This window comes from Nelumbo nucifera, chromosome 3 (genome assembly GCF_055504915.1).
Source record: "Nelumbo nucifera cultivar China Antique chromosome 3, China Antique-T2T, whole genome shotgun sequence".
NCBI lineage: Eukaryota > Viridiplantae > Streptophyta > Magnoliopsida > Proteales > Nelumbonaceae > Nelumbo > Nelumbo nucifera.
Genome location: NC_142651.1, coordinates 53507336 through 53651514, shown reverse-complemented (window position 1 = coordinate 53651514; position 144179 = coordinate 53507336). Strand labels below are relative to the sequence as shown.

The following is a 144179-nucleotide window of genomic DNA, read 5'->3' as shown; positions in this document are numbered from 1 at the left end:
GGAAGACTCCCTGCTAATCTATACCACTTACAGATACGATAGATAAGACTCCCTACTTAAGATAGATAAGACTCCCTAAGATAGATCAGACTTCCTACTAATCCTTACTGAAAACAGATAAGATAAGATGGACTGTAACTAGCTAGAATCCGATGAGAACACCAAATCACTGCTGCTGCCGGCGGCGATATTTCTTCCCAATAAACGCGTCCATATCAGATATGGAAACTCCATAAGTGCTGAGCTATATGCTTTGATCCAAGGGTTGGAATTGATGAGTAAGAAAGAAATGAAAAATATGGAGGTTGAAGGTGATTGTTAGTCTAACTATCTCCTGGATGAGAAAATAGGACAGGGTACCCATGGAAGTTTAGGCCATAGATGAGACAGGCACAATCGGGTTCCTCATTGACTGGCACATTCAACTGGGTTAATTGTGTGCCTAGGACTGCTAGTGGACTAGCTGACTCCCTAGCTAGGACAGGGGTGGTCAAAAACCAGCTTGAATGGGGTTGTCCAGGGCCTAGTTGTAATTTGTAACTTCATTGTATTACTGTTTTTGACTCTCCTCATGATAGAGCTGCTTTTTGTTATTCTTGAAAGCCTGGTTGTACTATCTCAAGACTGATGCTACCTTTTGAGCAGTGGATCAACTCATTTCTACAAAACAAGGTCTTCCAACTAGGACTGCAAAGGGTTTCCAATTGTATAAATTTGAATTTGATCCCATCAAGGGTGATCTGAATTTGATCTGTTTATAAGTGGATCAAATATGAATCCAATCCCACTCCTATCCAATCCAATAAAATCTGATTCGATTGGATTTAAATGTATGTACTCATATATGCTTAAAATGTATATTATATCTATTAGCAATAGCTTGAATGTTGGGTTTTTACTAAATTGTCTTCAGGTTTCATACAAGTAATTTTCAATCCATTTTTTCATGAACTACAATATCAAAGTCATTTTAGTTCATTTTATTAATAATGTATAATATTTTGATCATTTTTAGTTTAATTTACTTACACTATTCAATATCCAATTACAATCTGAATTTGATTCAAATCTGATATAAGTCCAATAGATAAGATCTGATTTGAATTTGAATATAAATAAATCAAATTTGGATCTACCTATATCCAATTCGATCAGTTTGCAGCCCTATCTAATTCGTTTCTAGGTGTTATATAAGTTTAACCCAAATCAGCAGATATTTATATTGACAATGTATAGTTGAATACAGAAAAAGCCTGTTAATGGGTATTCTACATTTCAATTATCTTATGCTTTTTCAGAGGTAATCAACTGCAGAATGTTGTTTCTGGGCTGAACAGAGGTCTTGCTGCAAGTGAAGAAGATCTTAGAAAAGCAGATGCCGCTGCCAAGGAGCTTGAATCTGTAGGGGGGCTTGTTGATCTATCAACTGATCTTGATAAACTCCAAGGAAGATGGAAGTTAATCTATAGTAGTGCCTTTTCATCGCGTACTCTAGGTGGGAGCCGTCCCGGGCCCCCTGTAGGGAGGCTTCCTGTCACTCTTGGCCAGGTACATTTGATTTAACCTCCGGTTAGTCCCTTGACTATCTTTATCGCCAAATAATTTCTGTTGAGCTTTGCACTCATACATTGTACTCTGGTGACTGCATACCAAATGGATAAAAGAAATTAGCATGGAACTGTACAGAATTTCCTTTGTCAGCTAAGGTTGACTTACTATTGTTCTACCAGGTTTTTCAGCGGATAGATATCTTAAGCAAAGATTTTGACAATATAGTGGAGCTTCAGTTAGGTGCTCCATGGCCTCTTCCGCCAGTGGAAGTGACAGCTACATTGGCACACAAATTCGAACTCATAGGTTGGTACCTCTGCACTTATTCCACTGGATCATTTGTTTGGTTCAATAGTTACCTGAAACTCTCAGTGTCTATGGTAGTCCAGAACTCTAGATTGATATATCAACTGATGTAACATATCTGTAAGAGTCACAAAGAAAAAAATGGAAGCTCCAAATCATTCTAGAAACAACTACTTTAAGAAACAGTCTAGGAAAAAATGTTTTATTTGCTTCCATTTCTTAATTCTAAAGGAACTGAAAAGTCATATCTACTATGTATAGGATCTGCAAAGGTGAAAATTATATTTGAGAAAACAACTGTCAAGACAACTGGTAACTTATCACAGCTGCCGCCATTTGAGGTGCCTCGGATTCCAGATTCTTTAAGGCCTTCATCCAATACAGGCATAACAAGAGGAGATAGAGATGAACTAAGGGTTTTTGTGATCTCCTAGCAAAATGCAAATACTGTTCTATAGCTCTTTCTTTGGCATCCCAAACTTGTTTTTAAATTTATGTAAATGCAGTACTAGAGTTTGCACAGCTTTTGTGACTTTTGTCATTGAATAATGTTTTGGGGGGCTCACTTGTAAATGCAATAGCAAGTACATTCTTTTTTTTCCATCCTCATATGGAGTGACTGAAGGTTAGCTTTTCAAGAGAAGCTCATGTCTGAATTGTCCAGTTTCACCTCAAGTGGGTTTCCAGCTTCAAATATCTCCTCTACGTGGAAGCACCTTTTTCCATTTCCCGGTAGCTGGTTCAAGCTGACAATCCTCTCTATTACTTTGTCTAGTTGACATCCCAATACCCCCAAGGAACTCTGAAACTTGGCCCGTCCCCCAAACCCATAACTATAAACCCCTCAACCCTGGTGGCTGCGGGGTTTGATCCCACCTCTCCACCACGCACGGCCTGAGAACCTACCAACTGAGCCAACATCAGTTGGTTATCCGAATTCTTGTTAATTACCTGACTTGTCCAGTCCCATTAAGTGGTGTATCCCTATATAAGTTTTAGGATGATTGGCCCGTCCGGTCCGGCTCCAGTCAGGGGTAAACTCGGTCCTGAGCCAATAAGAAAATGTGAAGACCCAGTCTAAACCCAGACCCTTGTTTTTTTGGGTATTACATACTACACGGTATAAGGTATCAGGGATAGGACTAGGGATGGCAATTAAAAAATTTTGGGGATTGGGGTCTCCACGGGGAACCCGTCTCTGTCGGGGATTGGACTAAGGATGGCAATTAAAAAATTTTATCCCCAGCAGAGATCAGGGTTGGAGATGGGGATTTATTTCAAAATCGGGGTCAGGGATGGGAAATATGACCCCTCCCGTCCCATTGCTATTCCTAGATAGGGCAGAGTAGGATGCACATGAGGCCCACGGGCTATCGCCAATACCATGCAGTTCTATGGATTTTAATACCTAGCCTCGCATTTAGATGGGTGCCAACTAGAGGTGATTATTTTCAGCCTGGCCCGGCCTAGAAATTCTGGGCTTGGGCCTAGGTTTTGTGTTCTGACCCAGTCCAGCATGCATGTATTTATATTTACATTATTTATACATTAAGCATATTTATATATTATTTTATGTTATATTTTATATATAAATTTTATAAAATGGCACCTATAATACATATTATATATGACATTTTATATTACAAAGTGTATAAAATAATTTTTGTAGGCATATTATATGACATATAAAATGTTATATGCATTCAATACACATATATGTAAAAATAATTTTTATACACATTTTATGTTATATGTCTAAAATAATAATAATTTTTATACATAAGATTCATAGGCCCAGCGGGGCTGGGCCAGGGCTATATCCCTTGTCACAGGTACCAAGCCCGGCCCGAGCTGGCCCATGATCACTCTTGACTACTGGGTCATCGGCAGACCCAGACCCTATATGTATCAATCGGATTTATCGAGTGTGACCCGACAGAATCTGAGTAAAATTGATACAACTTCAGCCTGTTAATACGACAACAAATTTGCTAATTCTCTTGCCTTTCTTCTCAAAGTATCTATGTGATCCAGACCATGCGGTTTGACCGGTTCTGGTCTGTCAGTCCACCAGCTTGACTGATATACTTGGGCCCAATTAATAGAATTTGTGTCCATTTGGCCCTTTTCACTATTGGGTTGGGTTTTGGCCTTTTGGGTCATGAAACTAGACCCGTAAAAATTGTTGAGACCCAAAATTGTTTTCTCTCTCTTGGACGGCAGTGATTGTGTCACACGTACACGTGTACGATAGAAAATAATTGAAGGGGCAAATCTATAATACCGGAAAGACATGGTACCGGCCCCGTGAATTGAAGAGGCGTCGTTTGAGCTCTCAGGTCCGCCTCGCCGTGGTCGCCTGGTCGGTGGTCCGTGAGACGTGAAGCCATCTCTTTACTCGTTGCCAAAATATAGACGTTAGAATCATAACGGCTACATTTCATTTTAAAATTCAAACCGATATTTTCTTCACTATTCTTCCGAATTCTTCCAACCCTCCTGTCGTTTCAGCTTTCTTCGCTTAGAGCCTCCAAATCAGCTCCTTTTCTAACGTTGTCCAGCAACCCAGGATCAGATTCGGGGACATCCTTCGGAATCCTAAGTCATCTTACAATCTTTTCTTTTCTTCTGTAAATTAGAAGAAGATTTCCGAAAATCTCTTCTGGGTTTTCTTCAATGGCTCCTACTCCTTCATCAAAATCTTCTCAAAGCCAAACAACCCCATTAAAAACACCGCAGTCGAAACATCGTCCCCATTTCAATCTTGTAAGAAATGCTCACCCGTCTCCGAATCCAACCACTGCGGCTAAGGAAAACCCACCAGCAGAGCATCCTGTCGAGGTTATTGGCCGTATACGTGATTACCCAGATCGAAAAGACAAACCTGTTTCAGTGTTACATATCTCTTCCGACCGCCGGAGTGTTCGAGTACGCACGGATATTGGCTACAGGGACTTCAGTCTTGATGGAGTTTCAGTCTCAGAAGAAGAGGATCTTGACGGGTTCTACAAGAAATTTGTGGAGTCAAGGATCAATGGCGTCAAATTGGGGAATAAGTGCACCATTATGATGTATGGTCCCACTGGGTCGGGTAAGAGCCATACGATGTTTGGGAGTTCCAAGCAGCCGGGTATAGTGTACAGAGCCCTGAGAGATATTCTAGGAGAAGGGGAAGAAGAAAACATCTCGGAGAATCGTTTGGGTATCGGATCCTTCGTGCAAGTCACAGTCTTGGAAATATACAACGAGGAAATTTATGATCTGCTGTCAAACAATAATGGCGGGGGACTAAGCTTTGGACTGCCCAAAGGGATTGCTTCAAAGGTAACTTGTTAACTTTACAGATACTTGTGTTGTTATTTTCTTGTTGAATGACTTCGAATTTGGTTCTTCTTCTTACTTCTTACTCTATATATCATTTACTTGAACTAATGAGTCGGTATCTGTCTTAGGAATCATTTTACGTTTATTGCATTTTCTAAGTTCTGCAATTTGCATCCTAATTGGGTTAACTTCAAAGGGAAAATGTAAGCTCAGTTAAAGCTGTTCTCAGATTCTTCTGAACAAAACTCCAACGAAAATCTCTCTCTCTCTCTCTCATGAATTGACACGTTGAATATTCAGATTTTAACAACTATTCAGAATATATGTTAAAAGCAATGATACTATACTAAACCTTGTTTAATTTGGCTATAAAGGAAACCTGATTTTTTTTCCTTGTAATGAAAGAGTAAATAGTCGAACTTTAAGATATTGCTCAATTTGAATATATGTTATATGTTAAAAGCAATGCCTAGTTTAGTTTGGCTGTAAAGGAAACCCATTTTTTTATCTTGTGTTGATCTATCAAGTCGGCAACATTTTTTGAAACATCAGAGGAAACTTGAAAACGACTTCATATTTGACTATTAATGATTTTTCTGTTCATTCACTGTCTTGTACTTTGAGTGTACAGGTGAGGCTTGAAGTGATGGGGAAGAAGGCAAAGAATGCAACTTTTATCTCTGGAAATGAAGCTGGGAAAATTACTAAAGAAGTTGCCAAAGTGGAGAAACGAAGGATTGTTAAAAGCACGAATTGCAATGATAGAAGTTCAAGAAGCCACTGCATGGTTTGTTATTTGTACTTTGTTTCCTGTTACTGTCTTTTTTACAACTTTTCTGTTTTATGAACTTCATCTCTTCTAGGATTTTTTTTTTTTTTTATGAGAATCTTTTCTTGGATTTTGAGTAGATAATTCTGGATGTCCCTTCAGTGGGAGGGAGATTGATGCTTGTTGACATGGCTGGTTCTGAAAACATTGACCAAGCTGGCCAAGTTGGATTTGAGGCAAAAATGCAGGTAGAATTGTTATTCTCTCTTAAAAGTGTACTTATGGTCTGTTATATGTACAATGTATTGCACATAGGCCTAACTTTCCAGTTCTTGGTTGGGTTGATGTCTTTTTACTGTAATTGGGCACATAGGCCTAACTTTCCAGTTCTTTGTTGGGTTGATGTCATTTTACTGTAATTGAATCTGAATACCTACTCTATTCTACTACTGGATTGCAGACAGCAAAAATCAACCAAGGAAATATTGCACTGAAGAGGGTTGTGGAGTCCATTGCAAATGGGGATTCTCATGTCCCTTTCAGAGACAGTAAACTGACCATGCTTCTTCAGGTGGTTCTCACTCTTCTTTACAACATCCAATATATGGTTCCTGATTATTTAAATAATTTGTCTTCCTTTTGTCTAGGATTCTTTTGAGGATGACAAGTCAAAAATCTTGATGATACTGTGTGCTAGTCCCGACCCCAAGGAGATTCACAAAACAATCTCAACACTTGAGTATGGGGCAAAGGCTAAGTGCATTGTCCGTGGTTCTAGCACACCAACAAAGGATAAAGTTGGTGAGGATTCCTCATCTGCAGTAGTGTTGGGATCACGAATAGCAGCAATGGATCAGTTCATATTGAAGCTACAGATGGAAAACAAGCAAAGAGAGAAAGAGAGAAATGAAGCTCACAAAGAGCTCCTGAGAAAAGAAGAAGAAATTGCAGCTCTGAAGGCTAAGCTCAAGGTGATGGAAGGCAGGGAATTGGGGGCTAGTGAAGAAGAAATCAACTTGAAGGTCAATGAGAGGACCCGGCATTTGAAACTTGAATTGGAAAGAAAGTTGCAGGAATGCCAAAAGATGGCCAATGAGATTGTTGAGTTGGGGAAGAGGCGAATGGAAGAGAAGATATTGCAACAGCAGGAGGAGGTTGAGATGCTGAGGCAGCGGTTGGAGGAAATTGAAAGTGAACTGTGCCAGCCAAGGGACATTGATGAAGACAGAATACAAGACATGGATGGAAGTAATTTTGCCAAAAGGATACTGGAAATGTGTGCTGATGGGGACCGAGGAATGGAGAAATCAATGGACTTGGATATGGGTGACAAGCAACCAGTTATTGTTCATGAGGTGAAAGAGATGGATTTTGGTCTTCATCCAACTGAAAATTTTGGACATCACAATCTCTTGAATCCCCATTCTTTTATTAGAACGGCGGAAGAGGATGATGGTGATGATGTTGTGTTTGCTGCACCAAAATTCCCTGAGAAAGTATATCTGAGTACAGTTTTTGAGGAGGATGAGGAGGAAGGAGACGACAGAGAGAATGATGTGGATGATGAAGAGGTGGAAAAGGAAGTAGTGGAAGAAACAGCAGTACATACTAGCCAGTATGATGCTGCCATTTCTCAGAATATTGTACCTGCATCTAGTTTCTATAGCAGAGATTTGGAAAAGATGACAAGTGAACTTGAAAATGCAAAAGATGCAGCTTCTACTAGAAGAACAAGAATCCAAAACATTTTCTTGCTTTGTGGGAACCACAGGGAGCTTTCTCAGCATGTCAGAACCCCAACACCTGCCAAGAAAACATCTGAACATGGTGATATTCAATCATCTCCAGTGATGACAGCTGATAAGTCTGTTGCTAAGTCACTTTCAAAGGAAATTTCACAGCTTGAAACTGTTCATGTACCAGAGTATGGAATAGGTAATGAAGTTCTGTCTGTTGTGCTGTCAAAAGATGTCACAGAGTTCCCAAATTCAGCTCTTACAATGGAGTCATTTGCATCACTTAAAGTTGCTAATGATCCTGTACAGTCCCTACTAAGTAGAAACCTCTCTGAGGAAAAGAATGGACCAGTAGATGAGAGCATTAATGATCTGATTGAAGTATATGTGAAATGGGAAGCCTCAAAAGAGAATGCTGGAAGGTTTATTACAAAGTTGAAGGTGGTAAAGGATTCAAGCCTTGCTGATCTGCGGAAGCGGATTGAGACCCATCTTGGGAATGACAATGACAAACAAGGATTCACCTTTCTCATGCTTGGGGTAATCTCTTCTAAATATTTATTTGTTACTGATTCTTTTGCAGTGACTATTGTTTTGATAGCTGTTTTCATATTAGATGTCTAATATTGCTTTTATTAAAGAGAACTACACTACACCATTGGAAGAATTCTAATGAAACAACAATATATGGAGTTCAAAATGTATTAATTTGACATTTTACTTGTACATGGCACACACTAATGAAACAAAAGTATATGGAGATTCAGAATGTATTAATTTGACATCATTACTTTGTGATTCTTTTGATAAATGCTTGATTTTTTTTTCTCTACAGGATCCTACTGGAGCTCCAGTTGTGAAGGAGAAGGAAGCAACAATTCAATCAAGCAAACTTCCCATTTGCAACAACCCATTAAGTGGCCATCTCGCTTGTTTGCGTCCTGTCAAGGCAATCCAACAGCTCAATCATATCCCATTTAGCTCACTGGAGAATAAACTTCCAATCGCTTCAAACCCTCCATCAGCTTTCAAACACCAAGTTGAAGGATTCTCACCCAGACTAGGTGAAAACTTCAGCCCTGCTCCATATGTCACCACGGCGCTTCATTAGTACCTTCTTGTAAAAGTGCTGCAGCACATCAAAAGCCAACTCAACTGTTGAGTTCAAGTCATGGCAAGTACAGAGTTTTTATTAGGCAAGAGTACAAAAGTTTTTTGTGCTCATTCTTTTGTGGTTAGATATGAAACGTACACACTAAAGTGTTGGATTTGTGCCATATGAAATCTTTACTGTCTTGTTGGTCCTTTTGTACACCAGTAACAATGAAGTTTTCACTTTTCAGTACTCTAGTTAGATATGCAATCAGTACAATTTTGTAGGTGTTTTGTAACTCTCATGTCATAGAGCCAGAGAGAGAGAGAGAGAGACCATATTTCCATATTTGGTTTGCTGGTTGGGTTGCTTGGTGAAGAAAGTCCAAAATGCCAATGTGGGGTGAGGTACAGGAATGACATGGACTGAGAACTGAAGAAATGGAGAGCCTATTAATTATCTATCTAAAAAGCTCCTCGAAAGAATCTCTCTCTTTATGTTTTCTGTTTCACTGCATGGTTCCTTTTAAAGATTTTATTTCAAATGGAATGTAGTTCTTCATGATGCAAAATGGTTAAAGTGCCTTAAAAACAACAAAGTCTATTGGAATTAGTTCAGGCTCAATTCCTATCACTACAACAAACCTTCAATGAATCTATTGGAATTAGTTCTGTAACAACAAAGTCTCGCCATCTATGAGTTAGGCACTGTAACATAGCAACAGTACTCCATAAAAACATTTTGTAGTGGTGATACAAAGGGTTCCAACAGGTCGGATACACAACTCTATACACAATAGACTGTGGGTCATTTTAGGTCCATATCATGGGTAATCTTTGGTTCTATTTCAGCCGTAATAATTACAACAAGATTTCCTCTTAAGCATACAGTAGTCAGTAGATACCAGTATGGTTATAAAATTATTTAAGACTTATAGTGTGATTCTTAGGCTCCGTTCGTTTTTCGGTAAGTTACTTACCCAGGTAAGTGCATTTACCCATGTTCTTTTATTTTTCATGTAAATAAGGCAATGACCATTTTAGCCATAAAAATCCATTATTAAAAAGGGCATTTTTGTCCCATTCAAGTGTTGGCAACTTTCCCCCTAGGTGGGACAGGTATCACCCCCCTAGGTGGGACAGCCCAGATTGTGTTGGGATTGAGTTGCTAAACTTGGGATTGAACCTGGGTTGGGCCAGGCCCATGCCCGAGGTAAAAGCATTTCAGCCAAATCTTCAGCCCTTCCAAACAGGCCCTAAATAGTTCTTTTAACATCAGTATCATCACACGGGTCCCTTCACCATTCCTTTATTGGTCCAAGGTGAGCAAATAACTATGTGTAAGAAATGAGAAACCTTGGTTCTGGTTTCATAGCTAGGATGGTTTAATTGAGATTTCTTCTAAACTTGGTATTTTGCTCAAGATCTTTGACCTGTTGACATTAAGGGGGTGTTCTTTTTTGCTCAAGAATCCCATGTTCTTTTTTCAGATTTATGTGGGGACTTTTCTTTCAGATTTATTTTAAGTATGATAAACAAAAAATTGATAGAAATACTTCTTGTTTATCATACTTATTTTTTAATATGATAACACATAATATTAGAATTGTCCAAAATTTTCCACAATTTTTTGTATCTTTTATATTTTATTTACTTTTAAAATATTTATTATTTAACTGTGAGACGACTGATTGTCTCATTTGATTAAGATGGTTGAACTACTTCACCCACCACTCAAATGAAAGGAAGGTTCCGTTTTCATGTTAGTTTTAAACACAGATTTGTATTATGAAAATCATTTAATATAGATTTGATTAGTAGAATTTATTGATGAAAAAGAAAAATACCTCAAAAAATGATCTAATGAGAGAGAATGGGAGTTAACAATCAAATATAGGACTTAATGATATAGAACCCAATGAATTTAATAAAAGTAGCAATTCAAATTATGTTTCAAGTAAGGGTGTTTTAGTAAAAAAAAGTCCACAAAGCTCATTTATTTATTTGAACTAAAATATAGGATTTAATGAGAAGGATTAGGAGTAAATACATTGAATATAGTATTTTTAAATTACACTTTTTTACCCTCATAATAAAGAGAAATCAAATTAAAAATACAGATATTTTAGTCAAGAAAAATTCTGGAATCTAGACATCATTCCCACTTTTAATAGTAGTATAAATATAAATCTTACATAGCCATCTTTTATTGGGCTTTATAGCCTAACTTAGGAGTAGAATTGTAACCAGTCAAGTGGATTTTCATCAATATTCACAAGGGGGGTTTGGTTGGTCAAAGCCTTTTCCATATAATGTCTTTTCAGCATTGGTGGCTAAGATGGTTATTTTGTGTTCCTCTAAATATGGAGGCATGGATCAAACCTGTAAAATTGCAAGCTCTCTATGATAAAGTCAGTGGTGCTCATGTGCACCCTCTAACCCCACCCCGAAAGGGTGATTATTCTTTGCCCGGCCCGGAAACCCGACCTAGCCTAGCTTGTAAGTTTTCCGACCCGGGCCCAGGTTTTTGTGTGCAGGCCCAGACAGGGACCTAGGTCCACTTCAAGTCTGGAAAATTCCAAGCCAGGATTGAGCTCAATACTTCAAGCTCTGCTTGGCCCGCAATATAATATAATATATAATATATAATATAAATATTTTTATATATTACAATATATGCATTATATTTTATATATTATATATACACATATTTTATTTTATACTATGATACACATGCTTTATTTATAAGCAAAATTGAGGACTGAGCTCTATAACATTTCCAATTAAACGATGTCCATCTATCCAATTCAAGTATTATTTTTTGAGTTATGTCTAGTTCATGTGATCATAATCTTTTTTTTTTTTTTGGTATTTGGTGCTATGCACCATTAATAACTCCCCCTGCTCCCTTTTTTCCCCAAAGTGTTGGTTGCGGGATTTGATTCCGCGTCAACATTGGAACAAACCAGCTAATACATCAAAGAGCCAGCCCTCGGTTAGTTCATTTGATCATAATCTAAGTTGCGCTTTAGTGAGTGACCAATTTCCTATACTTTAGATAAATTTATAGTATTTTTATATCTTAATTCTGTTTTTATTGGTTTGTTATTATTTTCAAATTATTTTTAAGTAAATTTATAAAATACCTCCTTTTATAACAATTCTATAAACCACCTTTGTACTTTGACCCTAACAAAAGCCTCCTCTATGTTTTGAAAAAAAAAGTGTAAATACCTCATTTCCCTTGGATTTTCATTTATAAAGACATTGAAATTATCAGAATACCTTTATCATTGTTAAGGCATTATCATACACAATTTAAAGTTTCGACTTTACCCTCCACTAATTTACTTTGCCATACAACTTTCAAAGAGTAATTCTCCCTATTCTTTTCTTGGACAAAGTAAGGTAAAAAGATTGAAGTGAAGTAAAAGGAAGCAAATATTTTTAGTAAATTGGTTAAGGGTAAATTTGATATTTTAAAAATTAATGCATTACATCAACATCTTTTATTTGGACCTTTTTTAAGAACAAAAAAGGAGCTTTTTGTTAAGGTCAAAACACAGGGGAATTTTATAGGATTGTTAGAAAACCCAAGGAAGTTATTGTAATTTCCTTATTTCTAAATGGAATTTAAATTAATTAAACTATATCAATAATTAATAAATTTTTAAGAATTTTTTATTAATCCTTATTAAATTTAATTAACTATATTAAGTTTTTATTTTTCAGTAAAACTTAAGTTGGTTTTAAATTAATAAAAAGTAATTATAAAACTAATAATTGTTAGATAGTTTTGTATTAATTTTAATTGATATTAGTTTTTAATTTATCTTATTCCTTTTTATTAATTAAATTACTTTTATTATATGAGTAAAAATATTTTTATCAATAATAATTAATATTTTTTATTTTATTTAAGTAGCTTGCTAAATTATTTTTACTATGGTTGGTTAATTTTGTTATTTTCAAATGAAACATAAATGGATTATAATTTTTTATGATGTTTTATTTAATGTTTTCAAACTGTGGTTGGCTTGGATAGTTGAACCATTCAAACCATCACTTGACCCTATTTCTAATTCCAGGTTTCCTAAAACCCACCTTGTTCAACCTAGGCGGTTGAACCATTTACCCTTTTGACCCAATCATTGGGTCACAAGTTACAGTATACAATGTATTGAAAATTTATAGGTGATTAAATTTTGTGCTTGGTTGTTTGATTGGGGATGACCTCTTTTTTTTTATTTTATTTTGGATAACTTTCCACAATCTTTGCAGCCCCACTATACCAAAAATAAATAAATTGTTGGCCTCAAATTTCAGTTTTTTGCTCTTATATTTATAAAAAAAAATAAAAATAAATAGACCTTATATTCTACATGTATCGATGGATGATGTGTCATTGTTTCAATTCATCCAACCCAGATAGTTAAACTGTTGACTTGTGACCTATAGGCAAAAACTATCCTCTAAGTTAGTTTTCAAAACATCGATTTTATTTTTTGGGTGAAGTAAATAATATTTATTTTTAAATACATATTACTTGACTAATTAACTTAAAAATTAACTATATTTTAAACGAGCATAAATTGTTTAACCGAATAATATATCATTGAATATCTCCCTTTCAATATAAATAATCTTTATTAATAATTACAATTTAATGTAAACATATCTAATGTATATAAAATTATAGATAAAGTTAATGACTTTTAAGCAATGTAATGGAATAATGGAGAGGAGAGAGAATTAGTGGCATGAATTAAGGAGAGATAATTAAAAGAGTTAATGGGAAAGAGGAGAGAGAGAGAGAGAATGGTGAGTTAATGAGGAGAGCTAAAAGTCTTAAAGGTGATTGCCCACTTAGGTTATTTTGTTCAATTTTAAATTAAAAAAACCATAAAAAAATAAGTATCTTTAAGAAGAAACCAGAAAGTAGGGAAAGTGTCAGCTTGACACATTCCATTTTAATATATAGACATAGATATTTATTATTTTATATAAAGTTTTAAGTTTTATTTTAACATATAAATATATATGTATGAATTTACACGTGTTGACATGTGTCAACACTTAAATCAATGTAAATATAAGATTTGTTCTCTTAAGCAAGGCCTTGTATAGAAGAAGAAGGCAAGGCTTTTATTCTTGTTCCCTAAGCAATGTGGGACCTAGGGAAAACACTCAGTGGTTGCACTAACTAAAAGAAAGGAAATAAAGGCATTGCCTTCATCTAAAAATGATAGGTAAGCCAAGCAATTAAATAAGGCCCATGCCTTATTTTTCGTGCAATAGGCCTAAAGCCTGCTTGTGTATTTTTTTCTTATTTTTTGTATGTGTTACATATTATTTAATTAAAAAATTAAACAATTAAATTTTTATTATACAATGTCATGGGCCTAAAGTCATTACTCATTAGGCCCAGAAAAGCCCATAAGCCTAACATAGGCTGTGTTGGGTCAGGCTTGGCCTTGCAATCTAGGCCCAATGTGTGGGCCGAGCCAGGCTTGGACCTAGCTTAAAGCCTTTATCGTTGATGCTAAACCCGACATGGGCCTAGCTGAGTCCGACCCATGATCACCCCATAATCCCCCTATAAAGTGTAATATACCATAGCAAAATACATTATACGTGTATATTTCTTTGGGAGGCTAGGCCTAAGTTTCTTTTGGCTCTTGGGGGTTGTGTTGGTTTGGGTCCACCCAAATTATAACCTTATTGGTAACACAATGTATGATTCTGCGTTGGGTCTAACAATCACTCTATCATAACCAAACCAACACCCCTACAAGACCCGAACCAAAATAAGACCAGAATAAAAAATATAATAGGGTTTGGCTCTGGGTATATGTAACTTTGGGTAGACAAGATAGGACTCCAACTTGAACAGCCCAACCCAAACCCTACTTGACCCAACCTATGTTTTTGCATGAAGGGGCCTAGGTTTTCGAGGTGTATTCTGAACATGGGCCAGAAAACTCAGGCCTGACTTAAATTTGAGTAGGGCTTGGGTTGAGGCCTTGAGTACATTGATCCTGGGCTCAGGCCCGAGGTCATCCCAACCTGAGCCCACGTAAACAAACCCAATTAACCAGCCCAAGCCAAACTTAATCCAACCTGAACACAAGTCCAATCCAAGCTGTATCGGGTTTAGTTCAAGTTGGGTCTCGGTTGATAAAACTTGGACCTCACATGGGGTTGGGTAAAGCCCAAATGCAAGGTTTGCACCTTTAGGTTGGGCCTGGGTTGACCTTCAACCGACCCAACTTGCCCAAGATGCAGCGCTACAAGATTTTGCACTTCTTTTCTTTGCACCAGTTCAAATGATAATGCACCACAAAGAAACGAAATCAGATGGCTAGAAGTCTTCCAATCAAATCAATTTTTGGTTTAGCTGGTTAATCCTCTTTAGGATGGGACCCATTCAAGCAAAGAGTGAAGGGGCTGATGGCTAGTAGTCTTCTATGTTTGTTTGTAACGTTGAGCTTCGGATCTGCTGCAAAATATTTCAGACAAAAATCAAATAAAAAAGGGAAAATTCCCGATTGGCATCCTGTATTTTGGGTTTATTGTCACTTTGGTCCCCGAACTTTAAAATGCGATAATTTAGTATCCAAACTTTCAAAATATGACAATCCAGTACCTGCTGTTAATCAGCCATTAAGTGGCATTTGAAAAAGACACAAATGTTCTTCGAGTGTCATCTAATTTTCTTTATTAACCATTCAAACATTAACAAAAAATTAACAGTCTTAAATCCTTACCTCTTCTGTTCAAGAAAGTTGGGGTCATCAGAATGCCCACTCAAACATAACCCTAACTTTTTTGAATGAAAAATGCAAAGTTTTGGGACTGTTAATTTTTTATCAATGTTTAGATGGTTGATAAAGAAAATTAAATAACACTTGAAGGGCATTTGTGTCTTTTTCAAATGCCACTTAATGGCTGGTTAAGAGCTAGTTAATGGCAGGTATTGGATTGTCATGTTAAAGTTTGGATACTAAATTGTCGCATTTTAAAGTTCCGAGAGCAAAATGAAACTAGACCCAAAGTACAAGGAACTAATTGAGAATTTTCCCAATAAAAAACAACTGCACCCCCACAGATACATGAATCCTGTTTGTCATTCCATTTGATTATGTGTGCAAGAAGGTATTTATTGAAAGTGTAGAATGGGCTTTTTTACATGCATGCAGGGGCAGAGTTAAAATTTTTTTATGAAGAGGGCCAAAATCTAAATTGAATTGGGAGGTAGGGGGTATAAATATGAATGGGCTCATAGGGGCCCAACCATTGAGGTGGGGAGTGAGGAGAGGGGGGAAACTCAAAATTATCCTTTGCCCCTAATATAGATGGTGAGTAGGTTACGTTTTAAGCCTTATTCCCGAATGGTAGATTCGCCTGTAATTATGTACAAAGACCTGGCGTCAAAAAAAAGAAAAAAAATGTAAGGACCAGTTTGGTATCATTCCATAGGAATGTTTCTTGTGTTCTCGACATTCGTGCATAACAGAGTGATGCTTGGACATGTTTTATAAGGAGAGCTTAATTTTTGGGGACATCCTACCTCAGAGTTGTATAGCCCCTTTGTTATTATCTCGTTTTATCAAAATAATAATAATAATAACAACAACAAGAATAAGCTGTCAAGAGCTTTTTATGAGAGTGACAAAATCGTAACTCCAAAATCACACGCCCCATGGAACGAGCCCATATTTCCTAAGAGATGTGTGATTCTAATTCAGAGCGGATAGAGAGTGGATAGGAAAAAATAAGAGATGTGTGACTCTAATTCAGAGTGGGTAGAGAGTGGATAGAAAAAAATGAGTAAGAAATCCCGACTGCCATGGAACTACGTATTCCACAATGTTAGATTAAGCGCTTGTTCTATTCTGTGGTTGAAAAAAATGTAGTTCATCTTAGAACACATTACACTAGCACTGCATGGTGTGTTCCACAACCATAGTTTTAGAACACACCCTGCATTACGTAGGCTGTAGTGTGGCGTGTTTTAGGATGAAGCACAAGAAATGATATGTTGTTCATTATGGTGTGTTATGCTAATGTGTGATAATATAAATTGATATCAATACCATTGATCATGTATCAATACATATTTTCAATGTGTATGTTATATGAGTCACATTTTACAATTAATAAAAGAATTTTCAAAGTTAGTTTATACAACTAAAGTATCATAAAATCAATGTTTTAAAAACTGGCTAAAAGGCCAAATCATTTTTCCGGGTCACTAGTTCAATAATCCGAGTCGAATGGGTCAGATTGTGCCATGTCATCATTATATATATAATCATGTAATATATGTATTATTTTATATTTATTTATATTTTAATTCATTTTTAAATTTTTATTTGTAAAAATATTAGAATTTTAATTTAAGATCAAAAAAGGTTTTTTTCACAAAAATAATGGGGCAAGGTGCACTGGGATGCATAGGTCTCGAAAAGTTGCCCAAAATAAAAAAACCTAATCGAACATCAAAGCACAAAATTATAGCCTTTAAAAGTTTTTGCATACACATTTAGTGTGCAACTCGTGACCTGATCACCAGGTTGAACGGGTCAATGATCCAATAGCCTGGGTTGAACGATTTTTGACCAATTCCTGGGTTTTAGTAGAATTAGACCTAGAGTCATGGTGGGGTGATGGTTTGAACTAGGGCTATAAACGAATCAAATTCGGATCGAGTTCAACAAAATCCAAATATGATTCAATTATTGAAAACTTGCATCTGAATCCAATCCAAAACACAACCGGACTTGAAGACCTCAGATTCGAATTCAAACCCTAACGAACTTGGATAGATTTGAATTTAATCTGACTTCACTTTAATTTTTTTAAATACAAAAATAAGAAGTTAATTACTTTTCAACTTTTATATATAATAAATTAATGTATTATAATATACTGGATTTATTATATATACAGATTCATATAATAATATAATATATAAAAATATATTTTATGCTTTTAAATATAATTTTATAAGTTTTATATATTAAAATCAATAAATATTATAATATAATTGGATTCGGATTTTAATCGAATCAGATGGAGTCAAATCTAAATCCGATTTGATTATTAATCGGATGCAAATTGCAAAATTCAAGTCCGATTTGATTACATAAATACAACATTTGAACCCAAGCTAATCGGATCGGGCTATAGAGATTTTAGGTATCATTGACAAGCCTAATTCAAAATGGTTCAAATGGTTGGGCCAATGATAGGTTAAAAACATTGCATAATTAATTAAACATAATAAAAAATAATATAAGTATAATGCTATAAAAATAATTATTAAAAAATTATTAAGGAGAATAAAAATAATATATAATGAGTAAATCTAATATATAAAAATATTAATTAATTATTAATAGTTATAAAATTTTAATTTTAATACATTTAATAAAAAATGATCAAATAAAAAACTTTACAAAGGTAAACAAAAAGTAGAAAAAATAATAAGGGCGAGAATCAAAGAATCAAAAAAAAAAATAGAGGAGGGGTGTGACATTTTAGAATGATGTTTGTCCATGGGCCCGATCTGATATCCGATCCAATTATCTCGGATTTGGATAATGTATTTAATGTATTTATGTAATTAGATCGGATTCAGATTTGACTCCATCCGATTTGACTAAAATTTGAATCTGATAGTATTATAACATTTATTGATTTAATATAAAAATTTTATATAATTATATTTTTATATATTATATAAAAAATTAAAACAGAATCGAATTAAATTTGAATCCGTCCGAGTCCATTAGGATTCGAATTCAGATGAAAGCTTTCTTTAATCGGATCGGAATAGGATATCCGGTCACAGCTAGGGCTGCAAGTCGGGTCGGGTTGAGGCCAACCCTAGCCTAACCCTAAGGTCTAAACCCCAACCCTAACCCTAACCCAACCCAACCTTCAACCCGACTAACCCAACCCTAACCCTAAACTTAACTAAATTCCTTCAACCTACCAACCTTCTTCCCATCCCTTAAAACCTCATAGAATTTCTTGATTTTAGATCTTAACTCAGCTTTCACTACATATATTAATCCTATGTTTCATTAGTATTTGTTTGTTGACGTTTTTTTATTCTTTTTGTATAAAATTCAAAAAAAAAAAAGTGTTGGAAATGGTTATAGTTTATTATGATGGCTTACGATAGAACTTTCGTGGGTGGCAAACAACATAGAGGAGATGAAGGATAAATTTTTCAAAAAACATAACATTGTTATTAAGGTTTTAATCTTTCTCATTAGTATCAAGTGAAGTGATCATCTTAAAAGAAATACATGATACTATGTGGTAGGGGGTATACAAATATCATGCATCTAAACAAATCAATGTATGTTATATATTACATATAACGTATATTTATATATAACATGTACTATAAAGTCGGGTTTGGATTGAATTGGGTTGGCTAAGGGGTCAACCCTAATCCAACTTGAAGTAAAGTCGGGTTCATAAATTTCAACCCTAACTAAGGGGTCAACCCTAACCCAACCCGAAGCAAGTCGGCTTCATGAATTTCAACCCTAATCCTAACCCGAACATCAACCCGACCCAACACAACCCAACTTTTTTCGGGTTGGGTTCGGGCTAACCCGGCCCAAGTTGCAGCATTAATCACAGCCCTTCTTGAGTGCCGAACACCTCCTAAAAAATGAATACGTGTTTTTCTTTTACACGTGTGAAGAGAGGCATGATTGTCCTTTTCCCAGAGAAAAATAGATGTTGGGCACAAAAACCCTGGTCTTTCCGATCCTCCTCCTACCGCCGCATAGTCCACAGACGACTGACCAGGGAACGCCTCTACTCTACTCCGGCACTCCGTTTTCTTCCCCTTCCTCCTACCGACCCCCAAATTTAGCTTTGCGTCCTCCCATGATCACGAAGGTTCTCGGATTTTCGTCCATTTCCTTGCATTGAATTTGTTTTTGTGTTTTTTCCTTTTTCTTTTGAAGCATTTGTTTGTTTTTCATTTGACAAGGTTGCGATAAATTTTGTTATCTTTGATTTTCGAAAAAAAAGGTATTAATAAGAGATTAAAGAGGAACATCACTTCCAGAAATTGATGTGTATTGTGAGAAATGAAAGCATTCGTTTAGAGAAATTCAAAATAAAATCAAATGTAATAAAGACGATGTTAGGTTCATTCTTTTGTAGGGTTGGTTTAGGTATCTCTGACAGGTTTCATCGCAATGTTTTTCAATTAATTTGGTTGATTGCCTTCACAATCTCAACTGCCCAATGTGACATTTCAGCTAAAGTTTTGCATCTATCTCCTACGTTAGTGATCAACAGATTACATATATGAATTAATAGTTGTATTTTTGTTTATGCCCAGCATTTTTAATTCATTGATGTACAAGCACTCTTAACCTGGACTTGCGGATAGTTGCATAAATACTATACTTTGGATGGTTACAGCTCTCATTGAGGTTTATTGACACTGAACAGTTTCGGAGGTAAGCATGATTATTTTTTAATGATTTGTGATTTCTTTCCTTTTTGATTATTCTCCCAAATTTTTGGGTTATTTTATTAATTTTGTAAACCATGCAAAGACTTTGAAGGTATGTGGTCTTTTTTTTTGGGTTAAGCTTGAGGACTTGTAACAATCAATTTTTATGTGTATTGATCTAAAGGAAAAATCTTAAGAATTAGTAGGGCTATTCAAACATCGGTTCTATCTCTATAGAATAGAAATATGTTCCTCAGAAACAATTTGCCAAACAGGTCAGTTATTTTTCAGGAATAAGAAATAGGTTTCCTGTTCCAGAACAAGAATTTCCTTAGAAACAGAAATATGCAGGAACGATGCCAAAGGGGGCCTAAATATACTTTTAATTCTTTTATTGTATTTGTTATTAATGACTCTCAAGTGAACTCCACTCCTAGGTTTACTAAGCTTGGTAAAAAATCCGAGTTGGCAAGTATTGCTGCAATCCTGAAAGGACACTTTATGGTGTTTACCCAATTGACATCACTATCACTAAACTTGATGAAAAAACTAATTGCTTCAAGGTCTCTTAATTTGTGCTCATGTTCCTTTCTATTGGGAGACCAACAACCCATTGCCAACCTCTAAAAAATGTCATCCATGGAGAAATGGGCAAACATGTCCATGTTCTTCACCCAATGCACCATTTTGACTGCAATACTCTCGATAATATCTTCCTTACTACGATTTTTTTTTTTTTTTTTTTTTTTTCTGATTTCTACCTTACTACGTTTTTTCCCTTCAACTATTCTTGTATTTCTTTCTTCCCACACCATCCAAATAAATACTGCCCTTGTTCACTGCGGCATTATTTTTTTTTTTTGCTTCCATTTTACCCATGCTTTCATTCTGTTCTTGTTTTTCTTTCCCTTACTTTTTTTATACTGTATTCTATGGTGGGTTTCCTTCAGAGTCACCATCTAATCTGGAAGCTCTTCTGTCAGTCATGCTCCTGTGATCATCTTCTGCTTATGTTTTGATCAGTAATAGTAAGTTAGTAACTTTATTAAATAAAAAGTATTAAAGATGTACAAAGAAATGTTAGTAAGTCTTCCATAAATCCTCACGTCTTTGTATTTGCTTGCATACAAGGGCGGAGCTAGGGGGACCCAGGGGGGCTATGCCCCCCCCCCCTCCCCACCCTATAACCTGTATTACTAATTACTATTACCTATTATTTTGCAAAATAAAAGCATAACTAAACCAAGATTCAATCAAAGAACCCAGTACCCACTGCCTAGAACCACTTGAAATCAGTTTGAACACTGCCCAGAAGAAAAATCTGGAACTGTGGAACCAGAGACTTGCATAGGTTACAAGTTTGAACAACCAGATTTATTTATTTTTGTTCTTGTCCACTGTTCAAGTTTTTCTTGGAAGATTGAACACTGCCCAACAACCAATAGTGCCTAGAAGAATCAGATTCCAGAATGTCCAGCACTGACAAATTGTTGAATACTTGAATTTAATGAATTTGATTATTCGTTAATTTGCACAGTTGAAGTTGAGCTTATGATATTTTAAGGAGTTCGACTATGATGCCGGAAAGATATGATACTGAAAAAACTTATAACCAATCAACCGGGGTCATAAAAGTGGTAAGAAATCATGTGGGTTTTCCGCTATGGGGGCTTTGATTGGTTTCTATTATCATATATTTTCCCTTTTTAAATTCTTGAATTGGATACAAAGACTAGTAGTCTACACAAGTCAAGTGCATAGCAAGTAAATTGTAAAAGTTTTTTTTTTTTTTTTTACCTTGAATCTCTTCCATTTTTTAAGTTATTTTTACCATGTAACTGATTAATTAGAGGAGTCTAAGACTGATTTTGAATTTTTTTTTCTAATTTTTTATTGTTAGTTTGTCATTGTGTGCACATTGGAATTCCTCCATTCAACACGCTGGAAGATGGAATACCAAAAAAAATAAAAAGATTTTACATTACAGATTTGAGATACAACTTAATAAATTATTTGGATTTTTTATTTTATTTATTGGTGTATTTTTTTATTAGTTTTCCTCTATGAAGAACCTAAAGGTTAATGAATGAGAATGAAGAATCAATTTTGAAATACACAAGCATTAGCCCACTTGCCTGGGCTAATGGGACTTTTGCATAGGCACATGCCATGACCTGCCCAATGCATGCAAGCACTTGCATGACTGAACTTGCATCCCCTGCCCACTGCCTGGGCTTGCCTAGTGCCCAGCCCACCCACCTGCACTTGGCTACCTGCCTTGTGCCCTACCCAATCCACACCCACCCACCTGCCTAGCGCCCTAGCCCACCTGCCATGGCCTAGCCACCAGGCCCCCTTGTAATTAAAAATGCGAAAAACAAGGAAATCCAATTTAAAAAAAGAAAAATATATAAAAGATTAAAAACAATTGAAAAACAATAGAAAACCACTCAATAAATGTTTTTCTTCTTAATCAAGTAGTCAATGACAATAGGAAAACACTCAATCAAAACCGTAAAACCACTTAACAGTTTGATGAGTGAAACAATTTTATTATTTTCAATATATCATCTCGAAAACAACAGAACAGAAAATATCTAACGAAAATAAATGTGTAAACATAATTAAAAAAATAGAATTTAGTTACAAGATTCAAATTGGAACTATTGAACTAATAAGCAACAAAACCTCAACATCTTGAATTAGGAGCTAAGGAGATCTTGAAAGTACAAGAAAAAGATTTGCATATTAAATTTAAAAATTTGTAGAAAAGAATCTTGTATATTAACTTTAGAATTTTGGTATTTAGAATCATGTATTAGATTTTATTTTATTTGTTAGCATTTTTATTATGAAAATTAGGATCCATGTTTAAGTAAGCATTATTAGCTTTTGGCCCCCCTAAGAAAAAATCCTGGCTCCGACCCTGTTTGGATATGCATGTGTGCATGTATTGGGGGTCATAACATGATTAATTTAACTAGAAAGTAATAATTAAAGTTTGAAGGAGGTCTTACACTGTATGAGATGGTGATTCTCAGAGTACTGATGGAGAAAGCACTTGGTCTCTTTAAGCATTCACTCACTCTTATTAGAAGTTTCAGTACTTCTGTTCCTTCAACAACTGCTGCAGCAACAGGTGCATCAAAAAAATTGAAACGCAGGAAGAAGAAAAACCTCTTCGAAGTAGCTCAGTTTCTTCCTAATTGGGGAATTGGGTATCAGATGGCAAAGACTCATTGGACTGGAGTATCTTATCAGATCACCAAGATCAATCTTTATAAGGTTTATCTTTCTGGGCCTTTTCAGTTGAATTTATATTTCTTTTTGTAGATTGTTTATCTTATTAGGTTTGTTGATTTCCTTGTAGGATGGTAGACATGGTAAGGCATGGGGAATTGTCCACAAAAATGGTGAGCTCTTGCATCCCTCAGCATTTCCCCTTTTTCTTTGTAGCTATAAAATAGCTTTTCTAAGGCTTAAAAAGAGCTTGTTTTACCTCCAAAGGACCATTAGGCATGGATATCTTGTTATATAAAGTATTGTTTTTAGGATGAAACAGTGAGGATGACTTGACCACTTACAACTATGCAAAGGATATGGCTGCTGATAGTGTGGAATGGCAGGAAAAAAAAAGATTATTGTAACCAACCCAAATAGGTGGGCTATGTCTTTATTGAGTCTTTTGTGTGGGTTTGTGTGTGTGTGTGGGGGGGGGGGGGGGGGGCTAAATCAAATTCAAGTAATCCCATGGCTTTTCTGTGGTGGGTCATCTTCACCTTTCTGATGTTTTGTACAACCTCTTGGTTGAGGTCTGACATTCCCACAAAATTTGAATTTGGGCTGTTAGACCTTGGGTTAATAAAAGCAGAAAAGTAAATAAGATCTATAAAGCTCAGGTTGGGACACCATCATGAGGACTTCCTTGGAGGTTACTCATCGTTGTGCTCCATTAGCCCATTTATTTTGACTGTGGAGTCCTAAGGACATCTGTAGACATCCCAATGAACTTCAAGGTTTTCTCAAAGGCCATATTTAATGTTTTACATATGTTAGTTATTTTGGTGGTTTAGCAGTTGGGAGACCACAAAATCTTAGTAGCTTCCTTTGTGACTAAAAGTGTGGATTGTGACTACTAATCAAGGCAGAAGTATATTTTACAGCTTCCAGTTGGACCAACGGACCCAACAATGAGCCTGGATTGAGTGTACTCAAAGTGTCAAGTGTGGCAACTAAGTTCCTTAGCATCTGTCATCAAAATTGGTGACACCTAATCAAGTGGGAAACTGTAGGTAAAATGAATAAAGCTGGTGGATTAGGGTTAGGCACTGAATTTTCATTGTGTAGATAAAACTTGCCAAGCAATGAAAAGAGAAATCCCACCATGAATTGCTCATTCATGGTCCATTTTGATTAGGACATTGATCAGAGAGGCTAAGCAACTAATGACCAACGTGAACTGCTTATTCAAGTGGGTCCTTAGAGCTGCTAATAGTCTGGCAGATGCCCTAGCTTGAGCTGGGGCAGCTAGAGATGGTTTGGTGTGGTGCTACCTGGTCCAGGGAGAGAAATGTAACTCTGTTGGTGGAATCTTTATAGCTACTTTGGATGTACCTCCTGCCCTCAAGCTGTCCCGATTGAAAGGAAGAAGCATCAATTTCAATTGCAAGGACATGGGCTCATGATACTTTTGACAGTATTTGAGTTGAATTGGGCCTCATGAGCTCCTCAAAGAATCAAGCTGGATCTTGACGGGAGTTCTTATGGTAATCCAGGACCTTCTGGTATTGGAGGGATGGGGAGTAGGCGGAGAGCTTCTAGAGATGGTAATGGAAGTGTTGGCATTATACTCTAGGCAAATAGGGGAGTGTGACTCTTTGAGGGTAGAAATTTTAGCCATCCTTCTATGGTTGAGGCTAGCAAAGCAACTGGGCTTCTGGCAAATTGAGGTGGTAGGGGACTCCAGTCCAAACTGGTAGTAGAATGGATAACAAAGAAACAATTTGGGGCTTTGGACCCATAGACAAGCCATGAAGGAGGTGAGATGTTTATTAAGGGAGATTGGGGTGAACTTGAGATGGACTAGAAGATCTGGAAATGGTTTAACTGACACTTTAGCCAAACAAAGGATTAATAGGGTGCAATTATTTTGGGTGGCACTGTAATAGTATCTTCTTTTTATTGGGGTCATCACTCCCTTTGTCGTAGGATGCTTGGCATACTGTACTCACCTTTAATTATTGAATACAAATTACTGTTTCCAATAAAAAAATGTTATAGTTTAGTCTCCTGAAGAAGCAGATTTTCAGTTGCCACTTCTTTAGGTTCTTAAGCTTAATTTAACAGTAAAGAAGAAAAGGAGAGAAGATGTTGAGAAAATGTTTGAGAGAATTGAAATTAGTTTATAAGATGACTAATACCGAGTGTAGATAGACCCGACTACCTTCATACACATAACACATCTGTACAAAATAAAATTAACTGAAAAGACAAAAAAAACACCCCTCACTAAATGCCTGTAACTTCTAACAAGGTAGCCACTGCATTTCTTCTTCAGGCCTCAAGCCTCTAATATTCCAGGAGGTTATTTTTGAACTTATTATTTCTGATTGATTAATTAAATTCTATCTCTTTTTCTGTTCCCACCAATTAGACCTGAACCATTGGTTGGACCTTGAACTACCTGACTAGTTTACTCATCCTCATGTTTTACATGTTTATGTATTTATTTATAGGCCCACAGTGATGTTTAGATAAAACATAGCTTCAATCCTATTTATACATATTTTCCACATATAGCTCAGTTGTTCTCTCCAAGTGGTTCAATTTCTTTTGTCATGTTTTTTCCTTGGGTGTTAAACTAGAGTACCCTTGTTGCATAGGGATTGGCTTTCCTCATTCCAGTGTATGCTTATTTTAGTGATCTGACTGTCGTGATATGCCTAATTTAATGTTCCTCTCAAAGTAACACTTATCATTTGAGATTCTAATGCAGGCATCCCAGCTGCGGACGCTCCAAAGAAAATAAGTGGGGTTCACAAGCGCTGTTGGAGGTACATTCCAGAATCAAAGAAATCAATAGAAAGCCGTCCAGAACCAGAAGCTCAAGTAGCTTAACGTCCCATACTTGATGTTCTGATGGAATGGGTTGTCTTTATTGCGTGGGTTTAATTGTTAAATATGGTGGTGGATGGTGATCAGTTTGAATCAGTGTGGTCAACGGGGTTAAGACTAAAGACTTGCCCACATCTGATCGAATTTTGTAATGATTATTTCTAAGTTCAGAACTAAGCATGTAGGCTTGCAGATTGTGTTGTCTAAATAGGGTGATCAGAAGTGTGGAATTTATTCCTAACATTTCTCGTGCACATACCTTGCAAGAGCAGATTTTTTATTGGTAATAAATTAACAACTAACTTTCAGGTCGCAAGAGCAGATTTAATCCGATCTTTTTTCTTTGTGTCTTTCACCCCACCTGGAGGGAAAAAAGAAAAAAAAAACAAATAGAAAGGAAAAAGTTCACAGATCTTTGGGCATAACAGCATCCCTTGGGCCATGTTTAGTTTGGTAGAAAAATGGAAAATAAGAGAGAAACAGAGTTCAGAAGTTCTTAACAAAATTTATGGAATTCAAGAACTTTACTAAACTTTTTACAACTCTCTATTTCTATTTTTTTATCAAACCAAACATAACCTTGGTGATCTACTTTTGCCTCAAAATGTGAACCCTGAATGTTTTTTGCCAGGATAAGCTAGACCAGGGCATCAGTGCATCATATATCGAGCTTGCATTTTAGGCATTATATCAACTGAATTTTTATTAAGACTATTCGTGCTATTTCACTGGGGATCACATGCCAGACGGTTGCACAAAATCAAAATGTTCTCCGCCCATGTATCTACCAATTTCTAGGGCCCGTTAGTCTTGTGCACCATATCCCTGACAAATGACAATTTTTTCTTTCCAAATTGAATTGAGTGTTGGTTCGTTTGTTTTGTCTGGGACCTGGATTTCTATGACAGGTTATTCATGATTCAGTGGTTTGTCCCATGGTTTTCAAAACCGGACTGGACGGTCAGATCAAAAAAACCGGTAACTGTTCAGCCCCCTGGGTTCAGTTATACTGTAAACTGTTATTTATCAAAAAAATTAAAAAAAGTCAAAAAACCTCTAAGCCGGGCGGTCGAATTGTTAAACTGTTGAAAAAGTCAAAAAATCACTGACTCGGGCAGCAGTTTGCGGGTAGAAAAATTCATTTTCGCTCATTTAAAAAAATGCCATTCATGTCCCTAGTCCCCCCGATTCCAGCCTGGATTAGAACAAAAATGAACTCACCCTCGCTACTACTCGCTGAATCCCTGCATCATCCCTGTTCGGCATCACATAAAGTCCCCGTCTACGAACGTCATCTCTATTCCTATTTGCTTCGTGTCGGAGGAGAAACGACCGGCTGCTGCTTTGAAGATTCAGAGCTGTTTATGGGGATTCGTGGTTAGAAAGAGTGTGAAGAAAATTGTTAAGATTAAGAAAGAGGTAGATGAATTTGAACAGCGGATTTTTAGGAGGGAGATGGTGGATTTGGTTCGTACGGATGTGAAGGAGCGGTTGAGAGAGAATGAAACTCTAGTGGCTTTGCTTTTTCGTTGGATTCAGTTTGAGGCATTGATTCTGAGGTTAGGGAGTATTGGAAGAAGGTTATCAAGAAGGCTATCGCCTTGCAGGAGAAGGTGGATCAATATAAACAAGTCCCCCTTCCTCCCTCTGTTTGTCTCCTTCTCGCCGCTTTTCTTATCCATCCTGCCCTGCACCGCTTACAGGTGATCAGATTCTAGGAGGGGACGACGGCATCAATTGTTCTTCAGGTACATTCGAAACTTTTGCTGGCAATGGTGATCGATCCTTGGACCTTAGAGAATCAACCGATTCTTTTGACCGATGTGAAGCCCCTATTTCTCAATTATTTTTCATTTGTAGATTTTCATTTATAAATATATATATTATTTTTAATTTATTTATGATGTCATGGGTTGAACTATTCGACCCGGATGGTTTGAAGACTATATAAAGAGTAGCTAGGGCAAAGATAGGGGAGTTTTTGGTTGATTTTCTCTTAAGTATTCAGCGAAGAGTTGTTTTTCTTGTTTATTTCGACTTTGGCTTTTTTCATTGAAGTTTCTTTGAACGTAGTTTGTTTTTCTGAACTGCACCATTTGGTACCAGAGATTAAATTTGATCTTTCTTTGGATTATGGTTCATAAAAAGACACAAGTGGCTCACATCATGGAGCAGAAATTTAACAACAAAACACAAAAAGAGGTGATAGAGTTGAGAAGACAAGTCGATATGCACTTGTTCAAGAATTGAGATCGCTATATTCTCATTTCAAAACGGGGGACAACGGTTCCAATGCAAGTGCCTCCACTTGTTTCTTTTTACCATCATGGCAAGTAACTAGATTGGGTGTAGTTGCGGATGGTGACTAGAAATAGTGGGAAACGGGTTTCAATATTGAGATCGCAGAGTTTCATAGAGGTTTTTCTACTAGAAAAGCAACCAAACTGGTTGTAGTTGCGGGTGGTGAATAGAAGTGATGGGAAATAGATATCAAGTTTGAATTCCTGGAGTTCCATGGATGAATTATCAATTTCAGAGTCTAAAGGTAAAATCAAATCTTATGACTTATTTTTATTGCTTTAATATTGTCGAGGATTGTAACAAAAATCTTGCGTGGCCATTCTCCTCAACAATATCTATTGAAGAGGAACTTGTTGATTGTAACAAACCTCTAGTCTATGATGAAGAACCCATTGTTTAGGAGGAATATGTCATCATTCATAATATTTTTCAAGAGGATGGAGACAACATTTATCATATTAGAGGCTTTGATAGCATCATCTTCATACAAGTCTACGAGGATCCATATTGGCAAGCATTTTTGCAAAGTTCAGAATGGTTAGTGAATGGAGAATTAAATTATTTGAAGATCGAGAAATGTGTTTCAAAAGTTAAGAGATGTAATGAAGACATTCCAATTCGTATTGGAGCTTTACACCACTAGTTATTTATTAGAAAGTTGGAAACAGAGAAGCACAACACGATATGTTGGAGGACTTTCACATGGTAGCATGAATCTGAGGTCGGATTCTCTCCATCTCAGAGAGGATGATGTAGTACAGGATTTGGAAAAACTGAGTAAACATTTACTAAATTGGTTTTCGAAGCCCCATCTTAGTTTGTACTTACCAAAATAGTATTATCATGGAATTTCTATCTTAGTTTGTAATTACCAAGTTAACGTTACAGCGAGATTTCCAAATTTATATTCAATTAAGACTTTCTTGTTTTAAGAGATTTAGGCCACGTTTGGGAGTGCTTAAAAATAAGTGCTTATTGGACCAATACCACACCATTAAGTGCTTATTGGTTTTTGGGGCAGTGCTTATTTTAAAAATACGGGCTTATTTTTTAAGCCCAAATTTTTAGCTTTTTTTTAAGTGCTTATACAATAAGCACTTATTCAAAATTTTTCTTTCAACATTATCCCAAGTTGAATTTTAAAATACCACTTATAAAATTATCCCTAGTTGACTTTTATAAAAGTACTTTCATAAAGTGCATTTATAAAAGTACTCCCGTAAAAGTGCTTTTATTAAAATTCTTTCATAAAAGTGCTTTTGCAAGTACTTTTATAAAATTGCTTTTGTACTTTCATAAAAGTTCTATCGTTAAAGTGCTTTCATAAAAGTACTTTCATAAAAGTGCTTTTATAAAAGTGTTTTTGTAGAAGTTCTATTATTAAAGTGCTTTCATAAAAGTACTTTTCATAAAATTATTTTTATAAATTATATTTATAAAAGTGCTTTCATAAAAGTTCTTTCATAAAAGTGTTTTTATAAAAGTAATTTAATAAAAGTACTTTCATAAGGATATATTTTGAAAATTTGAAAGCAAATGAAGGACAAAATAGTCACAAATGCTTATTTAAGTGCTTATTGGAGAAAAAGACTACCAAATGCCCAATATGAGACAAATGCTTATTTTTTAAAATAAGCATTTGAAAAGTTGGGTGCCAAATACAAATTAGTGCTTATTGGAATAAACACTTACGCTCTGGCCTGAGCTCAAGCTTGGCTTGACCATCGGGCCTAGGTCTTGAGCTCGAGCCCGACACAAAATTTGAAAAAAAGATGTTTTCCTTTTTTATTCAATTAAAAACTATTTGATTTATATTAAAAGACCTTAAAACCTAAATAAATAATGAAAGATCTCAATATTACTTGAAAAAAGAGAAGAAAAATAAAGAAAAAAATATTATATATATTTTTTGAGAAAGCTCAAGCCTGGTATGAAAAATGGTTAGGCCTGATATTTTAGGCCTAAGCCCAAGCTCGTGGGCCTGAAATCCTATCCAAGCCCGACTTAAATCGAGCTGGGCCGAGCCGACCTACCGGGCTACCTGGTCCATAAATAGGTCTAATGGTGTAAAGAAGTATATATAAAGAGTAGATAGGGCAAGTAGAGAAAAGAAGGAAAATGTAGGAAAACTTTTACAGTTCTTGTATAGGTTTCCTTACATTTCTCTTCCTTTCCCTACATTTTCCTTCAAACCAAACATAATACAAACAAACTAAGCAACTACCAAACCAACACCAATTACGGAGGAGTGGAGCATCCATTATCAAAATCTCCGCCACTGTAAACAAGAAGACCTTCCAGCCAAATAGGTGGATGCCTCCAAAGATACTGGATCTAATCCCAAGGGTCCCAACAGTCAATGCAGCTATAAGGTTGTTGGGACCTGATCTAAACTCGTCTGCAAGTAAATACTTGTACATCATGAGATGCAAGTTAACGGGCAACCTTATTGCTCTCTCATCAACAAACTGAAAAATAGAATCATCCCCAACTAATTTGAAGATGCCATTCAAGATTGGCCATTGGCATCTATCACAGCTTCAAAAGATAACTTTGAAGATAGTTGTCTTGGAGTCGCTCTTAATGGCTAGATTTTCGAAACCACATTCTCTACCCTAAATACAACATTCTCTGATAGCATACAATAAAAGAAGCTTTACAGCTACCCATTCTACCAAGAAAAAAGAACCCATATATTATTTCTAAACAAAAAACCGAATCCACCAATGCCAGTCTTTAAGAAACTACCATTACCATTCACATTTGCTTTAACAACACCCAAACTAGGATTTTCCCACAAAACCTTTTATGATTTTTGACTGTTATTGCACCATGAATCTGCTGATTTTTGTTGGAAAGCTTTCTTCACTGTCAACATCATCCTATCAACCATGAAAATAGTTAAGCATGGGTTAGGCATTTTTTGATTAAACCCAAAATCATTTCTGATTTTCCAAATATACTAAGTCAAAACAACAATGTGACGTAACATGGGATCACACATGTCTTTAGCAGATTCAACTTGCTCTAAACATCAAGGTTCAAAATTTTGGCACGTATCAGCCGATACTTATCGTATCTCAGGGTTTCTGGTATGGGGAATGCACCCAAATCAATGGTACGGTTCCTTTTCGTTGTGCCAAATGTGTATTGACACCATATCGGTACTGTATCGGTGAGTTTTGGTCATGTATCAGCCGATATACAACGACTTTACTGTTGCGGAAATCGCAAATAGAAGTGGTTTCAAAAGAGGGCTTCTAAACCCATTTCAGAATCCCTCTTTCTTCCCTAAACCCTCAAGAAAGCTTCTTAACCTTCCTAACTCAAATCTTGCAAAAATCCGCTAAAACATCTATAAATTTGTAAGGTTCAACAAGTTTTTCAAAGTTGTGAAAAAGGAGCGAAAATAAATCTGTTTTTTCAATTTTTTTTTACATTTCAGCCAATGTTTTTGGTTTTTTTTAGTTTGGATGTTTAATAACATCTTTGTGTATATTAATCTGCTATTCTTGTGCAAAAATCTCACTTATTTTGCTGCTATATGTAGATCTTTGTGAATATATGAAAAAATTCCAGAATAGTAAAACATCTGAAAAAATGAAAATTTTAGGTTTTTCTTGTGATCTACCTCTAGAAATTGATTATGTTATAGATCTATGGATGATCTACCATGTCCATAGATGGTCAATTGAAAATTTTCAAAATAATTGATTTTTTTATTTTTTTAATTTTCAGAATAATATATATATGTGTATATATATGTATATATATTATATATACACACACATACACATACACACACACACACACACACATATATATATATATATATTCTTCAACTTTATATGATATAATTGATAGGTTGAGTATGTTGTAGAGCTAAGACAAATCTAACATAGTCCATAATTCCATACATCAATATATTAAAATATCATGTGGCTAAAATTTGAAATGGCCAACCGTCGGCGACAAAGATTTGCAGCGGTAGCCGGCGACCACAGTGGAGTAACTGGTTCTAGGTAAAAATCCACAACAGTACAGCGCAACATGTGTTTTGACCGAAGAAGAGAATGGCAACACATACGTTTCCGATCGAAGAAGATTTGAAGCGGTCAACAACCTTCGTGAGCTTGAAGACGACAACCAAGATTTGCAATGGCCAACAGCCGGCGACCAAGATTTGTAGCGGCAGCTAGTGACCACGGTGGAGTGATTGGTTTTGGGTAAAAATCCACAATAGTACAATATAATATCTCCTTTGACCGAATACAAATATGCACAGTATAAATACATACAAAATAATACAAAATACAAGATTTTGCACTGTGTGTACTCAGTTTGTACAGTGCAAATACATATAAGGCTTAATTTGGAAGGAGCACAAATACAAATATATATAATAGAAATATATACAAAATAATATAAAATATAAGGTTTTGCGCTCTACATATTTGTATTTGTACTCCTTCCAAATGGAGCCTAAATAACCATATGAATAATGGTTTTAACAAAAAAAAAAGTTTGGGGAGGCCCAAAACCCCACCAATATACTTGGCTCCTCCCCTGGTTATGGCAACATTTTCAGATGAAGTTTTTAGTTATCTTACAATGTTTTTTAAACAAAATAGATCCCCTTCCATCCTCTTCATCTAGAAATAGCTGATGGTGAGCAACAATATAAGCTGATCTAACAAAAAACTGGCCCTTGGGATCAAGGGTCCACATTAATCTATCAATTATATATTATATTCCAACCATTTGGGGAAGCTTGGTATATATTGCATACCTTATCAAACACTTGGTAAAAAAAAGAAAGCCTCAACTTTTTTCCTATCCTATTGATCCCTGAACTATCAATTAAATCTTTAACCCATATTAACTGATTTGGGTGAACCTAGGGACCACTAGCTTTAAAGTTAAGCAAGGAATCAATCCGTGGATCATCCCATATACTAATGGACTTTCCATTTGCAACTTTTCAACAGACGCCCTTTTTTAGAATGCCCCTACCACCCAGAAGGCTTTTAAAACCTAAAGAGCATCTCTTTGGAGTGTAAAGTCCATATGCTTCTACCCTTTAAATACTTCCCCTCCATCAGCCTAGCCCATAGACTCTCCTTATTAACACAAAACTTCCAAAGCTAGCTTCGCTAACAAGGCATGATTAAATGCTTGGGGGTCTCTAATCCCTAACTTCCATTAATTTTGTTCCTGAACACATTTTTCCAGTTAACCACTTTATCTTTCTCTTATTATCATCCTCAGCGCAAAGAAACTTTCTTTGAATTAATCACACAATCCCTTTGGGAAAAGGAAATAGGACATGACATAAGCAGGCATTTCCATTATAACTAATTTGATCATCATTTCTTTGCGAGCAGATGACAAAGATGCTTCCTTCCAACTTTTAGCCTTGTCCTCAACTCTTTCACTAATATATTTGTTTTTTTTTTTTTTTAATTTTTGAATTACCTAAAAAAGAGGGAATTCCAAGATAGGTAGAGGGCTTATTGACCTTTTTAATTTTTAATTTTTTTGGGAACTATCTTTTGTAATTTAGGATGGAGGTTTTGACTAAAATAGACTTCAGATTTTGAGAGATTCAGCTCTTGTCTAGAAGCCTTCCCATACTCCTCCAAGGCCTCCATAATCCTTTTTCCTTATGAGATGTTTGCTATAGAGTAGGGCCGGCAATCTTGACCCCAACCCATTTGACCCACCCAACCCACCCACCTTGTAACCCACCCATTCTATTGGTGGGTCAATATGTGTCAAGCAACCCATTAGAGTTAGTGAAAAAGGGTTAGGGTGGGTTGGGTCGAGGTTACCATTAGGGTCAGGATGGGTTGGGTCGACGATTTTGACAATTCTCAAAAATGCATTTAAGGAGACTTGAACTCAAGTACACCTAGCACATTAACATTCTCCTTCAATTTCAAACCAACAAACAAAATGCAATTTTTTGATTAAAAGTGATATACAAATGATTTTATTAGCCTTTGTATTTACATGCAATTTAAACAAAAAACAAATATTTATATTTAAAAACTCTAACTAAAATTTTAAAAATATTATTTTATAAACTAATAGAATAAATAATCTATCAAATCTACATTTATTTAAAAAGATAATTTATAATATCAAAAAATTTATACAAATAGATTATTAATAATAGAATAATTATTTTAATACTTAAAATTTATAAATTTGCACATGATATAAATCTTAATATATATATATATATATAAATTATTAACTAATATCTTAATTTACATTAATAATTAATAACAAAATATTTATTATTTACAAAAAATAAAAATATTAATAATGGAATAATTATTTTAGTAATTAAAAACTATTAATTTTTATATGATATGTATCGTAGAAATTTTAACAAAATTGATACACTCTAAGTTAAGATTATATTTTTATAAATTTTTAATTCATATTTTAATTTGATTTGATTTTTTGTTAATTTTAAAAAATTAAAAGAGTAAAATAAAATAATAATTGATATAATAATTAAAATATAATAGTTACATATATTTAGTGTCTTGGAATCTTGATTGGTCCATTATAAATAAAATTATATGATAGCTACGCATCCCAATATACTAATTGCAATATATTTCTTCTTATATATCATTAAAATTTACATTTTCCATGTATTTATATATTATTTTGTGATTATTTTGATCTTAAATCTAGTGTTATTAATGTATTTATAAAATATGTATGTATTTCCCTAGCATATCCATACGTTTCCATATTTTCGAAAGTGTCTGTTCAGGTCGAATGTTTCTGAGTTTGAGCCTTCCTCCTACCATTTTTTTGCCATGTTTCTATGGTATGTTTTCATGTTTTTTGGTGTTTTCATGTATTTTCTACAATTTTTTTGGTTTTTTTGCAATTTTCTGATTTTGAATTTTTGCAATGGTTTGCTATTTTTTGCATTTTTTATAATTTTTTGGTATTTTCTGCATTTTTTTGCAAATTTCTAGTATTTTTCTGCATTTTCTGAAATTTTCTGGTATTTTTCTGAAACTTTATTGTATTTTCTACAATTTTCTAGTATTTTTCTGCATTTTTGTAAATTTCTGGTATTTTCTGCATTTTTTGATGGTTTCATGCATTATCTGGTATTTTCTACATTTTTACAAATTTTCTGTTATTTTTCTTTATTTTTTTTTTCTGAATTTCATGGAGTTTTTCTACATAATTTCTACATTTTCTAGTGTTTTCATGCATTTCTGCAATTTTCTAGCATTTTCTGCATATATATATATATTTTATTTTTTCTACAAAATTTTTGTAATTTTTGGTATTCTTTTCTATAATTTTGCAAATTTTCTGATATTTTTTTCTAAATTTTTTACAATATTTCTACTGTTTTTGTAGTTTCTACAATTTCTCTAGTATTTTTGCATTTTCTACAATTTTTTTGGTATTTTTCTACATATTTTTTGCATTTTCGGGTATACAGGTTGACTCGACCCATTTTTGCCATGTGGTAGCCTTGGTAGTGATTATTCTCTAAAAAATATTATTTTCGGGTATACGGGTTGGCCGACTTATTTCTATCACGTGGCAGCCTTGAGAGATGATTGTCTAAAAAATGTTATTTTTAGGTATACGGGTTGACATGGCCCATTTATAGCACGTGGTAGCATCCAAAGAGTTTGTTCTCTCAAAAGTTTTTTTTTTTTTTTTTGGTATATAGGTTGACCCAACCTGTTTTTGTATTTATAGGTGAGGTTGTGGATCATGGTGGGTTGGTGGGTCAATATGGGTGGATTGGTATTCAACCCTTACTCAACCCAACCCAACCCACCCATTTGCCAACTCTACGTATAGAGAAAATGTAGGAATCATTTGCAAAACATAATAAATGAATAGTAGCAGAGCAATTGTTATTTATTTTGATGCCAAAAATGTCACCCTCTAAATGTAGCCTATTCAAAGTAATTGATAGAACCCTAAAGCATATGAGAAAGAGATAAGGGGATAATGGTTCTCCTTGTCTTAGACCTCTAGAAGGGAGTAATTTGTTCACTAGGACTGCCACCGATTAGAATTTTATATGTTATAGTTCCAATACATTGCATGACCCAACAAATAAACCTTTCACCAAACTTTGTTATTTTTTTCCATTGATTTTTTAAAAAACCTCACTCTACCCTATCATAAGCTTTATTCAATTTCGGTTTGATTGCCATAAACCCTTGTTTCTGTATTGTATTCTTTATAAAGTGCAAAATTTTATGAGAGATTAGGATGTTGTCAAGAATCATTTTATTTGAAAGGAAGGCACTCTGGTTGCTACTTATGATATTGTTTTGGGACAACCTCCAATCTGTTAACAAGTACTCTTGCAATGGTTTTATATATGTGTTACACACACTAATCGACATGAATTGAGTAGTTGTCTTAGGGTTTTTGCATTCAAATCTCTATTCATATACCCTGAACTAAAAAAAAATCCTTTACGGCCATAACCACATCCCTTCCAACCACTCCCTAATATTTTTGGAAGAAGGAAATAGGAAACCCATCTGGTCCAGGTACTTTCTAAGGGTGCATTTGGAACAAGGCTTCCCTAATCTCATCCTCCTCATTTTTTTGGAGCCTACAACTCTCCTCCAACCCAACCACTCTATCCACATTCTCTACTAATCCACCAACATCACTAGGATTTGAAGTATCCCTTTAAAATATTCTTCCATCAACTCTAATATCTTCTCTTGGCTTGTTATTTATTGATTGTTGTCATTTCTAAGAGAAACTATTTGATTCTAGATCTTCTTTTCATGGTTACCAAGTGGAAATATCTAGTATCTCTATCTCCCAACCTCAACTAATTCTGCCTGGACTTTTTTGTGCCCATAGATTTTTCTCTCTTTTTAGCTCATCATCTAGTTTATGTTCTAACTCTTGGACTTTTTTGTGTTCCATTTTCTCCTCACTAAGCTCTAATTGCATGCACTTTACTCTGTCTTGTACCTTTTCCAAAACCTGTTTGTTCCATTTTAGCAATCTAACTTTCACCTCTTTACACTTTCAAGACACTTTAGACTTATTGTTCCCTTTAGCTTTTGATTCCAAGACTGAAGAACATGATCCTAGCACTCATCATAGGTAAACCAAGGTTTTTAAAACCACAATGAACCGGTCAGGGGTCCAGTTCCCGGGTTGAATAGTCCGACCATTCGAACCAAATGGATGATTCATTTTGACAAAAAATAAAAAAGGCCAAAATCACTGAACAGAACGGTTCGACCACCCAGGTCAGCAGTTTGTTGACCAAATCAATATTTTTGGGCAAATTAACAGTTTTGGGGTAAAATAGAACCAGTCCCGATTTTTCCAGTCCAACCGTCCGGGCCGGTCTGGTTTTGAAAACCATGAGGTAAACCATATATTCTTAAATCTGAATAGCTTTCTGCATTTTCATTCCTTAGGATATATCCAAAAGTATTGTAATGTGATAAGATCCACTATAGTCATGATTGAAGATATTGACTTCTTCATGCAAATCTAGCCACTCCCTATTTGCTAGAGCCATATCAATTTTTTTCTTTAATATTCTCTTGACTATCTTTGTTATTGGACCAAGTAAATCTAGGACCTTAACTTTTCACAATATCCAAACCTAGCATCCTATGAAAACTTTTATTGTTTGTAATAGATTATCCTACCAATTTTACCCTCTCTTAAAGATCATGTGTAAATCATCAATGCAAACCCAAGGATCTTGTATCCCCTCGCCATTGATCTCATATTTAGGCTATGTTTGGTTTGAAGGAAAAGGTAGGGAAAGGAAGGGAAAAGTAAGGAAATCTATATAAGGTTTGTAAAAATTTTCCTTCCTTTCCCTACTTTTTCCTTCAAATCAAATACAACCTTATTAGAATTATTTTTCTTTTTCTCCTATTTGGTTCACCACAGATAAATGAACACAACCAAGGCTGCTTCTTCACCTCATTAATTGAAGTAGAAATAATTCTTTCATTGGTACCAACATTAATATCTAGATTCCAAAAAGCTCCTGAAAGACCAACTGCATCTACCCCCAACATCCCCATCTTTTGAGGATTTTTAATCTTGTTTGACAACTCTAGAAGTGAACATTTTGTTTCCATCAAAAATATAATATCCGATTTTAATTCTCAAATTACTCTTTCTAAGGCTTGAGCTGTCAAGGGGGAGCCCAACATTGTGGCTGTAGGGGCTGAGAAGGGCAGCCACTAACACTCTATTATTCCCAAGGCTATAAAAAAAATTAAATACCCCATCCAAACCAAAATATCACCCCCACCATTGACAATTCTTGGTCATAAACTATCAGATGTATTCACTTCCTATTGGATGTTGCAAGAAAATCTTGTGACCGCGGTTGCAGGATATGTGGGGGCATCCCACTACTTACTACAAAGTACACTCACCCACTCCTATAGAGTAGGCCCGTTAATGATACTAGAAAATTTGAGGTCCGATCCAACATTAATCCAATTATATCAGATTTGAATGATATATTTATATAATTGGATTGAATTCGGATGCTACAATCTACATTTGATTAATAATCGGATCGGATTTGGATTTGACCCCATCCAATCTGATTAAAATCCAAATATGATTATATTATACTATTTATTAATTTTAATATATAAATTTTATATAATTATATTTAAAATTATAAAAATCTATTCTATATATAAATTTAGTATGCTATATTTATATTAATTTATTATATATAAAAGTTGAAAAATAAATAAAATTTTAAATTTTTTGGTATTTTAGAAAATTTAGAATGAAAATTGTGAACTAATAGGTCCAAATTCATTCTCATTCTTACTATAAAAAGAAGATTCCAATTATAGTACAAAAAATGAATATTTGCAATATAAATCTCGATATCGACCAATTACATTAGAGACATCACATGGTCTACACACTTTTCATTGGTTCTTGTTTCACAAGGTATACTTATCAATCATGTTAAAGAGTTTTACAACGTTAAAAATGTCAACCGAGACATCTCACTTTATTACTAATTCATATTTTTGCTTCACAGTGCAGCTTTGCACCATAGCATTCTCCCATGAAGGATTCAATGTTTTTTTGAAAAAAAAAAAGGCTTAGTCCAAAACAACTTTTTCTTATTCTACTCATTCTTGATCAATCTTGATAATTCTAGAATCTCATTCAGTTCAAGAATGAAGAAAAACCATAGCTGAATCAAACATGACTTTACTCTCATCTATCCAACAAAATACAATAAACCTGATGAGCATTGTCTTTGTTCACGCTGGGGTTTTCACTCAGCTGATCTAGTAGGGGTAGAACCTTTGTATTGGTGAGTCCCATATCTAATATATATACATTAAGGAAAGCCCTCATACTAGAGAGCTTCCCCTAAAACAAGTGAAATCATACTTTTGGTTATTCCTACTTTCAAATAAAAACTTCCTTCGTTAGACACGTGTCAAAAAAGATCTTTAAATGGAAGTTACCTTTAATAAAAAGAAAAAAAAAACAAAACTTATTTTAAATAATGTAGGATCCATAAAGTGGATTATTATTTAGAATAAACCTTGATTTAATCTCTTAAATTAAATAACAAATTTATATAGAAAAAATATCAAATAAAATAATAACTTAAAAATTTCAACATAAAAAAATAAAAATGGGCATCAAACAAAATTTATAAGAACAAGTTATTGGGGCTCTAGTCCCCATATTTATACATGGGTCCCTTTGTCCAAAGAAAAAAAACAATATTATGAACATATTGTTAACAAAAGAACATTATATGGATTCTTTCCCCTAAAAAAAAATTCTCTTAATATACCTACTTTGCTCTTAGCCTGTTGGCTAATAGTTTGAGCTAAAGATAGATCTGTTGGCTAAAGTTTGACCAATAACATTTTTATTGGCCAAGGAAATAGCCCATGAGCCGCCTTGTGGCCTAGCCTCTTGATAGGGCTGTAAACGGTATCTAATTGTCTAAATTCAATTTTTTTGGTAAAAAATTAGAATTTGATCCTATTAAGGATGATTCAAATTTGATCCATTTACTAATAAAATTGGTCTGAATGTTGTTTTTAATTCATTTTATTAATAATATATTATAGGGTAAATTACAAAGACCCCCATGGGGTCTGTGACAAAGACCCCTTGTACTTTGTTTTGTGACAAAGACCCCCCTATACTATGACCGTGAGACAAAGACCCCTTTCCTTAGCCTTTCGTCCAAAAAAGCTATTATAATATTTTTTAATCCCCATACTACCCTTGTAACAACTAGACGAGAAAAACACTATTCATCTTCCCTGACCTTCCGATACTATCCTTCTGTTCCTTCACATTTCTCTCTCTCCCTCTCTCTCCTCTCTCTCCCCCGATCTTATACGGTTCGAGTTGCAGACACAATCGAGTCTATATCAATTGGTTATGGTGGGCTGGCCAGTGCAGAGCAGATCAGAAGCGTTAATGGGGTTGATGGCCAGGGACGATTGTGGAGTGGTCAGAGCCTTGTAATTCTTTTGCCGTGCACATGCTTCAATAACACTAGTAATGGCATTACGGCGGTTTATTTGTTGTATTTAGTGCACGCAGGGGAGAACTTAAGCAACATCGGAGCAACGCATGGTATGACTGTAGCAGAGTTGGTGGCCGTTAATGGGTTAACACATCCATCCTTTAAACTTCAAAGCTTCAACACACCCATTATTGAATTTAAGACGACAAATGAGCAGTAGCACAGAACATCAACAGTTTGGTCGGATCGGAGGATCTGGAAGTGGTGGAGCATTACTTCCTAATGATAAGTGCATCGTTATGCAACTAGAGAGTGAATTCATTAAGATAAGTACCCTGTCACCATCATTTCCAATACATAGACATGCTTTGGTGCTTTAGTTTGAGATAAATTTTTGTTGTTATTTGGTTCATGAAAAGGCAAAAAAAATCAACTCTTTGTATTCTTGCTTTTTTTTTGAAATTATATTGTTTTTGCTATTCCAAATCCAAAACCCAAAATGAGTTTGTTGAAAATCTTGGTAACTCCCCTTATGGAAGTGGTAAAGTGCGTACTAATCTCTGTCGGGAGCCTAGAAGAACCAGGCAGGTCTCACCGCACCATGGGTTGCTCCTCTTCCCTTCCAGAAAGCACGTCTTTTGGACGGTTGGATGGTTTCAGTTCTGAGAATGTTGAAGCAACTGACTCAAAAAATTTACGAGTGAAACTAGTGCTTTTAGGGGACTCTGGTGTTGGTAAAAGTTGTATTGTTCTTCATTTTGTTCGTGGGCAGTTTGATCCATCACCCAAAGTGGCTGTTGGAGCTTCATTTTTATCACAGACAGTAGCATTGCAAGATTCTACAACAGTCAAGTTTGAAATATGGGACACTACAGGGCAAGAGAGATATGCTGCACTGGCCCCCCTTTACTACCGAAGAGCTGTAGTTGCAGTAGTTGTGTATGACATAACAAATCCACAGTCATTCGACAAAGCTTAGTACTGGGTTAAGGAGCTACAAAAACATGGGAGCCTCGATATTGTCTTGGCTTTGTTAGGGAACAAATCTGATCTCCAGGAAAAACGAGAAGTATCCATTGAAGATGGTATGAACCATGCGAAGAAGAATGGGATGTTCTTTATTGAGACATCTACAAAGATGACATATAATATTAATCAGCTATTTGAGGAAATTGCTAAAAGGTTGCCTCGTGCTCCCTCTTCATGATTGCAGAAAGGACACCAATTGCACTATAGATTATAGAATTCCAATACCTATCTTTCTTCTGCACTGTACTTCTGAATTTGTTTATATCGTGAATTACCCAGTTATCTTTGATTTATTTATAATGGGTTTTCGGTATGATTCAAAAAAAAAAGTCTGTTGGGAAGTAGATTGGTTATATTTTTCATTATAGAAGGAACAACAACAACCTTAATGAACTTACAAAATTCTTAATTTCGAGGAGAGATCATACACAACAACTATTGAGTGCAGCTCAAACGAGAGGAGAGGAAGCCAATCGGTTGGTAATGCAAACCTAGGTAGAAAGAGCGGATGCCATATTAACACAAGTTCATAGTTGGTTTCCTAACCCTGAAAATGCAGAGAGAAATAACAGTGAATGTTTTGTTGGATATTGTCCTACTCGTTACATTTTGAATAAAAGAGCATAGTTGAAGATAGTGGAGATCAATTCTCTAATTGGCAAAGCAAAACTGTTTATGAATGAGAGTTGAAGATAGTGGAGATCAATTCCTCCGTCCTTTCATTTCGGAGAGTTGGGAGAGAGAAAGAATGAGAGAGGACTGTAGGGAGGGGAAAAGAAGATAAGAAAGGAAAAACCATAGGTTAAATAGGTTTTAAGAGAAAAAGGGTAAAAAAAGAAAATAGAAAAAGTTTAGTGAGGTATTTTGGTAATTTACGCATTCTGTCATTGACTTAACGGTCAAGGGGAGTCTTTGTCTCCTGGTCACAATATAAGGGGGTCTTTGTCACATAACAAATTACAGGGGGTCTTTGTAATTTACCCTATATTATATTTTGATGAATTTTAGTTTAATTTATTTATACCATTCTATCGGGTTCGGTATCCTCTTTTTTAATAACCGGTTCGGGTCGAGGCAAACCGTGTCAAACCCGACCCATTGAATCCCATGAAGGGCATGCATGATGCATGATCCACCCTCCTCTCACATTAGAATATGCCAAAACCAATTTGGCAATTTGGGATTTATTCGACTTCGTACCGGAGAAGGCAAGTTTCGGACTTTCGGTATTATCCGTAAACACGGTATCGTAGTCATAGAAAGCTGTAAATTTGTCTGGCTTGGAATTGGAGGTCACCGACTCACAACTCTTCCTATAAAAGGGCTTTCCTTTCTCCTCGCCTTTCGTGCTCGTCTTCTCTAATTCCCTTCTCATTTTCTCAATCCGATCTCTCTTTTTCTTCCCAAGGTATGCCTCTCTCATCGCTTCAAATTCTTTCTTTTCTTTGTCCTCTGTTCTCTTTCGATGATTTTTTTCCTGTTTATTTGATTGTTTCCCTGTAATTACTGTCATATGTTCTTATTTTGTTAAGTGGGTTTTGTCTTTAGATGGCGATTGGTTTGCCGATGTCTTCTTGTTCTTTTTTTTATTCCTTTTTATTTTGATTGATGGTCGTTGTGGATTCATGCCTTGTTCTTTCAGATTTTATTGTTCTGGCTTAATTTAGATGTTTAGGTTTTGATGAATGAATTATTGTAGGCATTTGAGTTATTCAGAAATGTTTTGTCTCGTCAAGTTCTTTTTCTCCTCTGATAGATATGTGATTCGTAAGGGTTTGTGATCTTGTTGGTTATCCTCCTTACTCGAGATTTCAATCGCTTCTATGTGTTTTTGAGATTGCCGATCTTCTGGGATGAAATTCGAAGTTAGGGTTTTGATCTTTTAATGACGCATAGCAATATGGGTTTCCTTCCGGAAGGGATCTGTTTATGTGATGGATATAATCCTCATGATCCTTTATGTTATTGATTTGTCGTGGTCTTAGGGATTACTGTGGGTACGGCTATATTTTTATGAAATTATTGGACATTCAATTTTTCTTTCCTTAGCCTCCCTATCTGTATACTTTTAGAATTATGATAAATTTCTTTACTTTAAATGGTGTTTTATTCTAGAAAATTAATCTTATTCATTTAGTTTTTATTAAGTCGGTTGATTAGTGGAGATCATGAATGTTCAGATCTACGTTTTCATATCGTTTTCATGGGGGTTCTGGCATTGATTCTTCAGTTCTGGTTTTTATTTGATTTGTAGTTGTGGGAGGGTGAATTAAAAAAAAAGTATGTTATTTTCTATGAATGGTTTGGCAATTGGTTGAAAGATTGGGAGGTTTTTTTAGCCTTTACCTTATTATTTTTAATGTTGGGTTTTGGTTATCTTCCATTTTTTGTCTGGATTGAATTTTGGTTTTCCTTTGCTACAGATGCAAATCTTCGTTAAGACCCTCACAGGAAAGACCATCACTCTCGAGGTCGAGAGCTCTGATACCATTGATAATGTTAAGGCAAAGATCCAAGACAAGGAGGGAATCCCCCCAGACCAGCAGAGGTTGATCTTTGCTGGAAAGCAGCTTGAGGATGGCAGGACATTGGCCGATTACAATATCCAGAAGGAGTCTACTCTCCACCTTGTTCTTCGTTTGAGGGGAGGAATGCAAATTTTTGTCAAGACTCTCACCGGAAAGACAATCACTCTTGAAGTTGAGAGCTCCGACACGATTGACAATGTCAAGGCAAAGATTCAGGACAAGGAGGGCATTCCCCCAGACCAACAAAGGTTGATTTTTGCTGGGAAGCAGCTTGAGGATGGAAGGACCCTGGCAGATTACAACATCCAGAAGGAGTCTACCTTGCACCTGGTCCTCCGTCTCCGTGGGGGTATGCAGATCTTTGTCAAGACTCTCACCGGAAAAACCATTACCCTTGAAGTTGAGAGCTCTGATACAATTGATAATGTGAAGGCGAAAATTCAGGACAAGGAAGGCATCCCACCAGACCAGCAGAGGCTAATCTTTGCCGGGAAACAGCTCGAGGATGGTCGGACACTTGCTGATTACAATATCCAGAAGGAGTCTACCCTGCATCTGGTTCTTAGACTTCGTGGGGGCATGCAGATTTTTGTTAAGACCCTCACAGGGAAAACCATCACACTCGAAGTTGAGAGCTCGGACACAATTGACAATGTCAAGGCTAAGATTCAGGACAAGGAGGGCATTCCACCAGACCAGCAAAGGCTTATTTTTGCTGGAAAGCAGCTGGAGGATGGACGGACTCTTGCAGACTACAACATTCAGAAGGAGTCCACTCTTCACCTCGTCCTCCGTCTTCGAGGTGGTATGCAGATTTTTGTGAAGACCCTGACCGGGAAAACCATCACTCTAGAGGTTGAGAGCTCAGATACCATTGACAACGTGAAGGCAAAGATTCAGGACAAAGAGGGGATCCCACCAGACCAGCAGAGGCTGATATTTGCTGGGAAGCAGCTGGAGGATGGTCGCACCTTGGCTGACTACAACATACAAAAGGAATCCACATTGCATCTGGTGCTCCGTCTTCGTGGTGGGATGCAGATCTTCGTGAAGACCTTGACAGGGAAGACGATCACACTGGAGGTGGAGAGCTCTGATACCATAGACAATGTTAAGGCTAAGATTCAGGACAAAGAGGGGATCCCACCTGATCAGCAGAGGCTCATCTTTGCCGGCAAGCAACTTGAGGATGGTCGCACCCTTGCGGACTACAACATTCAGAAAGAGTCCACCCTTCATCTTGTCCTCCGTCTTCGTGGCGGTCTTGACGATTTGGCCTGAGTAGTGCCTTCGTGTCTCCTCCAGTCCAGTCTTATATGAATCTCTGTTTGTTAATGTTTTGATTGTTCAACTTTGAACTTCGTAGCATCCATTAGCTTTGGCTTACTATTATAATATTCTATTACTCGAAAGTCGAAGCTGTGCCTTATTTCTATCCTATGTTCAAGTTTGTTTGTTGATGGGTGATCAAGGAATTCACATTTAAGTATCAATTGTAGTAATTTATGGTCATGGTTATTAGTATCTTGTTACTAACATCTTTTCTATGTGATGATGCTTAAAAACAAAGTATTAGTTAAAATTCTGCTTCTGCTAAATGGCTTAAAGACGAGCACAATGAGTAGTAGGTTTGTACTTTTTTAGGTGAAAGAAACAGAGAAACAGTTTTGGGGAACGGATATTTTGGTAGTCGGTGAACGAGCTTAGGACGATGATCTTCTTTGTCTCGTCAGTTTTTAGATAATGTTCTATTGGTATTTCCGACTCAACGTTTCACCCATTTTTCTTGGTTATGTAAAATGTTATGAATTACTTTGATTAGGTAAATAACTGAATCAATTATTTGTAGCGTACATTTGTATGATATGATGTACTCAATTTACTTATGCATGGTATTCCTTACTAAACCAAAGACGTTGGGATATGTCATTAAGCATAGATATGGTGAAAAGAATTAGGATGCAGTGATGCACATTGATGTTAATAACTCAACTTCAATAATACTTGGATAGTTAGTTAGTTAGTTTATGTGAAGTGTAAACTATTAGGACTCACTTGAAAAATGTCGACAAATTATGGAACATTTATTTTAAGAAAATAAAAAGGATAATATGTTAATTCTTGGGGGATTAATATTGTTCTTACTAGTATTTGTATATTTTAAATGAATATGCACAAACAAAAATGGATTAAATGTTAATACGTAAAACAAATTTACGCATGTTTTCACATTTATACTAGACTTATAGTGGTGTACTTTGTCTTGCCAGCCTATTTATCGCATGTTTAAGTCTTTTGCTTCTTTGTAGCCTTTTTATTAGACGTGCCAACAAGTGAGTGTTAATAAAGGATACATAAAAAAGAGTTGCATGATATGGAACATTTTATTTCACCCTTCACATAAAAAGATTTCAAATGGACCATCATTGTCACTTGATACTCTCCAAATTCTAGAAATCTGTTGTCACACATCATCCAACACCTTCAAACCCCATCAAAACCCCCTGATCAGACAATTGATCAGATTTCAGACCCTAAATGACCATTTTATCCTTTACAAAAAAAGATTCTAAATGGACCATCTTCCTCGCCCAATACTCTTTAAATTTAAGATATCCGCCACCATCCTACATATCCAAACCCCATAAAAACCTCATGATCGACAACTCAACAAATTTCATATCCTAAAATGACCATTTTATCCCTCATCCAGAAAGATTCCAAATCAAAGGCACTTATTGGCTATAATTATCCAAATTCAAGATCTGCATTACAGTACGCCCTCCGATATGCCTAGACCATACTGTCACCTTCCTATAGATTTTGATCGACCATCTTCATTTTTTAGACCCAAAATTGACCATTTTACCCCTCTATCAAGAAAGATCTCGATTTGACACCCCCATTGATTGATACACTCTAAATCATGATTTCTCACTTTAACACACTCCCTGAGGTTGTCAAATCCGATCACTGCCCTTTTCAAACACCTTAGAACTCCCATGGAAATTTTTGTTACAAAATTCTCCATTTTACCCATCCATCCATGAATTTCCAATTCATGCGATCTCGTTGGTTGAGACAAACCCTAACATCTTGAGGTTTAACCTAAGCCCTTGAATCCTGCACATTACACCCCTTAGACTTATCCCTTCATGGCAAAAAACCCCCTTGCACTTTTTCATTTAGGTCCCTGCACATTCTTAGAAATCATCCAAAGTCCTCATCTAAGCGTAGAATCAATCCTAGCTCTTAGCTCTAAATTTGAGCCCACACTTTCTCCACCCTAGGGTTGGCTCAACCTCTAGCAAACACTCCCCAAAACTCTAAAACTCAAAACCCTAGCCACCTTTCTCCATATTTACCTCTCAGTTTTGAATTTTGAATTTTAAACTTTAAAGCTCAATAATGGAAGAGACAAGGGGGAGCCTTTTAAGGAAGGTTGTTTCCTAGTGTTAATTGTGGTCAAAAGGGAGAATCAATAGAAAAAAAAGGAAAGAATAAAAATTCAAAAATCTAGAAGCCTCTCACCCCTTGGATTGGAACCAATAAATCCTAACCTTCTATCTTTTGGGCATTTCACACTAAAAGCCTAAAACCTAACCATACACTAACCAAACTCCCCCCATTCAGTTCAAACTCAACCAACTCATCCCAAACCAATCCAAATCAAACCAGCTCCTCATCCATTTGGTTTGAAGAAAAAGGCCAATAAAAAATCAAAACAAAAAAAAAACAAAAAACCTAGAACTAAACCAACCCAACTGAACACTAATTCATACACACACCTTCTCTCACACTCACCTCCCACCAGCGAACCAAGCTCTCTCCATCTTTCCCATTATCTTCGTCAACCTCCCTCTGCCCTCCATGAAACTTCTCACCATGACCTGAACCAAACCTCCATCCCATCAACCTTCATCTGCTTTCTCTCCATCCACTATTTTCTTCCAAAAAGAACAAAAAGAAAAGAAGAAAACCCTAAGAGAGATCGGCCATGGGAAGAAGAAAACAAGAAGGGTGAAGAAGAAAGCAAAAAGGGAGGAAGAAGAAAAAAGAAAAGGTAATGGAGCAAGCTCCTTCACCATTTTTCGACCAAGGTAAATCTTCTCTCTCTCTCTCTCTATCTATCTCTATCTCTCTCTCTCATGAAACTAATCTCTCCAACACCCAACCAAACCCCACTCTCAGACTCTCATCTCCTTCCCCCTCTCCTCTCCTAAAACACCATGACCGAATCCCTCTAGCCTCCATCTTTCCCTCCAAACACCTTCTTTCTCTCCATTATCCTTCCATCATAACAGAACCCCCAAACCCTTCATCTTCTTTCTTCTCTTCCCTTCAAATAAATCTGAACCCAAACCCTAGAGACATGCCCCATTCAACCATGTAAATCAAACCAAAAAGAAAGAGGACAAGCCTTGGTAGAGTTCGGCCAAGAGAGAAGAAGAAGAAGAAAAGGGAAAGAAAAATGAAGAAATCCGACCCAGGAACCCTAGGGCCAAATCAGTCCAAGGTAGAATACAAAAAAGAAGATAGGGAATAATCAATAAGCAAGGGGAATTCGAGCCAGCTCCCTTTCCTAGTTGATTCAAACAAGACCTCACTCAAAGAGGACTGAGAACATTTCAACACCATCTTCTCTAACAATTTTCGTCAATGCCCTTAACACATTTGCTCAAAATCCACAGAGAGTACTTTTATTTCCTTGAATCTCATTAGTGTTCTAGGCAGTCCTTTATTTTTAGCATTAAATTATCTCATTGCTGGATGGTGAATGTCTTCTTTTGAAATCAATTTCATTATGATTATGTGTAGGGAATATGTGGAATAACTTACTAGAAGAATCAAATGAATATTGTATGTCTTCATCAATGTCTCTTTAATCTAATTTAGATCATTATCATGCTCAAATTGTGTAACATATATTGGAATCACTTGTCTAGGTGTTAGAATTATGCTAGGCCAATTTAGTTTCATTTACCATCTTCTTAGCATGTCTTAATTGCATAGAAAAGTGTAGGAGTGCATTTGATTTTGGTTTTGGCATAGTATGTTTCTTTCTATTTACGTGTTTGCTTCTTTATCTTTCTTGTGGAGTCAATTGTGTAAAGTCTTCTCATGATGGTAGTGAGTTCCTTTCATATCTAATTCACTTTACTCACTAGTAGAAAGTCTAGGAGTGGATAAAAAGGGGTTGAGAGGAGATCTCTCCACCATCTTGCTTCAATCCAAAAATGTTCAAAAGGAGCTAGCCCTTGTAGAAGATTTATTGAATAAAAAAGAGAAGGAGACCTCAATCTTTCTTTGCTCCAATGAACTCTTCGAAATGGTTTTAGAGGATTGGAATGTTCAATGTGTTCATCATTCTTTTGATATGAGAAAATTTCAGCATAGAGTGAGTAAAAGTCTTTGGTTGCTTTAATTTTTCTCCTTGCTTTATTTCTAGGGGAATTGGTACTACATATTAAGTATGGGATTTGGTTTGAAGAAAAAGACCAATAAAAAAATCAAAAGAAAAAAAAAACAAAAAACTCTTGACGATAAATCTGATTGAAATATGAGAAAATAGAGAAGAGAAGGAAAGAAGAGAGAAAGGAGAAGGAAGAAAGGAAGAAGAAAAAAGTGTGGAGCAATAGAACAGTGCTAGCGGCACCAACTTTTATTATATTATATAGGGCAGCAGAAATAAGAAGGGAAAAGATTCTTGTGCCCCTGCTGTAAGTGAGTACAATAACAGACATAACAGAAATAAAAAAAATAGAAATAAAAAATGCTTTAACTAGCCAAACAGACCCTAACAACTAAATTATTTCAACACTCCCCCTCAAGTTGGAGAATAATGTCAATCATGCCCAAATTGTCACACAAATCATTGTGCCGCACATGATGAAAACCTTTGGTGAAGATATTTGCAAGTTCTTCTGAGCCGACATATGGATTACATATTTCTCCATTTATAAGTTTTTCTCTAATAAAATGCTTGTCCACTTCAATGTGTTTCGTCATATCATGTAGGACTGGATTAGCAGCAATATTGATGGCAACTTTATTGTCATAGTAGATTGACATAGGATTGCTCACTGCAAAACCCAGTTCACCTAACAAATTTCTTATCCACATGATTTCAGCAACCCCATGAGACATCGCTCTATATTCTGCTTTAGCACTAGATCTAGCCACCAACTTTGTTTTTTACTTCTCCATGTGACTAGGTTTCCTCCTACAAAGGCACAATACCCACTGGTAGACTTTCGGTCATTAACTACTCCTGCCCAATCAGCATCAGTATATACTTCCACCTTTAAGATGTTTCTGGAACAACAAACCAGCTCCGGGAAACTTCTTGAGGTATCTAAGTATCCTCTCTGCAGCTTCAAAGTGAGTTGTCCTAGGATTGTGCATGAACTGACTAAGGACACCCACTATATAAGCAATATTAGGCCTGGTCATAGACAAATACAAGAGTCTCCCTACGAGTCTCTGGAACTTCTTCAAATCTTTCAAAAACTCTCATTGACTGTCTCCCAGATGATGATTATATTCAATTGGCGAGTCAATTGGTTTTACCCCCAATTTGCCTGTATCTTCTAGTAGATCTAGTACATATTTCCGTTGGAAAATAAAGATGCCCTTGTGGGAGCGGGCAACTTCAATTCCAATGAAATAACGTAAGGGGCCTAGATCTTTCACCTCAAATTGAGTGGCTAAGAATTTTTTTAGTCTCCGTATTTTAGCCTCCCAATCTCCTGTGGTCACTATGTCATCCACATACACAATAAGAGCTGCAATTTTCCCTTCACCTCTTATCACAAATAGAGTGTGATATGACTAGCATTGTTTGAACCCCATCTGTTGAACTGCTAAATGGAACTTACTAAACCAAGCCCGAGGTGATTGTTTCAACCCATATAAAGATTTTTTTAATCTGCTCACCTTTTGTTCACTACCTTTGGTATAGAAACCTGGAGGTTGGGTCATGTACATTTCCTCTTCCAAGTCACCATTCAAGAAAGCATTTTTGATGTCCAGTTGGGGAAGTTCCCAGTCAAGATTTGCTGCCAATGTAAGAAAGATCCTGATAGAGTTCATCTTGGCTACTAGAGCAAAGGTCTCTATATAGTCCACTCCATATACCTGTGTAAAACCTCTTGCTACTAGTCTAGCCTTGTACCTTTCAACAGTTTCATCAGCCTTGTGTTTCACTGTGAACACCCACTTGCAACCCACTGGTTCCTTCCCTTCAGGAAGGTCCACCAACTCCCAAGTGCCATTTTTGTGTAATGCATCAATTTCTTCCTGCATTGCATCTATTCATTCAGGTTTAGATAAAGCTTCTGCCACATTCTTAGGAACGGAGACACTGTCCACAGAAGAGAAGAATGCACAGAATGAAGGTGAAACGTGATCATAGGACACAAAATTAGAGATATGATGATTAGTGGTACAAGATCTAACACCCTTTCTCTTAGCAATAGGAATATCAAGATCATTGATGATAGGTGAATCAACATTTAGAGGAACAGATATATCAATAGGAGCAAGTGTACCTGGCTGATGAGGCAGATCTACCTTTGGTGAATCCGATGATGTTGGTTGCATAGTGTCAGGTTCCACGGCTCTTGAACGCTGCTGGCTTTTATAGCGATGATGAAAAACCCAAAATGGAGGAGGATTGGGTAAAGGAGGTAGTTGAGTTTGAGTCGCCTATTTCTCCTCAACCCTACTATCCCCCTGAGGAGAAACCGAGAAGAAAGGTTGATTCTCAAAGAATGATACATCAATGGAGACATAGTATTTGCGAGATGTAAGATCATAGCAGCGATACCCCTTTTGAGATAAAGGGTAACCAAGGAAAACACAAGGAATAGCCCGAGGATCAAGCTTACCTCGAGTAGGGGACAAGATATGGACAAAGCAACAACACCCAAAAGCACGCATCGGAATGGTGGACAACGGAGCTGTAGGAAACAAAAGCTTATGTGGGGCCTTATACTTTAGTAACCGAGATGGCATACGGTTGATGATGTATGTAGCACACAAAACTGCATCCATCCAAAAATGTTTTGGCACATTCATATGAATTAATAAGCCACGAGCTACTTCGAGAAGGTGACGGTTCTTTCGTTCAACAACACCATTTTGTTGGGGTGTCCTGGCACAAGAGCTTCACTGAAGTGACCCACTTGAAGCAAAAAACTCTATGAGATCACTATGGAAGTATTCATTTGCATTGTCCGACTGGAAGATATGGATTTTAGTTTGGAACTGAGTGAACACCATGCGTTGAAAGTCTTTCATAATTTTAGGCACTTCATCTCGATATCGCATAGGGTAAACCCAAGTGTATCTAGAGTAATCATCAATCAAGGTAATGAAGTACTTATATCCAGCCTCAGTGGGTAGAGTAACAGAGCCCCAAACATCAGAATAAACAATATGAAATGGAAATTCAGATCTTTTATTTTTCAAAAGTAAAGAACTTCTACAATGTTTACTCAATTGACATGTCTGACACTGTAATTGATTCACTGACAATGACTCAAACAATTTTGGGAACATAACTTTTATTGACTCAAAAGAAAGATGACCTAGACAACTATGCCATGAATAGGCTTGACTCTCACTTGACAAACTCATGGACTCTATAGCCACAAGACCAGCTTTATTCTCCAACACGTAGAGGCCATCCACCATGCTTCCTCTACCAATCGTCTTCCCCGAGGCTAAATCCTGAAAGACACATGAAGACGGAAAAAAAGTGACTGAACAGTTCAAGGAGTGAGTTATACTACTAATGGACAACAAATTAATAGGTAATTTCGGAACATGCAATACATTAGAAAAGGTAAGGCCGAGTGGGAGAGGTATGGTACCTTGGCCAGCTATGGTAGAGAAAGAACCATCAACTAGTCTCACCTTATCTCTCCCAGAGAGAAGGTTATATGTCTGAAATAAATTTGACTTACCGGTCATGTGGTTTAAGGCTTTGGTGTCAATAACCCAAGGAGAATCAGTGGTATGAGATGACACATGGAAGGCAGTGGCAGCGTTACCTGATGTAGATGCGAAAAAGGTAGAGGGAGTAGGACCAAAATCCATTTGGCGGAGAGTCCTACCATACAATTCCAAATGGTCATGAAAGGAGTTGATAATTTCTTCCTTAGGGTCAGAATTGGGATGCCTCTCCTGAGTTACCAATGGATAATCTCTGCCGACACCATATTAGCTGAGTTATACTTTTTCTGATTCTACTGGCTTGGTTTTTCGCCCTGATCAGGTGTTGACTTCTTACCTAAATCCTGTGCCCATTTAGGTTTACCATGGAGATCCCAACATGTATCTCTCGTGTGTCGTGTCTTCTGGTAGTGAGTGCACCAAAGTTTACTCTTATCATCTGTTCTTTTCTAAGAGTCACCTTTCTTAAAAGCACCTCCGACATTTGTATCTGAATTTCCCCGGACAGCTAGGGCAACTGACTCCCCCTCTACACAATTCATCACACTTCTTCTACTCTCTTCTGACTGTACTAAGGCATACACCTCCTGAACTGATGGCAAGTATTTACTACCTAAGATCTGCACCCTGATGTACTCATATGAAGGATTCAGCCTTGGGAGAAAGGCAAAGACCCATTGCTAAGATACAAGTGATTTATACGCCTTTGCATCTTCATCACACTTCTAATTCGCATTTTGGTAGTGATCAAGTTCTTTCCACATCGATGTCAAATCAGAATAGTACATCGAGAGATTCCTCTCCCCCTACTTGCAAGTAGAGGATTCAACTTGCAGTTGATATATCTAGGCATAGTGTCTCTGCTCTGAATAGGTGGACTTTGCTTGTTCCCATATCTCACAAGCAGTTTCAGCCCACATAAAAGTCTTCCTTACCTGTGGTAGCATGGAAACCAAGAGCCATGACATCACCATACTATTCTCTTGGTTCCACCTATCATATTCAGCACTTCCGTACTTCAGTTCCTTCACTCTCCCATTGATGTATCATATTTTCCCCCTAGCAGTGATGTAGAGTTTTATTCCCCTAGACCACTCAAGGTAGTTCAGACCATCAAAGGGAATAACAGCCATGGGGAAACTCATATCCATTCCCCCACTCACTCCATTGTGACTCCCTAGAATCTTTGAAGTAGCAGAATTCTCAGACGACATGGTAAGCACAAGTTTTTTTTTATCTAAACTTTCAACTTAGGATCCCTCCTTATATCGACAAAAAACTCCACACACAACAATTCAGTTCTGGACTTAATCTGAGCACAAAAAACAAACAGCACCAACTTCCAAAGAAGAACTATGACGAGACTGATTTTCACCACAACATTAATCAATAACGTGTAAGTTCCACCACAACATTAATCAATAAGAGAGATCCTAACACACATGAAATCAGACTAACGAGCAGAGGAAACAGGTCATCTATGACCTACAGTCACCTCTTCATAGGTACAGGATCACACGATCCAACGAATAACAGATATAACCCTCACAAAAGTCTGCCGACATTTACAGGATCACACGATCCAACAAATAAAAGATATAACCCTCACAAAAGTCTGCTGACATTCAGTGGTTTAGATTCATTCGCTCTCCACTTGGTACACGACCAAAGAAAGAAATAAAGGAAGAAAGAAAACTTTAGGGTTGTACCAGTTGCTGATTTGATTTGATTAGCCCAGATTCAGTCCTCTGTTCCACCCAGATTCAGCAACTTGAAGAGAGAAAACTTGGTTGCCCAGATTCAACAGCCTTGCTCTGATACCATCTTGACAATAAATCTGATTGAAATATGAGAAAGTAGAGAAGAGAAGGAAAGAAAAGAGAAAGGAGAAGGAAGAAAAGAAGAAGAAAAAAGTTTGGAGCAATAGAACAGTGCTGGCGGCGCCAGACTTTATTATATTAAGAAGGGAAAAGACTCTTGTGCCCCTGTTGTAAGTGAGTACAATAACAGACATAACAGAAATAAAAAATGCTTTAACTAGCCAAACAGACCCTAACACAAATAACTAAATTATGTCAACAAAAACCTAGAACTAAACCAACCCAACTGAACACTAATTCATGCACACACCTTCTCTCACACTCACCTCCCACCAGCGAACCAAGCTCTCTCCATCTTTCCCATTATCTTCGTCAACCTCCCTCTACCCTCCATGAAACTTCTCACCATGACCTGAACCAAACCTCCATCCCATCAACCTTCCTCCATCTACTTTCTCTCCATCCACTATTTTCTTCCAAAAAAGGACAAAAAGAAAAGAAGAAAACCCTAAGAGAGATCGGCCATGGGAAGAAGAAAACAAGAAGGGTGGAGAAGAAAGCAAAAAGGGAGGAAGAAGAAAAAAGAAAGGGTAATGGAGCAAGCTCCTTCACCATTTTTCGACCAAGGTAAATCTTTCTCTCTCTCTCTCTCATGAAACTCATCTCTCCAACACCGAACCAAACCCCACTCTCAGACTCTCATCTCCTTCCTCTCTCCTCCCATAAAACACCATGATTGAATCCCTCTAGCCTCCATCTTTCCCTCCAAACACCACCTTCTTTCTCTCCATTAGCCTTCCATCATAACAGAACCCCCAAGCCCTTCATCTTCTTTCTTCTCTTCCCTTCAAATAAATCTGAACCCAAACCCTAGAGACGTACCCCATTCAACCATGTAAATCAAACCAAAAAGAAAGAAGACAAGCCTTGGTAGAGTTCGACCAAGAGAGAAAAAGAAGAAGAAGAAAAGGGAAGGAAAAATGAAGAAATCCGACCCAGGAACCCTAGGATCAAATCAGTCCAAGGAAGAATACAAAAAAGAAGATTGGGAATAATCAATAAACAAGGGGAATTCGAGCTTGCTCCCTTGCCTAGTTGATTCAAATAAGACCTCACTCAAAGAGAACTGAGAACATTTCAGCACCATCTTCTCTAACAATTTTTGTCATTGCCCTCAACACATTTGCTCAAAGGCCACAAAGATTACTTTTATTTCCTTGAATCTCATTAGTGTTTTAGGCAGTCCTTTATTTTCAGCATTAAATTATCTCATTGCTGGATGGTGTATGTCTTCTTTTGAAATCAATTTCATTATGCTTATGTGTAGGGAATATGTGGAATAACTTACTAGAAGAATCAAATGAATATTGTATGTCTTCATCAATGTCTCTTTAATCTAATTTAGATCATTATCATGCTCAAATTGTGTAACATATATTGGAATCACTTGTCTAGGTGTTAGAATTATGCTAGGCCAATTTAGTTTCATTTACCATCTTCTTAGCATGTCTTAGTTGCACAGAAAAGTGTAGGAGTACATTTGATTTTGGTTTTGGCATAGTATGTTTCTTTCTATTTATGTGTTTGCTTCTTTATCTTTTTTGTGGAGTCAATTGTGTAAAGTCTTCTCATGATGGTAGTGAGTTCCTTTCATATCTAATTCACTTTACTCACTAGTAGAAAGTCTAGGAGCGGATAAAAAGGGGTTGAGAGGAGATCTCTTCACCACCTTGCTTCTATCCGAGAATGTTCAAAAGGAGCTAACCCTTGTAGAAGATTTATTGCCTAAAAAAGAGTAGGGAGGAGACCTCAATCTTTCTTTGGTCCAATGAACTCTTTGAAATGGTTTTAGAGGATTGGAATGTTCAATGTATTCATCATTCTTTTGATATGAGAAAATTTCATCATAGAGTGAGTAAAAGTCTTTGGTTGTTTTAATTTTTCTCCTTGTTTTATTTTTAGGGGAATTGGTACTACATATTGAGTATGGGAGTGGGGTGCCTAACACCTTCCCTCTTTCCCCTAAAAGGTACCTACAATAACTTTATTTTGCGCATATAAGAGTCATGTTTGCTTTCTTGAACATGGGAGGCTCATCACTCCCATGTTTCTATTCTAGGTGGGTGGTGGGTCCATACATTTCAGCCATGGAGTGAGCTTCAAACTAATTGGGATGTCCACAACAAGAAGACAAATTGTTGGTCAAATCTTAATAGCCAATGAAAGTTTAGAGGATTTTAAGAAGTCATGAAAGAAAACGAGTGGTTTATAATCCTGATCTAGAGAAAACTTATGACTTGGTGGGTTGGTCTTTCTTGGTTAAGGTGTTGATGAGCTTCAGGTCTGGAGATAGGTGGTGCAAGTGGGTGATAGGGTGTATTAGACATTGTCATTATTTTGTGTTGGTTAATGGGACTAGCGGATTTCTTTTCAGCCTTGAGGGGTATCAGGTAAGGAGACCCCCTCTCTCCTTTTTTGTTTACCTTGGTGGCTAATGTTTTAGGTAGATTGATCTCAAGGAAAGACTCAATGATTTTAGTAAGAGGTTGGAGAGTGGGTAGGGAAGGGGTTCCAATTACTCACTTGCAATTTGCATATGACATGATACTCTTCTGTGAATGGGGGATTTGAGTTGGATTAGGAACTTGAAGCTTACTATCAAGGGCGGAGCCATGAATTTTTTATGAGGGGGTCCAAAACTTATAGATGGGCCATATGGTGAGAAGTGAGGGGAGGGAGGAAACTTACATAGAAAAATGTATTTAATGTGTAGATTTCTGGACCATATGGGGGCCATGGCTCCCTTGGGTCCCCCCCTAGAACCGTCCCTACATACTATACAACTTTTTGAATAGTTATCTAATTTGAAGGTGAATGTTGAGAAAAAATGTATAGTCAATGAGGTAACTGAATATATAGTTATTTTGGGGTTTGCAATGTCCAATTGGCGGCTTTTGATTTACTTAGGATTGCACCTAGGAGATAACCCAAGGAAAGGAAATTTTTGAAATCCGGTTGTGAAAAGGTTTGAAAAGAAACTTGCATCTTAGAAGATGAATTATTTATCCTTTAGGGGAAGAGTTACTTTGATCAAATCCACTTTAGTTAACATGCTTGTCTATTTTTTGTTAATTTCTAAGATTCCAGAATGGGTGGGAAGAAGATTGGAGAAGTTAATAAGGGATTTTCTTTGGGAGTTAGGGAAGAGAAACACACCCATAGGGTGAAATGGGAGTTGGTTTGTAGAAACAAGCCTAGAGGTCTTGGACTTGGAAATATTTAGAAGATGAATTTGGCTCTACTGGAGAAGTGGTTATGGAGATTTTCTCTAGAGAAGAAAAAGTTATGGGATAAGATTGTAAAGAGCATAGTTGTTAAGGCAATTAAGCATAAAAAACTTAATCTTTGAGTTTTACTTTGGCAAAAGAATCGAATTGAGGAAGAGGATAGAACAACAACACTCAATTTCCACATAGTCCTCTAAGTGAAGGTGAGTTAATCGTTTTCTTCTTCTTCTTCTTCTTCTTCTTCTTCTTCTTCTTCGTTTTGTTCTTTATTTCCTTTCTTTTTGTTGGTCTAAAATAGTGGTTACACCCCATTTTTATCCTCTTCCTTTTTGTATCTTTTCCCCAAGCTTTTTGAATCATTTTATTAGACTAAGATAGGGGCTTTGCCCCCTTTTTTTGTTCTTAAAATTCTTGCATTTTCAGATTTTTTCCCATTATTGGTGTCAAAAATAGGGGTAGAATAGGGGCTCTGCCCCACTTTTCTTCTTCATTTTCTTCTTTTATTTTAGTATTTGTTACTTCGATTTTTCTTGATCTAAAACTTCTCCTTTTCTTAAATTTCTTGCATCTCCAACTTTTTTTTCTCATCATTGGTGTCTGAAATAGAGGCTCCACCCCTTCTTTTCTTCTTCATATTTATTCTTTTATTTTAATATTTATTCACCAACTTTTTTGGGTTTAGAACAGGGGTCCGCCCCATACTTTTCTTCTTCATATTCTTCTTTCATTTTAATATTTGTTCACTAGCTTTTCTAGGTTTAGAACAAGGGCTCCGCCCCCTTCTTCTTCGTAGGTTCTTTTCCTTTCTTGGCTAAAATAGGGGCTACAAACCCCATCAATTCTTTTTAAGTTTAAATTGTAAGTTGTAATTCTAATATTTTTTGTTTTGCCTACTTAAAGCAACACTCCAAGAAACACAAGCACAAAAGCAAGTGTAGAAGCATAAAACCAAAAAAAGTAGTTCAGAAGGGGAAAAAATCCATTGGCTTATTATTTTTAAATTCGACCGCCTAGGCGAAGGCTAGGCGCCTAGGCACCCCATGGTCACTTAGTCTCGCCTTGCCACCTTGAAAACTATGGTAAAAAGTATTCATGGGCTTGCGGATAATGGTTGGGATGTTGGAATTTTGGTTAGGACTACAAAAACTTCACCTTGGAAAGCCATTCAAGCTATCCTGCCTTGGATCAGGTATGATTCGCACTTTCTTAACCTCATTAAATTTTGGGAACAAGTTTGGATTGGAGACTCCCCTTTGAAGGACTAATTTCCTACTTTATTTGCCTTATCTAACTTAAAGATGAGCCTATTGCCATTCCATTCAAATTTGGTCTCGGGGTTTGGTCTCCTAATTGGTGTATTCTGTGCAAAGCTAATGGTGAGAATGGCTATCACTCATAAATCTCTTGTCATTTTGCAAATTGTATTTAGGAATGGATCTTTTCATTGTTTGGTTGTAGTTGGATCTCCTACGCATGTGCAAAGTTTGCTTGCTTCTTTTTTTTTTCCCAGGTGGCTAGTGCAAAGGGAAAGAATTATCTGAAGTATATCAGATTCATGGAAAGAAAGAACTTCTAAATGGTCCAATTCAAGACTCACTGGCCGATTATCCCTAAGGATGCCGAATGATTGATGGAGGATGGTCAATGCTTGACCAGTGACCAGTGACCATCCTCTGTCAACCATCACCCCAGTAATTAGTTACATAGAAAAATGATAGAAACAAAATAGCAAAAAAAAAAAAAAGCTTGTTTGTCTTCTCCGACGATAGCAACTAGCGTTCGTCTTCTCTGGCGCTAGCAATGGCGGCAAATGATCTCCATCTATGTTTTCACGTTGATTTCAGATTTTCCAGTGTCGTGGGGAGAACTGATCTGTTTGGAACATTAGAGCAATGAACAATGGTTCCCACTCGTAAGGAAAAAAGTTAATATAATAGAGGTCATTTTCATCATTTCGAAAAATCATCCCAATCAGTTATTGAAAATGCAATGGGTAATTATGCCTGTTTACATCCTGGTTGACAGTTTATTAACGACAAGTACCAGATTGTCACATTTCGAAAGTTCGAGTACTAGATTGTCACATTTTAAAGTTCAAGAACTAAATTGTCACTAAAGCCAAAGTATAAGGTACTGATCAGAAATTTTCCCTAAAAAAACGAGGTTAACCTATATATATATAGTGCAATTATTAAAAAATAAATTTAAAAGTTAGATTTATGATATAAAACATTTCAGACTAAGAAAGATGGGGAATTTCCCACTTTTTCATATTCAAAATTATATTTAAAATATAAAATATTGACATATATCTATGGTTAAGTCATTCGATTTTGGTCGGTTTACAAATGACCAAAGTGAAAACTAATCCAACTTGGTTGAATTGGGAAATTTTTTAACCAAAGTCGACTTAAAATACTTGAAAACCGACCAACTCAGGTCGAGTTGATCGGGTTGGTTGGTTTCATCAGTTTAATGAATAAACCTAATTGAAATTAATTATTGTTATTTCTATATTATAAAAATTATTAAAAATGGTATATAAAACATGAATAATTATTAATTATTTAAAAAGTTAAAAAATATAAAACAATTGTATACTCTTATGTGTTTCTATTAGGGTCATTTACTAGAACACACCTTATGGTTTCACATTTACTTAGACCTACCTTATAGTTTTCATTTTACTAAAACCCATATACTTTACAACTTATTTACTTAATCAACATTTCATTAAGGAGTGTTTGTTTTGCCATTAAACCCATGACTTTTATTCAAAAAATACCCTTAACACATAACAAAATCGACCAAGTATATCCACTGTCTTATTAAGAGCAAAAATGATATTTTTATTTTTATTTTATTTCAATTAAATTTATTTAAATGAACATTAAGATCAACACTGTCATTTCCACTATCATCTAATGGAAGATTGATTAAATCCATTGCAAATTATAAGTGGTGTTTTAGTAAAATGCTAACTAATAGGGTAGATTTTAGTCATAAAACTATAATGTGTATTTTGGTAAATGACCATTTTTATTATTTAGCTTACGCTTAATAAATCCCATGCATCACACGGGTCCCCACTAGTAATAGAATATAGAAAGGATAATCGATTTTGCTAAAATTAAATGGGATGAAAATCAGGACGCAAGCTTGTTTTTGTCTTTTTAAGATGGCTAATTACACACACTTTGATTTAAATAGATCAGCTTTAGGTTTAATACAAGGTTCTCTCTTTTTTCCATGTTGGGCACTAAGATTTCTTATAAAGGGGGCATAGCCCTATATCACTCGAAGAGTACATGTCTAAACACAAAATCGTCTCCATGCTTTACCAGAAAAAAAGAAAAAAAAATCATCCCCATGCTTTGGCTTCTGTGATAACAAACAGTGGGTTCTGTCTTTTCACTAGGGATGTGCAAGTTCAAAAATGGATATCAGTAATCTCTCCATTTCCTTGGGTACATTCATCATTGCTTCAACTCCAGAACCTGGTGGCGAAGTGACGTAAACTCTGGTTTTGTTGGTCATTGCAAACTCCTCTGATACATAGAAGACGACTACTTTGCACTTTGAACCATGCCAAATTTCAGACATGGCCTTGCTTTTGAACAAATAAAGTGATATGCTCTTCACATGATCATATCTACTTAGTTTGCTCAAAGTTTCTAGTTCATGGATTACAATCTCATAGATGATAACAATAGTACTCAATGAAGAGAAGATAATTGGTTAGTAAAGAAACTTAACCATAAACAAATGCTAAGAGACTGAAGGTGTGCTGAGGTCATCAATTACCTCTTTGTCTTGGCATCTCCTGAGGAATTTAAGTTGCTGTCGCAAGTGCAGCACCTGTCACAACCATAAACGACAATGAGAATTCTACAATACACCATCTCGTCTGATTCAAAAGCAAGCAAGCCAACATGAAATTCTCTTCTTTGCATATTTCTTTTCTGGGTTTGGGTGGGCAATGCAGTTTCTGTTATTTCTTTTCTGGGGTTTCATTTTCTTTTACATTCAATACAGAACACATGAACACCTAGAGAAAGCAAAAAATGTTGCTTCAAGAACATCTTAACACCAATAAAAGGTCATGCTTAAAAATAAAAAATTAAATAAAGTTTATTTTTTAATCTGCAAAAGTGGACCAGTCTTTTTGGCAAGTGATTTAAGTTTTGAAATCCAAGTTATCTGTATGATATTGATACAACCAAGTTGCCAAAGAACAAAGATGAGTGCCTTGCCATCAAAACAGAGGAAAATCCCTTCTCTTGATGCATACTAATTTGCAGAGTGCCCCTCTGTACACTCTATTAATTTAATAAATCAGTTACTGTTATTCACCAAAAAAAAAAACTAAATTGTAGAGTGAAAGGCCTTCAATACCTATTATTTCAATAAAGATGAGAAAGTGTGTATATGGCTTTCATAGGAAAAAAAGAGGGGAGTGATTTTAGCACATCCCTTTTTATGAGGGAGGCTACCCCTTACGATTAGTCAAAAGACACTTTTATTAGATAAAAACAATCCCGTGTTTTGACTTTTGTTATATTTCTTTCTCTTTTTACCATGGTGTGCATGGCTTTCAAAAATGGGATGTTTAACAAACTCCCCAAAAATAAAGGTGTAGCAAGAAACCCTAGTTTGTTCAACAAGCAATCTCTTTAAGAAAACTAGTAATTTGCAAGAATAAAAAGGATAAAATATCTTGAAAATGGAGTCAATAGACACTGCATGGTTCATCCCTTTTCTTGATGAAAGAACTCTGCATCCACTTAATTGTGAGTATTGGATGAATATTCATGTAGAGATCTTGAATCAACATAATTAGAAGTCTGCACAAGTGATATGGTGTCAAACAACCACTCATGTTCCAAAAGCTGTATCTAAGTTGGGCATTGAGAAAATTTGCCTGATCTATTCCATCAAAGATAGGATCAAGTCAGAGGGTTCCCAAATGGCCAGATCTTGACCAAGCATAGTACAATAGTTGTCAAAGTTCCCCTATTTCAAGTTTCAATACAACCAGACAAGAAGGAATAATAGAAGCCATCTTTCAAGCTCTGAGGAAAAAAAAATCTGGGGCAGCCTCTATTCTGTTCTAACGGATGAAAGACAGATAAAAACTAAAGGTCTCCATAGTGAGAATGGGCCGACTGGGTCTTAGTGTTTTTATTTCTTTTAAGTCTTTAAGTTTATGTTCTTTCAGTTATGGACCTCTTGTTTTGTTTTATTAACTCTTTAGTGCTGGCCTCCCTATTAAGGGCATCCAGGGAATTGTACTCATTTTAGAATTAAGAGAATAAAAGATGTCTTGGGGGTGGGGCTAGAGAGAGGATCAAACTCTTCTCTTCTTCTTCCTTCTTTCACAAGCTTACACTGAAACTTTTTTTCCTTCTTTCTTTTCTTCTCTTTTCTATATTTTCTAAATTATTGCAGGTGTTTTTTACAGCTTAGTTAGGGAGATTTTTGGAGAGTTTTTGTGGAGATTTTCATCCTTAGTTGAAGCCCAAGGCAGGTTCTAGGAGATTTTTAACCCTAGATAACTGAAGAAATCTTGCTACAGGTCTCCTAGAGACACTTTGAAGCTGGTGCTTTGGGATCAAAGGGGAGATCTCTGATTTTTATCAAGGGTGGTTTGTGTTGGATAGAGTTCTGGAACCTCTAAAAGGAGCAATTGAAGTTTCTCTCCTCCCATTCTATGAGGTCCTATGAAACCCTAGTTTTGGCCTTTTGGGTGGTTGAAGAATAGTTCTTTGCTTGGAATAACAAATCTAGTTTAGTAAAACCCTAATTTGATTCTTGTTTGCATCTATTCATTCAATGGAGCAAACTGGAGGAGAAACCAAATATCCCACAGATTCCAGGTTTGAATATGGGAGGCCAGTGGAGACTCTGTTAGGGGCAGTAACCACTATGAAGCTGGATGGAACCAATTATTTAGCTTGGTCTCGGTCAATTAAAATACATGTATGTAGTAGAGGGAATTGGGGTTACATTACCGGGAGAAAGAAGAAATGGGCGGAGGATGACCCCAGATATGAAAGGAGGATGCAGGAAAACTACACAGTAGTGGATTGGTTAGTGAACTCTATGCAACCACATACTAGTCAGCATTAAATGTGGATCAAAACTGCAAAGGAAGTGTGGGATAGTGTCACGAAGACCTATTCCCAAAAGCTGAATGTTGCCCAAGCCTACAAATTGAAGAATGATGTGAATAATCTAAGACAAGGGGGAGAAGACCTTAGCTGCCTACTTCTCCATGCTGAAATCTCTTTGGCAGGAGGTTGATTTAAGGAGACTGTTGTTTGGGGTTATACAAAGGATGTAGACACACATAGGAAGTTGGTGGAAAGAAATTGGGTCTTTAAGTTCCTCACCGAACTCAACCTAGAGTATGATATTGTGAGGCAAAATGTTTTGGCGGAGGATGAGGTGACTTTGTCTCAGGCTTATGCCATGGTGAGTAGTACGGAGAGCAAAAGATAGGTTCAATTTGTAGAGCCATAGGTTGATCACTATGCGAATGCCGGGATGAAGCCAAAGGTCAACACTGGGAAGAAAGATGCTATCTGTGAATACTGCAAGAAGCCTAAACATAGTAAAGACACCTGTTGAAAGCTATACCCAGAGCTTATTCTTGCCAGACTAAAGAATGGAAATAGTGGAAAAAGGATTGAGAATGAAAAGGTGGAAATGCAAATGTAGCCACCTCCTCATAGAATGAAAAGGGGCAAGGTGGTGAGAATCAGTGAGAGAGCAACTTTCAGTCCTTAGGACTAAGTATGAGAAGTATGGCCGAATGATCAATCATTTGGAGTCTACTACTACAACATCTACTTCATCAGAGAAATTCCTTCCTCTACGTATGCACACTCAAGTATTTGTGCCACTGCAAATCGTGCTACTATTTCAGGTACTTATAAATTCCCTTGGGTAATTGATTCTGGTGCCTCTGACCATATGACCAATGTTTCACATTTATTCACCTTTTACCAACTCCTTTTTGGCGAGACAAGATATCCCTTGCTCTATCATGGGAAAGAGAGACATCAAGGTCTTACATGCCTTGACCTTATCATCTGTTCTTCATGTACCTAAACTTAATACCAATTTGCTCTTGGTAATTTGACTAAATCCCTAAAATGCAATATGACTTATTTTCCCTTCATATTGTGTTTTTCAGGACATGAAATACAGTAGGTGATTGGAAGTGGCCATGAGGCGAATGGGATATATCTAGACATGTCTGAACAAAGCCAAGTACAACCTCAGAGAACTATGTTTGTTTCAAAGTCCACTAGTCGTATCATGTTATGTCATAGTCGTTTGGGTCATTTGTCTTTCTCTTCATTGAGCTATTTGTTTCCAGAACTATTTAAAGGAATAAGTCAGTCGAGTCTACATTGTGAGTCTTATGAGTTCTCAAAGCATTGTAAGAATACTTATTGTTCAAGTAATAAAAGATTGACTATTCCTTTTAATATTGTTCACTCTGATGTGTGGAGGCCTTACCATTTACCTTGGCTATAGATATTTCGTCCTATTTATCGATGACATTTCACAATATGCCTATATTTACCTTATGCGCTCTCATGCTGAAGTGCCTAAATTTGTGTTCAATAATTCCATAAATATATACTCACTCAGTTTGATACCTACATCAAAATATTCCGATTGGACAATGCTAAGGAATACTTTGATAAGGATCTTATCTCCTACCTTGAAAAATTTGGGGTTGTTCATTAGAGTTCTTGTGCCTGTACTCCAAAACAAAATGGAGTAGCAAAGAGGAAAAATAAATATATTGTGGAAGTTGCAAGGAGTAATCGTTTTGCTATCCATGTTCTTGTGAAATTTTGGGGTGAAGTAGTTTTAACAACTACTTATCTTATTAACCATATGCCTTCCTGAGTCTTGGGGTTAAAGACTCCTTTTGGAGTTCTCTTTCTTGGTGTTGAGGTTTTCGTCATTCCTCTGCCTATCTTTGATTGCACTTGCTATTTCCACAACCCCAGTTCCAAGAGACATAAGTTTGAACCCAAGGCTCAGAAGTGTATCTTTCTTGGTTATGCCTCCACACAAAAAGGGTATTGTTGTTTTTATCCCATAAGTGGCACCCGGTTTGTTTCCATGGATGCCACCTTTGCAGAGTCAGTCCTTTTTCATAGTCATCCTTCTAAGGGGGAGAGTTCTCTTGAATTGTTCTCTTCATCCCTACTTTTGCTAGCTCTAATTGAGTCTTGTGCTGAGCCCTCCACAATTACCTCCACGTCATCTCCTTCGAGGTCTTCCATTCCTGCTCCTCCCCCTCCTCCTATTGGTCCTCTAGTTTTTACCACTCATCTTATTGTCTAGAGGTGGTATCAATGGCAAAAGCTAAGGAAAACACAGGTTGATCCCACATCTCTAGTTGAGTCTCAAGTGCTTCCAATCACCAAAGAGAGGGCAGGTCTGAGATCTCCACCACTAGCACCCTCGTTTCCAAACCTTGACCTACCCATTGCTTTAAGAAAGGGTAAGAGGAAATGTACAACTCATTGCATTTCCAAACACCTTTCTTATACCTTATTGTCTCCATCCTACTATTCCTTTCTAGATTTCATTTCCTCTTAACCCATCCCAAAGTCAGTGACTAATGCCTTAGCCAAACCAAAGTGGAGGGATGCTATGAGGACTGAAATAAAAACACTTCATAAAAATATACTTGGAATATTGTTGACTTTCCAACTAGGAAGGAACCTGTTGAGGGCAAGTGGATTTGCACTATCAAGTATCATGTAGATGGGTCAATTGAGAGATATAAGGCACGTCTTATTGCCAAGAGATATACCAAGGTGTATGGGATAGATTACATAGAGACCTTTTCTCCAGTTGCTAAAATGACTTCTGCGAGGGTTCTTTTATCTTTAGTAGTGGATTGTAATTGGCCTCTTTATTAGTTTGATGTTAAGAATGCATTTCCGAATGGTGATCTCATTGAAGAAGTATATATGTTCATCCCTCCTAATATATATGGTAAGGAGATGCATGGTAAGGTGTACAAATTGAAGAAGTCACTTTATGGATTGAAACAATCTCCACATGCTTGGTTTGACAGGTTTAGGGCTGTTATGGTTCAATTCAGCTACACTTAGACTCGATCAGATCATACCCTCTTTGTTAAGAGGAGAAATACTCGAATCACATTTCTTATCATTTATGTGGATGATATTATTGTTACTAGCAGTGATACACAAGAAGTTAATGATCTCAAGAAGTTCCTCAATTATGAATTTGAGATTAAAGACTTAGGGGAGTTGCGGTATTTTCTGGGCATTGAGGTTGCTAGGTCCAAAGAAGGTATCTTTATTTCTCTGTTGGATCTTCTTACTAAGACTGGAAAACTTAGTGCTAAACTTGCCTCTACCCCTATTGATGTGAATCATAAACTCACAACTAATAATGGAGAACTTTTAGCTGATAGGAGAGTGTTTTAGAAATTACTGGGAAACTTCTTTACCCATGTATGACTCGTCTAGACATTTCATATGCTATAAGTATAGTCGGTCAGTTCATACATGCTCCCAGAGACACACATATAGCTACTGCAGAAAGGGTATATACTATTTGCTAAACATGGTCATATGAAGGTAGAAGCATATACAAATGTTTGATTAGGTAGGTAATGTTGATGATATGATCATAGGAGGTCTGCATCAAGCTATTGTGCAATGGTAGCTGGGAATATTGTTTCCTGGAGGAATAAAAAGCAGACAATGGTTGCTAGATCTTTAGCTGAAGTAGAGTAAAAGGCTATGGCCCATGGGGTTTCTGTGTTGTTATGGCTTAAATATCTCCTTGATGAGATGGGTCTCTCATGTTACAAGTCATTGATGTTATATTGTCATAATCAGGTTGCTATTAACAATGCCTACAACCTAGTTCAATATGATAGCACTAAGCAAATTGAGGTAGACAAACACTATATACGGGAGAGAGTGGCTTCAAGAGAGGTGTGCCTTCCTTTTATTGCATCAAAAGAGTAGCTAGCAGATTTTCTGACTAAGGGAGTTCTAAAAGCAAAGCTTTAACATTATGTAAGCAAACTGGGCATCATTGACATCTATGCACAACCACTGATTTGAAAGGTGCACCTAGGCGCATAGGAGAGGTGTATTTTAGGGTAGATGCCTCACCCAGGTCCTAGGCGCAATCCTTTCAAAAGGCGCATGCCTGGTGTGCCTAGGCATGCACTTGATGTCCTTTCAAAAGGCATACACCTGGTGGATGTGTTTCGACTTGTCTCGAGGGGTGTGACACATAGGTGGCTCATAGAATCAGGAATGTAATATGTTTTACATCACATTAGTTACTTGAAGTAATGCAATTGAGGAAAAAACCAGATTGTGGATTTGACATGCTTGAAAATTTTTTATATGTTTGCTTTTGATTTTAAATTCTCATTTGAATATGCTTTACATGTTATGTTTATGTATTTTAATTTTAGATAATAGGTTTTTTAAAACATTTATTTTAAAATTTAAATTTATATTTTTTATTAATATTGTGTTTAATATTTTTTTATATTTTTTGGCTTTTTTTATTTTCTAACATTTTTTTTTTATATTTTAGCATTTTTTTTTTAATTTTTGCGCCATGCTTCAAAAAGGTACGTGCCTCGCCTTGCACCTCGTGCACAAATTGACCCCTATGCCTTTTTTGCGCCTTGCCCTTTTAAAACATTGTGCTCAACTTAAGGGGGAGTATAGTGAGAATGGGCCTTAGTGTTTTTATTTCTTTTAAGTTTATGTTCTTTCAATTATGGGCCTCTTTTGTTTTGTTTTATTAACGCTTTAGTGTTGGACACCCTATTAAGGGCATCCGGGGAATTGTACTCAATTTAGAATTAAGAGAATAAAAGATATCTTAGGGAGGCTAAATGAGAAATGAGTTCTTAGAAAATGAGAAAAAGTGCAACTAAATGGCATAAGAGAAATAAAACTATCGTGAATAGTGAATAGTAAATAGTGAACAGTGCGGATGAAGGCTCTGTCATAACTGTTGGCCCAGTATTGGGGTTCCTCAAATAATAAGTCTACAGGGGTATGTATGCCTAGGGTAATAAGGCTTTTGTTTAGGTCGATGGTTTTGGTGAATCTTATTTAATTGGAGGGATTCTACATCTGTTTCTATAGAATCTTTATCTTGGTTGTCTTCACTTTCTTTATTTAGGAAGTTAATTGATTTTACTGAGTCAGTCTTCTCTTCTCTGGAATGACCTAGGGTAATAAGGCTTTTGTTTAGGTCGATGGTTTTGGTGAATCTTATTTAATTGGAGGGATTCTACACCTGTTTCTATAGAATCTTTATCTTGGTTGTCTTCACTTTCTTCATTTAGGAAGTTAATTGATTTTACTGAGCCGGTCTTCTCTTCTCTGGATGATTCTCCCTTTTCCCTTGGCCTTTCTTTTATATTTAAATCTGCTAGTCTGCAAGTAAGTTTGGTCCACAGATGTTTTATTTGAGAGTTCAAATGGCTTCTTTTGAAAATTTTACATCTGGGGGTATAGAATGTAGGACTATTTGAGGTTTCTCTTCTCGCTTCACTATTACAATTTCCCTTTTCCATTCCCTTTTATTATCAGTCTTTGGACTGGTAAGTAGGGCTTTTATTCTACTTGCTTACTTTCCAATGGTTTGAAGACAGACATTTGTATAATTATTTTGCTCAATCACTTGGGAAATGTGTTTTGTCTTTATTTTTTTGAAAAAAGTTAACTGATTTCATTAAAGGAAAGAGAGGTACACAAGAGGGTGTACAAATACAAAGCAGGGGCCAGACCCCTGAGAATTACACAGGAGGAAAAATATCACAGTACAAGGACTCCAGAATGACTCCTAATTTTGCTAGACCATCTGCAATGGCATTTAGCTCCCTTGGGATCCAGTATAGAGAAACATTCGTATGAGACAATAGGTCCCTTGCCTCTGTTAATAAGTGACTGAGTCTCATCTTATAGTATTGCTGAGTCACCTTCAATGGAGAAGTTCTGAATACCCAGTTTACTGACTAGGCGAATCCCTGTGAAAGCTGCTAACACTTCTGCCTTTGTGGAGTCAGCTATCCCAATCGGTCCACTGTATACCCAGCAAGAGAGTCCATTCTCATCTCTTAGGATTCCCCCTATACCGGAAGCTCCAGGGTTACTGTGGTGATTCGTGGGGATTGGGAGAGAGAGAGAGAGAGAGAGAGAGAGAGGAAGAGAGGTACGGTTGAGAGGAAAAAAGTAACTACTGGATGCCGCCATTTTTCTATTTATATTAACTTCATAAAAGAATCAGAAATTACAAGTATGCCCCTGGTGGCATATCCTAGACTCAGAATAATAGGAAAAAAGAAACAAGAAAAAAGAAACAAGTAACTGTAACTGTCCAACAGCCTACTAACAACAGCTATAAAGTAACAATTAAGTAAGCCTTACAACACTCCCCCTCAAGTTGGGCTGAAGATGTCTATCATGCCCAGCTTGTCACATAACTCGTTGTGCCGTGAGCACGAAAGACCCTTTGTAAGGACATCAGCAAGTTGTTCCTTGGAGTTGACATAAGGGATGCAAATTTCCCTTTTTTCCAGTTTCTCCCTTATGAAGTGTTTATCCACCTCAATATGCTTGGTCCTCTCATGTAGGACTGGGTTGCTGGTGATGTTTATTGCAGCCTTGTTGTCACAGTAAAGGGACATAGGACTATGAACAACAACTCCAAGCTCCCCTAGAAGGTTCTTTAACCAAAGGACTTCAGCCACCCCATGTGCCATAGCTCTATATTCAGTTTCAGCACTTGACCTTGCTACCACACTTTGCTTCTTGCTCTTCTAGGTCACCAGATTTCCTCCCACAAATGTGCAATACCCACTAGTGGACTTTCTATCATCCACAACTCCTGCCCAATCAGCATCTGTAAAGACTTCCACCTTTAGGTGATTGTGTTTACTGAATAGTAGGCTTGTTCCTGGATATTTCAAGTATCTAAGGACTCTCTCTGCTGCCTCCATGTGTGGCTTCTTAGGAGAGTGTATAAACTGGCTCAGGACCTCAACGGAATAGGCAATGTCTGGACGGGTCATGGACAAATAAATCAGCTTTCCCACTAACTTTTGGAACTGCTTCACATCTTTCAAAGGTTCACCAACACAGTCACCTAGCTTGTGGTCCACATCCATAGGAGTATCTGCCGGCCTTGCACCTAATTTACCTATATCCCGAAATAGATCAAGGGTGTATTTCCTTTGAGAGACAAAGATACCCTTTTCTGAGCGGGCAACTTCAATCCCAAGGAAATACTTCAGGAGTCCTAGATCTTTCACTTCAAATTTAGATGCAAGGAATTGTTTCAAGTTCTGTATCTCTGAGCTCCAACTTCCTATAATGATGATATCGTCTACATACACTATCAATACAATAACCTGTTCCTGACATCTCTTCACAAAGAGTGTATGATCAGACTAACATTGTTTGAATCCCATCTCTTGAACTGCCATGTGAAACTTACTGAACCAGGCTCTGGGAGACTGTTTTAAGCCATAGAGAGACTTTCGTAGCTTGCACACCTTATTTTCACTCCCCTTGGCACAAAATCCAGGAGGTTGAACCATGTATACCTCTTCTTCTAAGTCACCATTCAGGAAAGCATTCTTTATGTCCAGTTGATGCAATTCCCAGTCAAGATTAGCAGCTAAGGACAAGAGAACCCTAATTGAGTTCATCTTAGCCACCGGGGCAAAAGTCTCATCATAGTCAACCCCATATACTTGTGTGTACCCTTTGGCCACTAGTCTTGCTTTGTACCTTTCAACTGTTCCATCTGCCTTGTGCTTAACTGTGAACACCCATTTGCACCCCACGGGGTCTTTCCCCTTTGGAGGATCCACCAATTCCCAAGTCTGATTTTTGTGGAGGGCATTAATCTCCTCCTTCATGGCATCTACCCATTCAGGGCATTTTAAGGCTTCTGCAACATTGTTGGGAACAAGGATGCAATCAACAACCGATAGGAAGCCTCGGTACGAGGGGGAAATGTGGTCATAGGAGACAAAGTGGGTAATGGGGTGTTTGGTAGTGCAGGACCTGACTCCCTTTCGTTGGGCAATAGGAATGTCAAGGTCATCCACAGTAGGAATAGGGTTAGGGGGTGGACTTACCTCCTGAGAGTCTGATGATGTCAGTTGCTCAGTGTTTGGCTGCTCCACATCTCTATCACACCGCTGATCTCTCCGACGTGTACGTTGGAAGACACGGAAGGGAGTAAGGTCCATAATAGAAGGAAGAGAAACCTGAACCTGCTTCTCCTCTACCACACTACGACTCTCCCCCTGAGGAGGAAGGAAGAATGGCTCGGACTCAAAGAATGACACATCCATAGACACAAAAAATTTACGACTAACTGGGTCAAAGCACCGATACCCTTTTTGAGAGGAGGGGTACCCCAAAAAGACACAAGGAATGGACTGAGGGTCTAACTTACCTCGGGATGGAGACAAATTATGGACAAAGGCCCGACAACCAAAGACTCTCATGGGGATGGAAAATAAAGGAGACTGAGGGTACAATAACTGATGAGGGGCCATGTAGTTCAGTACTTTGGAGGGCATGCGGTTGATGACATACGTAGCTGCAAGTATAGCATCCACCCAAAACCTTTTTGGGACATTCATGTGTAACATCATCCCGCGGGCTACCTCAAGAGGTGTCTGTTTTTCCTTTCTGCAACACCATTTTGTTGTGGTGTTCTGGCGTATGAGCTCCTATGAATAGATCCGTGGGAGGCGAAGAACTCATTGAGCTCCCCATGGAAGTATTCCTTCGCATTATCAGATTGGAAGATCTGTATTTTAACATGGAACTGTGTAAACACCATCCTCTGGAAGTCTTTCACTATCTTTGGAACTTCGTCTCTGCTACGCATAGGAATTACCCATGTATAGCGAGAGTAATCATCGATCAATGTAACAAAGTACTTATATCCGCCCTCAGAGATTACATTGGTAGGCCCCCATACATCAGAATACACAACATGAAAAGGAACATTTGATCTTTTATTACTTGAGTGAAAAGTTGTTCTACATTGTTTGCTCAACTGACACGTTTGACACATGAACTCTAACACTGAACATGACTTAAATAAAACTGGAAACAAAGATTTTATTATTTCGAAAGAAATATGACATAAATGACTATGCCACAAGAAAATTTGACTGACTATGCGACTCTGAGGATGACACCGAGAGACCAGCTTTGTTGTCGAGAATGTAGAGACCATCTACTAGGCTTCCTCTACCAATCATCCTCCCAGAAGTTAGATCCCGAAAAACACACGAGTCAGCAAAAAATGTCACACTACAATTCAAGGAGCTTGTAATGCTACTAATTGAAAGCAAGTTTATGGGAAGCCGAGGGACATGCAATACACAATTCAGGTTAAGGCCATGGGGAAGGGATATTGATCATTGGCCTGCAATGGAAGAAAAAGAGCCATTTGCAAGTCTCACTCTATCCCTCCCTAACAAAAGGCTATAAGACTAGAATAAGTTAGGCTTACCGGTCATGTGGTTGGAGGCCCCTGAGTCAATGATCCAAGGGGAATCTGTGGGAGTGACATGGAATGCAGAAGCCATATTACCTGAAGTAGATGCAAATGAATTAGAGGGAGTACCAGTGACTGAGCTGTCCATTTGCCGCAAGGCCCTACCATAAGATTCCAAGTGCTCTCTGAAGGAATTCATTATATCCTCCTTGGGGTCAGACTTATTAGGGTGGTCCCAGGTACTACCGGCAACTTGAGTATCTTGGGTTGCCACATGTGCTGTGCTCATTTTCTTCAAATGACCTATACCCTGTTCTTGATTCTTTGCTGCCCACTTGGGTTTCCCGTGGATGTCCCAACAAGTGTCACGTGTATGTCGTGAACGCCTACAGTGGGTACAAAACAACTTATCTTTATCATCCGCCTTCTTAGGGTCACTTTTCTTTCCCGTGGAGCTATTATTCATTGCAGCCGAGGCAACTTGTTGCTCCCCCTCAGCTGTAACCATCACATTCCGCCTGCTTTCTTCGGATTGGACAAGGGAGTATACCTCGTGAACCGTAGGCAACTCTTTGCTTCTTAGGATCTGCACCCTCAACGGTTCATATGCAAGGTTCAGTCCCGACAAGAAAGCAAACACCCGTTGCTGAGAGACCAGCTTCCTGTAGGCCTTAGCATCATCATCGTGCTTCCACTCTATGGCCTGATAATGGTCCAATTCCTTCCATATGGAGGTAAGGGCCGAATAGTATGAAGACAAGCTACGGTTTCCCTGTTTACATGTTGAGGATTCAACTTGCAACTGGTAAACCTTGGCGTAATGCCTTTGCTCAGAATAGGTAGTTCTGGCTTGTTCCCAGATCTCACTGGCGGTGTCTGCCCACATAAAATTCTTTTTCACATCAGGTTCCATGGCTGCGAGGAGCCAAGACATCACCATACTGTTTTCTTGGTCCCACCTATCATGTTCAGCCGTCTCACCCTTGGGTTATTTCACCCTTCCATTGATGTAACCAGCTTTACCCCTTGTCGTTACATAGAGTTTTACACTCTTAACCCACTCCAAGTAGTTCAGACCGTTTAAAGGGGTAATTGGCATGGGAAAAACCCTGTTTTCACCTCCCATACCCGCTGTGCTGCGGGTTGGTGTAGCCCCCGATGAAGTTAATTCATGACTTGCCATCGAATACTACTGAAAACCAGTCCAAATACCACCCAACAACACAGCCGCCACAATCAGAATGTGAGCAACTCAGGGTTTACTCCTAGAATGTGAGCAAAAGAACATTAAATACTGCTGAGAACAAGGGGTTCAGTCAACACAACATCCAAACAGAACAATAAACCAGTCCGGTAATCGGTTCAGCACCACCAATACAGACATTACAATCAGTTTGACTGTAGTTCACACACTCTAACCATCCAACGTCCAAACAAATAACTATATAATCAAGGCATGAGCCCTACGCACCATCGCCAAAGAAGGCTGAGACAAACTGAAACAAAAAAACACACCTGTTCAACACTTGTACGAAGGTGCTAATCTGAACTTGACTTCACAGCATCGAACAGAGGAGTCTGCACCAGCATCACCCTTCTCCGACTAGGGTTTTCTTGCTATTACGGCCAAGAAAAAGAAATCACAAAAGCTACCACCAGAAACTGCTAGGGTTTCCAAAAAAAAACTGCCGCCAGAAACTGCTAGGGTTTCTGTAAAAACAACCACCAGAAACCTGTTAGGGTTTCTGCAGAAACAGCCACATCCAAACACTTTTTAAGAATAGGGCAGGAGGGATCGTAGGTCTTTTTCAACCTAGAAAACCTGCTCTGATACCATGTGGTGATTCGTGGGGATTGGGAGAGAGAGAGAGAGAGAGGTACGGTTGAGAGGAAAAAAGTAACTACTGGCTGCCGCCAGTTTTCTATATATATTAACTTCATAAAATAATCAGAAATTACAAGTATGCCCCTGGCGGCATATCCTAGAATCAGAAGAATAAGAAAAAAGAAACAAGTAACTGTAACTGTCCAACAGCCTACTAACAGCAGCTATAAAGTAACAATTAAGTAAGCCTTACAACAGTTACCAAAAGCACTTCCGTCAAAGCTAAGAGTCCAAGTTCCTTCCCTTCTTACTGAGGGAACTCTGGGGAGAGGTGGGATAGGAGGGGAGGAGACCAGGAAGTTAAACACATTTCTGTTAAGGTCATTAACACTGATTCCTGTGAACTCCTCTGAGCTGGAAGGCCACAAATTTCAGTAATGAGTGATGCGGTTGATCAGCTCACCCTTAGAAAGACTTGGACGAGAACTCACCTCCAGGGTGGGGTTTCCAGACTCAGGAATCTTGGGAGTTTGGGGAAATGTAGACTTCACTAACAGAGAGAAGGAGGTCAGTAAGCTCACTGTCTCCGGTTCCTTTAAGGGTCTTCTGAGGTTTGAGTTTATGTTGCTTTCATTGGGAGAATTGGGGAGGCACTGGGAGATGGTTGCACCTTTGTTTAGGGTAAGGTTGTAGAGCCTAGGATAAGATTCTGGTAATGTGGAGTTGCTCCACCACAGATCCATCCAGAACTTTTTCTTGTACCATTACCCACCCTATATCTAATGAAAGAAAGAAAGAGGTTGTGAATGGAAGAAATACCTTTCCAGGGATTTGAGGAAGCTGATCGGTTTGAGCGGGGATTTCAGTCCCAACCGTTTACATTTATTCCTTACTTGCTGGTGATGGTAGCTGCCCAAAGGGAGTTTCATTCAATGGGGAGTCTCCACAGCCATTTTCCAAGGAGGGCATTATTCTTCTCCTTTAGGTGCCCGATTCCCAGTCCTCCAGCCTCTTTTGGTTTACAGACTTGACTCCAATTTACTAGATGTCCTTTTCTAACACCTCCGCCTTCCCAAAGGAAATCTCTTTCAAGTTTTTTGATCTGTGATATGATTTTAGCAGGGATCTAAAACACTGAAAGGAAATAGACGGGCATGTTTGCAAGGGAAGCCTTAATGAGGGTAATTCTACCCCCTTTTGAGAGATAGCAGCTTTTCCAATAGCTAACTTCTTTTCACATTTTTCCATCACTGGCTCCCAAAAACTTGGATTTTTTGGATTCCCTCCTAGTGGCATACCCAAATAAGAAAGGGGGAGATTTTCCACTCGGCAGTTCAGAGTTTCGATTGAGTTGGGCCGATTTCTAGTTATTGGGCCCAGTTGTTTTGTTCTTATTTTAAGTTGTTAAGTTAGGAAGTTGTTGGGCTTTAGGCCCATTGGCTTATGTTTTTTAAGTTGTGACTATTCAGCTACTTTAGTAGCCGCCCTACTAAGGGCATTCTTGTAATCTTTCATTCTTTTAAGTTGAGTATAAAATATAATGAGGGGTTGGCGGCCAGAACTAATTCAATTCTGGTTAACATCCCACTCTTTCTTTCTTCTCTTTTCTTCTCTATTGCTGAAACTCTTCATCTTCTTCTTTCTCTTCACAAGGAATTCATCCTGATTTACAAACACTGATTTCTACTTGGTATCAGAGCAAGGCTAAAGGTTCCTTGAGCTGTTTTCTCATGCAGCCCTAGATTGGCCGACTGCATGGTGATTTAAGAGACTGATCAAAGATCTCAAGTAAGCCCAGTTTTTGGATTTTTTGGTGAATCTATTTTGCCCTGTAGCTGGTGTAGGGTTTCTCATCAAAATCAGGAAAAACCGGAGAAAGGGGAAGAGTCCTGTTTCTGTTGGACTCTTCAATTTTGACCTAGGAAGTGGCACCCTAATTTTTTAGGGTTCCTTGGAGTTTTCTGTAGGGGGCGGTTCAAGTCCTGCCTGATTTGGAGGTTTCTGTAGAGAGTAGCTGCCTCTTCTCTCTCTTCTCCCGTCCCACAGAAAAGGAATCTTTTGTGGGAGGACCATATAGGGCACCAGAAAGGTGTCATTGGTTCCAAAAGTGTTTCATTTGATCTTCTTGCATATTATAGTAATTTTCTTTGCATCTTTTGAGAAGTATGGATGGTCATAGAGTTGAAAACAAGCCCGGGAGTGAAATAGGTCCAGTGAGAGGAGGTGCAGGAGACCTTTTCGGGGTTGGGATCATTACTACAGTTAAGTTGGATGGTTCGAATTACTTAGAATGGTCACAATCTGCAAAGACGACCATTGGTGCTTGTGGGAAATTAGGGTATATCACTGGTGAAGAAGTGAAACCCGAAACTAACAGCTCCCGGTGGGTATAAGAGAACTATATGGTGATGACTTGGCTGTGTAATTCCATGCTGCCCCATATAAGTAAAAACTTTTTATGGGAAAATACAGCTAAGGAAATATGGGACGGGTTTGCAGAAACCTATTCACAGAGGGTTAATGTTGCTAGGACTTATCAATTGAGAAATCAGATTATTGCTACAAGGCAAGGAGATAGACCTATTGACAAAGCTCTATCAAAGCTACGACAAGAAGGCACGATACGGGTACACCAGGTTGCATTTGAGCGATTGACAATGAGAGTGTATGGCTGGCAGGAGAATGCGCTCGTAGGATGTTTCATTGGCGGTCTCCGAGACGAAATACGAGTAGAGGTGAAGGTCATGCAACCTACCACCATGTCCGCAGCTGTTGGACTGGCTAGACTCCACGAGGACAAGCTAAATAGCTTGAGGAAAATAAACCGAGGCGCAGGACCGATCTTGAAGACTCCACTCAATCCTCTTGAAGGTTCAACTGCCAAGGCAACGACAGTACCAATTCAAACAATTCATCTGAAGAAGCTCTCATGGTCAGAAATGCAGGCTCGTAGGGAACGAGGCCTCTGCTACAACTGTACGAGAAATTCTCCCCTAGAGATAAGTGTAAGCGACATCAGGGTGTAAGTTTTTTTTTTTTTTTATCAGCAATCAGGGTGTAAGAAAATAGAACCAATCTACCCTAATTGTGTAGGATTTGTACATAAGAGTTTACAGGGAATTCAACCAAATATTAGTATTACTCAGGTTCAAAAAGATGGACCAAACCCAATTGGTTGGTTGCCAATTGACACCTTAAAATAAAACAAGGTATAACAAATACCTCTTCTTGAAGCAACAAGGGAAGACTTTCAGTTGAAACAAGGCTAGAAATTTCTTGTTTTAACTTCTCTTCTTTGATACCAGACCATGTACGTGGAGGCAAGGCCAGTAACAGAACAGTTACAACATCATTGCTCACTGGATGCATCCCAAAATAGTTACTTGAACTTGAACCACAGCATGCCCTGCGCCTTGTTGGAGATGAAGGAACCAGCAATTCAACCCCTTGCTCACTGCAACCTGATAAAACTGTCCCTGAGACAACTGTAACAGGCATGTCACCATTAGCTTTCAGGCATTTCACACATGTTTCCTTACAGCAGAACTCATTAGAAGTGCTAGAATTTCCTGTCAAAAGTTCTGCTCCTTGGCAACAAACACTTGCCGCAATTTGAGACAAAGTGTCATCACCATCCAAAGAAGGGATATTTTGGCAACATGAATTTGCAGAAGAGAACCATTCTGTCACATGCTTATATAGTCCAGCTTCACGTACTTGTTTCAACACCTCTTCCTGAAACCAAAAGGATTGGTGTTTCAAGCTTGAATGTATTACAAATATGACAAACATATGATTCACCAAAAATAGATGAGGAAACTGAGAAGGGATTAAAAGTGAAACTAGACCTTGACTGCAAGTCTCTCTTTCTCCTCTGTACTTAAACTTGAATTCCCATCTTCTTGTCTCCTAACTTCTGCAACCCACTTGATGAACTCCCCAAAGTTGTTAGGAAGTGATGCAAATACAACAGAGAGAACCTGCTGAACATTTTTTACATCCTCTGATTCCAGGAGGAGGGGAACATCATCCATTAAGTACTTTGAAGTACTGACCCAACTCTCATGCTTACAGCTCTGGAAAAAAAAAACAACAAAAAAAGAGGTAAATATGTTGCTATTATCATTTACAACCACATTAGCAGTTTCAGATAACTACAAGTATCCAGCAATGCTCAACCAAACAAGGTTAAAGTAATGGCATAAACTGTATCTTGTACTTCACAATATGAAAACTGTGATGCAAGGCAAACAAAAGAAGGAATGGGTAGTTTCCACTTTTCTACCATAGTTGGGGCACCTTAATGTAGGTAACTAAGTATTCCACACATCTCTCGAACTTAAACCTAATCTGATCCCTATGGCCAGTGTCTTACCAAGTACCAACCAAGAGGAGTGAGGCAACAAAATCTCACCATTGTAGTGGAAGGGTTATACCTTTATAATACAATTATATCCTTTATTTTTGAAAAAGTAAGGTTTTGTATTGTATTAATATCAAAAAGGAAGTCCGTGTATATCCAGTGGTTAGCAAAGTTATACAATTTGTTAGCTAGACATTAACAAAGAAACAAAATGTCCTTGTCAAAAAATCTGTGATAGGCCAGCAGACAGAATTCCCTATGAGGTGACAACCATGAGCAAAGCATCCCTTTGATGTTGGACAGCAGGGTTTGATAACTTTGATCATCCGAACTCATATTCTTAAAGATCTGAGCATTCTTTTCCCTCCAAATATGCCAAAAAGCAGCCATTGGACTCAGAATCTATTAGATTTTACCTCCCACTCAAGCCTTTCAAAAACCAGCTTTCAAGGAAGGAGGATAGATGATGAAAAGCAGCCTGACCAATCAAAAGTCCCCAGAACTACACTCCACACCCTATATGCATGCTGACAATGAAGAAAGATGTGATTAGCTGCTTCTTAATCAGCAGAACAGAAAATACAGCCTGCCTGGTCCAGTGTCAGCCCCGTTCAGGAGCTTATCCCATGTTAAGCATTTTCGCAAAGCAGGAGCTTGTAGAAAGACTTCACGGAGAAGAAACCATTATCCTCACCCATCCATATTTTGGAATCTTGTGAGTCCAAATAGGGAGAGTGGTGTTGCAGCAGATGGAGCATTTCCATCAGTTGATCGACTCCCAATTATTCAAATTCCTTCTGAAAATTAGAAACCAGTTGACTACACCATTGGAGATAGAGTAGCAGTCCCTAACCAGAACCCCCTATCCTGAGCAGCCAAGAACAAAGCCAGAAAGACCTCCACAAAAAGTTGCTGTTCACACCATTATCCAACTGGAATTTGATTCACTCTAACCCCATGAGAAAAGGCTGTGTAGAGCTTTTCCATGCCTTTCCAAACTGAGGTACCATATATTCATTCTTATTGCAGTACATTTTATAAAACGATCTCTGATTTATTGATATAATAGTAATCTCAAACTACACATTACATTGAAAAATAAAAGGATTTTTTACTCTGACAACCCTTGAACTTTATAAAAAAGCCATTTTAGACCCTAAACATTGAAAATAGCCATTTTCACCCTCAATCTATGATGGAAAATCCATGTTAAGCCAAAAATGGACGACGTTAGAGACGTCGTTGACAGTTCCGTTAAACAATTTATAAAATAATAAAGCATTGAATCTCACACATGACCAAGAATAAAAACAAAAATTGTTTAATGTATAAATTAAACACCTGTTTGAATTCAGAGCTATCTAAATTCTAAACTACCTTTGCAGCTTAGCCTCCATTTTATTAAATACTTACACGGGTTCTCTATTATATTTACAATTGATTAAATTTTAAAGAATTTGTGTGAGACAACTGTCTTTTCCCACAAACAAACCAAAGCAGGACCTTTACACCACCCCAAGCTATTCAAGCTGGTTCACCTAGGGAGAAACTGGCACTGAAGGAGTTCTTTGATGGCAGCTCCATCTCAAGAACACCCAAGATATACGAGTACAGGGGTTTGATTCACATGGTGGTACACAAGTACTTGATCGGTAATGTATGTTTGATTCACATGGTGTTTTGGTTATTGGAAAAATGACGATTGATTAATTTTGGAGTTCCAATGGAGGATTTGTTTGGTCTGGTGATGAGAAGTTCAAGGGTAGAATGGAGGAAGGACACCCAATGGAATTCTAATGGTCTCTGTTCCCAATCCCAACAAAGAAGGTTGTGCTTCCAAACATTATATGTGTCTACTATTGGGAGATTTGTAATGTCTAAGATGCTTCAAAAATGAAAATTATGGGGAAAGAATGACAACAGATGATTCCTCCCTACCTTTTCAAGATTATCTGGCACCCATTAACAGTAAATTCCCTATGCAGCTGTAGGCTGTGTTTGGTCACCTATCCCTAAAGAAAGGTCTTGCTCCTTGCAGAACTTGGGTTATGGTCCGCATTGTAGTGGGGTTTACATGTTGACCAAACATGCCCTCTGCATATGTGGTGGATTATAGTATTAATTTTGTTCAATTAGATCTTATGCTCTTGTTTTTCTGTTGACTGTGGATCTACCAAAAAGATACATAGATCCAGATTTCAGGACCCACCAACCCCACCATTTTCTTTCTTCATTGTTTCAACACTATTGGTATGCCTTACAAACAAACATCTCTTGAATCCCTAGTTATATTCTTCCTCTGAGATGGGGAGGATCTCTGGCTCTTATCCTCCAAATCATTCTAGCAAAAACTGCTTTTACTATTGGTGGTGGTTTCAGAATTGCGGAGGTAGCGGTGGGGGTGGGGGTGGAACTGTTTGGATTGGTGGAGGAATCAACCCTCACACCCCATCTGGGTCTTCAAATTCAAGGCTAAGCAACACTTACAAAGCCCTTCAAGCCTGGAAATCTGCAATAACAGATGATCCACTTGGAATTCTACACGGTTGGGTAGGAAATAATGTCTGTTCTTATAAAGGGGTTTTTTATGTGGATCCTAAAGAAGAAATGTCCAGAGCACCAGGGCTTGTTGGTGCAGGAACAGATCTCAACCATGCCAACCTCCAAGGCACACTAGTCAAGGAATTCTCTCCTCTCAGATGTAAATCTCCTTCACCTTAATTTTTGTTTTACTCTTAGTCACGTGTGAGATTCAATGGTGGGAGTTTTAAGTGCGATCCACCTGTAATTTCTCAGATTTCTTGACTTGAGTAGTGCCAATATACATTTTTTTATCAGCAACAAAGATTGATTTATTAAGGAAAAACATATGGGATTAGTATAAAAAGATGATCAAACTGTCATCCCCAAGAAACAAACCCAGAACTACAAAGAGGCCCAATATAGATGCTGCCTTGCAGATCCTTGTTTGGCTAAAGTATCTGCTAGCCCATTCACACTCCTTCCAGATTTTAGCAGCAGGTATATCAGCTCAAGTTCCATCTGCTAGATTTCTGGCAAAAGAACTCACTGAAAAAAGCCCATCTGCACTCCAGTTCCAGGTCCATGTGTCTTCTTCCAACAGATTCATAGACTGATTGGACAGCAACTCAAACAGCTCAACCACTTGATCAATTTCCCAGTCTCGAAAGTGTCTTCTGAAAGAAGGGCTCCAGGAGATGCTATTGTCTCTTACTTCACAGCAATCAGCCACCATTGCTTCCTGATTCTCTGAAAGTTGGAATAACTGGGGGAACAACTCTGCTAATGGCCTACTATTACACCAATTATCCTTCCAGAAATTCAGTCTTTGTCCATTTCCCAACTTTGGAGATAAGCCTCTACTGAGAAGTGATTTTTCATAATTTTCTTCCATAGGGAGCACCCAAAAGAGGTGACATTAGTAGTTACCCAATCACCTCTGTCTGTATCATATTTGGCTGCTAATAATTTCCTCCAGCAGCTCTCCCTTTCTTTTCCAAATCTCCAGATCCACTTCCCCAAGAGGGCCTTGTTAAAAATTTTCAATTTCCTGACCCCCAATCTTCCTTTCTCTTTTGGAGCACAGACTTGATCCCAGCTGACCAAATGGATCTTCTTTTGCTCCTACCCATTCCATAAAACATCCCTCTATAACTTTTCCACTCTTTGAGCCACTTTTGTTAGAATTGGGAATAGAGAGAGATAGTAAGAGGGTAGGTTAGATAGGAACCTCTTAAGGAGAGTGATCCTACCACCCAAGGAAAGATATCTGGCTTTCCAAGAGGCCAGCTTCCTTTCCACAAGATCCCACACTAAAGAGGAAGTGCACTTAGCCCCCAGAGGAAGCCCTAGATATATAGTAGGCAGATTGCAGAAAGTCAATCTGACAAGCTAGCACCTCTGCTTGAGCTTCTAAATTCTATATCCTTCCTACTGGAATTAATCTACTTTTTGACCAGTTAACTCTCAAACCCGGCACTACTTCGAACCAACTCAGAACCCCTAAAATAACTCCCAACTGATCCACATCCACATTAATGAAGCAGAGAGTATCATTTTCAAATTGGAGCATTTGTACCTTCTCCCCCTGGACTGGACTCAAATCCTTTCCACAAACCCTCTTCCCCTACTCGGTTAACAAAGGCAGCTAGGATGGAGAGAATGACCAAGGATTGGATAACTTGAAAATGATGATTAAGCTTTTAGAAAGACTCAAATTTGAAGGTAAATTTGGAGAAAAGTGTGGTAGTGGGACAAAACGCAGAGAAGGAAGAAATAGACTTAATTGTTGAATCCATGGGGGGGGTTACAATATCACAGCCAATAAATTATTCATGTCTCCCTTTAGGTGCCAATCCTTGGTCTAATACGTTTTGGGGGCCATTGTTAAAAAGGATTGCTAAAAGGCTGGTAGTGTGGAGGAGAAATTATATCTCCTTGGATGAAAGGGTAACTCCTATAAAGGTGATGCTACCTAATCTTCCAATTTACTACATGTCGGGGTTTAGAATGCCTCAATTTATGGTGAAGAGAGTAGAAAAGGTAATGAGAGATTTCCTATGGGGCACGAGGGAGAGTAAAAGAAACCATCTAATAAAGTGGAAAAAGGTGTGCACTAGGAAGGAACTGGGTGGATTGGGGAATGGGAATGTAAATAACAAGAATGTGGCTTTACCAAGGAAATGGCCATGGAGACTGCCAATTGTGAAAGAAAAATTGTGGCACAAGGTGGTGGTAAGAATTTATGGGCTGAATAAAAATGGATGGGATGATGGACCCTCACTTAGAGCTACTCTTGCCACTCCTTCGAAATCTATTCATTGTATCCTTCCTATATTTTCTAATCTTGTAATATTGATGTTTGTTCTGGAGATAAATAAAATTTTGGGAGGATTTATGAGTAGGGGAGTAAACTCTGAAGGATCTTTTCTGCTCTACAAGAGACAGACAAGTTTGAGATCTGGTCATTCAGACATTCTGCCCATCCAATTATGTGGTCCTTTCTCACTTCTTTGTAACTAGGTGCTAGGTGCATGACCATGCCATCAAGAGAAATTTCAGTCAAAAGACCTATGCAATACATTAATCAATCATAAAAATTTTGCATAAACACATATTGTCTTGTAATCTTTTGGAGTTTTCCATGTGCTGTGTACATCTTCTCATGTACCTCCTTGTTATCTAATGGAAGTTTGTTACTCTTTCTCAAAAAAAAAAGGTATTAAGTTTGACTAATAGCATGGCTGATGCTTTAGCCAAACAAGGGGTGGGGCAATAGTTTTGGGCTCAACTGTAAAGGGATAATACGGGCTTGGGAGTGGTTATTTTTTACCCTCCTTAAAGATCTCTTGTAATCTATGGACGTTATGTTCATAATTAATACAAGTAGTTACTTATAAAAAAAAAACATATTGTCTTGTCCTGCATTTATGGGTGGCAATTTCTCACCGAACCCATTGAACCCACCCAACCCGCCCATTTACTTGAAGTTGGAAATGGGTTGATCACCCATTGGGTCAACATAAATGGGTTGGGCTGGGTCATGGATAACCATTGGGTTAACCACTAATGGTACAGGTGAGAATTCCTTAGCCATTTTCCTTTAATTTTCTTCATTTGAGTGAAATAATTTATAATTAATGCATTAATTTTCTATTAATTATTAACTAAAATTATTTTTTACTTGAATCAACATAGTTCACCCAAATTGACATAAATCCAAATCAACCCGACCGAATCCGGACTGGTCCACCTCAATTCAGCTTGGTTCGAATATGAACAGACCCGGTCACCTCGGTTTGATCCGTTTGGGTCGATCGGCCGAGTCCAAACCTAATCCAATCTAGGTCGGTCCAGTCCAAATACCCAACCCGAATCCGGGCTGCATGGGTTGATTACCTTGACCCGGTGCGGACCGACTGGTTCATACCCGAATCTTGCAAGACCCCATATAAACCGGTCTAACTCAACCCCGAATCCAAACCAACCTGGGCTAGTTACCTTGACTTGGTTCGGACTAGCCGACTCCATCCAGAACCCTGCGCAACCCAATATAGGTCGAACTAGTCTGGACTGCCCACCTTGACCCAGTTCGGATCGGCTAGCTCAGTTACAAACCTTTTGCACAACCCGATATGGACTGTTCGAGTCAACTCGTCATATAGTGAACCTGTCTGATTTGGTCTAACCGGACTGATCCGAATCCAAATGGTTCAACCACTCTTGATGTAATTAGCTCAAAGATAAATCCAGTTAGATAATTCAAGTTGGTCTGACCAATTTGAACCTAAGTGGTTCGGTCAAACCCGAAACCCGAACATAATCAAATGGCTTCAAGTGATTATTTTCTTTTTGTTCTCCTTGTAAAAAGGATATGCATATAATATGATTTGAACCTTCACCACTTGTGTAAACAATAGCTTCCATGACCACCAAGCTATGACCAACTTATTTGTGAAAAGGGAGTTAGCTTTTACTTTTAAGTACATAAATATAAGATTAATGGGTTTGGGTGGGTTGGATTGGGTCAAGGTGGGTTTGGGTTGAACCTAACCCATTTAATTTTATATAACTGGGTCATTAATGGGTTGCTGGGTTAGATGGGAGCCCAACCTGCCCAATTGCCACCACTACCTGCATTGTCCACACAAGGATAAGAGAAGGTGTCAGTATCAGTTTGGTAACCAGCATAACCTATTGTGGGAGTGGTTATTTTTTACCCTCCTTAAAGATCTCTTGTAATCTATGGGCGTTTATGTTCATAATTAATACAAGCTGTAGTTATAAAAAAACATATTGTCTTGTCCTACATTGCCCATATCCACACAAGGATAAGAGAAGGTGTCAGTATTAGTTTGGCAACCAGCATAAACCATTGTATACATGTTTAAGAGAGTTATTTCTCCTTTTTTTCTCTTTACTTTTTCTTGGTGGGGGTGACTAGAGAAAATTAGAACCATACCAGAGTATAAAGCAACGATGGTGCTCTGTGCAGCCTTGAAATGAGCATGAACCTGAGAAAAAATGAAAAATGTTAGGCATATAGGTAAGTGGAAGATCACTGGAAACATGAACAGTTGAGAATTATACCCATACTAAAATTAGAATTAACATATAATAAGTACAAAGCAGTGTCATAGCATAGCCAAACTTAAGTAGTGTTTAAGTTTATGTTTGTTAGTTACTAGCCTTAGTTATGGGCCCTTTTTGTTCTCTTTAATTATTTCTTTAGTGTTGGCCGCCTCATTAAGGGCATCCTAGTAATTGTACTTAGTTTTAGAATTAAGTTAATAAAAGGTGATCAAGAGGGCTAGAGAGGAGAGATCAAACTCTTCTTTTCTCTCTTCCCTTCTCTTCTTCTTCCACAACCTATTGCTGAAACCTCTTTCTTCTTCTTTCTCTTCCTCTCTTCCTTTTTCTTTCTTGCATTTTCTGAATTACTACAGGTGTATTTCTCAACTCGAACATTTACAAAACACAGGTTTTCTAGCAGTCATTTGGAGAAGAGTCTAAACAACCCATGGACTTTTTTTTATCAAAGGTAAAGTGTAGTTGATTTTTTTTTTTGACAAATGAGTGATATTTTATTCAAAGGAAAAAATATGATGTTACAATACAGACTGCCCGAGGAGAGGCACGAGCTGGTACCTCTCCTCAACAACAACAATGTACTACATCAGACTCGGAAATGAAAGTTTACAGAGCCGCCCAGAATAAATGTTCCCTTTTTGCTTAGCTAACCCATCCGCTATGGTATTAGCTGTTCTACCCACCCACTGAGAATTAACAGTCATGTTCCTTGAAAACCAATTAACTTTCCTCATAATGTCCCTGTAGTACCAAATAACTGAATCTGGATTTTTTAACCAACTCACAACTTTGGAGTCTCCTTCAATAAGCAAATTCTGAACTCCTAACTGATCTGCAATCTGAATACCTTGTACCGCCACTAGAAGCTCAGCTCTAATAGTCTCCTATACCCACGGAGCCTGAGAATAAAGCTAAGATATTGCTGTCTTTATCTCTCAGCACCCCTCCTATCCCTGAAGGACCTGGATTTCCTTGGCTGCTACCATCAAAATTCAGCTGTGTCCAGCCTTCAGAAGGAGGCACCCACACAGCTGGTACCCTGTTCTTCCTAGTACTGCTACTAGCCACAACTATCCAATTCCTCCAAATGTCATCAAAGGAGTATATTTTAAAGGAATCCAATGATCTCACTCAATGGGTTGCCCTAGTCAAAATACAATCCTTTACAGTCTGAATATTTCTCTCATTCTCTTGGAAAATCCTCACATTTCTTTCTTCCCAAATTGTCCACAGAGCAGAAGCTCTAATGCACCTCCACATTGTTTTACCATTTTTTGTGGGCCACACAAAGAAGGAAGGGTCAAAGAGCTGATCTACAGTTGTAGTCAAATTCCACCTACACCCAAACAAGGCAAAGATCCAACCCCAAATAGCATCAGAAAAAGAACAAGTTAAAAGTAAGTGACAGCAATCCTCACCATTAGCCCTGCAAATTACACACCAGTTAGGAGACAAACACATGGAAGGCCTTCTCTTCTGCAATAAGTCTGAAGTGTTGATTTACCTATAGAACACCTCCCAGCAGAAAATAATGATTTTAGGAGGTACAGGTCTAGACCAGATCTCCTTAGCTGGAAAACCCAATTGTCCCAAGGAAGAGGAAAGGGACACTTAAAGAAGGAGGCACACATGAAATAACCTTTTAGATTAGGGGACCAAAGTCTCACATCAATCTTAAAGGGTCCAGAAAAACACTTTCAAGTAGTGACAAAAGGTCTGAAACACAAGAGAGTTCATGATCCCTCAAGCCCCTACGAAACCCAAAGTCCCAACTCAGAGAGGAAGGAGAAAGAGATGTTGGAAGAAAGTGTGAGATTGCTTTATTCTTGTAGCAAGAAAGGGAATAAAGAGAAGGGAAACTATCCTTAAGGGCAGAATTGCCCACCCAGATGTCTTCCCAAAATAAAACAGAAGTACCAGAATTGACATCATACCTGATAAAGTTGAGGAAAAACGGGAGGATACTCTGAATTGCTTCCGAAGGAGTTGCCAACGTGGCTCGACGCGATACACCAGCATCCCATCCATTTCCCGAACTGCCATGTATACTATCTATAACCTCATGCCACAGCCTCTCCTGTTCTAAGGGCCACCTCCACAACCATTTACCTAAGAGAGATTTATTCTTCAAAACTAAGTTCCCTAGTCCCAGCCCACCCTCCTCTTTCCTTCTACACACTATTTCCCAGTTTATTAAATGATCCTTTTTTTCCTCCCCTGGCTCCCAAAGAAATTTTCTCATTAACCTCTCCAACTTCTTGGCCTCCCTAACAGGAAACTTGAACACAGAGAAGTAATATATCAGTAGATTTGCTAAGGAAGCTTTCAGTAAAGTTACTCTACCCCCTAAAGAAATATAGTTCCTTTTCCACGAAGCTAACCTTTTCTCAAACTTTTCCAAAACCGGGGCCCAAAAGGTGCTCTCCTTAGGGTTGGCTCCAAGAGTTAGACCTAAATATTGTAAGGGCCAAGAGGAAATGGGACAACCTAGACACTTAGCCACAGACTCAATAGCCCTCTCATCCAAATTCACACCCACCACGCAAATCTTATCCATGTTTATTTTCAGATTTGATACTCTCTCAAAGGGCTTTATCAGAGAATTAAGGTTCCTTACTATTCTCCTATCATCACCCCCTTCACAAAAGATTATTAGGTCATCAGCAAACTGTAAGTGGGTCACCTTGATTCCGTTCCTTCATATCTTCCAACCTCTCACTAGTCCTTCCATGTCTGCCTTAGAGATCAAACCGTTGAAAACATCTGCGACTAGGGTGAAAAGGAAAGGGGAAAGGGGGTCACCTTGCCTTAATCCACTAAAAGCTGGGAAAAAATTGTTGACTACCCCATTAACCAAGACCGGAAAATGGCAAGAACTTATGCAGCCCTTTATCCAATTACAACATCTAACTCCAAACCCACAACACCCTAGGACCTCTAATAAAAAACTCCAATTCACAAAATCATAGGCCTTTTCTAAATCCAGCTTACAAACAAAACCTTGATTTCCAGACTTTCTCATATCCTCCACACACTCATTAGCTATTAGGATCTGATTTGTTATTTGTCTCCCTTGCACAAATGCTCCTTGGGCTTGACTAATGATGGAGGGTAGCACTACTTTAATCCTCAAAGATAGCACTTTAGCCAGGATTTTGTAAGTGCTAGTCACCAAGCTGATTGGCCTAAAATCTTTAGGATTTTTTGTTTCTTTCTTCTTAGGGATTAAAGCTATGAAAGTAGCATTAACTCCAAGACTTACTTTGTTATTGTCCTCAAATTCCTTAAACACAGCACAAAGGTCTTCTCTTACCAAATTCCAACAGTCCTAATAAAAAGCCAGGTGAAGCCATCTGGCCCAGGAGCTTTGGATCTGTCCATTAAAAACACTGCTTGCCTAATTTCCTCTTCTTCAAAACTTCTCTCTAACCAGATTGCTTGCTCTTCAGACAACCTGGGCCAATCTAGACCTTCTAGCCTTAGTCTATTATTCAATGGCTTCCCTACAATTGATTTAAAGTGATCCACCAACACTTTGGCTATCTCATCTTGGTTTGTTACTTCCTCTCCATCCACTTCTAATTTGGCCACACAGTTTTTTCTTCTCCTCCCATTAGCCAACGCATGGAAAAATTCTGTATTGCCGTTCCCTTCTTTGATCCATTTATGTCTTGACTTTTGCCTCCAGGAAATCTCCTCTCTAAGAAGAACTTCTTCCAATTCCTTTTTTAAGCTTCTTCTCAAATTCCTTTCTTGCTCATTCATGATTCGTTGGGATTCTTTGGAATCTAGATCATCAATCCTGGACAACAAATTATTTTTTGATCCTCTATCCTTCCAAAATGCTCCCGATTCCACTCTTTTAAGCCTGGCTCTCAATCTCTTCAACTTTTTATGGAACCTTACACCTTTCCACTTTACCCCTTTCAAGTCTTCATTCCACCATTCACCCACCAATTGTTCAAAGTTTGAATGAGTCAGCCACATATTCTCAAATCTAAAGGGTTGTGGTCCAAAGCCTGAGTTTCTTGACCTAATAGGATAGGGCAGTGATCAGACGTAACTCTAGGAAGAGTTCTAGCCACCAAATTCCTCCAATGATCCTCCCACTCTACATTAAAAAGGAACCTATCAAGTTTGGAGCACAGGGGGTTTTCTTGGAAATTAGACCATGTAAAATTAGCTTGTAGAAGGGGTAATTCCTTTAGACCATAGGTGTTAATTAAGTAACTGAAATTTCTCATGCTTCTAGTAATCGTTCTTTGGGGATTATTTGATTCATTACAAAACCTGATTACATTGGAATCCCCCCAAGCACCACGGGCCATCCCACAAGCCTTGTATTCCATACAACTCCTCCCACATTTCCTTCCTTTCTCTATAACTATTTGGCCAGTAGACATTAGTTAACACCCAAGTGAATCTGTCTTCTACATTTCTGAATTTTAAAGACACAGAGAATCTCCCTATAAGTTCTTCCACTGATTCTACAACATCCACCCTTCACAAGGTAACTATCCCTCCTGAGGCTCCCCAAGAAGGAGCTAAAGTCCAGCAAACTCCTCTTGATTTCCACACACTTCGGACCCATCTTCTATCAAAATCAGCCAACTTGGTTTCCTGTAACATGACTATATCAGGTTTCTCTCTTCTCAGCAAGTCTTTAATTGCCCTTCTTTTTCTTGCACTCCCAAACCCTCTCACATTCCAACTAATGATTTTCGTTGTAAGACTCCTTCCTGACGCCCCTTACTAACCCGGTTCCATCTCACAAAGAACCCTTCCTTCTCTCTCCCCTTCCACTAAACTCAATATCACCCTCTATATCTGAGATTAGCCTCTCCACTTCTGATCTCTTTTTCTTTTTCCTTTGCACATCCCCCTGTCTTTTTAGCTGACCCACTGACTTCACCCACCTCCCCCCCAACCTAGAGCTTCTGTAACACTCCTTGTTTTGAGGATTTGCTTCATGTTCCCTGCCATCTAATCCCTCCTCCTTTGCCTTATATTCCTCCAATAATGCACAGATCTGCTCACATTCTTTCTAACTCTTCCTCCCCGCCTAATAATTCCTCTCGGGACGCTGGAGTATCTGTTTCAACCACAGGAAGAGCATCAGTAACTAAAACCGAATGAACAAAAGTACCTATGTTGTTGGGGACCAGGTGATCTTCTTCCAAGAGAGAGGGACCGGCATAGGGAAGCAAGTCTAATCCTGTTTCCTGTGGTCTGATCTGCATAGGAGGTTTTTCGTAGGAGATCAACACCTTGTCACCTTCCACTGCTGTCTGGCTTCAAGCGATACATTACAGACCATTCCGGTAGAGTCTCTCCTTTCCAAACCAAAAAACTGTTCTTCCTGGGATAAAGGGCTGATCTCCCTTGCAAGTATAGACAAAACCTGAGTCCCAGCCATAGTAGCCTTCTGTCGTTCCATCGTAAACTTCAGGTCTCCCTCAAAACTTTGAGAACCAGCTCCCTCCTCCTCCTGAAATAATACTTCCGTTCCGAAGTTGTCTTCCCCAGTGATGTCCTTCGATCTGCATAGGTCGATGCTACCCAGGCTGACAGAATTGTCCGATTCTGAATTGCTAAAGTCTTCATTCTCAGAGAAGTCCTTCCTTCTTTCCTCTAGATCACTTCGTCTAACACATCTTGGGTTACGCTTTTCTGGCGACGGTTCTTTTAATCTTGTCGTCGCAATCCACTTTTTTGAACCTCCAACATGTGTAGAGGTCAAACTTCCTACTATTCGGTCTGTTGAACTCAAAGAGGAAGAAGACAGATGGTAATAATCATCTATCGAAGGCACACCCTTAGTCACGTGCCTCTTTAAAAATCTCTTTTAGGTTGGGCCCCTGAAATGGGCTCCTTGTGTCCACCTGACCCACCTTATATGGGCGTAAAGTTTGCGGCCCATTGAAGACTTCCGCCCCTGATCTTTTATATGGGCCTCCTTTAGAAAGCCTAGTGCCCACCACCCCCGGTTTAGCCAGCCCAATTTTTAGACTTCTGGGGCCCCCCAAATCTAGAAGACCAGAAAGGGTTAGGAAAATATGTTGAAGCTTAGTTGATTTAATCACAAGGTCCTTTGTACAATGAGAAGCTTTGCAAAAAAAACTATCGAGAAGGACCTCAAAAAAGTACAATCAGATGTATCATCTTTAAAATCTGTATGAATAGACAACCAACTCCTAACAAACCCTATTGCCATATTGATGACGTTGGCTTCAGAGAAGGCTTTGTGATAAAAAAATCCTACTGTTCCTTTCTAGCCACACAGCCCAAAGAATTGCCAAATGAATGGAGGACTAGCAGACTCTTCCTTTCTTTTTCATCCGGGGTATGTGCCATGCCTCCAAGCAAGCTTTCATTAAGGCAAGCATGCACCAACTTAACTTCAAGGTCTTCAAAAAGTAGCCCCAAATTTCGGGGCCAAACCTGCAGTGTAAAAACAGATGATTAACTGATTCCATCTCAACACTTCAAAGGCTGCATCTCAGGTCATTACAGTTAAAGCCTCTTTTCAGCAACATATCTTTTGAAGGAATTTCTCTAAAGCTGCAACCCAGACAAAAAACTTGACTTTTGAGGGTGCCACTGTCCCCCAAATGGCCCAGCTAGGAAAAGGGGCTCCATTCTCTCCTAAAAAGCTGTAAAAGGATTTGACTGGGAATTCTACTGACTTGTTCCACTTCCACACTCTTGTATCCTGAGTTTGTAAATTTAAAACCTACTTTTGGAGGAGAGCTAAAAGATTTCCTACCTGATGAATCTCCCCAATCATTAGCATTCCTTCTAAAAGGAGTCCAGCAAATGCTATTATCCCTCCGCACAAAAGAGTCAGCTACCAGCACCTCTTTATCACTTGCCAATTTGAACAGAGCAGGGAACTACTCCTTGAGAGTGCTCTTCCCTGTCCAAGGATCTAACCAGAATCTGATCCTTCTGCTATATCCTATTTTAAATTTGATGCAACTTCTGAAAAGGGTGGAAGTCCTACAAATTCCTTTCCACAAGCTGCACCCATATGTTGAAGGGGGAGAAGAACCACTGTCCCAACCATTATTGTCTAGCCCATATTTCTCAGCTATTACCTTCCTTCATAGGTTAGCTGGCTCAGTAGCAAACCTCCAATACCAACTACCTAATAAGGCTAGGTTAAAGGACTTTAATTTCCTTATCCTTAGACCCCCTTGTGATTGGGGTTTGCAGATCTGCCCCCCAATTCACAAGGTGATACTTGTGAGAGTCTTTCCAACCCAGCCAAAGAAAATCTCTCATTTTTTCCAACTTTTCCACTACCTCCAAGGGTAAAGGAAAGAGAGCCATAAAATAAGTTGGCAGGCTTGCTAAAACACTTTTAATAAGAGTCACGTTCCCACCTTTTGAGAGATACCTTGCTTTCCAAGAGGCCAGTTTTTAATCCATCCTCTCTAAGATTGGATTCCAGATGGCTTTGGATGTACATTTGGCACCTAGTGGCAGCCCCAAGAACTTTTGATATTTTTAAGGGCCAAAAAGTGCCGTATTTGATTTCTTTCTCCATCTGTTATTCATGGGCAAACGTTTTAAGTTCAAAGAACCTACCAGGTTCCTAGAAAAGAAAGCTGTTATCGAACAACTTTTGGAACAAAAAACATGAACTTAGTCAATGAAAGCCCCAATGCATCTAGTGTGATGTTGACTGGAGAAGTAACACATGTTCCTCTATCTGATGGCCAATAAGGATTTGCCACATTGTCCCACAACATCACAGAAATATGGTATGTTTTGCAGAAAAGAAGTTTCATCAACCCTATTTGAATATATTCTTCCCATGTATTTACAATTTTTAACCTTGAAAGACGACAGAATAAGGGTAAAGTGCTAAACATGCCTACATAATTGAATGAAATGTCACTCTTCAAAAAAGAACTCAATGAAATATCAAGTCTTCCCTTAATGCAGAAGAGTCCCCAAATGGGTTACAAAAAGGATGGCAGGAAGCAAATGATAACCAAGACCACTTCCAATCAAATTTAAAGAAACACTTAGACTACTAGAGTGAAATGCTACAGACTTCTCAAGTGGATTGTCTAGAACGTAGCTTCCATTAGCCTCACAACCACTCCCAATCGTAGTGACACCTAGGCGACAAAATGAGCTTAGTGGGGATACCTAGCCTAAACATCATGACTTGGATCAAAATAGGCCCCATCTAAGTGACTAGGCAGATGCCCTGCTTCCCAGGTGATAAGGTGCTTTCCGGAGAACAAAACACACATACACACACATAAGGATACATGTTATTAATATGGTTGCATGTTATTAGTATGTTTGTTAATACATCCTATCATATAACACTCTCTTATATCCAGAGTTTGAAGCATCATTAACATCCTATTTTTTTCACCTTGAATAAGAGAATATGCCAGAGGTGGTGGTGGGCTGGCTAAAAGATCCAGATTCAGTGATGTGGTGCTATCAAGACGAAATTAAGAAATTCAGATGGTTAACACATCAGATGAGCTTGATTAAACAATGTGTGGGTGGGGAGGCTAATGCAATGGCTGATTCATTGTATAAACAAGGGGTAACTAGGGATCAATTGTAATTCTTGTGCTGTTTTTTCTTTATTAGTGATGCTGCATCTCGTGCCTCATCAGGGAAGCTTGTAATAGTTAAATATCTTTACTGATTTAATGAAATATTAGAATTTTTACTTATCAAAAAAAAAAAAAAGGAGAATGTCAGAGGAAGACTAGTAACCAAATGACTCAAATATGATGTCATGTAAAATTACACTCAAAATTTAGACCAGTAAGGTATCCAAACACCTGATTCTTCTCAGCTGGATTCTTATATTACTTGGGCATCATTAACGTCTTTCCACCCCATCACCTCATGGTGATCAATTTCCTCCCACAAAGCCTATGGAGAAAACAATAACAGGGATACGGACTCCACCTGCCATATATTACTAGCTTCCCTTCTTGACTGATAGACCCCTCACGATGTTTTGCACTTGGGAGTAGGCTTCAGCCATCCTATCCTAAACCTCCTTCATTATAGAGAAGAAATATATAACTCCTAGCAATTTATGGCTGCATAAAAACAAATTAACCATAATATCACCATTAAAGTTTCTTGTTCCCATTTAGAATGTAATTCTTCTAACTTAGGTCGGTTCTCCTTTCCAGTGAGGCAACCTAGCTTTTGATCTACCACCCACATAAAACCCAGTTGATTGAGACCATTACAAAAGAAATATTGTCATTAAGCTAAACTAAAATAATCTGGATATTAGGCCTGCTACTGTAGCCCATTGAAAGTTCCAGAGTCCAGACCTGCCCCGTACTCTATTCAGCAATAAACAAAAATCAGCAAGTATCCACCCACTGACAAAAGGCAACTTAACATCAGAATTCTCTCAAACTGTAGACTTATATAAAGTCTAGAGGAGGCAAACAATAGGTTGAACCCATATTAACAGATAAGCAACAAAATAGGACCAATGCAAACATCCAAAGAACATTATCTCAGGCCAACATAGAGACCATGGAATACCAGAACCTCAACTACCAGATCAGCACCATCAGAAATAAAACAAAAAAAGGATGACCTATAAGAAGTTGTTACTTGCCAAGCACTAAAAACAACTCCAAACTATATGAAACTTGCTCCTATGCTTGTATAAAAGGCAGAAAAACCAGATATTTCAAGCTCCAAGGACTCAAAGCTTACACAGATCAAGCACCAATCTGACTTATCAAAACCTCAAAACTGAACTTTTCCAAATATCAAATCAATTGAAATCTGCTACTCCTAAAATAACACACCAGGAGAATCTAGGGCTTTTCATCAAAACTAGCAACCTGACCACAAGACCATATGCCTGCTAATGCCTATGACCTGCTGATGTCAGTAGGTTCTTCCATTCACTCAATCAGCAACAGTAGAAGAATAATCCTCCTCTAATACCAAACTGTAGGATTGAGAAAGTGAGAAAGGAAGAGAAGGTAAGGAGGAAAGTTCAAAAAAGCATATGGCTCTCAGTCCATAGCTACTTTTTATAGAATCAATTGGACAAAAATACCCACCTATGGTACAACATACTAAACAAGAAAAGCAATGCTTGAAATTGTTGAGCAAAAAGGTGATGTTTATTCGCATGGTAGTGATCTAGTACTAAAAGCACTAGTTTTAATTGTCAACTGTCAAACCTCTATTTTTTTTTACTTTCTATGGTCGTATATGTGTGAAGATTAATGTTCATTACTTACAAAAAAAAGGCATCACTAGGTTGTCAATAGGAAATATAATATTGTCCGTGTTCAGTAGATAATTTCCGGTAAGCACAATAGTATATCTGATCTGATAAAATACTGAGATTCAGTTACAAGGAGAGCACCCTCTATAGTTTCCTGTTGTCTCATCAACAGTATTCATGGCTTCCCAAAGAAGCGGAAGTGGAACCCAATGTGGAGGATACTTAAAACGTGCAACATCTAGAATCAGAACCATATCCCTTCCAGCATGATAACCACCAATAGGCGAAAAGTGGCCACTCCCAGTCTGCACAAAAGAGTGAGACAGTTTGATCTACAAGAAATAATATGGCCACAAATGAAAGCCATTTAAAATTGCACAAGACAAAACAATGCATTGATGATAAAATAAAAAATCAGATATATGTACTGTAATCCATAATTAGTTATAACAGATGTTTCTGATAATATTCCATTTATAAACTTAACATCTAGGCACAACCGCACAACTTCCAGTATCCCACAAAAAGGCCTGACAGTAATAAATAGTCCAACCATCAAATGCCAAAGTGGTGATCAAACTATTAGTTGACTGAAAGATCCAAATAAAAATGCCAACATGCTGAAAAAGAATTTCAACATAAACCTAGATACAAGATTAATAGAAAAGGAGGGAAAAGTCTAATGGCACATATCACAAAGATGATTTCAGTTATCTGTATTGGTAGCAGCAGCTAGTCAACTTCCAAACATATCCACAACTCAGCCAACCAGCTTGACCCCTACAATACCCAGATCTAAACATATTGGTTCTTTTTATTCTTCATGAGTAATGAATTCCATCAATGAACTCATTTTCTTTTATCAGTAGCAATCAAAAATTTTATTAAAGATATAAAACCATGGTTTCAAATGTCGCTAATGTCGCCCGACATATGTCGATGTCAAGGCTCATCGACATGAAAATGGATGGTAATATAAAAGTTACATTATTTTGGTCGACATTTCCGAAATATAGGAAATGTCGACCAAACCGGTCCAAATAACCAAAAAAAAAGACAGTTTTTCCTATTATGTCAACAGGATGTCGACTAATATACATTAATAATATAATATATTAGTATATTATGTTAATATAAATTATTCCATTAATAATTTCTATTTAATATTTCAAATAAAATATTTATAAAAAAGAATTAACAAAATATAAAAACAAAAGAATAAATTAATTACTTTATAATATAAAACATAAAATATTTTTCAACTAATAAAATATTAACTAGTTAGTATTTTTTTAAAATATTTATTAAAATCCGAAAATGTTTATTAAATTTTATAACAAATCATATTCTACATTTAATATAAAAAATCAGAATAAATTTATTAAATTTTATACTAAACCATAATTTATTATAAACTTCGTATTAAAAATCATAATAAATTCACTAAGTTTTATAAGAAATCAGAATTTACCATAATCTTAATACTACAAAAAGGAGAATCAGTTTATTAAATTTATAATAAAACATAATGTATTATAACTTTAATATTTAAAAAATCAGAATAAATGTATTTCTACTTACTAGTGTGAAATAAATATATTAGAATTTATAATAAATCAGAATAAAAAATAAGAAAAGAAAATATCAGATAACCTTGTAAAAACATCAAAATGCAATAAACCAGTAAATCATCATTTACTAATTTGTTATTGAGCTTAGTTTCTTAGCTTTATATAATGGTTGGGAATAAGATAATAGTCTAGAAATATGTATTAATGCTTCTTTTATCATTTTACAAAATATCATTGCATATTTCCACATATTTCATAATATTTCCACAATGTCTCTAATTTTTACAATATTTCCCCTCGGCATTTCCAACATATGTCCTATATTTTGGTAAGTGACATTTCCATCGACATTGACATTTTAAACCTTGTATAAAACAGAATATACAAATGTACAAGAGAAGGTAGACTAGCATGTGTTATCTACTCTATTATCTCTTACATTAGGTTCACCTCGGCACCCACTTCTATCAATGAAGACTTAGGACACACTAAGGGGCCATTTGATAATAGTTGAAAACGCAGAATATGTAATAGTGTTCATCATCGTACAAAACCACTCTACAGATAACCTTGCTAAGTTCACCCAAAATAAAATGTGTAAGAAAAAGAATTGAAGTCTTTATTCCGTGCAGATATTTATTCATGTGGGGTGGAATTGGGGAAGGAAGAAATATCATTTAGTGAAGTGGAATTGGATTTGTACTTCGTAGACAAGATTTAAGAATAATTAGAATTATAAACAAGCACTTTCCAGAAAATAGCTTTGGAGGTTTAGTTTGGAAAGAGAGGCATTATGGAAAATAGTGGTAGCATGTAACTTGAAGTGGTCAGTTACTCAGATTTGAGTGGGGTCCTAGAGAAGTGTACTTCATTGAAGATGTATGTATGGATGGAGATTGTGCATTTAAAACTTTTTTTTTGTGGGATTTACAAAATTCAAGGTGGGCAAGGGGTCCAGGGTGAGATTTTGGGAGGACGACTGATGTGAGATTGGCAAGCTGTGTGAGTTATGTCTAAGATCACACAGCAGAATGGAATGCTATGGACCTATGGTATTTGGAACACAAAAAGCTTTTGAAATAGGAGTCAATAAACTGATAGTTGAAGGATATTCAAAAGTAGTCATCAGTTGGCGGAAACAGTCTGCAAAAGCCCCATGGTACTTTCAATATGAGATCAAAAAGGTCAGAAGACTGTCAAGAAACATGCAGGTGGATTTCCATTGGGTACCAAGGTCAGCTAATAGTCTTGCAGATCAACTAGCAAAGTAAGGGGTTAACAGGGACAGTGTTTTTGGGCTCCATTGTAATGATTAAGATCATACTTATTGGTTTGCCTTTCTTGTAATGCCTATCTCGTAATGGGGTAGCCAAGGCTACCCAAATTTGTATCTTTTCCTCCCATTAATTAAATCTTTGCTTGGTACTGATCAGAAAAAAAAAAGAAAAGAAAAGAAAAGATTATACAGATTGTGCTCTAAAGACCTTTGAAGTAAGAGGCGATAAGGTGATTTCACGTCCCAAGTTTAGAAGACCTTTGTTGGACAGGGAATATGAAGAATATATCTTTTTTCTAAGGTTAAAGCACAACAAGCTGCACCTTCAGAACTCGATTCTAGATGGTGGAAGGAATGTAGTAAGGGATGTTTTATTGTTAGATCCTACTACAATGCAATTGTTCAGAAGTGCAGAGTCTGGATATTAGAGGGATTTGGGGATATCCTATTCCTCCAAGGATGGAAGCATTTGCATGGTTGGTTGCTCTGGATAATATTCTTACAATAGATCATTTGAAAAGAGAGGCTTCAAATGGGCTAGTCTAAGTTACATGTGCAGTGACAGTGAGAATGAAGAGGTTATCAGGCATCTGGCTATCCATTGTGGAATGACAGCTTTTATTTGTGGTTTCTTCTTTTCATTGTTCAAGGTTCAACTAAACAATCCTTGGGAATTCTTTTGATTGGCCAGATCTAAAAGGAAGCAAAAAGGCAACTCTTTCCCTGGATGTTCCTTCTTCCATTTGTTGGAGAATTTCGAAAGAAAGAAATAGAAAACTGCTTGATGGAAAGGAGAGATGCTGAAAAAATATATGCTGATATTGGCAACATGATTGTGGACTGGATTTTGGCTTTTACCAGAATTTGTAGTGGCTTCTAAAGACTCTTTTGTCCTACACTTCTGGTCTACCCTTGAATTGGATTAGTTTGTACTCGGATATTTAGTAATGTCTGCAGTTGATGTCTGCTCCTTTTTCCTTGATATTCTGGTTGTAATTTTGTTCTGTTTCTTTGTGGTTCTCATTGTACTTTTTGTTTGTGGTGTTATCTCATCACCCTATCACCTGTTCTACACTTTTTTTTTTAATTTCAATAAAATCCTCTTTTGAATTACTACCATTAAAAGAAACTTGTTATTCAAGAGTAAATGCAATGTAACATTGCAAGCATAGCAATTTAACCATTTGCATTGTGAATACAGATTATGACAGGGTAATTATTTGGAGTTCTGCATGGGTAGAGACTGTTGCTGAGATTCCCACTAAAGAAATCATAAATTCATCAAGGCTACAATTGTTTCCAAGTCATGTATATATGCTATAAATAGCCAATACATTTCTAGGCAAGGAAGACAAGATTCCCTTCTGCACACAACAATATTATTTTGATTTTGCAAAGCATAACAGAGTCAAAATGTTTTTATTAACATTTAGACAGCTAAAAAGGCATCTGGATCATAAAGAACAACTCTGAGAAATAACAGAGGCAGCTAAATTATCCTTTGTAAGGCTAATGGTGAGAGCTGCTATTACTTATTAATCTCCTGCCCATTTGTTTTTTTTTTTTTTTTTGGTATTCGCCCTTTTGTTTTAGTTATTTGAAATTGGTTTCTCTCTTTGTTTGGTTGCAGAAGGATACCCCCACCAAGTGTACAAGGTCTGTTTGCTTCTTCCTTTCTTAGGTGGCCAAAGGAAAGGGGCAGAATAATGTCGAGGTGTGTTAGAGCTGTCATCTGCCAGACAATTTAGGAAGAAAGGAACTCACACATATTTTCTGAAAAGAAGAGGAGTAAAGAGGACATCATTGAAACAGTCAGTATTTGGGTTGCACATTGGCTAAAGTCTTTGGAGGTATTTGAAGGGGTAACTACAGATATGTTGTCAAGGAGCTGGAAGGAAATGGCTAATTCAGCCCCATTTCAAATGAAGATTACTCCCTTATAGTCTCCGCCAGCATCTAGTTCTTTGATGGAAGTAGTAAGGGCAATCTGGGACCCTCAGGCATTGGAGGAACATTCAAAGATGAGGAAGGGAAAGTTATTGCTATGTTTTCAGGCCCAATCGGTGTAGGGGATTCACTTAGAGCTGAGGCTATGGCAGTAATGGAAGGGTTAAAGAAGGCTAAAGAATTAAATATCAGAAAGTTAATTGTAGAAGGAGATTCAAAATTGGTTATAGGCTGGTTGAACAAGGAGGAAAAATAATTATGAAAGTTCGCAAACAAAAAAAAGAAAGTTCAATTCACTAACTCAGAATGTAGAGATTCAGCTACAATGGATTAAGAGAAATGCTAACTCTTCTGTGGATGCTCTTGCTAAACAAGGGGTGGGAAGGGATCAAATGTTCTGGGCTGTATTGTAATTCTGTTTTCTGTATTTCTCAGGGAGGGTTAAGAGATTTTATCTCTCTCCTTCCTTCTTCTGTATCTTTCTATTAATTCTTTAATACAAGTTTCTGTTATTGATCAAAAAAAAAAAAACAGAGGCTGATAAATTGGAGAATTTGCCAACTAAAAGTAGAGCAGATCATCAAGAAAGTATAGAAGAACAAATAACAAAGAAAGAGGTCCCAAATTCACAGAAGATAACCAAAAAATAAGTGGCTTAACTACTAAACACAACATCAAACATGTTCAGTATCATCTGAGGTTTTTTCTTTTTATTTATTTTTTTGTTGAAGTATCATCCAAGGTTAGTTCCTCTTAGTCATACAAATATCAACTAGAGAAAGTTAATTGTATTGAACCACTAACTGACCTCATAATTGCTTAAAAGAATCAAATTTGCAACACATTCTAACTAAAAAATAAATCAATGACAAATTAGAGGAATTGAGACTAAAGCACCTTCAGGGATTGAAATATAATCTCAGGTTAAGTTATCCCTGTATTGTAAATTCAAGCAAAAAAAAAAAACTAAAAATTGGAAATAGATTTGCTAGTAATGCATCTCATTAAATTAAGACTCTAACTCCGTCAATATGGATGCAGAACACCATTGATTATGCCAATCAAAACAAAATTTGCTAAAGGTTTATCCCATTAACAAAATTAGAGACTCGAGAAACTGGTAGAAAGGATCATAGACTTCTGCATGATCCTCCACCTCAATGTATCAAGAAGTTAAAGCATCACCAGTAAGTATGCCTAAAAATTTAAAAAAAAAAAAAATTGAAAAACATAAGAGAAGAGAACAACTAAATGTTAAACCGAAGAAGAAGATATAAATTATCTAAAGCCAAAATTAATTGAGATAAGTAAAAACCTGCTTAAAAGATGCTCTGTGGTAGGACGTGATTACGTGATTATCTTCAGAAGAAGTACACGTTATGACATGTTGACGGAAATCATTTAAAGTGCTCTGGTTTGTGCGAAAAGCTTCAACTTTAGCACCAGCACAGTGAGCCAGACATACAACCTTTCCAAATGCGATGCCTTTAGCTTTAATCTTTTCCAAAGGTTCACAGCAATCCAACATAGATTCATCAAACCATCTCCAAGGACCTAGAGAGAAATCTCATTGATTATGGGGCTATGAAAGTGGCATCCCAAAATAAAATTCACTGTGTGGGAGTTTGATATAGCATTTAGAAATGGGGATTCATGGATGATTGAAATAGGCCTTTCATGGAACTTTTTGCATTTTCTAACATTATATATAGCTATTGGTACTTTAGCCATAGAAGTTCATACATGTGCAGTATTATGATTTGCAGATATTCTTGAATGTCCTAGATTCTCCTACAGAAGCATCATTAAATTAAGCATTCAGCTTTTGTATGATCTTCAATATAATTAGAAGACATAGGGTCACTTCACCATTACAATGTCTTTAGGTCTTTCAGAATGCCATTTACAGAAGATGGGTCATTTCTGAATTTAGAATTATCTTTACTGGATTAAGTTCAAGAGATCACATCACCATTCTCTGAAGATGGCTCAACAAAATTTTACTAACTGATGTATTTCAGCTTTCTAAACCAATAAAAGATGCAACAAATCAATTTCTAAATAGATTTGACCATCCCAAAGTTACAAAAACATAGTTTCTACTTTAAAAAAACAAAAAAAATAGCTGTTATTTTCTTTAGGGAGTTCCTGTTTTTTGTTAGAAGGTATACAATTAGTTGTTTCCTATTTTGTCTAGTAAACTATTAATTTAAATCAACTCTATTTTGCTGAGTTTCTAATTTTAGGAGTTTCTAGGACTAGCTGCACTTTTGGTAATAGCCAAATTTCTATTTCAGTCAATGCTTTGAGGAGTTCTATTTATAATGTATATCTGTCCAGGACAACAGAAGTTGATTTCTTCTTTTTTCTGTTTTATCTTTTAGTAGTTCTGTGCTACTAGTCTAGAAGAACGCCAGCAACCATTATCTAGATTTCCCCCAGATTTAGAGCATACTTTGCTAGATTTTGAAGCAAGGCTTCCCATCAACCTTACTTTCTATTTACCAGACCCTACATTATTAACGAACAAAAGGGAAGAGGGAAGAACAAAAGAAAAGCAAATCCCAGTCAACAAACCAACAAAAGCTGGGATAAGAAAGCAACAGTTAAAAACTTTATAAGCAAGCCTGCAATATAGAACTCCCAAGAAAAAAAAAAATTACTACTTCCAACTTCACCCCCAATGAAGTGGTGATAAGTAAGTTAACTAACCTAGTAAAGTAGGAACAAGTCAGCAAAACAAAGGAAAAGGGAGGTCTAGGATTGGGGAACTTAGTTCACAGAAATGCTTCTCTGTTAAGAAAGTAGCTTGGAGGTTTCCATTGCAAAGAAACAGGTTGTGGCACTGGCACAAGGTTATAGAAAGCATTCACGGGCTGATGAACAATGGTTGGGATGCAAGGGTAACCCCCACATCATCCTCGAGCTCTCCGTGGAAAGCAATACAAGACGTATATCCAATCTTTATTAATCTCATTAGATTTGATGCGGATTGTAGTTCTAGGGTCTTTTTTGGGAAGACCTTTGGTTGGATGATACTCTTTTTTGTGCTCTTTTCTCTGAACTTTATTCAGTTTCTGACTACAAGTTACAACCTATATCAAACTCACTTTTTCTCACTTTGGACCGAGTTGGGATTTTGCTTTCAAAAGGGGTTTGAGAGATAATGAGTGTGAGTCCCTTATTTGTTTGCTTGACAAGTGTTAACAGATGTTATTTTATATATGTATGGTACCGCAGGGGTACTTTTGTAATTTCTTCTTACTTTTAAGTTGTACGGTCGCCCTAGTATAAATAATAACATACTGCACGCCTGCAGTATTCTTTTGGGCTCTCAGTCCTCTCGTCTCTCCTCTTCTCTCTCCCTTTTCTCTTGTACAACATGGTATCAGAGCAGGTCGTCCAGGCTTGAAAGGTGAAGTCGAGCAGTCTGTCCCTTCATCTTCCAGTTGTGTCCATCTGCTGTTCAGCTTCCAGCATGTAAAAGTCTGTCTGTTTTTTTTATCTTCATCTGCTGTTCGGCTTCCAGCATGTAGAAGGTTTTGTTTCGAGGGTGACAAGTTCTCAGAAATTATCATCTGCTGTCCATCTGCTGTTTGGCTTCCCTGATGTTCGACTGAAACTTTCAGAAGTTATCATCTGATGTTCATCTGCTGTTCGGCTGCCCTGGTGTTCGACTGAAGTAACCTCCTTTTTTTTTACTTTGTTCTCATTGACTGTTCGGCTGCCCTGATGTTTGACTGAAGTAACCCTTTTTTTTTACTTTGTTCTCATTGACTGTTCGGCTGCCCTGATGTTGGACCTGTTCCAGGTCTACTGATTAGATGTGTGGTGAGCTTCACCTCTTCCTTTCCTTTCTGTTGTGGGGTTGTTTGATCCCTGTGCAACCGTAGGTCATAAGGACCTGTTTATGTGCTGCAACAGCAGTTTTGTTTTTGGAAACCTGTGAAACCGTAGGTCATAAGGACCTTGTTTGTGTGCTGCAACAGCAGCTTTTTTTGGTGAACTGAAGGTCTGGAAGTGGCTGGTACCTTCTGTAATAACTCTTTGAGGCTGTGTTCCTTTTTTTGGGTGTTGTTTTTAAATCTGAAATCATGAGTGGTGAAGATTCTGCTACATCTGGAGTTTCCTCAATGCTGAATGGAATGAGTGGGGGTGTAGACCTATCCTTTCCCATGGCTGTTGTCCCTCTTGATGGTTTAAATTACTTAGAGTGGTCAAGAGGGATCAAGCTGTACATCACTGCAAGGGGGAAGACAGGTTATATTAATGGGAGAATTAAAGAACCACACTCTGGGAGTGCTGAATATGATAGATGGAATCAGGAAAACAACATGGTTATGTCTTGGCTCTTAGTCTCTATGCAACCTCAAATAATGAAGAATTTCATGTGGGCTGAAACGGCAAATGAGATCTGGGAACAAGCAAAATCTACATACTCAGAACTGCGACACTATGCAAAGATCTATCAACTACAGGCAGAGTCGTCTACTTGTAAAAAGGAGGAGAGGTGTCTATCGGTATATTACTCTGACTTGACTTCTGTCTAGAAGGAGTTGGACCATTATCAAAGTGTGGACTGGAAATGTGACGAGAATGCAAAACTGTACAAGAAACTTGTCTCCCAGCAGAGAGTATTTGCCTTCTTACATGGTTTGAACCCTATGTATGAATCTATCAGAGTCAAGATTCTCAGTTCTAAGGATCTTCCATCAGTTCAGGAAGTTTATGCTCTTGTACAATCAGAAGAGAGCAGAAGGAATTTGATGAATAGCCCTGGTGGAGATGCAGTTGTGTTGGCAGCAAAAGGGGGTGTCTCTACCAGTGTGGGAAATTCTTCCAGGAAAGGAGATCTCCAGAAAAAAAACGGAAGATAAAGAAAAATTGTGGTGTACTCGTTGCCAGAAACCCCGACACACCAGAGATACATGTTGGGATCTTCATGGGAAACCGAAATGGGCTCAAGATCTGAATAAGAAGCAAAGTTCAGATGTGAATAAAAGGTCAGGACAGCAAGGTACAAAGAAACACACTATGGCCAACATGGCTACTCGAGAGAATCAGCCCCCCATCCATACAGTGACTCAGACACATTCCTCTGGATCTGACCCAAGGGAGGATATTATGAATTCCTTCTGTGACCATTTAGAGCTCAGGTAACTCTGCCACAGCTTTCCATGTTGCTTCTCATACCCTTGACTCTCCCCCGATCATTGATTCTGGAGCGTCAAAACACATGACTGGTATGTCCTCTTACTTTCAAACCTATCACCTTCTTTCTGGAAGAGACAAGGTGAGACTAGCTGATGGATCATACGCTTCCATAGCTGGTCAAGGAACCATCTCTCTTCCCATTAGGCTTACCCTCTCTGATGTTCTACATGTTCCAAAATTTCCCATTAATTTGTTCTCTTTAGTATAGTGTTACTAATTCCTTAAACTGCTCAGTGACCTTTTTCCCTTCTTACTGTGTGATCCAGGATCTGGCCTCGGGGAGGACGATTGGTAGAGGACGTATGGTTGATGGACTTTACATGCTGGAGAATAAGGCTGGTCTTCATGTTATTGAGTCTATGAGTCAGTCCTGTAAGAGTCAAGTTTATTTATGGCATTGTCGGCTTGGTCACTTGTCTTTTGAGTCTTTAAAAGTTGTGTTTCCAGAACTGTTTAAGTCAGTGTCCGTTTCAGATTTCTCTTGTCAAACGTGTCAATTGAGTAAACATTGTAGAACTCATTTTCTTCCAAAAAATAGTAAATCTGAATTTCCATTTCACATTGTTCATTCTGATGTGTGGGGCCCTGTTACTTTACCATCTGAGAGTGGTTACAAGTATTTTATTACCCTCATTGATGATTATTCTAGATATACTCGGGTATATCCCATGCGAACCAGGAAGTACCAAAAATTATCCAAGATTTTCAGTGGATGGTCTTCACTCAATTTCAAACTGAAATCCAAATCTTTCGGTCAGATAATGCGAAAAAGTATTTTCATAGTGATCTCACGGTGTTCTTTGCTTCGCGTGGTTCACTTTACCGTAGCTCTTGTGCCCGAACACCACAACAAAATGGTGTTGCTAAATGAAAGAACCGACATCTCCTTGAAGTGGCTCGAGGTTTACTACTCCATATGAATGTCCCCAAACGTTTTTGGCTTGAGGTTGTTCTTTGTTCTACCTACCTAATTAACCGTATGCCCTCTCGGTGGTTAGAGTACAAAGCCCCACATCAGCTTCTCTTCCCTAAGGCCCCCCTTCTTCCCATTCCTCCTCGTGTATTTGGTTGTCGGTGCTTTGTCCAAAATCTGTCTCCCACTCATGGGAAATTGGATTCTTGTGCTACTCCTTGCATATTCCTGGGGTACTCCTTCACTCAGAAGGGATACCATTGTTTTGATCTTGTTTCTCGGAAATTTTATGTTTCCATGGATGTCTCTTTCTTTGAGGATGAGCCTTTCTTTTCTGTTTCTCCTCGGGGGGAGTGTAGACATGAGGAGAAACTGGTTCAGCACCCTCCTCTTCCTGATCCTCCGCCTTTTCGTGTCTTCTTCCGTCGTCGCAAAGGCCAACCAAATTCAAGAGCTGTGGAGAATCTAGAAGTTGTACCTCCAGTGCCATCAAACCCCTCGGGGGCGGATCATACTCACTCGGGTAACTTGGCTCCCAATGATGTCCCTGATTCTATTGCAATCGATACCTCTGTTACTAATGACCTTGACCTTCCTATTGCTCACAGGAAAGGTGTTAGATTGTGCACCACTAAACACCCCATTTCCAACTTTGTTTCCTATGAGAACATTTCACCCTCTTTTCGTGCTTTTCTTACTTCTATTGACAGTGTCCCTATCCCCAAGAATGTGGCAGAAGCTCTTTCAGTACTTGAATGGACAGATGCCATGAAGGAAGAAATTAATGCCCTTCATAAAAATGGCACATGGGAACTTGTAGATCTTCCTAAGGGAAAGGATCCAGTTGGATGTAAATGGGTGTTCACTGTCAAACATAGGGCTGATGGCACGGTGGAGAGGTATAAAGCTCGTTTAGTGGCAAAGGGGTTTACACGTGTACGGAGTTGATTATGCAGAAACTTTTGCTCCTGTTGCCAAGATGAACTCCATTAGAGTTCTATTCTCTCTTGCTGCTAACCTGGATTGGGATCTACATCAGCTTGATATCAAGAATGCATTCTTGAATGGTGATCTTGAAGAGGAAATTTACATGATACAACCCCCTGGTTTCCAAGCTCAAGGCAATGAACAGGAGGTGTGCAAATTGAAGAAGTCTTCATACGGACTAAAACAATCACCAAGAGCTTGGTTCAACAGATTCCATGTTGCAGTTCAGCAGAAAGGATACAAGCAATGTCAATCAGATCACACACTATTTGTGAAAAGAGGAGAAGGTAAAATTGTTGCTTTAATAGTATATGTTGATGATATAATTGTTACTGGTGACTGGAAGGATGAAATCCAGAGGTTGAAGTTGAAATAAAGGATCTAGGGCCTCCCAGATACTTCCTTGGAATTGAAGTTGCCCGCTCAAAAAGGGGTATCTTCATTTCCCAAAGGAAATATGTCATAGATTTACTTCAGGACACTGGAAGGATGGGAGTGAAGCCAGTTGACTCTCCCATTGATCCCAACCATAAATTAGGTGACAGTCAAGGCGAACCTATCAAGGATGTGAAACAGTTTCAGAGACTTGTAGGGAGATTGTTATATCTCTCTATGACCTGCCCAGACATTGTGTATGTTGTTGGTGTCCTTAGCCAGTTCATGCATGCACCTAGGTCCACTCATCTTGAAGCAGCAGAGAGAATCCTCCAATATCTTAAAAGGTTTCTTGGTGCTGGCTTGTTATTTCAAAGACACGGGCATTTGAAAGTTGAAGTGTATACTGATGCAGATTGGGCTGGATCTCAAAATGACAGAAAGTCTACTAGTGGCTACTGCACCTTTATCGGAGGAAACCTTGTTACCTGGAGAAGTAAAAAGCAAAGTGTGGTGGCTAGATCCAGTGCTGAAGCTGAATATCGTGCAATGGCTCACAGAGTGGCTGAAAGTATGTGGATAAAGAATCTGTTGGGTGAGTTGGGTTTCCTAGTGGACAAGCCTATGACGCTATTCTATGATAACAAAGCAGCCATAAACATTGCTGCTAACCAGTGCTACATGATAGAACAAAACACATCAAAGTTGACAAGCATTTTATCAGAGAGAAAGTCATCACAGGCGAAGTGTGTACTCCCTATGTCAGCTCTGAGAACCAACTTGCAGACATTTTTAAAAAAGGACTACACCACTGAAGACATCATGATCTTTGTGACAAGTTGGGCATGATTGATATCTATGCTCCAACTTGAGGGGGAGTGTTAACAGATATTTTATATATGTATGGTACCGCAGGGGTACTTTTGTAATTTCTTTCTTATTTTTAAGTTGTACGGTTGCCCTAGTATAAATAATAACATACTGCACGCCTGCAGTATTCTTTTGGGCTCTCAGTCCTCTTGTCTCTCCTCTTCTCTCTCCCTTTTCTCTTGTACAACAACAAGCTTAAGTCGGCCTTTTTGGTTCAATATTTGGAGGACACTAGAGTTTGGTCTACTTCATTTGATGGCACCTTTACATGTGCTTCCTTTTTTAATACTCTTGTACAAACTCCAGATGGGGGAGAGAATTTCCTAGTGAAAGAGATTTGGAGCAATCCCATTCTACCAAAAATCCAAGCTCTGTGATGGGAGGTTTTTCTTGGGAAGGTGAACACCTATGGCATGCTTCAAAAAAGGAGTCCAAACAAATGCCTCTCCCCTCATATGTGCATTCTTTGCTCTACAGATGGTAAATCCCTACCCCATTTACTGATCCATTGCCCTTTTGTGCTCTTTGTTTGGGAGTCTTTTGTTCTCTATTTGGTTGCAAGTGGAGTACTCCCCATGATGTAGTAAGCCTCTTCAACCCAAACTTTTTAAGGCAGCCAACAAAAAGAGGAAGAGTTATGTAGAAATCAGTTAGGGCAGTGGTGGTGTGGACTGTATGGGAGGAAAGGAATGCAAGAATTTTCAACAAGTACAGGTCAAGTGAAGATCTAGTGGAGGCCATTAAGATAAATGTTGCACACTATGTGATAACACTTGAGCTCTTTCAAAGCTTCTCGATTATTGATATAGTAAGAGCATGGAAAGAAGTGGCACACTCTTCTGAGAAGAAAGAAAGAAAGAAAGGTGGTGTGGAATCCATCAGGTCTCAACAAATTCAAGCTGAATTTTGATGGGAGCTCTAAAGCAAACCTGGGATTGGAAGGCACTGGTGGTGTGATTAGAGATTCCTCAAGCAAAGTTTTGGCTATGTATTTAGGACCTTTAGGGAAAGATGATTCTTTAAAGGCTGAACTGTTAGCTCTGCTATAGGGGTTAAAACTGGCCAAGCAAGCAGATCTTAAGAATTTGGAGGTAGAAGGGGACTAAAAAATAGTGATATCTTGGACTAATTCAAGGATAATGCTCCTTGGATTTATAGACATCTCCTCCTAAGGGAGATTGAAAGTCCAGCAAGGGAACTCACGCCTTGTTCAGATGGATCAGGAGAACTGCAAATGGGATGCCTGATTCATTAGCCAAGCAGGGAGTCCATAGGCAGCAGCTTTTCTAGGCTTTATTGGAACACTTGTTGGTGCAATGTCTGCTTTCTATTTGCAGTAATGTCTGCTTTCTACTTGCAGTAATGTTTGCTTTCTATTTGCTGTAATCTTGTAACTGTTTCTTTTATTTGAATAAAAGTCTTCTTTGCTGATCAAAAAAAAAACAAAAATGCATGATAAATAAGTTATTTTTATTAATGATGGAAATAGATTAAAAAATTATGATAACTCAAAAATAAAACTGCTTTTCCATCTAACCAGTGGTAAATAGTCCATAGGGATGCAAATTGGGCAGACTCAACTTGACCCTGGACTGATCCATCCCGCAATGTTAACCGGATGGCTTGGATTTTCGGTCCTTAGGTTAGGCCTTGGCCCAAAAGTTTGGACTTTTCTATCTTTCAAGCTAGGATTATGTCTAGCTCTTAGGTAGCTCAAGCTTGGCTTGACCATACACATATATAAACATAATTACTTAATTACACGCATACATGCATACATGCATACATGCATACATATACAAATACATTTGTGTCATTTTTAAGTGTGGTCTGATTGACCAACTTGAGCTTGAGCCCAACCCGAGTGCATGAAATTTTAGTGTGGGTTGGGCCCAGGTTGGACAGATCAAGCTTGACTTTAGTCTCAATCCTTAGGCCCAGTGCATAGGGTTGGGCCTAGGTTGAGCTTAAACCCAACCCAAGCTTACCAACTTACACTCTAACAGTCCAATCATTTGAGTAAAACGGGTCAAGAAATGATTTCATAATCAATAAAAATTAAAAAATAGATAGAAATTAGAAATACAAAAATTATACAAATAGAGATTTAATAGAAACTTTTGGCATATTTCTAGTATTATTAATTTATCATACTAAACTTAGATAAGTGTGATAAACAAGAATTATTTCTATAATTATTCATAAAATGGAAAAAAAAATTAAAGTTGCCCAAAAAATGAGATCCGTCTTTCTTGCAAGTCAAATAGGTCAAAAAATAAATACAAAATTTTATCAAAAAGATTGTGCACATTTTTAATATTATATATTTATCATATTAAACAAAAATAAATATGATAAGTGTGAAGTATTGAACAAAATGGTAGATGTTAAGGAAGTCTTTGTGGAGTCAAGCGACGGAGTCCTAGAGAGGGTTTGTTGGCTTGAGAAGTGCCTAGTCGGATGTTTTGCTAACACTGATCTTGACAAAGTGGAGGTTCTAAGATGGGTTAGCTCGTGGTGGAACGTGAAAGAGAAAGTCCAAATGAAGAAGATGAATGCAGGTTTGCAAATCTACTAAAGTCAAGCAGGTGGACCTTAGGCTGGGAAAATGGAATCCGTTAGTGGCGGCAATCAAAGATTGGGTGCAAAGAGCCTCGTGTGGATCAATGCTTATGGGATTCCTCTAAATGCTTGCAACCTACAAACCTTCAATGCAGTGGGAAACGCTTGTAATTCGTTTAAAAAAGTTGATGCTCAAACGTATTGGTTGAAGAACCTGGTTTCAACAAGATTATTGATTGGTATGCTGGCCTTTATGGGAAGAAAGAAACTCCAGGATCTTCTCTGAAGTAGAGAGAGGTGCTGAAGAACTGAAAGAAATGATCCATATAAGGGTTGTACCATGGCTGAAATCCTCAGAGCTGTTCACAGATTACACAGTGGATGACATGTTGAGGAAGTGGGGTGAGATTGCAAGTTGCACCCAGACCAAAACAGTAATAAGTGTGTCTTGGACCCCTCCGTCAGCTGGTTTCTTAAAACTAAACTTTAACGGGAGTAGTAGAGGGAATTTTGGACACTTGGGGATTAGAGGTGTGTTTAGGGATGAGAATGGGATTGTTTCATCCCTGTTCTCAGGCCCAATTGGAGTGGGTGACTTTCTCAGAGCTGAGATCTATGCAGTTATGGAAGGAGTCCAAAGAGCTAAGGAGATGAATATAAGAAAACTTATAATTGAGGGGGACTCGGAGGTGGTTGTAGGGTGGCTCAATAAAGACAACAGTGAGTTATGGAATTACAGCAATGAGAGGAGGAAATTTAGGTGGCTGGTTCAAGAGATGGAAATCAAGATCAGTTGGGTGAAAAGATCAGCTAACTCTTTTTCTGATGGGTTAGCTAAACAAGGGGTGGAGAGGGAGTCTATGCTTTGGGCTTAGGTGTAATTCTTTTATTTTCCTTTCTTGGGGGCTCAAGCCTCAGCTGGAAGATAAGAAAGTTTATCTTCCCCTTTGTAATTATTTCTATGGTTAATTAATGAAATGTGTTATTGATAAAAAAAAAAAAAAAAAAAAAGATTATTGATTGAAGTTGAAGATGTGCATTTGGTTCCTTCTTACTTAGCTTTGAATTTTGTAGGGGAGTGGTACAATCTAAGGATGGTGGTTGAAGGTTGCATTTCATCTTGTTGGGTGGAGGAGAACCCCAACGCTCTTGCCTTGTTACACTCAGATGCACAAATGCCTATCAGAGGAAGGAGGGGAGATGCTGGTGTAGAAGTTCAATGGGCTGGAGGAGGAAGATAATCGAAGTCGAATAGTCAATAGTGGGGTAATGTTAGCAAAGTATATAAGAGAAAATAAGAAAAGTGCAAGGGGTAAAATAGTAAAGTTGGGAGGAAAAGTGAAGAGCTTTTTAAATAGGGAGGAACACATGGCGGACAAATTTAGAAAGGAGGAGATTCACGAAGGAAATGAAGAGGCTTGGGTGAGTTTAGGTGGGAAACTTTTAAGCGGTGGGGCCCATTGCGAGTGGAGTTTGATTAGGCCATTAGGTCACTGATGCCATTAAGATAGGGGGGTTTAGGGTGATGATCTTAAGTAAATTTAAGAGGGGTGGGCCCGAGGTAAAGTTAAAACAAAGTTTGGCCGTAGAAGGAAAAAGGATAAGGATTTGCGGCGGTCAACTCAGAGTTCAAAGTGCACCTCTGACCGTTCAATTATTGCAATCATTGGTCTGTCGAAGGATGCTTTTATTGGCTCGTCGGCAGGGTGTGATAGAGAAGTAGCTCGTGAGTCACCCTCAATGCTTGATTATCTTCTGCAAGCTAAATGGATTACATGTCGCTCTTCTGACTCTCTCGATGGTGAGCCAGGTACGATATCTGCTAATTTCTCAGGAGTTCTGATGTAAGAATAAGGTGTAGACTCTGGTTCGAATAGGGAAGGTTAGGCAGCTATGGAGTTGGGAGTGGAGGAGAGTGGCTCTGATTCTTCAGCTCACGAAGTTGTCATTGGAAGATTAGGGATTGGTTTGGGTCGTAGAAGGAAAGAGAATGATGGGGCTATTAAAGGCGATGTTTTGGAGATTCCATGAAAATTCAAAGTTTCAAGTTAGTCTAGCATGGTTCATGTTACAAAAGTTTTCTCATGATTGAAAGATGATCTGGTAGGTAAAAGACCAACCAGCAAATACAAAAGAATATATAAACGAAGAGAAGCAAAAGCTAGAATTTCTTGTGTTGAGAACCCCCAAAAGGAGAAGCGATCTTTCGATCTTTGCAATTTGACGACGGGAACAAGATTCATCTGGAAAATCTTGAATTGACAAAACAGGAGGATTCAGGAGTGGGACTAAAGGAAGGGGATGATGTGGTATTGGGTATGGAAAGGAGGAATATTCAAGAAGGAAGGTTAGGGGAGAAGAGGGTGGAAATCAAGAAGTTAGTGGAGAGATAGGTGGTTGTGGGCAAATCTCTCGGTTTATTCTTTTGGGAGGGGAGAGTGTGGTCAGGCGAGCAATAGAACAATTATAAAAAAAAAAAAACAGAAGAAAAAAAATAAAAAGAAAATAGTTGGGGAGGGAGGTGAGAAATGGGCCGAAGGGGAGGGAAGGGAAGACGATTGGATTGAAGAAGAATGAAGGGGGATTCGGAAGTTTAAGTTAGTAGTTAGGGGAGGGGGTATCTTGAAATGTGGGGGTCAAAAAAAAAAGTTTAAGGGAAGAGGGGAGGAAGAATCGTTGTGGCTATCTTGAAATGTGAAGGTCCCTAGAGCTGGTAGAAGTTGGGGGCGGCTCTGGGCAAATCCATTGCAGTTGGTCTTATTTCTGCCAGTGCTTCTCTCAGCACTAAGAGAAGTTTGAAGTGTTTGTCTCTAGGAGATGGTGGAAGTTGAAGTGTTTTAAAAGCGCAAGGCACAAAAAAGGTGCAAGTGCCAATTTGCGCCCGAGGCGAAAGGTGCAAAGCGAGGTGCGCATCTTTTTAAAAAAGGCGCAAAACTACAAAAAAAAAAATCTAAAAATAAAAAATTAAGTCAGAAAATTCAAAAAAAATGCCAAAAATATTTAAAAATGTAAAAAAATTCAAAAATATTAAACATAATGTTAATAAAAAATATAAACATAAATTTTAAAATAAATGTTTTAAAAAACAATTATCTAAAATTAAAATACATAAACATAGCAAGTAAAGCGTATTCAAACGAAAATTTAAAAATAAAAGCAAACATATAAAGCATTTTCAAGCACGTAAAACCCACAATCTCTTTTTTCCCTTAATTGCATTGCTTCAAGCAGCTAATGTGATGTAAAACATATTGCATTCTTGATCCTATGAGTCGAGGCAAGCCCGAACAAGTCTATGTTAGGGTTTGAAATTCTTATTTCTCACATGAAAAATAATGATTTTATAACTTTAATTGCCTTTTGAAAGGGGTGTGCCTAGGACCTAGGCGAGGTGCATACCCCAAAATGCGCCTCACCTGTGCACCTAGGCACGCCTCTTAAATCACTCAAATTGTAATCTGGAATTTAATATTCTTCCTAGTCTCGGTGGTTTAGGTGCTACCTTATCACCTGTCTAGACTACACTCTTTTTCTTTTAATGAAATTTTCATTTTACTTATCAAAAAAAGTACTTTTATTAACAATGCAAATTAAATAAAATTTTAAATCCACCAGCACACCCTACTTTGATAACTTATGTTTTTCAATGGGTTCTAATAAGGAAACTGAAATTATTAATGTTATCTAAAACTGCGGCATGTAATGCATGTCCACATTTACTAGTATCTAAAAGGTATCATTAAAGTTCAAATACTACACTAGGTTTTTTTAATTTTTTTCCACCATTCCATGAAAAAAAATGCAGTTCTCAACAATTTGACCCATAATCCTTCTAACCCCTCTTAACCAAGAAGGGCTTTAGTCTTGAAGCCATTCCAGTCCTACATCAATTGGTACTAAGCCAACTAATATAACCCATCCAAAATAAAACTACATATGAAACATGAAATGTCAAGTATAAAAGAAATAAATGAAGAGTTAAAAAAAATAGTGCAAATAATAAGGAAGCTTATGTAGTCATAAGAAAAAAAAATCATTGATTAAGTAAATAACATAAAGAGAAATCATGTACAAAACCTGAAATCCAATGGATTCTACCAAAAGATTATGATATTTCAATTTCCAATTCTTCAAGTCTTTTTAAACTTACAATACATAGCCATGCACTTAAATATATTAAAGGCTTACCTTTCCATTTTCTTCCAGGATCAATTGCAAGAGCATTTAAGACCATGGAAAGACTGGCCAATCCACAGTATGCAGGTTCTGATTGTGTTTGGAAGGAAGAAATTAAGTTGAAGAATCCTTCCATGTGTCCACTTCGAAGAGCTTCAGAAAAGAGTTGCTGCAAGTCACAAGGCAGGAACAGGAAAGGTAAATGACAAAAAAGCAAGGTTCAAAGTATCGACACGTATCGGCCCATATCGACCAATACATATCATTCCGGCACCCCACCGGTATGCCCCTACAGTGGGTGTATTGGTGGTCTGACTGGTTCAGGGTGTGGCAAAGACCTAAACCAGCTCCCCTGAACCAGTTGACGAAAAAAAATTTTAAAAAAAAAACCACGAAAATAAGTATCGATTCGCCCGATTCGCCCATACCGGCGTATCAGGCATATCGATATTTTGAACCTTGCAAAAAAGAACATATTATTCCAAGCTGCAAAAGAGCATGTGCATATATGGTGACATGTGCATATAATTTTGAATACAAGATAAATACATAGATTCATGGGGAAAAGAATAATTTTTTCACCATATGAGATACAGATTTTTTTTTATTTTTTGTACTATAGCAATAATATGATTGAAACCACAAACCAACTCTAAAACTTGAATGTCTTTTACTATCAAAATGAACCAGATGAATTTATTCCATTGTAGGTTTGGTTGCCAGAATACAAGGGAACCTTTCAACTTTGTTTGGCTCTACTTTCAACTGACCAATTTCTTTTAAGCATGGTGAATAGGACTACCTCCTATCACCCCAACTTATATTAAGGGTGTTTGACCACCTCTAATCACAACCCAAATAACATCTTAAAATAACCTGTCAGACCAATAGTATAAAGCAAAAACAATACCACTAAAGTCGCATCATTCATAATGCAGAATACATAGAAAGTGATCAATTTAATTAACAATTTTCCTTTGATTTATTTAAAAAAAAAAAGTCCTAAAACATTTAGGTAAACAGGAAAAATACTGTCCTCAAGGTGCTATTTGTAAAATTAAAATGCAAAAGTGAAGTGAAAAGTGTTCATCCCTCAAAGAAAAAATACCAGTTACTCTCATTAAAATCATTAACAGTATGTAATTATATATGAGAAATGTGCAGCTACAATCCAAAAGGCAACACCCTAAAACATCCCACAAGGGATGACAATTTCTAAGCCAACCCACCTGACCGGCTAACCCATCCAAATCCAACCATTTAAGGTGTGGGTTAAATGTGGATTAGACACCCATTGGGTCAAATAAAAAGGATTGGATTGGGTTAGGTTATGGCCATCCACTTAGGTCAACCATACAAAAGAAGATATGTACATCACTCTTTCCTCAATTCTTACTCACTCTCTCTTCCACAATTTTTTTTTCAATAAGTAAATAGAAAAAAAATATTAAAAGAAAAGAAGTTACAAATGAGGGTGATAAGTCATCACCCGAGTACAAAAACTATTTTTCAAACTAGATAACAGGCTATGCATTACATATCTGATATCCCAGGACCTCTCCTAACCTACTCCCAAAATCCTCCTTTTTTCGTTGACTAAATTCAGGAAGAATCAGCACCCATTCTACCACTGTCTGCCCACAGCCGCAACCACCTTCTCCATGTTACAAGCCTTGTCTTTGAAAGTCCTATTTCTCTCCTTCCAGATGTTCCAACATATTGCAAATAGGATACAACTCCATAACATTTTCACCTTCTTACTCCCAGTCAGCCTGGGCCATGTAGAGAAAATCTCTGCTGTTGGAGTTGGATGAAAGCCAAAGACCCTGAACATGGATGTAAACACTTTCCACAGAAAGCTTGAAAATTTGCATAAGATGAATAAATGAATAGTGTTCTCCTCCTCCTCCTCACAAAGGCAGCATCTGGTAGCCATATAAAACCTCTGGATTTCAAGTGATCACCTGTCAAAATGTTGTCCATTGCTATCAGCCAGGCCAGAGCCTCAACTCTTGGAGGAACTGGGTTTCCCCAGATGCCCTTGATATGACTTAAATCTGAGTTACACCTTCTGAGAGCCAAATAACATGACTTTACTATGAACTTGTCATTCTTGCACTCTTTCCACCAGAGCTTATCTCTGAACTGAATTGTAGGTTTTACACCCTCCAGTTTTTCTAAGAGAGAGATGCACTCTTCAACTTCTTTATTCAACAAAGGCCTCCTAAATTTCGGACTCCAAATCAACTGATCTCCCCTTCTCTCATAACAGTCATTGATAGCACTTTCAGCCTCAGATAACCTATACAGCCTTGGACATAAGTCACAAAGCCTGCCCACCCCACACTACTCATCCTCCCAGGACCTGATTTTAGATCCATACCCTACAAAGCTGGTTACGTCTCTGAATTTTTTGTTAAAGGTCATGATCCCCTTCTACACACTCACCCCATAGGAAGCCCTCACCTTCTTTGATTCCCAACCGTATCTTACCACTCCATATTTCCCCACCACAGCCCTCCTCCACAATGAACTCTCCTCCCTTCCTAAGCTGAACCTCCAAAGCCACTTCCCCAACAAGGCCCTATTAAAAATTCCCACTCTCCTTATCCCTAGCGCTCCCCTCTCCTTCGGCCTGCACACGTTGTCCCAGCTCACCAAATGAAATTTTTTGCCCCCTCCTCCCCCTCTCACTCCCTCCCAAAGAAAATCCCGTTGGAAATTCTCAATCCTTTCTGCCACCTTAGGTGGAATTTTCAACAAAGATAGGTAGTATGTTGGAAGACTTGATAGAACACTTCTAATTAGTATCACCCTCCCCCCCACCCAGAGATAAATACTTAGCTTTCCACCCATCTAACCTCCTTTGAATTCTTTCCAAGAGTGGCTTCCATAAGTTTACTGACTTCACTGTACCACCAATCGGCATTCCCAAATATGTGAAAGGGAGCTCACCAATTCTGCACTCCACTCCATCAGCACTTCCCTCCCAACTTCCCCAACTGCAATTATTGTGCTTTTAGATAGATTTACCTTCAGCCCTGGTAACAGCTCAAAACTTGCCAAGATTTCCCTCAAATTCAGAATTTGCTCTACCTTTGCATCCAGGAAGATTAGAGTATCATCTGCATACTGCAAGTGAGAGATGTGAGGTCCATCTCTACCTACCTTAAAACCTTCAATTAAGCCCACTTGTCCACTTATTTCTAATAGCAGGTTCAAAATCTCCATCACCAAAACAAACAGCCAAAGGAGACACAGGGTCCCCTTGCCTCAAACCCCTAGAAGCCTGAAAGGTTTCTGATGAGATCCCATTCAGCAGAATTGAGAAAGAGACAGTAGACATGCATGCAAACATCCAAGCCCTCCACTTTTCCCCAAACCCTACCAGGTTTTGAATTTCTTCTAGGAATCCCCACTCCACATGGTCATAGGCCTTCTCAAAACCAATTTTACAAATCAGACCTGGTCTACCACTCCTTAGATGGCAATCAATGCATTCACTAGCCACTAAGACCCCATCCAGTATTTGTCTCCCTTCTACAAAAGCCATTTGAGATTCCCCAACCACCTCGTGCAACACATATCTCAGTCTTTTGGATAGGACCTTAGCCAATAACTTATAAGGGCTGCTGATTAAGCTTACAGGCCTAAAGTCCTTCAGTTCTACTTCTCCTTCCTTCTTAGGGATTAAGGAAATGAAGGTGGCATTTACCATCTTCTCTACATTTTTTTCTCTATGAAACTCCTTGAGCATATTCTCGAAGTCTTTCTCAAGCCACTCCCAACCAGCCTTGATGAAAGTAAAGTTAAATCCGTCCGGGCCAGGTGCTTTGCCCCCAATGATGCCTTTTAGAGATTCTTTGATTTCCTCCAAACCAAACTCTCTCTGAATCCAGTTTTCTGAGTTTTCACATAACTTTTTTGGTACTAGCTCTCCAAGTGACGGCTCTTTCCTGAAATCTTCAAACCAAGACTTCAAATGAAGCTTATGGGGAGTGGAGAGGTCAACAACGCCAGAAAAAAACAAATCCGATGTACTTTAGACAGATCCATGAGGAGTCTGATGGTAAGGCGGATTGGGAGGATCTCATAGACATTGATAAAGAGGAAGACGACCAGCCTTCAAGTATAGGAAGTGTCAGTTTTACAAGGGCTTGCAAGAAAGAAAACTCTGACTATTTGGGAACCAAACTGTTATTTGGAGAAGAAGAAGACACTGTAGCTCTGGAGTTAAAAGAAACGAGTGAGGAAGAGCCTACTGCGGATTATGGGGATTCTACAGAAGCACCAAAAGGAGTTGGGTAGGTAGGAACAGGTCAAGTTCAGGAACAAGGTGTCAATGTTGGGGATGTGGGCCTCCGAAGGAACCCAAATCGAGGTTCAACTGAGGAACAAATCCAGTTAGTGGTCCAGGCTGATGCTGAAGAGGAACACAACCCTTCACAGCTTGCCTTTGGGCAGGGATCCCCTCTTCCATTTCAGGGAGTTTCTTCATCTATTTTTGCCTCCCCTTGTTCTCCTTTGCTTGTTGTTCCTCTTGTTCCTGTGCTAAATCTGCTGATCTTGTTTGTTCAGGTCCAATCATGGAAGCTACACCTGATGCGGAATTGGGCCCGAGTGTGCCAGGAAAACCAGCAGAAAGCGAAAGTGTGGATATAGGAGAAAATGAGATTATGGATCTAATCTTGGGGAAATTAAAGGCCTTAATTGAGATGGAAAATTCTGCTGAAAATAGAATGGAAAAACAGGAATTAGCAGAGGGTGAAGCAGAGGGGGAACTAATATTGATAGAGCAAGAGCCCCGAGGGAGCAGCCAAAGGGGAAAGGAAGGAGACCAAAAAACCCTGGGAAAGAGTAGACAAAATTCAAAGTCTACCTTAGGAAGGAAGAGTGTGTAGATAAAAAAAGGAAGAGAAAACTGAGTGAAGTGGAAAAGTTAGTGCGTGGGGTGTCTTATGAAAAGGCTAAAAGCAAGAAGAGGGAGAAGAAAGAAGGCAACTAGAAGCGGGAAGTAGAAGGGGCTTACAAAGAGAACTGAAATGAAGATTGTGTGCTGGAATTTGAGGGGATTAGGTAGTGCTAAAAAGAGGAGAGTTATACGAAGTGTATTAAGGAAAGAGAAAGTGGAGATTGTAGTCAAACTTAGATAGAAGGTGGATAAGAAGCATTTGGAATAGCAAAGGATTGAGTTAGTCTTTTGCCCCTTCTTGGGGTGCTTCTGGTGGCATTCTCACAATGTGGAGGAATGAGGAAGTGGAATGTGTAGAAGAATTAATTGGGTTGTATTCAATATCAATAAAAGCCAAGACAGTAAGGGATGTAAGTGAATGGGTATTAACAAATGTGTATGGCCCTAACTCATATAGAGAAAGGGACTTGTTCTGTGAGGAACTTGCAGCAATTAAGGAACTGTGGGAGGGCCCTTGGTGTTTGGGGGGAGATTTCAATGTCATAAGATATACAAATGAAACAAATAACCCAAACCAGACCATAACCACTAGTATGAGGAGGTTTAATGCCCTGGTAGAGTCTCTAGAGCTAAAAGACCCCGCCTTTTGCAAGCCTCTTTTACCTGGTCCAACTTTTAGGAAAACCAAGTTTGTCCAAAGCTGGATAGGTTCCCGTCCTCTGTAGAGTGGGAGGAACTTTGGGGAAGCCTAGTCTTGAGAACACTTCCTAGGGTAACCTTTGACCATTGTCCCCTAAGCCTTAGCCAAGAGCACTCTTTTGGGGGTTCCGCTCCTTTTAGATTTGAAAACATGTGGTTGGAAGTCCCAAAGTTCATTGAAAAAATAAAGGAATTGTGGATGGAAGATGGGATCAATGCCAACAACAGAGGGGTGAGTTTCATGAAAAAATTAAAGAGGTTGAAAGAAAGGATTAAGGATTGGAATAAGGAAGAATTTGGAAGAAATGAAGAAAAAAAAGGAATTAATTGCTAAAAGGATAGAGGAGTTAGATTGAAAGGAAGCCCAGAGAGTGTGTACTAAGAAGGAAAGATCGGAAAGATGGTCCCTAAAGGTGGAATTAGAGGAGATTTTGAGAAATGAGGAAATTTCCTAGAGACAAAAATCAAGATGTAAATGACTCTTAGAGGGTGATGGGAACACAAATTTTTTTCACTTGGTGGCAAATGGAAGAAGGAAAAATCAAATTTCTAGTGTTGAATCTTAAGGCCGGATGATAACTTCAGAGGAAGAAATTACAAAGACCTTTGTGGATCATTTTAAATCACTATTTGCCACAACACTAGCCCTCCCAGAAAGGCACTTCAATGTGGAAGAGGTTCACGAGGCAATTTTCTCAATGGATAGATCCAAACCCCTTGGACCTGATGGTTTCTCAATGGATTTTTTTTAGGATTGCTAGGAAATAATAAAATCTAATTTGATGGAAGTCTTCACTAAGTTCCACATCAAAGGGAAGATTTCACCAGGAGCAAATGCAACCTTCATAACCCTAGTGCCCAAGAAAAAAGATGCCAAATCTCCAAAGGATTATAAGCCAATAAGCCTGGTGGGCAGCTTGTACAAAATCATTGCTAAAGTCCTAGCAGGATGTTTTAAGAGCATCTTGCCCCAGGTAATCTCTCAAAATCAGGGAGCCTTTGTGGAAGGGAGACAAATAATTGATCAAAATCTTGTGCAAATGAATGTGTACCAGAAAGGAAAAAACAAGGAGGCAAAGGCTTAATTTGTAAATTAGATCTTGAGAAAGCCTATGACATGGTGGATTGGTCATTTCGCCTACGTTTACTAGAAAAGGTTGGATTGGGTGGAAGATGGAAAAAATGGATCAAAGGTTGTATCAGTTCAGGTCATTTCTCAATTCTAATCAATGGTGTGGGAAAAGATTTTTTTTCCCAGCAAAAAAAGGGCTAAGGCAAGGAGATCCCATTTCCCCCTTCCTTTTCACCCTGGTTGTGGAGGTGCTAAGTAGGCTGATTATAAAGGTTGACCTAGAAAGCCAATTTAGAGGGTGGAGGGTAGGAAGAAATCAAGTTATGGTAACCCACTTACAATTTGGGGATGACATAACCATATTTTGTAAGGACTACTCAGAATCCAGCTTAAGAAACTTGAAGATCCTAGTAGAACATTTTCAGTAAGTCTCAAGCCTAAAAGTCAATTGGGAAAAGAGTTGCGTGGCAGAAGTAAACTTGGGAGAGGAAGAAACTGACTTGTTAGTGCAAGTACTAGGTTGTGAAGTAAAAGACTTGCCCCAAGACTATCTCGAGATAGAAAGATTTTGGAAACCCATAATAGAAAGATTTTCTAGGAAGCTAGCCATGTGGAAGAGGAACTACATTTCCATGGGGGGAAGAATCACTTCGATTAGATCCACTCTAGCCAACCTATCCACCTTTAGAATCCCGGTAAAAATTGCAAAGCAATTGGAAAAAATAATGAGAGATTTCTTGTGGGAGCCAGGAGATGAAAAGAAAGACCATCGGGTAAAGTGGGAACAGGTATGTAAAGGCAAGGACCAAGGAGGACTTGGCGTAGGAAATCTAGTTAAAAGGAATACAGCTCTCTTGGGAAAATGGCTTTGGATATTTCCCCTAGAAAGCGAAAGATCGTGGCACAAAGTCATTGAAAGCATACATGGTGTAGCGAACAATGGCTGGGATGCAAAACTAGTACCTCAAGCAGCTTCTTTTTCCCCTTGGAAAGCAATTTTTGAGGTACTTCCTTCTTTCCTTAATTGTATTCGATATGATGTGGGGTGTGGAAACAAAGTCCTTTTTTGGGAAGACTTCTGGCTGGGGGAATCACCCCTTAAACAGCAATTCCCTTCTCTCTATATTTTGCAGACTATAAGACTAAGCCTGTTGCTAGGTTTGGATTACTCTCAGAGATTGGTTTAAACTGGGACTTTGGCTTTAGAAGGGGTTTGAGGGACAACTAATGTGACGCCCTAGTTCTTCTTTCAAATTTGGAACAAGTCTTCTTGGATCAAAATTCTATGGATAGGAGAGTCTGGTCTCCATCCCCAAATGGTCACTTCTCTTGTGCCTCCTTTTTCAACACCCTTACCCATTCAGATCCCTTGGGGGAAACTTTTCTATTAAGAGAAATTTGGTGTAATCCAATCACTTCCAAAGTGCAAACCCTATGTAGGGAAGTGTTTCTTGGAAAGGTTAATACCTGTGACTTGCTTCAGAAAAGAAAGCCAGTTAAATGCCTCTCTCCTCATGTTTGTATCCTCTATTTGGCTAGTGGTGAGACCCTACCTCATCTACTAATCTCTTGCTCTTTTGTATCTTGCATTTGAACTTTTCCTCACTCTTTGGCTGCAGATGGGAACCCCCACAAGATGTGGTTAGCTTATTCAACTCTAATTCTATGTGGTTTCAGGAAAAAAAAAAGGTGAAATGCTTATGGAAGGTAACAAGAGCAGTTGTAGTTTGGACCATCTGGGAAGAAAGAAATCAAAGGTATTTCAATGAGAAGAGATTGTCAAGAGAGGAAGTAATTGAAACAATCAAAATCAGATCTGCACACTGGGTAAAAACTATTGGCATATTCAAAGATATCTCAATAAATGATATAATGAGAAAATGGAAGGAAGTGATACAGATGGGAACACACAAAGAGATTACCAAGATGGATTGGAAACCTCCAGAACCACATAAATTGAAGCTGAACTTTGATAGCAGCTCCCTTAGAAACCTTGGGAGAGCAGGAATAAGGGGAGTATTCCGTAATCACTAATCACAATGGGGAAATTGTGGCCTTTTTCTCAAGACCAATTGGGTATGGAGACTCGATTCAGGCAGAGACAATGGCACTCCTACAAGGCCTGAAATTAGCAGAACAATTTGAAGCCAGAGAATTGAAGATGGTGGGGGACTCACTTCTGGTCATTGCTTGGGCTAAGCAAGTAAACTCAGCACCATGGAAGTACAGATTTGCATTCAGGGAGATTGACTCTCTTGCTAAGAGATTTAACTCTACTTTTGGATGGGTTAAAAGGACATGGAATGGACTGGCAGATACTCTAGCAAAACAAGGAGTTGATAGACCTACTTTATTTTGGGCTAAATTGTAGCTGGCTGTATCACAACAGTGGGATGTTGATCTACATAATCTGGGTTTATTTGTATATTGTAGTACTCTGGAGTGCAGAGTAGATAAAGAAACTGTAATCTGTTTTTCAATTTAATAAAAAGCTAAATTTTATTTTTTAAATAAAAAAAAAAAAGCTTCTTCTAACATCCGGTGGGTGTGGGGAGGACTCAGGAGTCACAGAAAATAAATCTCAACAGGATATCTGCTGTTTTCAGTTCAGTAACAGCTTCAACAGGTTTTAAACTTTGTCTTTCTCCTTGAGATTACAGTTGTAGGTTGCTGTTAGGAGTAGAACATGTCCACAATATCAGGGAAAGTGTCCTCTAAGGACAATAGGACTGGTGGGAGATCCTCAAACCAGGAAAATCCAAATCTGCATAGTCTGCAAATCACCAGTGCGTTGTTGGATGAATATAACTTCAGAGAATGGTCTGTTTCAGCCAAACTTTTCATTACTTCTCGGGAGCTTATGGGTTATATAGATGGAAAGAAGGAACCTAAAGAGGATGATGCTGAATACTCAACCTAGTGTAAGGAGAATGCTATTGTTATGTCCTAGCTGCTTGGTTCAATGACTCCAAGGGTAGCAAGGACTGTTCAGCACTTCCCTACAGCCTTTAAGATTTGGGAGAAGGTGTTTAAAACCTATGGACAGCGGAAGAACAATGCAAGAATTTATAGACTAACACAAGATATTGTTGCATTAAGGCAAGGGGATTGTCTGTTACAACTTATTTTGCAATCTTGGGGATTATGGGAAGAGTTGGACCACCATCTTGTACTTGACTAGGAGAATGCAAGAGATAAGGAAAGGATGATAAACAGATAGAAGAAGACAGAGCCTTTAAGTTCTTGGTTGGCCTAGACCCGATATATGAAAGTATAAAATCTCAAATTTTGGGAAGGGATGAGCTTCCAAATTTACAGCATGTTTACTATCTTGTAAGGAACGAAAAGGCTAGAAGGCAAGAGATGCAAGTACACACCCAAGTGCAGCCTATTCAGCCTTGATTTCTTCAAACCAAAAAAGAGGCAAGGGTTCAGACAAGAGGCACCTCAAGTGCTCCCATTGTGGAGGAGATAGACATTTGAACGAGACTTGCCGGATTCTTTACCCTCATCTGAAACCAGATGCATTAAGAAAGGACAAGAAGCCTCAGAAGAATCAAACAACACATGGAAATGTTGTCATAAGTAACAAAGCTGAAAGCCAAAAGAACACACCCACAGTTGCTCCTCTTCCAATGGGACAGACCACTAGTTCCCACACATCAAGGTCTTTTTTGGATCTCACAGCTGATCAGGTAGAAATCTTTAACTTATGGCTCGGTTGAGGAACAATCCACTTGCATCCACCTCTCTTGCCTAATCAGGTACTATCTCTGCTCACAATGTGATTGGTCCTATAGTAACTCTTGGATTATTGATTTCGGTGCTACCAACCATATGACACACATGTCTTCTTTATCTTCTTCTTATCGTTTGATGTCTGGCCAAGATAAAATGAGAGTAGTTGATGGTTTCTTCTCCACCATCTCTAGAAAGGGGGAGGTTAACCTAGGCAAGGATCTCTCCCTTAAATTTGTTCGGCATGTTCCCAATCTTGCTTCAAACCTAGTATTTATTTCTAAGCTTACAAAAAACTTCAACTGTAGCATAACATTCTTTCCTACTCATTGTGTTTTAGGACAAATTGACGAAGAGAACAATTGGGAGCGGTCATGAGCCTGGAGGTCTCTATTATTTTGATGCAAACATCAGTTCAGCCTTACAGTCATCTACTTTCAGTGGTCAGGATAATGAGGAGTCCGTAACTAGGTTACATTTGTGGCATGCTAAGCTAGGTCATTTGTCTTTTTCTTTGATGCAATGATTGTTTTATGAGTTGTTTAAGTGTGTTTCAAGTTAGAGTTTGGTTTGTGAAGTGTGTCAGTTGTCAAAACAATGTAGAACTCTTTATCCAATTTCTAGTAATGAAATTCAAGCTTCTTTTGATTTAGTCTATTCTAATGTGTGGGGCTCTTCACCCCTTGTTTCTATAGACGGCTTTCGTTATTTTATTAGCTTTATTGATCGCTATTCACGATGCACATGGATCTACTTGTTAAAAGGGCATGAGGTTCCACGGATAACCATAGTATTTTATAAAATGATTGAAACTCAGTTTGGCAAAAAGATTAAGCAATTTCGCTCAGACAATGCTGCTAAATATTTTGAAAGCTCCTTGAATCTATTCATGGAAGATGTGGGTATCTTGCATCAATCATCTTGTGCTAGTAACCCTCAACAGAATGGGGTTGTTGAGCGCAAGAATAGACACTTATTGGAGATAGCTCGAGCACTACTATTTCAACACAAGGTTCCCAAGAACTATTGGTCTCAAGCAATCCTTACCGCATTGTATCTAATAAATCGAATGCCATCTAGGGTGTTGGGTATGAGAACTCCTTTTTTGTCCTTTGTCCTGACCTTTAAGATTTTCCTCTTCCTCCTAGAGTCTTTGGTTGTGTGTGCTTCATCCATGTCAAGGATCCTAAAAAGACAAAGTTGGACCCTAGGGCAATACAGGGTGTCTTCCTAGGGTACTCTCCCACATAAAAAGGTTATAAGTGCTATGATCCAATTACCAAGAGAAAGTACGTCACCAAGGATATAGTGTTTTTGAGTCTCAACCCTATTTTCAGTCCTCTAGGAATCCTTTTCAAGGAGAGACTAGTAGGATGGAAGAGGATCCTTCCTTTCCTTTTTTGTGCAACTTTCAGCTTTGAGTCTTCCACCTTCGCCTCCTAATCCTCCTAATTCTAGCTGTCTAGGTGAATCTGGTGAGACTCCTATTGAACCTGTTACTACTCCAAATGTTGAGAAAGGGACTGATGTGGCTAATAGACAATAGAGAGATATGAGAATTGTCTACAGGAAAAGGAAGTGAGATCCTCCAACTTGTGGCAGCAACCAACTGGACTCGGATCAAACTGTTTCAACGGATCCAGGCAACCCAATCACAGCTGCTATCATTCCTACTTCTGACTTGGATCTTCTCATTGCTCTTCATAAGCTTGTCCGTTCTTGTACTACTCGACATCCCATTGCTAAATATGTCTCTTATTCTTGTGTATCTCCTCGTTACTACTCCTTTGTGCCTGCTCTTTCTTCTGTCCATGTTCCTACAGGTACTCAGAGGTTTTGTCTGATCCAAGATGGAGAGAGGCAATGAATGAGGAAATGAAGCCTTAATGAAAGCCAAGACTTAGGACTTAGTGGATCTACCAAAAGGGAAGAGCACAGTGGGGTGTAAGTGGGTGTTCACTGTAGAGCACAAGGAGGATGGCTCCATTGAAAGATACAAAGCCAGGTTGGTGGAAAAAGGGTTTACTCAGGAGGGGATTGACTACAAGGAGACTTTTGCTCTTGTTGCAAAGCTTAATACAATTTGGGTTCTATTATCATTAGCTGCAATTTTTTCTTACGAGCTACATCAATTGAATGTGAAGAATGCTTTCCTGAATGGGGATCTACATAAGGAGGTATTTATGAATCCTCCACCTGGCTATGACTTTCATGGGAAGGTATGCAAGCTAAGGAAAGCATTATATGGGTTTAAGCAAGTTTGAGAAGCTTTGTAGGGCCATGAAGAAAGCGGGATACACTCAGAGTGGTGCAGATCACACCTTGTTCATAAGGAAACAAGGTAATATGCTTATAGCTCTCATAGTCTCATGTGGATGATATGGTAATTACAGAGAATGATCTAGAAGAGATAAAAAGATTGAAAGAGTTCTTGGCATCTGAATTTGATATTAAAGATCTAGGCCATATAAGGTACTTCCTTGGGATTAAAGTTGTAAGGTCACAGGAATAGAGCAAAAAAAGGTACACCAATAGATGGGGAGTAGACCAACAAATACACCAATAGAGCAAAACCATTGTCTCCAGGAGTCAATTGGTGAGGACTACTCATCCAGTTCATGCATTTTCCCAAGATTCCTCACATGAAAGCAATTGAAAGGATCCTTAGGTATTTGAAGACATGTCCAAGGAAAGGAATTCTATTCAAGTGGCACAATAAACTTGAAATTGAAGCATATACTAATGCCGATTGGGCTTGATCAATTGGAGATAGGAAGTCTACTTCCAGATATTGCACATTTGTTGGAGAGGAACTTGGTTACTTGGAGAAGTAAAAAAGCAAAATGTGGTTGCAAGAACAAGTGCAAAAGCTGAATATAGGGCTATGGCACATGGTGTTGCAACAAAATGTGGTTGCACTATTGTGGCTTAGGATTCTCCTAGTCCTAGGCAAGCTAGGAATGAAAGTTGATGGTCCCCTTAAGCTATATTGTGACAACAAGGCCTAGTACAGCATGATAGGACTAAGCATATTGAGATTGTCTCAGGTGAACTTTGCATTCCTTACACACCCTCAGAGATGAGATGCAGATTGCTGATGTTTTGACAAAAGGCATGTCTTCAATAAAGTTCCTAAGCTTACTTGGCAAGCTAAACATGACTGGCATCCATGCTTAGCTTGAGGGGGAGTGTTTGTGGGCTTATTTATCATTCTATATTCTAGTTTTGTGTTCTGTTATGGGCCTTTAGTTATTGGGCCTAAACTTGTTTTATTTTGTACTGAGGGCTAACTAAGAACTTATATATATATATAAGTTTCTAGTTTCTAGGGCTGGCTTAGAAGTTATTGCTGCCCATACATTGCTCTCTTCTCTCTTCTCTTCTCTTCTTACTCTTCTACTTCACCACTTCAGCAAACAGTTTTCATCTAGGAGGGGCTAGTTGTATTTTCTTTTTCCTCTTTTTGAATGGTAACTTGTAACTTTATTAAACTTTAAGAAAGAATAATGATTATGTTCATACTTGTAGGCTTTACATTTCACGAGATTTTAGGTCAGCTATCATTGCCTAACACCATGTTCACGTTATGTCTTGCCTATAACACTTCCATTTCATTTACCTTTTGAAAGCCCTAAACAGTATACCCAACCCTTGTCTCTTTCCTGGTTTAGAGCTCTTGCCCCTTTGGCAATAAGACACTGATACTGTACCATCAAAGAGACAACTAAGATGATCTGCCACCAAGAACAATATTCCACAAACAAACCATCTCAAGGCCAGTTCAGTCTAGACTATGGTCAATCTCCATGAATGTGATCATGTGAAGAGGGCTATTAAAGCTGGCTATAGGAGAGCGATAGGGAAAGAGTGTTCAGTGAAGTCAGGTTCTCATATGATTAGTGCCAAGTAGTGTTCTTGAGTAAGAGTGGATGGAAGGCATCTAAATTCACATGTGGTGTTGGATATAAGAATGAGTGTGTGGTCAAGTTCACCCATCGGTGCCTACTGCTTTTTAAGAACGTAAAGATGACTTGATAGAATGAAGAATGTGTTCCAACTGAGTGATGGATTTGGCTGGTTGAAAAAATAAACTAGCACTAATCAATATCCAAAACCCAACAGTATCACCGTATGCTCTCTCCCTGTTGCTTTCCATAAGAATAACTCATGATTCAAATAGACGATGGGTTTGGCTGGTTGAAAATAATCTAGCACTAATCAATTTCCAAAACCCAACAGTATCACCGTATGCTCTTTCCCTGTTGCTTTATCCAGAAGAACCACTCATGATTCAAATAGACGATGGATTTGACTGGTTGAAAATAAGCCAGCACTAATCAGTTTCCAAACTCAATAACAATATCTAAGATCTTCCAAAAACCACCAAAGTCACTGATTTGGCAATTGGCGCATGACCTCCGTTGCAAGCTATGGATTCTGGATCTAAGACAGTACAGATTCCATAAGCAAACCCATCTTTGAGTAACTCCACATAAATAACCCCCCCCCGAGGATAAGGGTTGCCAATGCCTCTCTTTTACTTTGTCCACCGACATCCTCGCACGAACTCTCGGTTTACGTGGAATTGTATACCATCCGAGGGTACAATGTGAATTCCAGCAGATGCAGATTCATTGCTCGAATATGTCAAATTCACATTATTGAAGTATATAGCCATGTATTGTCATAGGAAGTTTGGAACCCATACAAAAGCAATTCCGCTTTTTTGCCTTTCCCTCCTATGAACTTTTTACCTACTCACCGATTGAATCTAATACCAATTAACAATTCAATCAAAACCAAGAGGTATAACCATTACCACGATATTCAGAAAATTTCCCTAATTGTAGAAAACCTGAAACACAAGTCATCACTCAGTCTCCGAAACCAAGTGAAATATAAGTAAAATAAGAATTGTAATTTACATGTTTGGTTAACAAAAATACGGTCAATGTGCTTCTGTGAACATGGATTCTTTTCGTAATGAAACGAAATGTAACAAAGATATGGTAATCATACGACGAAAGACAGATAGTAGGAACCGAAGGAACTATAACTAACCTTTCCTTCCGACGATGAGAATTCGATCGCAGGAGGAGACGGAAGCACTCGCCTGTATAGACCTGCCATCGCCATTTCTCTCTCTCTCCACCACCGACCGAAATAGTGTAGGGTTTCACAGAAGTAGAAGGTGGAACAGTGAAGTGGACGAGAGCGCACTTACTTTTTAGCTTCAGTGGAAGAGAGCGCACATGAATCCCGATGTTTTCTGAGTTGTTTTCTGTGTCCAAAATATGATGACAAAGCTTTCACGTAGTTTATACCGTGGTTGCCGTTGTTCCCGATGTGCGGCTGATACATCCAGATACGAAGTTAATAGCCCGGGTTTGGCTGAGTTCAAATCTGCGCCCCACCCAGTTTTTCCCCACAAACGCCCCACACTCTCACCATCCGCCACCTGTCCTTTCACACGAGAGACGCGAAACAGCGCGTGCGAGGCTAACGGACGTTCCGTTATCCCTCAAAAGTCCCATTTTACTCGTTCAAACCTTTCATTCGACAGCTTCGCCTGACCCCTACTTCTCACTCGCCAGAGCATCTTCTTTTTTCCGGCACCGGCACCTACAACGGCAACCGACGGTACTATCAAGCCCATCTTTTCACCTCATTTTTTATTTTTCTTTTTTTTCTGATATTTTCGTTTTCCAGATATCAGAGAAACCGGCGGCAGAGTCATCTTCTCCTCTGGCATCGGCACCTACAACGGCAACCAGCGGTACCCTCCATCCCACCTTTCACCTCATTGTTTATTTTTTTTCTTTTTTTCTGATGTTTTCGTTTTCCAAACATCAGAAAAACCGGTCTCCTTCTCCCGGCACCAAGATTCCCAGTACGAAACCAACCCCCTTTGAGGAGGGAAAATGTCGAAGGCGATCTGGGAGACGATGGGTTGGAGCCCTGAAATAGTCGGGGGCTTTTTGTTGTCACTGTAGTCTTGCATTGGAGCTTGGGACTGTTGTCATGCGAAGATGGTGGTGGCACAGTAGACGCTGCGGTCGTTCGGCACCGCAAGCTGGGGCTTGAAACTGGTTCTGATTGCAAGCGCGGGGTGGAGGGATTGGACTTCAAGCGCGGCGTTGAGGGATTGCTACCGCCGGACAGAAAAAGGGCTAACTTTGTACAGCTTTGGGACTGGGGCTGGGGCTGGTTGATGGGCCGCGAAGGTCGAAGAGGGTATCCACGCGTAACCCAAATACGTGGACTGAAATTGGGTCCATACATACCCAGCCCATCACGTATGGCCCATGCAAGCCCATGGAGCGGCCCAGCAGAGCAGGATTCGGCCAACCACAAAAAGCGATCAAGCAGTTAGTTGTTGAGGGTAGCTAGTATCAAGCATGTTGTTAGCAGTTAGCTGGTCTTAAGCATAAGATTGAATCAAATAAGTTATCTATTATTTCTGTTAGGTTGTTGTTATTTCTGTTAAGTTGTTAGTATGAGAAGGCCTTGAGATCGGCTAGGTAGTTAGAGAGCTAATCCCTTACTTTGAGGCTATCTCAATGGTAGGAAATTAAGAAGTTCTGTATTTAAAGACCACCTCACCACATGGTGAAGGGAGTTGAAAATTAATAGTCTTATTCTCACCTTAAGAAGAATACCCTTTTAGCTTCTAGCTTTGATTGAGACCTAACATTGGTATCAAAGCTAGGCTCCATGGCAACCAACAAAAAACGAATTGAGAGTTTGGAAGTTGGGCTTGGAGGACTCCAAGCAAGTTTGAGTAGGTTCGAGTTAGGTGTTAATGACAAGTTACACCAGCTTGAGGCTGCTATTAGTAAGATGTCTGAAGTCTTGTTGGCACGGCAGGAACCATCTACGAGCCACGCTAATGAACGCAGTGGATAGTCCTCCTACGGACAGTCCCGTGACAATACAGAAGGAGGATGACCCACGTTTTCCTCAAAGTTAGCCAAGCTTGAGTTTCCCAAGTATGCAGGTGATGACCCAACCGAATGATTTGCCCGTGTTGATCAGTTCTTCGAATACCAACACATCGAGGATCCACAGAAAGTGTCACTAGCTTCCTTCCATTTGGAAGGAGAAGCAAACCAATGGTGGCAATGGCTTCGCTGGACCTATATCGAAGACAGAAAGGAGGTAACATGGAAGATTTTTGTAGAAGAACTCTGGGCCCGTTTCGGCCCAACCAACTGTGAAGACTTCGATGAGTCGTTATCCAAAATACGACAAACGGGGTCTCTACGTGACTATCAGAAAGAGTTCGAACGACTGGGCAATAGGGTGCACGGATGGACCTAGAAGGCGCTAGTCGGTACATTCATGGGAGGGCTCAAAACTGACATAGCCAACGGGATTCGGATGTTCAAACCGAAATCCTTGAAGGAGGCCATCAGCTTGGCCAGAATGAAGGATGAGCAGCTGCGTCGTCAGGAGAGGACTCTACATGCAGCTACCAGGACCGCTGGTGACTCTTTCCTGACAAAGACGAAGACCCCCCCATCATTGAAACGTCTTTCTTGGACAGAGATGCAGCGGAGGCGTGCTCAAGGTTTGTGTTTTAACTGCGACGAGAGGTTTGGGCCCGGGCATAAATGCAAGGGACCGCAACTGTTACTGCTCAATGGGAATTGCAGCGACGACGAACCAGAAGATGCCAAACAAAGCTTCACCGCATTGCGCAGGGAGCCGGAAATATCTCTACATGCTCTCACGGGTTGGTCAGTAGCTAGAACCATGCGCGTCACGGCCAAGGTAGGATCACACGAATTGATTGTTCTCATTGACAGTGGATCCACCCATAACTTCATCAACAATAAGATAGCCGAACTGTTGCACCTACCAGTAATACCTACCGAGCCGTTCAACGTCAAGGTAGCCAATGGCAAACCCCTTAAGTGCCGAGGAAGATTTGAGAACGTGCATGTCCTTCTACAAGGTATTCCATTCACCTTGACACTTTATTCTTTACCACTAATTGGGTTGGATATGGTACTAGGAATCCATTGGCTAGAGCAATTGGGAACTATGGCATGTGATTGGAAGCGAATGACGATGGAGTTTTCTTGGGCCAACCAACACCGGCTGTTGAAGGGGATCGACCACCAAACAATTCAGCCTGCCTCCTTCAGACAGATTACGAAGGGGATCAAACAAGAACACTCGTTATTTGTCGTCTGCCTCCAAGCAATCACAAAAGAAGTGTCTCCATAACTAAGCCCGGATATGCAGCAACTGTTGGCGGAATTCAGCGATCTCTACCAAGAACCAACACAACTGCCACCACGAAGAGAGATAGACCACCGCATCACTCTCAAAGGAGGAACGGAACCTGTCAACGTCCGGCCGTACAGGTATGCCTATTTCCAAAAAGCTGAGATCGAAAAACAAGTACAAGATATGTTACGGTTGGGACTCATCCGATCTAGCACAAGTCCATTTTCTTCCCCTGTCTTGCTAGTTAAGAAAAAAGATGGGACTTGGCGTTTTTGTACCGATTATCGGGCACTCAACGCCATGACCATTAAGGATAGATTTCCTATCCCCACTGTTGACGATATGCTAGATGAACTGTATGGAGCTTCTTTTTTTACCAAACTTGATTTACAATCCGGATATCACCAGGTACGGATCCACCCACTGGACATTCATAAAACGGCATTTCGCACACACAATGGTCACTATGAGTATTTGGTTATGCCTTTTGGCTTGTGTAATGCACCTTCCACATTTCAGGCTATTATGAATTTTGTCTTTCGACCCTATCTCCGTAAATTTGTGCTAGTTTTCTTTGATGATATTCTTATCTACAGTCCCAACTGGAACATGCATCTTGAACATGTTCGAACAGCTTTTGAGGTTTTAAGGCATCACCAATTTTTTATCAAATTTAGTAAATGCATATTCGGTCAGCCAGAGGTGGAGTATCTGGGACACATTGTCACTTCCCACGGGGTCAAGGTAGACCAAGGGAAAATTGAGGCTATGCTTAAGTGGCCTCAACCCACTCATATTACTGACTTGCGAAGCTTCTTAGGCCTTACAGGGTATTACAGGAAGTTCGTCCGTAACTATGGGATCATAGCTCGAGCCCTCACGAATCTTCTCAAGAAGGGTGAATTCAAATGGACCACCGAAGCCCAAGAAGCATTCACAGCCTTAAAAAAGGCAATGACCACGACTCCCACATTGGCAATGCCAAATTTTGAGGAGCCTTTTACCATTGAGTTGGATGCTTCCGGAGCAGGTATTGGAGCGGTATTAACGCAACAGGGATGACCCATTGCATTCATGAGCCGAGCTCTAGGCGTCAACAAACAGAGTTGGTCCACATATGCCAAAGAAATGCTCGCCATTGTTTAGGCAATACGAACATGGCGACCTTACCTATTGGGCCGCAAGTTTTACGTCCAGACCGATCAGCACAGCCTCAAGTATCTACTAGAGCAACGCATTGGAACACCCGAATAACAAAAATGGGTATCCAAACTGCTCGGGTACGACTATGAAATCATCTACAAGCCTGGACGAGAAAACTCTGTTGCAGATGCACTTTCGAGAGTCTTGGGGAGTCCTAGCCTTAACACTCTTTATATGCCTCAAACATCTCTGTGGGACACCATCAAGAAAGATGTCAGCAACCACCCATACATGATCCACATCAGCAAGCAAGCAATGGAGAATCCTGGAGCTCTCTACACATGGAAAAATGGACTGGCATGTTATAAAAACCGGGTCGTGATTCCTCCTCAGTCCCCCCTCGCTTCTATAATCTTACAAGAGTTCCATGACTCCCCCTATGGTGGACATTCTGGGGTCCTACGCACATACAAACGTATTGCACAACAGTTCTATTGGCCCTCTATGTACAAAGATATTCAACAATATGTAGTTTCTTGCGCCATTTGCCAAAAGAATAAAGCATACACTCTACCCCCGGCAGGACTGCTATAGCCACTACCCGTTCCCTGCCAAGTATGGGATGACATTACCATGGATTTTATAGAGGGACTACCACCCTCCAAAGGCAAAACCACTATTTTTGTGGTAGTAGACCGCCTCACTAAATCAGCTCATTTCTTGACCTTGCCACATCCCTATACGGCGAAGGTAGTAGCTGAAAGGTTTGTAGAAGGAATTGTGAAGTTGCATGGGATGCCAAAGACGATAGTTAGTGACAGAGATCCTATATTCATCAACCACTTTTGGAGGGAATTCTTCAAGATGTCTGGTACCAAATTGCATATGAGCTCCGCCTACCATCCCCATACTGATGGACAGTCAAAAGTGGTCAACCGTTGTCTAGAGCAGTATCTTCATTGCTTTGTTTTTCAGCAACCTCGGAAGTGGAGCTCCTTCCTGCCATGGGCAGAATTCTAGTATAACACCACCTATCATTCATTTATCGGAATGACGCCCTTTCAAGCACTATATGGAAGACCACCACCTCGTATTCCAAATTACCAAGGTGGAACATCCCCAGTAGAAGAGGTAGATCAAGCCATGCTCTCTCGCGATGCCATTTTGCAACAACTCAAAGTAAACCCGCATGCGGCCATTAACCACATGATCCAAATGGCCAACGCTAAAAGAAGAGACATTGAATTCCAAGTGGGCGATCTGGTTTTCCTCAAGCTCCACCCATACCGACAGTAGACGGTTCATAAGCGGGGCCTATCACAAACTGGCCAGTCGCTATTATGGGTCGTACAAAGTGGAGAAACGAATAGGCAAAGTGGCCTATAGACTGCAACTTCCTGAGGGCTCGCGCATCCATCCAGTTTTCCACGTTTTCCTACTCAAAAGACAGGTGGGCGACACCACTGCCACAAGCACGGAATTACCACCCATAAATGAGGAAGGGGAACTCATCACTAAACCGGCCGCTATTTTGGATAATCGTTGGGTGAAGAAAGGATCCACCTTCGTGGAGGAGAGCCTCGTCCAATGGAAGAACCTTCCTAGTGAAGATGCCACATGGGAGAATTCCCAAGAGTTGCGCGAGAAGTACATAAATCTGGACCTTGAGGACAAGGTCCATCTTCAAGATGGGGGCAATGATGGGCCGCGAAGGTCGAAGAGGGTACCCACGCGTAACCCAAAGTACGTGGACTGACATTGGGTCCATACATACCCAGCCCATCACGTATGGCCCATGCAAGCCCATGGAGCGGCCCAGCAGAGCAGGAACCCAGAGAGCAGGATTCGGCCAACCACAAGAAGCGGCCAAGCAGTTAGTTGTTAAGGGTAGCTAGTCTCAAACATGTTGTTAACAGTTAGCTGGTCTTAAGCATAAGATTGAGTCAAATAAGTTATCTATTATTTCTGTTAAGTTGTTAGTATGAGAAGGCCTTAGAATCAGCTAGGTAGTTAGAGAGCTAATCCCTTACTTTGAGGCTATCTCAATGGTAGGAAGTTAAGAAGTTCTATATTTAAAGACCACCTCACCACATGGTGAAGGGAGTCGAAAATCAATAAACTTTATGGTCTTATTCTCACCTTAACAAGAATGCCCTTTTTATCCTTCTAGTTTTGACTGGGACCTAACACTCGTAGTGCGGGCTTGTTGCTGCTTGTCTGTGTTTTCTTTGTCTCGAGGGATGGAAGTACAGAAGGCTCTCAGCCAACCAGTACCCATTTTGAGAGGTACAGGCCAAAGAAAGAAACAACGACTGGAGGGGAGATGGTGCTATTCTTCTTCCTCTGTAATGTTTGTGTATGCCGCCCTCTGTTTTTGGGGATTTGTAATTCTAAAGAACAGTTTTGTTGTATTGGCACTGCAGTTGCAGAAGGCAAAAGGGTAGGATTGGGTAGAGACAAAGGAACATAGATGGACAGAGAATGGAGACAAGAAGGGGATGATTGGAGAGATTGCAGCCTTGCAGGGAGACGTTTATCATGTTTTGCGCGGTGTTTTTTATTCTTTCTTTGCTAATGCTCCCTAAAAGTATCACTGCAGCAGAAGCTTTCCCCGTTCTACCAAAAATATTTAAAAGATGGATGGTATGGAAGCCTGCATGCATGTATACCTGAATTATTAATTGGATGGCATGAAGCCTGCATGCCGGTGCCGGAGAAGGAGACCGGTTTCTCTGATATCTGGAAAGCGAAAACATCAGAGAAAAAGAAGAAAAATAAACAATGAGGTGAAAGGTGGGATGGAGAGAGTACCTCCAGTTGCCGTTGTAGGTGCCGGTACCGGAAAAGGAGAAGATGACTGCCGCCGGTTTCTCTAATATCTGAAAAACGAAAATATCAGAAAAAAAAAGAAAAAAAATTGAGATGAAAAGATGAATTAGAGAGTACCGCCGGTTGCCGGTGCCGGTGCCGGTGCCGGAGAAGAAGAAGATGCTCTGGCGTGGGAGAAGTAGTCAGGGTCAGGGTCAGGCACTCGAGAGGGAGGAGAGGGAGAAGAGGGTTTTGAGAAGTGGGAAAAACCAATGGGTTGGTTGGGGGTAACGGAAGCCCTGCACGCGCTGTTTAGCGTCTCTCGTATGAAGGGACAGGTGGCGGATGGTGAGCGTGTGGGGCGTTTGTGGGGGAAAAACTGGGTAGGGCGCAGATTTGAACTCGGTTTGGCTACGGTGGTCAGTGGACAGTGGACTCATATCCAGTTACCCACCTCATATGTAGTGTAACTATGACGTCTAAATTTCGGTTAAGTACGGATAGGCCTAATGTGTAACTATAAACATTTAGAAGGTCCATTCTTCCAATTTTTTTTGTATTTTTGTCATTTTTAATTCTTTTAACGTGAATGATTTATAGTATATTTAGTGAATAAAAGGTTGTTAAAAATGGTATTTGTTGTATAACTACATGTGCTTTTTTAATAATCACAGGCTGTTTGATGACTCACTTGCCAAATCATTTATTGAGTTTTTTAAACACTTATTGGATGGAGATGTTTAGTGAGGTACTTTCCTTACAAGTGTTTATATTGGCATAAATAACACTTTTAGCCCTCACTTCACTCATACAAAAAAAAATGCAATGTGAATTTAACATCACCAAATAATATTTACCAACAAATGAAATGTTGGATTATTCAAAAAAACATTAAATAGGATAAAATTTATCATACAAATTAATAATAATGCAATAATTGAAAATTCGAATTATTCAAGAAAAATAAAATAAGATGATTAAATTTGGATTATTCAAGAAAAATGAAAATTTGGGTCATTCAAAAAATATTAAAAACATCACCAACAAAAATTCATGAAAAATGCAATGTGAATTTAACATCACCAAATAATATTTACTAGCAAAGCTTCACCATTACATTTAACAAATAAAAATTGCAATGTAAATTTAATAAATATTCATATAAAAATTCATGAAAAAAATGCAATCACAATTTTGAAAAAATTCAAACATTACACTAATTATTAATCACAACAACATACATAAAACATAACAAATAAAGAAAAAAATGTAATTACAATTCAAGAATACATGTAAACATTAATCAGAATTTAAAAAATAAAATATCACAAATATTCACACATCAAAATGCAATGTGAATTTAAATCACCAAATATTCATCCAACTTCAGCAAATTTTTTGCATGATTTTTAACAAAAAAATGCCCAAAAAATCCTACTTATGCATAGGAACCAATTCATAGACAATGCAAAAAATAAAAGCAAAAAATATTTGGATTTCCTATATGGAACCAAAAAAAAAAAAAATTGAATCAGACAAATAATCATCCAAAAAAAATCAAAAAGAACACCAAACATGGAGGGGAAGAGTTTGGGAGAACTAACCTTCTTGTCACCGGTGGTTGGACGGTGGGATTGTTGTCATTAAACTCGCCCAAAAGCATATTTGTGAACACAAAGAAGATGGGAGTTTCAAACTTACAAAAAAAAACCAAGAAAATAGCTTCAAATCAAAGAAAAACTTCACAAAAAAACACAAAAAAAAGGGCAAAACGACAAGTCTACCGACTGTTTTTCCTCACTATCAATTGTCACCGGTGGACCTGCAACTAAAGGCACCACTCCCTAGTTTGCTGTGTTTGAATGAGAGGAGAGGGAAGAAAACACTCACATTGAGGTATTTTGGGTATTAAAAAAATTAATAGGGACAAGTTCATCTCATTTGATTAGAAGAAGCAATTCTCCAAGAAGTGTTGGGAAAAAAAAAAAGCAACCTTAAGGTCACTTTTTTAAGAAATGCTTCTTTTTTTAAAAAAAAAAAAAGTATCACTTCCTCACCTTTTTACCAAACACATATTAGCACTTAATAACCACTTAATGTGTGGCCCCGCTCTTGAAAAAAGTACTTGTTAAAAGAAGTATTTTTTATAAGTGAAATCAAATAGAGTACGTCTTAATTATTAACTTGCCACCCAAATGGAAAAATGGTTTTATTTTATTTTAATTTTTCAAATTTTGTATTCTTGTTTACATTATTAATTAGAAATTTTTTGTTTATCACACTTTTTTTGTTTACTATGATGAATATAAAATATTGGAGATTTGCAAAACAATGGATCAATTTTCTATATACATTTATAACATCGTGGGTATATCTATTGGGCATGGATGATGTAACTTCTCTCCACCCTAATAGGAAAATGGTTTCATTATTAGATTAGTTTTAATTTTTTATTCCATTTTCATCACTAATAAGATACTTCTTATTTATCATACTTGTTTTTTTTAATATGATATATATATATATATATAAGATGTGCTCAAATTTTTTATATACTTTTATATGTTTTTATTTCTATCTATTGTTCAGATATGTTAAATTTTTGTAATTCTGTATTTTTTACATTTATTACATTCAAATCTAATATTAAAGATGTGCTCAAATTTTTTGGTTAATATGACAAATATAAAATATCAAAGATGTGGATATCTTTATTATTAGCAAAATCTCTCTATATTTTTTTTCGTAAACTTTTTATATTTCCATCTAATTTTAAATTTGTATTATTTATTGGCGTCGTGGACTAGCCCATTTAACCTATAGTGAAAAATGGTGTCTTAAATTGATAATTTAGATTTTCTATTCCATTTTCATCGTCAATACAAATAATTATGTAATACAAAATACAAAAGTCTGGTCATACTAGAAATGATAACCCTTAGAGCATATTAAAAGGAGCAAAAGTTTCTCCCACTGTTTTTTAGGGTGCAAGTTGGGTACCCCAATTTGAAGAATTTACACTATGCCAGGTCATTAGGTGTGGTCTTTTTTGCCAAACCCAGTCAAATTTTTGACATTTTTTTACCTCGAGTGATCTTATTGATGGAGGATGATTTGACCCGACCTACTAAGATGATGACACGTGGACTTGATTCAGCACAAGCAACAATTCAGCAACATGGCCTGACCGCGACCAAGTAACGAGTCTGTAGAACAGCCCACCGCGTCATTGCTCTCTATAGAAGGAGCTCGCTACAACGCGAGCTCCAGGTCCCCCGAGCTACTGAGAAGGGAATACTCCAAGATTATTTCAACTCGCAAGCTAGGGAAACCAGCTCGCTCCAGCACCTGGGCAGAAGAACTGCCCCAAAGACCGACCTTGATAAGGGTCACCTCGAAGTACCCCTAAGAGCTTGCTACAAAGTAGCTCGCGGCAAGGATAGCTCACTACGAAGTAACTTGCGACTGCGATGTGATGCTCTCAAGAACATCTGGCAAGACCGTACTCGTCAGACTGTGCCACGTCTCTCAACTGACGACGTAGTCCCTGCCCGATTGATAGTCTGCCCCACGTCTCTCGACAGATGGTGGCGTGCCTGTCCCTTCGAAGACGTGTCACTCAGCCAAGCGGGTAGTACACTGTAACGATCACCTGCGCAGCTTTGGCAGGTAACAACTGCGACAGGAGCCTAGTGGCGGTTA

General features: G+C 38.3%; 5 protein-coding genes and 1 pseudogene across 10 annotated transcripts in view; 5 read left to right on the top strand and 1 right to left on the bottom strand.

Annotated features, from left to right (window-relative positions):
* LOC104600922 (plastid-lipid-associated protein 6, chloroplastic-like) overlaps positions 1-2291 on the top strand; it is an 8017-nt gene extending 5726 nt beyond the window's left edge. The window contains exons 2-4 of the mRNA XM_010264091.3: positions 1315-1548; positions 1731-1857; positions 2119-2291. Of these exons, the coding sequence (XP_010262393.1) occupies positions 1315-1548; positions 1731-1857; positions 2119-2291 (534 nt within the window). The remainder of the gene's footprint in view (positions 1-1314; positions 1549-1730; positions 1858-2118) is intronic.
* A 1775-nt stretch (positions 2292-4066) lies between these two features.
* LOC104600921 (P-loop containing nucleoside triphosphate hydrolases superfamily protein) lies at positions 4067-9250 on the top strand. Its single transcript, XM_010264089.3, has 6 exons — positions 4067-5181; positions 5813-5968; positions 6091-6198; positions 6411-6521; positions 6598-8226; positions 8522-9250. The coding sequence occupies exons 1-6, from the start codon at positions 4534-4536 to the stop codon at positions 8795-8797; spliced, it is 2928 nt and encodes a 975-aa protein (XP_010262391.1). The 5' UTR covers positions 4067-4533; the 3' UTR covers positions 8798-9250.
* A 10309-nt stretch (positions 9251-19559) lies between these two features.
* LOC104600920 (uncharacterized) lies at positions 19560-26640 on the top strand. The gene is made up of 5 exons (XM_010264088.3): positions 19560-19704; positions 20156-20276; positions 23314-23557; positions 23643-23685; positions 26268-26640. The coding sequence occupies exons 3-5, from the start codon at positions 23321-23323 to the stop codon at positions 26387-26389; spliced, it is 402 nt and encodes a 133-aa protein (XP_010262390.1). The 5' UTR covers positions 19560-19704; positions 20156-20276; positions 23314-23320; the 3' UTR covers positions 26390-26640.
* A 15167-nt stretch (positions 26641-41807) lies between these two features.
* LOC104600919 (ras-related protein RABF1 pseudogene) lies at positions 41808-42531 on the top strand (annotated as a pseudogene).
* A 939-nt stretch (positions 42532-43470) lies between these two features.
* On the top strand, positions 43471-46324 carry LOC104600917 (polyubiquitin). Its single transcript, XM_010264087.2, has 2 exons — positions 43471-43668; positions 44684-46324. The coding sequence occupies exon 2, from the start codon at positions 44684-44686 to the stop codon at positions 46067-46069; it is 1386 nt and encodes a 461-aa protein (XP_010262389.1). The 5' UTR covers positions 43471-43668; the 3' UTR covers positions 46070-46324.
* Positions 46325-60389: 14065 nt separating this feature from the next.
* Positions 60390-133682, bottom strand: PCS (glutathione gamma-glutamylcysteinyltransferase 1-like). 6 transcript variants are annotated; one of them, XM_088899509.1, is made up of 9 exons: positions 133353-133682; positions 117883-118023; positions 104089-104327; positions 98121-98311; positions 87600-87651; positions 80103-80330; positions 79477-79989; positions 62658-62711; positions 60390-60725 (listed from the first exon to the last, which is right to left on the bottom strand). In XM_088899509.1, exons 2-9 carry the CDS (start codon positions 118004-118006, stop codon positions 60675-60677), a joined length of 1452 nt encoding a protein of 483 aa, XP_088755635.1. In that variant the 5' UTR covers positions 118007-118023; positions 133353-133682; the 3' UTR covers positions 60390-60674.
* Between the last annotated feature and the right edge of the window lie 10497 nt (positions 133683-144179).

Excerpts from the sequence above, each read along its gene's own strand:
- LOC104600920 (XM_010264088.3), top strand. The coding sequence starts at position 23,321 with ATGGAGAAAGCACTTGGTCTCTTTAAGCATTCACTCACTCTTATTAGA. Across the intron at positions 23,558-23,642 it reads CCAAGATCAATCTTTATAAG|GATGGTAGACATGGTAAGGC; the intron begins GTTTATCTTTCT and ends ATTTCCTTGTAG. Across the intron at positions 23,686-26,267 it reads GGGAATTGTCCACAAAAATG|GCATCCCAGCTGCGGACGCT; the intron begins GTGAGCTCTTGC and ends ATTCTAATGCAG.
- PCS (XM_088899508.1), bottom strand. The coding sequence starts at position 133,427 with ATGGCGATGGCAGGTCTATACAGGCGAGTGCTTCCGTCTCCTCCTGCG. Across the intron at positions 104,328-117,882 it reads TCCTGGAAGAAAATGGAAAG|GTCCTTGGAGATGGTTTGAT; the intron begins GTAAGCCTTTAA and ends ATTTCTCTCTAG. Across the intron at positions 98,312-104,088 it reads ACAGAGCATCTTTTAAGCAG|ATCAAACTGTCTCACTCTTT; the intron begins GTTTTTACTTAT and ends TATTTCTTGTAG.
- LOC104600921 (XM_010264089.3), top strand. The coding sequence starts at position 4,534 with ATGGCTCCTACTCCTTCATCAAAATCTTCTCAAAGCCAAACAACCCCA. Across the intron at positions 5,182-5,812 it reads CCAAAGGGATTGCTTCAAAG|GTGAGGCTTGAAGTGATGGG; the intron begins GTAACTTGTTAA and ends TTGAGTGTACAG. Across the intron at positions 8,227-8,521 it reads TCACCTTTCTCATGCTTGGG|GATCCTACTGGAGCTCCAGT; the intron begins GTAATCTCTTCT and ends TTTTCTCTACAG.
- LOC104600917 (XM_010264087.2), top strand. The coding sequence starts at position 44,684 with ATGCAAATCTTCGTTAAGACCCTCACAGGAAAGACCATCACTCTCGAG.